General features: G+C 41.9%; 6 protein-coding genes across 7 annotated transcripts; 1 reads left to right on the top strand and 5 right to left on the bottom strand.

The window, feature by feature from the left end:
* Positions 1–391: 391 nt before the first annotated feature.
* On the top strand, positions 392–8,174 carry tmem147 (transmembrane protein 147). Of its 2 annotated transcripts, none has more exons than XM_008117284.3 (8): positions 392–542; positions 2,380–2,540; positions 2,945–3,014; positions 3,404–3,469; positions 4,840–4,976; positions 6,173–6,257; positions 7,108–7,229; positions 7,870–8,174. In XM_008117284.3, the coding sequence occupies exons 2-8, from the start codon at positions 2,464–2,466 to the stop codon at positions 7,988–7,990; spliced, it is 678 nt and encodes a 225-aa protein (XP_008115491.1). In that variant the 5' UTR covers positions 392–542; positions 2,380–2,463; the 3' UTR covers positions 7,991–8,174. The 2 variants fall into 2 exon arrangements, with proteins under 2 accessions (XP_008115491.1, XP_003225116.1); XM_003225068.4 differs by having other exon boundaries at positions 492–586.
* A 1,458-nt stretch (positions 8,175–9,632) lies between these two features.
* Positions 9,633–38,644, bottom strand: atp4a (ATPase H+/K+ transporting subunit alpha). Its single transcript, XM_008117285.3, has 23 exons — positions 37,331–38,644; positions 34,523–34,654; positions 33,658–33,717; positions 32,784–32,987; positions 31,279–31,392; positions 30,527–30,661; positions 27,883–28,000; positions 25,734–26,002; positions 25,380–25,578; positions 24,030–24,139; positions 23,470–23,604; positions 23,076–23,268; positions 20,529–20,704; positions 20,144–20,280; positions 18,893–19,043; positions 16,910–17,078; positions 15,449–15,603; positions 13,569–13,692; positions 12,929–13,074; positions 12,636–12,769; positions 11,941–12,042; positions 10,533–10,624; positions 9,633–10,094 (listed from the first exon to the last, which is right to left on the bottom strand). Exons 1-23 carry the CDS (start codon positions 37,340–37,342, stop codon positions 10,066–10,068), a joined length of 3,096 nt encoding a protein of 1,031 aa, XP_008115492.2. The 5' UTR covers positions 37,343–38,644; the 3' UTR covers positions 9,633–10,065.
* Positions 38,645–43,756: 5,112 nt separating this feature from the next.
* On the bottom strand, positions 43,757–47,216 carry LOC103279932 (transmembrane protein 91). Its single transcript, XM_008117286.3, has 2 exons — positions 46,269–47,216; positions 43,757–44,391 (listed from the first exon to the last, which is right to left on the bottom strand). Exons 1-2 carry the CDS (start codon positions 46,620–46,622, stop codon positions 44,194–44,196), a joined length of 552 nt encoding a protein of 183 aa, XP_008115493.1. The 5' UTR covers positions 46,623–47,216; the 3' UTR covers positions 43,757–44,193.
* Positions 47,217–49,581: 2,365 nt separating this feature from the next.
* On the bottom strand, positions 49,582–57,098 carry LOC103279933 (synapse differentiation-inducing gene protein 1-like). Its single transcript, XM_008117287.3, has 2 exons — positions 55,802–57,098; positions 49,582–51,946 (listed from the first exon to the last, which is right to left on the bottom strand). Exons 1-2 carry the CDS (start codon positions 56,141–56,143, stop codon positions 51,812–51,814), a joined length of 477 nt encoding a protein of 158 aa, XP_008115494.2. The 5' UTR covers positions 56,144–57,098; the 3' UTR covers positions 49,582–51,811.
* Positions 57,099–58,048: 950 nt separating this feature from the next.
* On the bottom strand, positions 58,049–66,163 carry LOC134293777 (proline rich transmembrane protein 1B-like). The gene is made up of 3 exons (XM_062962408.1): positions 66,029–66,163; positions 62,718–63,277; positions 58,049–58,244 (listed from the first exon to the last, which is right to left on the bottom strand). Exons 2-3 carry the CDS (start codon positions 63,006–63,008, stop codon positions 58,080–58,082), a joined length of 456 nt encoding a protein of 151 aa, XP_062818478.1. The 5' UTR covers positions 63,009–63,277; positions 66,029–66,163; the 3' UTR covers positions 58,049–58,079.
* Positions 66,164–82,011: 15,848 nt separating this feature from the next.
* Positions 82,012–87,288, bottom strand: LOC103279934 (synapse differentiation-inducing gene protein 1-like). Its single transcript, XM_016996092.2, has 2 exons — positions 86,366–87,288; positions 82,012–82,537 (listed from the first exon to the last, which is right to left on the bottom strand). Exons 1-2 carry the CDS (start codon positions 86,684–86,686, stop codon positions 82,361–82,363), a joined length of 498 nt encoding a protein of 165 aa, XP_016851581.1. The 5' UTR covers positions 86,687–87,288; the 3' UTR covers positions 82,012–82,360.
* Between the last annotated feature and the right edge of the window lie 13,853 nt (positions 87,289–101,141).

The following is a 101,141-nucleotide window of genomic DNA, read 5'->3' as shown; positions in this document are numbered from 1 at the left end:
CAATCTCTGAGGATGCCTGCCATAGATGTGGGCGAAACGTCAGGAGAGAATACTTCTGGAACATGGCCATACAGCCCGGAAAACACACAACAACCCCACTTGCTTAGTTTCCAACAGGTCTCACAACCTCTGAGGATGCCTGCCACAGATGTGGACGAAACGTCAGGAGGGAATGCTTCTGGAACATGGCCATACACGGAAAACTCTCAGCAACTCAATGGTTCCAGCCATGAAAGCCTTCAACAACACGTTCTTCATGACACTTCCCAGTTCTCTCCCTCTCTCCTCCCTTTTACTATGACGAATGGCACCAAAGCTTGACGTTCTTTCAATGAATGCCTACGGCTCCCGTCGTGCGAGAGGCCTTTCGCCGCGAAGCACTGTGGGGATTGTATTCCTCGGCTCTCCCGCCCTCGAGGGGAATGGAGGGAGAGCCTCCAAGGAAAGAACTACATGTCCCGTGATCCAAAAAGGACGCCGAGGCCAAGGCTGTGTCCCTGTGCGCATGCGTAGAAGGAGCAGGAAAAGGAGTCGTGTGTCCAGTGAGTACCAGGGAGAAATGCCGGAGAAGCCAAAGGCCTCTGGGGTGAGGGAAGGAGGAGCAGGAGAATAATATCGTTGAGTTTGGAAGGAGTAGTGTCAAAAGAAAGGCGCTTGGGAGGAGGCTGGGTTCTAGTATCATGGTTGTTATTTGGTCAGAGAGAGGGAGGGAGAGAAAGAGATACACACACACAAACATATTTGGAGGCCCACAGCTTGGGAATCACTGGGATCCACTGCTATATATATATGTATGTGTATGTGTTATAATATATATATATATATATATATATATTGGCCGAACTGGTTGAGACTGCTGGGAGTTGAAGTGCACAAACTTGAAGGCCCACAGTTTGGGAATATATATATTCTGTATGGCTGTAAGGCTGTGCCCAGCCACACGTTGCTGTGGCGAAGTATGGTGGTATGGGAAATAAAGTATTGAGGAATTGGTGATAGTTAAGGTAAACGGTAAAGGTTTTCCCCTGGCATTAAGTCCATTATAAATGGGTTATATAGCTGTATGGAAGGGCCTTGAGTCTACACTGCCATATAATCCAGTGCAAATTAGATAATCTGTGGAAGAGGCCTAAGTGAGGCCTAACTCAGCCTGTCCCTTGGGCTGAGTGGGTTGCTAGGACACCAAGTGGGCAGAGATTAGTCCTCTAACTGGCAGCAATTGGATAAAACAATTATTCCTTTCCCTCTAATTAGGACTTTACTTTTCTTTTCTTTTTGTTGTATCAACCTAGAGGCATGGATGATGGGTTGTGTTGTCAGATTTCGAGGTTGGGGGGCCTGTAGTTTTGTTGTTTTGTTGGTTGCCGTGATGCCATCACTCATTTATATATATAGATAGGTAAAGGTAAAGGTTTTCCCCTGACGTTAAGTCCAGTCATGTCTGACTCTGGGGGTTGGTGCTCATCTCCATTTCTAAGCCGAAGAGCTGGCGTTGTCCGTAGACACCTCCAAGGTCATGTGGCCGGCATGACTGCATGGAGCGGCGTTACCTTCCCGCCAAAGTGGTACCTATCGATCTACTCACATTTGCATGTTTTCAAACTGCTAGGTTGGCAGAAGCTGGAGCTAACAGCGGCTGCTCATGCTGCTCCTGGGGTTTGAACCTGGGACCTTTCAGTCTGTAAGTTCAGCAGCTCAGTGCTTTAACACACTTCGCCATCGGGGATCCATATATATATATATATAATTAAATTATAATTTAATTATATATATATTATATATAATATACCCCGGTGGAGTAGTGGGTTAAAGCCTTGTGACTTGAAGGTTGGGCTGCTGATCTGCAAGCTGCCAGGTTTGAATCCCACCCGGGGAGAGCGCGGATGAGCTCCCTCTATCAGCTCCAGCCCCATGTGGGGACATGAGAGAAGCCTCCCACAAGGATGGTAAAAACATCCAGGCGTCCCCTGGGCAACGTTCTTGCAGATAGCCAATTCTCTCACTCCAGAAGCGACTTGCAGTTTTTCAAGTCGCTCCTGACATGAAAAATAATAATTATTATAATTATATATAGTGGATCCCAAGCTGTGGGACTTCAGGTTTGTGCACTTCAACCCCCAGCATCCTCAACCACTTTGGCCAAAGGTTAGTGAATTCTGGGAGTTGGAGTCTAAAATACCTGAACAACCAGGGTTTGGGAATCACTGATAAAAGAGTGCTATAGCTGTACAACAGGCATGGGCAAACTTTGGCCCTCCAGGTGTTTTGGACTTCAACTCCCACCATTCCTAACAGCCTCAGGCCCCTTCCTTTCCCCCTTCAATCAGGTTGACTTGGTATATTTTTGTTTTACTGTCTTCTGGTCTTACTTTTCCTCAGAAACATCCTGACTTTGCAAGAAGGCAGCATCTGTTACCATCCCTCTTAGTGTCTTGAGCTTCAATTCATCAGGCTGGCACCACGATGACCCTCTTCCACTTTGGGAATTGTTTTGCCCTGGCATATTTCCCGTATTTCATCACCTACAAATGCAGCGGCCTGTGAGTTTTCTTCTGGTGTTGTGAAAGAAAGATGTTGCAACTGATATAGTCTTGACTTGCTTGTGGGTTTCATCAGAGATGTTTTGTGGCCTGAGCTGAGGAACAACATGATGTTCCTACTGGTGATAGTGTCACTGTCAGCAAATAGCAAAATGCAAGAAAAGTGAGAATAGGAATGTAGATAAAGCTAAGATAGGCAACCCATGTTACTTCAAATGATGTTGGGTGAACATATCTGTCATCCTAGACCTGTGGTTATGCTGGCTGTGACTGATGGGGGTTGGAGTCCAACAAATTCTAGACACAGAGATTCCTGACCTCTGAACAAAGGGAAGTTGTGTATATTACTTTATAAGAGTATAGCTTCTTTGACATATACATCTTTGTGTTTTCATCTCTTTCAGATCAGAGTATAATGCTTTCTGGAGATGTGTACAAGCCGGAGCCACTTATTTATTTGTCCAGCTTTGTAAGGTATTGGCTACTTTTCTGTCTTTAGAACATTGGCAGGACTGAATTAGCGCATGAAAATTGGGATGTCAGCAGTGTGAGAGCCATTGGGAATAACTTTGCTAGCAAATTCTGTCTTAAGCATCCTTTCCCTGGTGAATATTTTGTTAAAATGAAGAAAATGTAATTATATCTCAATTAACAAAGAATCAATTTCTCTACTTGCCTGGATTGAGTTCCTGATCATCTGCATAATGTTCAAATACAAGACTCTTTACCCCTCAAATTCCAGAAGCTAGATATATAAACTTAGCTAGTCCAGAGCACTTTGTGCACAATGTTGCCTATGTGATAAGTTACTTCTTTTAAGGCAGCATTGTAATTGCCTTTCTTTATTGCTTTGTCTTTTACAGATGCTGTTTTTAGCAACCTTCTTTCCAACCTGGGAGGGTGGTGCGGGTGCCTACGACTTCGTTGGGGTAAGTTCAGCTCTGCTGATATTTCAGTTGCCTGCAAAAGTAGCCGTCATTTGTTTGAACCTTCTGCATGAACAAGGGTCTCCTCTGCTAAAGAGTGTTGGTGCCTCACCAAATTAACAAATTCGGGGTTTCCATAGAATTGAGCCATGGCAGTTAAAGAGGTGACAGACTGCATTAATTTTACAGTATAGATGTCCCCCTTGATTGATTCTATCCATCCGGAATGTGGCTTTCCCTATTGCCTTTGCTTCCCTATTTAAATAAAGCAAACAAGGATACTCCTTTTCAGATTAAACAGCCTAGCTGGATAGCACTATGATTTCATAATTGCTCCATTTGCTTTACCAACTCAAGAGTTGAACCTTGGAGAGAAAGGTGGTTTTGAAAGTGGAAATGTATCCCTTGGACCACCCACAGACTAGATATTATCCTACATTCTTGATGATCATGTACTAGTCCAAATAAGTAATACTGATATTTTGCTAGAGCTACTATACTGGCATCTATCAGTACTCTTGCTTGTAGCTTCTACACTTATAGATGGAGCCCCCGATGGCGTAGTGACTTGAAGGTTGGGTTGCTGACCTGAAAGCTGCCATGTTCAAATCCCACCCGGGGAGAGTGCGGATGAGCTCCCTCTATCAGCTCCAGCTACATGCGAGACATGAGAGAAGCCTCCCACAAGGATGGTAAAAACATCAAAACATCCGGGCGTCCCCTGGGCAACGTCCTTGCAGACGGCCAATTCTCTCACTCTAGAAGCGACTCAAGTTGCTCCTGACACGGAAAAAAAGTATAGAAGATATGCATTGATGTTGGCATACTAGGGGATGTAATTTCTCTTGAAGCTGTTAAAAACTAAAGTGAGAATCATGCATACTTTAATATTTCTGATTTCTATGTACACGTGTGAAAACTGGACAGTGAAGAAAGCTGCAAAGAAGAAAATCAACTAATATGTAATGTGGGGTGGTACAATTTTTAATGGATAGCAACAAGCTAAATAAGTGGATTTGAGAATAGATCAAGCGTGAACTCTCACTAGAAATGATCAAAGTGAAAGTTATATCTTGAGAGGCTACAACTCATTGGAAAATACAGTAATACATAGTAAAGCAGAAGGCAGTAGGGAAAGAGAAAGGACTTCATTGCACATGGATTGATTCAGTGAAGGAATCCATGGCCCAGAGTTTGGAAGACCTGAACTGTTATACTAAGCAGGATCCTTTGGAGGGTTCTCACTAACATCTGACTTGGCAGCAAATAATAATAACAACAAGATTTGTGGATGGTGTTTCTGGTGGCATTAGAGAATGGCAAATAAAGGAAAGTTTGTGAGCTGTTGCCCTGACCTTTTTGTTTTGTGCCAGGAATTCATGAAGGCCACTGTGGATTTGGCTGATCTTGTGGGGTTGCATCTGGTGATGTCCCGGAATGCAGGCAAAGGGGAGTACAAGATCATGGTGGCGGCCATGGGGTGGGCCACAGCAGAGCTCATTATGTCCCGGTGAGTTGGCAGAAATGATGGGCATTTTCAGGTAGTGGCACCTGATAATGGGGTGCAGATGGAACTAATACTTATTCATCTACATTAAGATCCTCTTATCCAGTGGTTCTCAATCTGAAGGTTGCCAGATATTTTGACTGGATGGCCATCTGTTGTGGGAGCTTTGATTCTATGTTCTTGCATGACAAGGAGCTGGATTGGATTGCCCTTGTGGTGTCTTCCAACTTTATGATTCAATAATTGTATGATGGAATTATTTATTTATTTACAATATTTATATTCTGCCCTTCTCACCCCAAAGGGGACTCAGGGTGGATCACAATGTACACATACAAGGCAAACATTCAATGCCATATGAAAATAGAGACATAGAGGCAATTTAACCTTCTCCAGCTTCCTGAGGGTATGCTTGATTCCAGCCACAGGGGGAGCAGCTGCTTCATCATCCACTGTGACGCTGACTTCCTCATTCCAAACATTGCTGGACGATTTTTATGGTGTCGCAAATTAGTTAAATTAGCCTCCCCACATAGTGGTACCTAAATTTCCTACTTGATAGATGCAACTATCTTTCGGGTTGCTTAGGTCAACAATGAGCAGGGCTATTTTTAAAAAAATTTAATGGTCGGGTGCTCACTCCGCCACGGGCTGGCCTCAAACTCATGACCTCTTGGTCATAGTGATTTATTGCAGCTGGCTACTAATCAGCCTGTGCCACAGCCTGGCCTTGTGTCAGTCTTGTGTTAGAAGACCAAGGTCTTCCCAGAATGTCCCACACATTTTGGCTTGTAGTCATTTACTGATGAGGGAAAGGTAACTGCACATCATCAGGGACACCTCATGATATTGCGACTTCACAAGCTGTACCTTGTGAGATGGCTAAAATGTCTGTTTTTATTGTTGCTTTTATTGTTGTTTTTATTGTTTTTATTGTTATTTTAAAGCTAAGTGTATTGTTTTAATCTATTTCTGTAAACCGCTCCGAGCCAAACTGGGAGTAGCAGTATACAAGTTTAATAAATAAATAAATAAAAATAAATAAAATAAAGTGAGCCCTTGTGATAAGTGGTGTGATTTTCTTTTTAAATTAGGGAAGATGTTTATCTGTAGTATACTGATTGGGAAGGGAGTCCTTGGATGCTTTTGGGTATGAAAAGGCAGGAATGTCTTCCTGATAGCCTTCATGTCTCTGCCAGATGTATCCCACTGTGGGTAGGAGCTCGTGGCATTGAATTTGACTGGAAATATATTCAGATGAGCATCGACTCCAATATCAGTCTGGTAAGTGCCAATTCTTATTGTTTCCTGTGAGCTCCTCTAAAGTATGATCATAGCTGATGGGGAGAAAACAAATGAAGGTTTGAGTTTTATTTCTTTTGGGTCTCTTTCGTTTCACCCACCTCCCATCCCTCATACACTCAGGCAGTGTAAGGAGTAATGGAGTCAAGATACTATCTGTGTCACTGTCTTCTGGCTGTTTCCTGGTTAAAAAATTGTGGATTAGTGTATTCAATCAGCATAACTTCTGCTGAAAAGGAATTATAATGTGTTATGTCTTCACTTTCTTTTGTACTGAGATATAATTAATTAATTAGCCAGGCAATCTTTAATTCAGATTCCTTAAATTAATAGTGAATGGTTAAACTTCACTAGTTTATTTCACTATATATTTTTTAAAAGTGGCTTTTAGATTCTACATCTGGGAGAGTTTTGTGAAAACATGGAATTGTAATCCTATATACTAAGAATGATTTAATTTCTGCAGCATAGTTCCTGGTGGAGCCAAAACAGCATACATGAGGGAAGGAGGAATAAGTGGGAAAGTGGGCTTTTATAGGGAGAAAAATCTCCAGAAAGACCACTAAAGGTTAACTACAGTTATTTGCGACAGAATGATGGCTGATAGTAGATGGGGAGGAAAACCAGAGAAGGTGGCCAGTGAATTGGAGTTGGTTGAGTGTTTATAACATTGAACAGGAATGCTCAATTTTACGTTATTTTGTTAAGGGGGTCTCTTGTGACTTGAACTCACTAGAATTGCTGCAAAAGAAACCATACAGATCATTCATTTCTGTTTATTCAGAACTTTCCGTTCCGCCTTCATTTCTTCCTGCTACTTGTCTGCCTCCAGGTCCACTATATCGCCATGGCTGCCTTGGTGTGGATGTTTACACGCTACGATTTGCCCAAACACTACCGACTACCTCTCACCTTCCTCTTGGGAATCAGTGTCTACAAGGCTTTCTTCATGGAGTAAGTGACTGGGAGTGCACAAGGAGATGGGGTGGGGACAGTTGTAGCTTTTGTTGTAGCATTGCCCACTTAAAATATGGAAAACGAGTGGATTAGTTAGACAAGTATTGCGGTTTTCATGGTGTATTAGGGGTAACTTTGAGGTTTCGTTAGAGATGAGAAGAGGAAAAATCCCACTCAGAACCACAGTTCTCAGGCTCCAATAAATTTGTTGCTGTGCAAGATATTATTTGACTTTTTAAGCTTTTGCTTAGGAATGACCATGTGTTTGGCATGTCTAGAATGCTGTCAGATGTTTTGGGATGTTGAGGTTGGAAAGTTGGGATTGGAATTGGGTAAGATTTGGATGGCTGGAATCCAAATTGGGGCACTCCACATTGCAATATCTGTGTGTGAAGTAGCCTAGGTTCAGATATCCCATTAAAGCAGGAGGGAGAGCCATTGGCACTTCAGATGCTTCGAATGACAACTCCATCATTCCTCACCATTTGCTAGGCTGGCTTTGATTTTTGGGAGATCTGGATTGAAAATGTAGCTGACTCATATTGAAGACCTTGGATAGCCTTTCTGATTTGATACAAACTTTTGCCATTTTTTCCTTCTCCCCTTATCAACATCTCCTTTTCTCTTTTCTTTACAGATCTTTTGTCCACGTCTTTCTCCTGGGCAGTTGGACAGCCCTCTTAGTTAAAGCTGTGATCACCGGCCTCCTTTCCCTGAGCTCCCTGACTCTCTTTATCACCCTGGTGCACAGTAACTGAGGGTTGATCTTTCCTCTTTCCATCTCTTTCCATGAGCTCTGTGTCCTGGGGCTGCACAACCAACTCCTGGTTGCCAAGAGAACGCAGTTTCATCTTTCCTGCTGAGAGATCAATTCCAATGGGGCTTTTAGTCTCAAGCAACAAGAATAATAATAATGACAATAAAAATAGTGTTTGTTTTTTATGGTTTGCAGATGTAATGTTAGTTTGGCTGCTGTCTTAACATGCCCATTGCACTTCCCTGGGCAGGATTGGTTGGGGTGAGTGTTGTCCTTTCAAGAGAAAATCATGTTGGTTCACTTTGTGGGGCCAAATCTCTGCAAATCAGACTTTCTCCTAGGGATCATGAAAAATTAAGGCTTCAGTTACCAGTCAGCCCTAGTCCACAAAGTGACAGAAACAAGAATGTGAATTGTTTGCTCCCAAGTCATGCCCAGTTTTTAAACTGAAAGCTGAAAGAGCAAGTAGAGAGATTTCAATAAGTATTGTTGTCATGGCAGGGATGAGGGCGTAGGCTTCTGATGGAAGAGGTGGATTCAAACTACAGGAAAGGAGATTCTACCTGAATATTAGGAAGAACTTCCTAACTGTGAGAGCTGTTCAGCAGTGGAACTCTCTGCCCCGGAGTGTGGTGGAGGCTCCTTCTTTAGAAGCTATTAAGCAGAGGCTGGGTGGCCATCTGTCGGGCATGCTATGAATGCAATTTTCTTGCTTCTTGGCAGGGAGTTGGACTGGATGGCCCATGAGGTCTCTTCCAATTCTATGATTGCGGAAGATTTAAAGTAATAAGTGGATTTCTTGGAATTTCCCCCCTAGAGAGTTGGTTTTAAAATGTATGTGATAATAGTAACATGTAAAAATTAGCCTTCTATTTAATTAGCAACTGTTTTCTATAGCTGATCAGTAATTTTATTGCAAGTGACCAGAGTCATCCTCCAACTGGAGGAAAGGTTATATCACAGCTAGCATGAAATCCATTTGGAATGAAAAGAGGGATGAAGTAATCTATCTTTTTCCAGCAGTCTCTGTGGTTTTTTTTAGTAGCCTTTTTCTTAGCAGGGCATTTTTTCAGGCTAATGACTTATCAGGCTGATTTTCAAGGTCCCTTTAGCCTTACTTATAACCTGGTTCACCAGGTAGTATAATGCTTATCGCCAAGTTTAGTGTGAAAAGACGGTCCTTGTAGTTCTGTATGCTGCTGCATGCTTTCCCACTATAGATTTAGTGGGAAAGTATGTTTGCTACTGCTACATGAATAGAACAATAGATTTTGCTAGGCCATTAAAACTTCTATATCCAATATAACCTAGAGACAGAAGGGAAAAAGCTTGGCTTCTTGCCTATTTACCGTGCATCAAGCCTGTTTCACAACTCCAGATGGGTAAAAGGGTAAAAGTAAGTTCAGAAAAATGCTGGTGACTGTTTTTGGATTCATTTTCATTCAGTCAACTTCATGATATCACTGCATCTGTGAATAATCCATGCTTCACAAAGTAAAATAATTGTGACTCAAAGGTGTATATAAACAGAGGCTGGATCGCCATCTTTCAGGAATGCTTTGTGTATTCCTGCATGGATGGCCCTGGTGGTCTTTTCCAACTCTCCAATTCCGTGATAAATAAGGCTAAATAGCAAACATTTGTTTCATCAATTTTTATTTTTAATTCAGCTCTTCCTAGGGAGGGATGCAGTTACATAAGGCTCTTGTTCACTCTCCCATCCATTTGGCTGAATTTTTAAATCTTTGAAATGTTTTGAGTTAACTAACTTGATAATTAATATTTATTTTTATAAGACATAAACATTCTCATAATGCAGAATTCTGTGATCAGTACCAACTTGGCTGCCATATCAGCAGGCACAGAACCCTGTTCATTTTCCCTCCTCCTTTGCACACTAAAATATCAAAACAGGGTTTTTTTGGTGATAAATCTATCTGAAAAAGGTGAGAGATGAAGCAAGCTGGACACAGTTGAAAGTCAATGATAGAACCATATCCTTGATTCCTTCTTGTTTCTTGCCTCTTGCCCTGGGGAAATGTTGACACCAGGAAGAAATGCATTGTCCATAACATTTTAGTAGTAGAGTTCTTTGTCCCACCAACCTGGAAGAAGACAGAATGAATGGGGTGAATTCAGAGCCATGGAAAGTGGCAAAGAACTGTTTTGTAAATGGGCCCCTGCCACCTTTAACATCTATCCAGTGTCATAGAAAAGACGTACATTTTTACATTAGCCTGGCAGTTTGAATCTGAGAAAAGACAATATAATAATAATAATAATAATAATAATAATAATAATAATAATAATAATAATAATAATAATAATAATAAAAATAACAGTGTCACTACTGTTGAGAAGCAAGTTTCCCTCCCTTACAGCTTGGCCAATGGGCAGGGATAAGAGATGGACTCCAACAACATTTAGGGAACCTGGCTGGATACCACTGCTGTACTGGTGGACTTAAGTAGCAGCTGTTAATCTACATGGGGAGACTAATCCATTGTTGATTCTTCCTCCTCCCATTTCCACCAATAACTTACTTCCAGGATGTCTTCGGACTCCCAGTTTTCTAATTTCATCATAGACAAAGATGAGAATGCCAAAGGGCATTGGGACTAGCCACCACTGGAATCTAGAAAGGTCCAGAAGAAAATAAACTTCATATACGTTGCTATAAAAATCTGGGTGAGTTCAGTTGTGACTGCTTTGTGTTAAAATGGAAAATGTCTGAGTAAGTAACCTGAACCAGCCTTTCATCTTAAATTGTGGTCTAGGATGCTTGAGATGGGCAGTCCAATGCTTTCTTCAAGGGCAGTGGTTCTCAACCTGTGGGTCCCCAGATGTTTTGGCCTTCAACTTCCAGAAATCCTAACAGCTGGTAAATTGACTGGGATTTCTGGTAGTTGTAGGCCAAAAAACCTGGTGACCCACAGGATGCGAACCACTGGTCTAGTCTTTATATCACCAGGCTGTTATGATTGCTTTCCATGGTGCTGAATGAGTCTCTGGCTTGGAGTGACTTAGGACTATCAGACAAGTTGCTGGATTGCACCTTTCATGAAAAGTAGCATACGGTAACAGGGATGATGGGAGTTACAGTCCAACAGCACCTAGAAGGCTACATACTGTGCATATTTGTATGACCTAAGATACAGAATAAGGAAGCTGTACTGGATGGGGTACTAGATAAAAGTATGGGCAGTATATAGCCCTTTAGACATTGTTGATACTGGATGGGACCATAGCACAATCACTATACATAGTAATTACATAGCAAAAGTAAAAATGTTAAGAATATATAGGAATAATTTTATAAACGTGTAATGTCTCACAAAGTGTATGAGACAATATCCCTGTCTCAATAAGTTTGGAATATAAGATTTCACAGGGGATGACAACAGAAGAGGAGATGGGAAATGGAAATCTGGTGAGATGAGGAATTTTCTGTGTTTAAGTTGCAAACACTTTGCCTGCATTATAGTATGAAAACTAAGGGGTTTTCTGAAAGATTTGGTATAAGATGTGCTAAAGGTAATGATGGAAGAAGACAAGACAGTGTCAGATCCATTTAAGGGAGATTTTTTTTTTTACAACTGAGGACAGCAAGGTTGGGGAGATGAAGGTCAAGGACAGAGATATGGCAGCAGAAAGATAAGTAGTGAAACAAGGGTAGAGGAGGATGAGGGCCAGTGATATGTGGTAGTTAGAACATTTGACTAGGATGCAGAACATCCAAATCCAAATCCTGACTAAGATCTGAAACTAATTCAACAAACTTGGGCCACTGACGTTTTCTCAGACTGACCTATAGAGAAGCAATGTAAGAGGAAGTAATTGGATATTTCTGATGAACGAGCCGTAGTCGTTTCTGTGGAGTGTCTTAGATTAATGATTTGGAGGTACCACTTTTTTTTTTCCAGTGCAATCTCAATGAAATTCAGTTCTTACCGTATGGGCATAAAGTTGAAGATATTGGGCATACCGGGACAGTAACAGAGGAAGCAGCCCAGGCAAATTTGGAACACAATAGCAATTACCAGGATTTTGTTTCTGAAAAAAAAGGAAAAGAATGGAATTCATGACTGAAAAAAAAACATGGTTTGCTGTGGGTTTCCATATGATAGGTAGCTCAATTGGACCATTAAAAAGGGAGTAAAGTACTTAATTTTCTCTCTCTGCAAAACGACCCTTGACTTATCCATAAATATCAAAATCCATAATTTTGGTCCCCAAAACTCCATTGACTTACACATGTGGTCTAATTCTATACAAATACAACTGAACTCACTTGATCTTAACCCTGAGAAGACTTGGAGAATTGCATTATCAAGGCTATTAACAGCATAATCTTACACATGTCTTCTCAGTGGGATTTATAGAGACATAGAATTACATTAATCTTTCATTTTTTCCTCTTATCTTAGGTCTTTATTAAGATTTCCAATACTTAAGTCTAAATGAGATTATGTTATGGAAGAGTTTAAGGAAGTTATTTTATGAGCTAAAAGTCCCAGAGTCCTATAGTCAGCATGTCAGGTGTGCTGGAAACGGAAAAAAGTCAATTTTATAAATTTGTAAAATTTGGATAATCAGGCATTTGGAGCAAGTAGGATTTGACAGAGGTTTTTGGTGCTCCCACGTACCGGAAGAATCCTTGCTGGAAGACAGAAAGACGTCGTGTTTTACGGATGAGGACATCAGCAATCTGGCACATCTCAATACTAATGAAGAAGACGGTGTAGCACGTATACTCCTGGTACAAGCGCTGCCCAAATGTCTACAAGGGGGAAGAACAGCCAATGCATTCAGTGATCCTTTTTCGGTTTCTCTACTTCTCCCCTAAGAACCATATCTAAGGAGAGCACTGCTTTTTGGAGTGGAGAAATGATATCTCCTGTTTCCATGTCTGGAAGTCAGAAGTGGCCTCTCTACTCACCCACTGTTGCCCATAGCTATCTTCGACATCTTGGAGATGGTCATTCTCCCAGTCGGCGCGAAGGCCCACACACTTCAGTGGGTACCATCCCTCTTGGGCCATGGCTGTAAAGTAGTCGGTGAACCCTGCAAAGGACTGGATGGCTCCTGGTTGGTGGTGAAACATAGGTGGGTTTAGATCAAGGTTTAGCCAATCCCAAATGAAGTGGGGTTTTTAGAGCTATGCTTCACATATTCAAAATGTGGCATGTTGCAGCATTTCAGGCATTTTATTATGCTGCTCATTCCGTTGAAAGGAACCCAAGCCTTCTCCCTAAAAACCTTACCCTAATGCTTTTGAGGAATGAGAGATGATGGAAGAGAAATAAGCATTTAAAGGATAGACAATGTGTGGTTCCAGAGATAGTTATACTGTGACTTCTATAACATCACACCAATGGTGTGTACTAATGTGAAAGGATGGGTGTTACAGTCCAACCAAATCTTTAAGGCTGCTGGTTCTCAAAAACCACCATTATTTTTTTGATGCAAAGGAAAAACCAAACAATTGCCTTTTACAGCATTAGGAGCAAATCCCAGCAAATGTATCCTCCCTCTCTTTTAAGTACCAGCTTCCATCTCCAGCTCTTAATTATACACACCAATCTGGAAGTAGGAATAGACAGCCAAGGCTTCATTGACAAGGCGGTCCCGTCGCGGGTTGCGTGGCTTCAGGTGCATTATGTCACTCTCTGCTTTCTCATAGGCCAAAGACACAGAGGGGAACTGAGGAATGAAACAGGAGTGGAGAAGTCAGAAACAATGCAGCGGTCTCTGCAGAACCTTGCTATGTATAGCCCTGGTTTCAGTTCCCATAGGGTTCCATCTGTGATTCTATTCGTCACTCATGTTTACAATGGTATGAGATATTGCACTTTAACATTGTTCCTTAGCCTTCGGCCCAGCGGTTACTGAGATTGTCCCTTGTCCCCTGTTCTGATTGTCTTTATAGACCTCAGGAATCCCCATCCAGAGTCTATACTTTTATCCTCTGCATGTCCAAATATTATTATTATTATTATTTTATTTTATTTTATTTTATTTTATTATGACACAGCAAACAAGATAGATATGCTGGATTTCATATCACAAAATCACATGTCGAACACTTCCCAAGTGTCTAGGACTGTGTGATGTATTTTCGGATGATGCGCGCAGATCCCAGCAGGGTGGCCTTTATTATTATTATTATTATTATTATTATTATTATTATTATTATATTATTATTATTATTATTATTATTACTACCTTGTTTTAACTGACTGTTTTTATGTATTTATTATGTTTTAATTTTTTTCTGGTTGTGTTTTAATCTTTTGTCTGGGCTAGTCCTCATGTGAGCCACACCGAGTCCCTTCGGGGAGATGGAGGCGGCATAAAAAAATAAAGTTGTAATAATAATAATAATAATAATAATAATAATAATAATAATAATAATAACTCAGCCGCTATCAGGATCTCAAGACTGAACTTCAAAGACTCTGGCAGAAACCAGTGCAGGTGGTCCCGGTAGTGATCGGCACATTGGGTGCCGTGCCAAAAGATCTCAGCCGGCATTTGGAAACAATAGACATTGACAAAATCACGATCTGCCAACTGCAAAAGGCCACCCTACTGGGATCTGCACGCATCATCCGAAAATACATCACACAGTCCTAGACACTTGGGAAGTGTTTGACTTGTGATTTTGTGATATGAAATCCAGCATGTCTATCTTGTTTGCTGTGTCATAATAATAATAATAATAATAATAATAATAATAATAATAATAATAATAATAATAATAATAATAATTGCAAACTGTAAATGGTCCCAAAACCTTTGGATAGAAATTCCATAGATTAATCCACAATCAGGGGTGAGACCATTAAAGAAACCAATCAACATTTCGTGTGATTCATTGCTACCTTAATGAACATCCCTAGTCAATTCACAGTTGCTACATGGTATGTAACGGGAGACGAATGCTTTTGTGTATGGGCTGGTATGTGTGAATTTATGTGGGGAAATGTAAGTGTTGGTTTTTTGTAAGTGTTGGTTTATGTTAATTGATATTGTTATTAATGTTGATGTAATTTACTTGTGTTTTTGTGTTTTATGGCACTATTATGTGCTCTCTGTAAGCCATCCCTCCACCCCAAATGCCATTCCTTTAGCTTCAAGGGTAGGGAAGCAGCAGCAGAAATAACTTTCCCTACTACCACTTATTTTTCCTTCTCTGTCCCATCTTTGGGTTTTAAGCCTGAGGGCATGGAACTGCCATAGTAACAATTTTTGAGCTACTCTGGGAGCCTATGTGGCTTCAAAGCATGGCGTAAATACTTTGAATAAACAGTAAACACACTTGAAGTGATCCAAGCGAAAGAGGAATGCTCTGAAACATTCAGTTTAAAAACAATATTTGGGTTCAACTGAGAGGATCAGAAGACCTATTCCCCTTTCTGCCTCCTTCGAGGTTCTGAGCTTTGAAAGTTTCACTCACAATGTCTGTGCAGAGTTCAATAAAAAGGATGGTGATGCAACCAAGAGGAAGGGGGACACTGACAGTGATGTAGATCAGGTATGGTGTCAGTTCTGGGATGTTCTTGGTCAAGGTGTAGGCAATGGATTTCTTGAGATTGTCAAATATGAGACGTCCTGAGAAGAAAGAAAGAAATTGAGAGAAAAATCAGAACATGTCAACTTATTGAGATAAACCATGATAATAGAATAATAGACAAACACAATGCTTTGCTTGTGTTTTGTATCAGTGGCAGATTCTTCACAACATTAATAGCTGTTATTTATTATGCAGCAAGAATTCATTTATTGGGTTGCTGTGAGTTTTCTGGACTGTATGGCTTTGCTCCAGAAACATTCTCTCCTGACGTTTCACCCACATCTATGGCAGGCATTCTCGGAGATTTGTGAGGTCTGTTGAAAAATAGGCAAGTGGGGTTTATATATCTGTGGAATGTCCAGGTTGGGAGAAAGAACTCTTCTCTGTTGGAGGCCAGTGTGAATGTTGCAATTGGCCAGCTTGATTAGCATAGAATGGCCTTCAGCTTCAAAGCCTGGCTGCATCCTGGCTGCTTCATTTATTGATCTGCCCTAGTTCATTAACATCTCACAGCATCAACCAATGGCTCAGGCACCAGTGGAGATCTCAATGACACTTACAGTGAGTCTCACTTATCCAACACTCGCTTATCCAACGTTCTGGATTATCCAACACATTTTTGTAGTCAATACATCATGATATTTTGGTGCTAAACTCGTAAATACAGTAATTACTACATAGCATTACTGCGTATTGAACTACTTTTTCAATCAAATTTGTTGTATAACATGATGTTTTGGTGCTTAATTTGTAAAATCATACCCCAATTTGATGTTTAATAGGCTTTTCCTTAATCCGTCCTTATTATCCAACATATTCACTTATCCAACATTCTGCCGGCCCGTTTATGTTGGATAAGTGAGACTCTACTGTACTTGAATGCAAGAGCAATTTCCACTGTCATGTTGTATGTCATAATTACATGACTATCAGTGTGCTTTTTGTGTTTTTTAAATTAGCATTTTATCTAGATGATTTATTTTGCAATTGTTTTGTCTAGTTCTGTTATTCCTCCTTTCTGTGTATATGTATAGTACACATATATAAGATGGTGTACTTCTGACAGGACCTATTGTTTTTGCTTGTACTATCGTAAAGTATTCTTGATGACGGCACTATATCAATCAATCAATTGATCAATTGATGATGATAAACATAATCATCTTGCTGCCTCATTTAAACTCTACTGTCAGAACTTCATATGCCTTTTTCCCACTCATTTCTTCAACTGCAACATCAGTTTTCAAGATTGCCCTTTTTCATTTATGCATTTTGTGTCCACCAGTACACACAAAACACTTCCCATTGCTTCCCCCCTTATATTACAGCTTCCTAAGAACAGACCCTGCTCAACGCCAGTGACGATAGAGGCAAAATTGTCATCCAGCAAGATCATGTCAGCTGCGTTCTTGGCTGCGTCAGAGCCAGCAATGCCCATGGCCACACCGATATCAGCTTTCTTCAATGCTGGGGAATCATTGACCCCATCTCCTGTTACAGCCACAATTGCACCCTGCAAAGAAGAAGTAGAATGTTTTGGATATGCAAAGTGAAATGTAAACAAAAATACAGGCATGGTCAATAACAGCTCCCTCCAGAATCCTTTACTGAGCATACATGAATTGATAAGCCTGCTTCATCCAACTCCTCCCAGTACGTTAATTTCCCTTCCCGGCACAGATCTTGAAATCTGGCCACAAAATGAAAATCAGAAGAAAGGTGGAGGCTGATAAAGAAAAACAAATATCCCTGGGGGCATTTTAGAGGAGACTTTCAAGTGTCTCTAGATCAGGGGTCCCCAAACTAAGGCCCGGGGGCCGGATGCGGCCCATCGAAGCCATTTATCCGGCCCCCATAGCACAAGGGCAGAAGGGGGTTGGGCTAAATGACCCAAGGGGTCTCTTCTTCTCTTACAACCATTATTATTATTATTATTATTATTATTATTATTATTATTATTATTATTATTATTATTAAGGGTGTGTGGCCATCTGTCAGGGATGCTTTGCTTGTGCTTTTGGTGCACAAAGGCAGAAGGGGATTGGACTAAATGGCCCAAGGGTTCTCTTCCAACCCTCTTTATTATTATTATTATTATTATTATTATTATTATTAGTAGTAGTAGTAGTAGTAGTAGTATTAGTATTATTATTAACATTGAGGCTGGGTGGCCATCTGTCAGGGGTGCTTTGCTTGTGTTTTCGGTGCACAAAGGCAGAAGGGGATTGGACTCAATGGCCCAAAGTGTCTCTTCCAACCCTCTTTTTTATTGTTGTTGTTGTTGTTGTTGTTGTTATTATTATTACTATTATTACTATAGTCCAGTCCTCCAATAGTCAGAAGGATTGTGTACTGGCCCCCTGTTTAAAAGGTTTGGGGACCCCTGCTCTAGATGGATCAAAAAGTTTTTGTTACTTATGCAAGACATACTTGAGCTGATTGTTCCATTTTATACATCCATATTGTTACCTTTGGATAAAAACTTTGCTGAAGCTTATTAAACTGCTCTTCTATTTGGTGGTGGGGGAACCATAGAATCATAGAATTGTAGAGTTGGAAGAGACCTCACTGGCCATCCAGTCCAACCCCCTGCCAAGAAGCAGGAAAATCACACTCAAAGCACCCCTGACAGATGGCCATCCAGCCTCTGCTTAAAAGCCTCCAAAGAAGGAGCCTCCACCATACTCTGGGACAGAGAGTTCCACTGCCGAACAGCTCTCCCTTGCCATGTTATTGCTGCTTCTGGTCCAAAAGTTACTGCTAAAGAAGTAATGGCAGAGAACACATCTTTCTTATCTAAGGAATACCTCTATAGGATGCCTCAAGGTTCTTGTCATCCACCAACCCACCCACCCAACCACTGGCATTTTCCTCTGGTGCATCAAGTATTGTAAAGATAAACCTGTGGGCCATGCATTACAGTAGAGTCTCACTTATCCAACATAAACGGGCTGTCAGAAAGTTGGATAAGTGAAAATGTTAGATAATAAGGAGGGATTAAGGAAAAGCCCATTAAACATCAAATTAAGTTACGATTTTACAAATTAAGCACCAAAATATCATGTTTCACAACAGAAAAAGCAGTTCAGTACTTGATAATGTTATGTAATAATTACTGTATTTACGAATTTAGCACCAAAACTTCGCAATGTATTGAAAATCTGACTACAAAAATATTGACTACTAAATGGCAAACTGCGTTGGATAATACAGAAAGTTGGATAAGCGAGACTGTATATTTTTTTTGGAAAAATCAATTGATTAAAAAGTATGATAAAGAAGGAATTAATAAATAAACTACACATGAAGCTCTCTCTCTAAGTTTACCAATTTCTGACAGCTTTCGACAATGATGAGTTTCTGCTGAGGAGAGGTACGAGCAAAGACCATCTCCGGATGCATCTTCAGGATCTCCACCAGTTCCTCGGTCTCCATGTCTTTCAGCTGACCCCCATTGACTACACATGCCCGGGCATCCCTAGATATGGAAACGGAGAAAGTGAGAACCTCAAGCTCATATATTAAATAATAACCTTACTATGACACTCTTACGGATATAGTGCTATCCCTCTTTCCTTTGTGTTGGGAGTCATCCTGGACTACACAAGTCTCATTTATTAGACAGGTAGTGGGTAGATAGACTGAGGGACACCTCTCTATAATCCCATGCATGTCCAAACAGGCTTTGCTGTTTTCTCTCTTCTATCCTGTTACATCCACCCTCTTGCCTTGTTGTTTTAGCAACGTGATCTCTGCAGGAATGAGGTTACATCCTCTACGTAGATTGGAATTTTTATGGCCCTAAAAGAGAAGGCACAGACCATGCGGTCGGTCGTAATTCCTTCTCCATTCTTCCTTCTTTTGTCTTCCTTGCAAGTAGGATGCATTTTGCCCAATGTAGCTATCTAGAAATTTTTGTTATTTTTACCTGCCTTAGAAGCTAGCTTAGACAGCTAGTTAGCTCCAAACCCTTTTCCTATCTACAATGGATTTCTTTTGACCTTAATAAATACCTTTTGAACTTTTAAGATGACTTTGCAATCCTTTGCCATCCTAAAGAAGAAAGGCTTTCCCTAAACTCACCTCACATAAGTTTCTTGCTGTTTGGAAGGCATGCTTCTGCATTCTGCTATATTCTTGGGAATCTACCTCACAAAAAGAGGGTCATTTTGAGCCTAACAGATTGCAGATTCTCAACACTTTGGTTGTACCATATTCCCTGGTAACATATTCAAGGATTATTAACAATCAAGGAAGATAGTTGATAACAGAGAGGTAAAGACATCTTGGATCTTCAAACAACTTGGACTTCAGTTCCTGGAAGTCACAGCCACTGTGGCCAACAGTAAATGATTATGAGGGTAGTCCAAAGCAGCATCATGGTGGACACTGTTTAGTTTCAAGATCAGAAGAGACTTAGTGTCTTTAGAGTATCTACTAGGTCTCCTTGCCAAATACAAACAGTTGGAGAGCATGCCATCCAAGTTTATTTTTAAAAGTCCTGGACCCTAATGATAGCTGTGACATTGTAGTTGGGTACTGTATTAAAACTGGATGACTACATGTTTAGATGCCCACCTCTTGTTGACCTGTTCCACAGGAATACGTAGCCGAGTAGCAATATCTTCAACTGTTTCACTGCCCTCTGAGATGATGCCCACACTGGCAGCAATGGCCTTGGCAGTGATGGGATGGTCTCCTGTCACCATGATGACCTGGGAATGGTAGGATGCAGGAAGAGAGGATAAAGAATGTTTCTTAAAGTTGGGCAAGATGTTACTTTTCGTTATCAATTCATCTTCATATATATAATAAGCCTAACACAAAACATAGTGAAATGAAGCAAGAACAAGTCTTTTATGTCCCAGGTGTTTTCAGGCCTTTAGGGTAGTTTTTCTGAATGAGTTTCCTGTGGAGGGATTGCCCTAGAAATGTAAGTTTCTCAGAATAGACAGCAGCTTACCCGGATCCCTGCGGTGCGGCATTTCATGACGGCATCTGGCACCGTGGCTCTAGGCGGATCGATCATGGAGATGAGGCCTGCAAAGCACAACCCACTGGTGGGGAAGTTCATTTCATCGCAGTCAAAGTTGTAGCCACGAGGGAACTCGTTTTGGGGAAGGTAAATGTGGCAGAATCCTGTGGGCAAGAGAGAACAGGGTGAGACCTACTCCTTTCCTTAAATCCCACCAAGACTCTTCTACTATTATTCAGAGTTACTGCTAGAGTAGACCACTGAGCTTGTGTTTCTTGCTTCCATCTGTAAGTATCCTCTCCCCTCAAGCTCCCTGGATTCAAGGCTATCTTTGTTTAGGGTTGCCAGAACTCAGGATGTGAGTTTTAGGCTCTGCCTCCTGTCTCCAGTTCATAGGCAAATCTCAAACCAAGATAACTACCATGAGAAGTGTTCTTGGACACATGTGTTGTGTATGGTGTTTTTGACCTGAATGATATGCTCTAAGCAACCATGGTGGATGCTTAATGACATGGGGCTGCGCCTTGCAACATCAATCTTGTAAAATCCTGGTGGCCAATTACCTGGTTGCCAGGATCAGTTGTAGTATAGTATGACTTCCATATCCATGAGGAATATGTTCCTGAACTTACCATGAAAAAGGAAACCATGGATAATAGCAAACTGCATTGAAATGAATTACTGCTGGAAGTCACTGTAGAGTCTTGCTAGAGAGGTAACATCTAGCAAAAGCATACCATACCTAAAAGACCTAGAAAGTTTTATTTTGTTAGATGTGTGTAGGTGACACTACAGGTACCAGTCCTGAAGTTATGGGAGTCATACTGTACTAACCATCAGGATAAGAGCAAGGGTACTTGGGGTTGTCTTTTAGAATTTCACTTTATAGTTTGATTTCCATTCAGATTTATCTTCCCTGCTTGTCGTGTCTATTTGATGTATGTTCTATTCTGTAATAGACACTCTTTTCATCAGTTTGACTGTCATCCAGACTGTTGTTCTATATTGGACCTTTTAACACCTCGGATGATTGTTTAATATTTTAATTGTGTCTATTTTAAATCATGACTTGTTAATTTGTTTTTTAAATGTATTCTTTGATGTCTTAACTGTTGTTTTTATGATATTATATGATTGTATTGGGCTTGCCCCCATGTAAGTAAGTAGTAAGTAACTTTATTTTTCTACCCCGCCACCATCTCCCAGCAGGGACTCAGGGCGGCAAAACGGGACACAGGCCCGAAGATACAGAACAAGTAGATAAAGTTAGTTAAACAAGTTAAAACATATTGCAATAAAAACACAGTAAAAACAGCATTTATACAAAACAGTCACTTTAAACAAAACAATACATTAAACCATAAAACTCAGTTAACATATAAATCAGTTAAAAATAAAGTAGGATAAAATGGAGCCGCTCCGAGTCCCCGTTGGGGAGATGGAGGCGGCATACAAAAATAAAATAATAATAATAATAATAATAATAATAATAATAATTATTATTATTATTATTATTTCCTGCAATGCTACTGATGTTAGCCTCCCTCCCAAGAATCATGGGGCATTTGAAAAGTTGGCTCAGTGCTATTCACAAGAGTATTGCTGTTGCCAGATAGGCCCCGAAGGGACTTCAATAAAGGAGGGTGTAATGAAGTATGAATTTTGGTTTACAGATGTTATGTTTAATTGTGTGCTTATGTTTTAAAAGGGTAAGTATTACAGTTATTGCATCTCAGCACTCAGAGGCTGGTTGCCATGGAGAAGTAGGTGGAGCCAACTGCCGTTTAGTTGAAGAAGTGCAGAGTTTAAAAAAGAAGGGCAGTCTGTGCTCTGATGAGGCACAGGGAAGATTGATTCCAGGTTGATGGGATCAAGGAGACTCAGTTGTTCATTTTGAGTTGGTTTTAAATAAGTTTGGTGACTTATTTAATGTAGTCTGTGTCCTGGTAAGGCACAGAGAATCTGTGATAGTATATCACAGGGGTGACTGTGGTTTGAAGTCACTGGATAGTCCAGGTTTCAGACTTTGGGAACCAATCCCAGCTGGACTCACAGAAATCCATTGAAATAACGGTTTAAAGTGGAAGAGGAAGAAGTTTTCACTACTTTAAGTAAAAGAAGTGATACTTTAGAGAGTTGATTCATCTCACTCTAGTATTGTAACTGTTAATAAGAATACCTCTAAGTGAGAAACAACATTGTAACCATCAAGCTTGTGCCTGAATAAACTTGTTAGTGTTCTTCCAACATCTAAGCCTCTGTCGCATATATTCTAAACCAAGCTACGCTACCCTTTAAAGTAAAAGTAAACATCTCCCTGCATCTTTGGTGGTCTGCATCTTTCCAAATTGGTGTTAGTCTTTATAAATTCTTTACAAATTGGTGGCAGTCTTTATAAATTCGTTACAGAGGGCTTCCTGCAAAACTGTACTTTAGCAAGACCTCTTTTAAGTCTTGAACCAGCCCTGCCAGAGCACAGAACTTCCCTTTGTGGAGTCCCCAGTTCACTCTTTGCCGTGGCCCTGCCCCACTTACCAAGCACACGTTCTCCCAGTCCACCAAGGTCCATGTAAGCTGTTTGGAAAGCTTCCTTCCATTGCTCATCGAGGGGCAACTCTTGACCCTTGATCATGATGGTGGAACAGCGTTCTAAAATGCGCTCAGGAGCACCTTTCATCACCAGCAAGTAGCGTTGGTCTCGAGGGTCCTCTAACTCATGGATGGAGAGCTGCAATAAAAGGAGAGCATGGGTGCACATGAGGATTTGTTAGAAAAATAGGTAACTCGTGTTAACGGCCATTTGAGTGATGCAAAACTGAAGCCCGGAAAGGGGATACAATCCCGAACTGGTAGGACTTTACCAACATTTTTTGGTCTCAGTAGTTGATCCAGTTCACGGAACCCAGAGAAGTAAGTGGCAGCTGCTAACCTGGAACTTGTTGGTAGAGTTGAAGGGGATCTCACAGGCTTTTTTGTAGCGCTCCCGGTACTCCATCACATTGCCAAGGGTGATTTCGGAAAATTTCAGGAGGGCGGTCTCAGAGGCATCTCCAATCACGATCCGCTGCAGGTTGGAAAAGGACAACAACATGGACACTGATGACTACTCTTGAAATGCTGACCATTCGCATTTTGCATGAATGGAGTAAACACAGCATGATTTTTAGATTTCTGCCTCCAAGCAGTGCCACAGATATACACCAAACAAAGTACAGCTTTCTGTTCATGAAGGACCTCTAAATATTAAAAAGCACAGCAAAATATATCAATATGATGCCTGTTCTTGGAGGGTGGAGGTAATAATAAAAGACACAATTTAGGTTATCAAGCAGGATGGGTAGTTGAAGTCAAGGTTGTGGGTCTTGGTCTCCCAGACAGATGTTGAGTAGATCCATGTCTAAATAGCTTCAGCCAAAGTATGGAATTGCTAAAGGCATTGTCTGGAGATAGGAAGAACACCCGTATTCACTTGCCTTGGATATTTCTTACCTTTGGAATGGGTACATCATCCTGGCCTGATTTGAAAAAAGCCCGATTACAAAGGCTGACCACTTTGCAGAGAGCTCTCCATGTGTCTGACGACTGGTCAAAACTCTGTCCTGGAAGGAGAGGATTATGGTTTCCAACAAGGTTCTATGAGAGAGCTTAGAATCATACAGCCCTCCAGATCTATTGGACACCAAGTCCTTTTATCCCTGCTGAGTATAGTCAGTGGTGAGGAATGCCAAGAACAGTAGCCCAGCAACATCTAAAGCATCATGTTATTTCTGCCCAAGTTCAGCCCTATAGGTTGTTGTACATCAGTTGTGACCAGTGCTGGGTATTCACAGCGCTTGGAATGCTTGGGTAGCTACTATGAAAACACCACTTCACGGAACTACAGCTCTTTAACCTCTAAAATTAAAAATTCAAAAATCCCCGTAGATGACAATGGGAGGAGGGCTTTCAATACCAAGATGTTCCTCCCAAGTTTTAGTGAAGAGACTGGATAGTGTTGGGGTGGGAGGAGTGTGTGTGTGTGTGAGAGAGAGAGACAGGCAGACAGAGATGAAGATTGAGAAGAAGATTGAACTGGAGATGATGGAGATGGAGACAGAAAGTTGGAGGATGGCAAAAATATGACAAATAAAGAAGTGACTCAAATCCTCACTAGGTCTTGTTCCACCTATGGCCAGCATGTGATTTCTGAGATTATACATTATATATGTTAAAACGCTGAGCTGCTGAACTTGCGGAGCAAAAGGTCCCAGGTTCAAATCCTGGGAGCGGAATGCGCGCCCGGAGTTAGCCTCAGCTCCTGCCAACCTAGCTGTTCGAAAACATGCAAATGTGAGTAGATCAATAGGTACTGCTCTGGCGGGAAGGTAACAGGGCTCCATGCAGTCATGCCGGCCACATGACCTTGGAGGTGTCTACGGACAACGTCGGCTCTTTGGATTAGAAAAGGAGATGAGCACCAACTCCCAGAGTTGGTCATGACTGGACTTAATGTCAGGGAAAAACCTTTACCTTTACCTAAGGCTCTGAATAAATAAAGGTATGTGTGTACACACATTCATGTCAACTGTCAACATATGGCAACCCAATGAATTGCATAGTGTTTTCTTAAGTAAGGAATACTTAGAGGTGGCTTCTCCAGTTATTTTCTCAGCATCCAAGTACTAACCAGAGTTGACCTTATTTAACTTCCAAGATCAGACAGGATCTAGTGCTTTTAGAGTATTCGGGTAAAATAAAAAAGCCACTCCCCCTTTCAAGATAGATTTACGCTGCCTCAACAGCCAACTCTGTCTTGCATCCTTGTGGGATAACTCTCTTTGCTAAATATAGGCTTTATACCTGACTGGTCTTCTGTTGTGTCTGCTGTATGGATCTGGTTGTCGAACCAAAGATGGGAGACTGTCATACGGTTCTGTGTAAGGGTTCCAGTTTTGTCAGAGCAAATGACAGAAGTTGAGCCCAGTGTCTCTACAGCCTCCAGGTTCTTTACCACACAGTTTTTTCTGGCCAGACGCTTGGCTGTGAGGGAAAGACATACCTGCAGAAGGAAAAATGAGAGGGTGGAGAGGGAAGGCACATAACTTGGGATGAAAATATCAGATGGTATATTGACCTGTGGAGCTGTCTTATTAGGTCACTTGTCCATCTAGTACACCTGGAAAGGAACCTAAGTGGATGGAGAGCAATACTTACCGTGACCGTTGCCAGAAGACCCTCAGGGACGTAAGCCACCACAATGGCCATGAAGAACACCATGGCTTTGAGGAAGGGGTAGCCGATCACCATAGCAACAACAAAGAAGGTGGCACCAAAAAAGATGGCCAATCCAGCGATGATATCCACAAAGTGCTCTATCTCGATGGCAATGGGCGTTTTCTCATTCTCCACTCCCGAAGCCAAGCTAGCAATACGTCCAATGATGGTGCGGTCACCAGTGTTGATGATGATGCCGGTAGCTGTGCCTAGGCGTGGAAAAGAGGGCATTGCTCAAAAATAGTAGACATGCAGGATCATTTTGCACATTTTGCTTTGGGGTCCTGATGAAGGTGTATTGGGAAAATATAATACTTGTATTGGAAACTATATACTGAATGTAATCATGTTAGAAATAGAAAAATATGTAATCACCAGCAGATTGTGTGCGTAGCCTTAAAAATACACTCTGCTCAGCAAAATAACTGTCTACCCATAGCAAGACGAAAGTTCACTGAGTGCCAGAGACATATGTTAAGTATCAACAAGAATAGATAAGCTAATGGACAAGAGACAAATTAAGGCTTTTTGGGATGTCAAGATAAGACCTGGTGCCATGAGGGGAGTGCTAATGGGTCTCTGACAGCTAAGATAAGTGGGAACTCCTTAATTAATGAGAACCCCTAAAAGCTGAGATAGGAAATTCCAGAGATAACACCTAATGGAGGGTTAGAGGTCTTGAAAGTAGTCTATATTTTAGGAAAATGCAAAGATAGCTTTTTAGTAAGTGCACAGTAAGACTTCTTTGACACTAATTGGTGATGGATAATACCTATGTGACATAGATAGAGGCAGGCCAAAATAGTATATAAGGATCTGTGTTTCTTTGTAATTTTACCCTTTTTCCTGGAGACAGGGGGGAGGGGGGTCTATATTGCTATATTCTCACTGGCCATTGAGAATAAACGTCATTTTTTCTACAGCCACTGGAACTCCCTTTGTCTCATTTCCTCAAACCTTTCTCTGCCATTTCAGTCCTACATTTTCAAAGCATGGGATGGGTTTCATACACAACATAACCAAGGACAAGTCTACATGGGCAAGACAACTTGGACTCATCTTGAATTTACTGCTGTCTTCACATCATTCAGTGAGTTCTGGTGAGTATTATGGACCTTTTCCTCAGTTTTGACAAAGTTGGAAGACACTCAGGTACATTTGTAAAAGGCAAATCCGAAGAAGAAATAGGTTTGTTGTGCAGTTTGGTCCACAAGGCTGGCAGATCTTCATCTTTGGAACATGAAGAATATTCATTGTGTTGTCGAAGGCTTTCATGGCCGGGATCACAGGGTTGTTGTATGTCTTTCCGGCTGTGTGGCCATGTTCCAGAAGTATTCTCTCCTGACGTTTCGCCCACATCTATGGCAGGCATCCTCAGAGGTTGTGAGGTATGGATATACTAAGTAAGGAAAGGAAATAATATATATCTGTGTAGAGTCCAGGGTGTGGCAAGAGTCCTTTGTCACTGGGAAGCCAGCATTAATGTTTCAGTTAATCACCCTAATTAGCATTGGAAGGGTTTTTGTCTCTTGCCTGGGGGCATCCTTTGTTAGTCATTAGCTGTGCTCTGCCCTCAGAGTGTTGGTTCGCATCCACTGTTTTGATTTTAGAGTTTTTTAATACTGGTAGCCAGATTTTGCTCATTTTCATGGTTTCTTCCTTTCTGTTGAAGTTGTCCACATGCTTGTGGATTTCAATGGCTTCTCTGTGTAGTCTGACATGATAGTTGTTGGAATGGTCCAGCATTTCTGTGTTCTCAAATAATATCCTGTGTCCAGGCTGGTTCATCAAGTGTTCTGCTATGGCTGATTTCTCTGGTTGAATTAGTCTGCAGTGCCTTTCATGTTCTTTGACTCTTGTTTGGGCGCTGCGTTTGGTTGTCCCTATGAATATTCATTATTCTTCATCCCCTCAAAGAAATATTTTCCTGCCAAGGTGACAAATGGCACCCTCCAAATCGTTTGCACTTGAAATCTCCATATTTTTCTCCTGCAAACTTTGTTTGAGGATCCACAGAGACTGGGAGTGATCATGAACCAGCTTTCCATATGAATCCAGTTTTCTCTCTACAGAAATCACTCCTTCTTACCTTCTAAGCACATGGTGGAGAAGAAGGCAATGTTCCTGGTTTCCAAGGGACTCTCGTGGGTGCATTCTGGGGCTCTTGTTTGGGGTTCTGATTCTCCCGTCAAAGAGGAATTATCCACCTAGGGAAAGAAATAACCCAAAGGAGACATACATTAAAGCCAAATGTGTTCAAACAATATACACTACATCGATAGGGAACAACTGAAGTCATTCTACATATAACTAGATCAGGACTCAATCTGATGTATACTGTGTATTGTGAATCGTGAATCTAAAGCCCTCTAGATGTTGTTGGAATACAGTTTTCATCATCCTCACCACTAGCTATGCTGGATGATAGTTCAACAATACCCAGAGAATTACTTGTTGCCCCTCACTGTTGAATATTATACAACATTATGATAATATGATGATTACAGAATTATCTATATATATAAAAGGGTAATGAAATTTCTGCCTAGGACAAAACAACAAAACTACACATCCCAGAAACACTAAACTCGGCAGCACAACCCCTCATCCATGCCTCTACGTTCATACTACAAAAAGAAAAGAAAAATAAAGTCCTAATTAGAGAGAGAGGAATAATTGTTTTTATCCAATTGCTGCCAGTTAGAAGGCTAAGCTCCACCCACATGGTCTCCTAGCAACCCACTCAGCCCAGGGGACAGGCACAGTTAGGCCTCACTTAGGTCTCTTCCACAGATTATCTAATTTGCACTGGATTATATGGCAGTGTAGACTCAAGGCCCTTCCACACAGCTATATAACCCATTTATAATGGACTTAATGTCAGGGGAAAACCTTTACCCTTTACCTTAACTACCACCAATTCCTCAATACTTTATTTCTCATACCACCAGACTTTGCCACAGCAACGCATGGCCGGGCACAGCTAGTATGATATACATAGACAGAGAGCTTGCTATCCAGTTGTATATCACATACCGTATATACTCGAGTATAAGCTGACCCGAATATAAGCCGAGGCACCCAATTTTACCACAAGAAAACTGGGAAAAACATTGACTCCAGTATAAGCCAAGGGTGGTAAATTTCAGAAATAAAAATAGATACCAATAAAATTACATTAATCGAGGCATCAGTAGGTTAAATGTTTTTGAATATTTACATAAAGCTCAAATTTAAGATGAGACTGTCCAACTCTGATCAAATCATTATTCTCATCTTCTTCAATGTAAATGCCCTTATGCATCCTTTTAATAATAATAGAGTAAAATAATACGTGTAATAATAATAATAAAAATAGTAATAATAAAATACCAGAAAATAATACAAGTATTAATAAGATCAGAGTGAAATAATACATGTATTATTAATAATAAAACTAGAGTAAAATAAATGTTGTAGTAGCAACAATGATAGAGAAAAATAATAAATGTAATGATACCAATAATGATAGAGAAAAATAATAAATATACCATATATTCTTGAGTATAAGCTGACCCAAATATAAGCCAACCAGGACCCTCACCCGAGTATAAGCCGAGGGGGGCTTTTTCAGTCTTAAAAAGAGGGCTTATACTCGAGTACAGTAGAATCTCACTTATCCAACATTCGCTTATCCAACGTTCTGGATTATCCAATGGATTTTTGTAGTCAATGTTTTCAATACATCGTGATATTTTGGTGCTAAATTCATAAATACAGTAATTACTACATAGCATTGCTGTGTATTGAACTACTTTTTCTGTCAAATTTGTTGTATAACATGATGTTTTGGTGCTTAATTTGTAAAATCATAACCTAATTTGATGTTTAATAGGCTTTTCCTTAAGCTCTCCTTATTATCCAACATATTTGCTTATCCAACGTTCTGCCGGCCCGTTTACGTTGGATAAGCGAGACTCTACTGTATATACAGTAGTTTTATATTCATTATATGAATATAGTGTGTGTACAGGGAGCTAGCAATGTATATGTGATTTTTTTATTGTGTCAGAAGTGACTTGAGAACATACTGCAAGTTGCTTCTGGTGTGAGAGAATTGGCTGTCTACAGAGATGTTGTCCAGGGGATACCCAGATGTGTTACCATCTGCTGGGAGGCTTCTCTCATGTCCCCGCAAGCTACAGCTGACAGACGGAAGCTCACCCCATCTCACAGATCTGAATTTGCAACCTTCAGGTCAGCAACCCAACCTTCGGGTCAGCAGTCCAGCTGGCACAAGGGTTTAACCCATTGCACTACCACGGCTCATGTATATGTGATGTAAATGTAAATATTGATCGTATGTGGATAGCTTTTTTGTACACCGAGTAACTAAATGACATATAAAGAATCTCTTCTCTGGGTTGTTGTATGTCTTTCGGGCTGTGTGGCCATGTTCCAGAAGTATTCTCTCCTGACGTTTCGCCCACATCTATGGCAGGCATCCACATCTATGGATGCCTGCCATAGATGTTGGTGAAACGTCAGGAGAGAATACTTCTGGAACATGGCCACACAGCCTGAAAGACATACAACAACCCTGTGATCCCGACCATGAAAGCCTTCGACAACAGATCTCTTCTCTCCTTTCACAAGATGTTCTTCCAGCAGAGGGCAATGGCAGCACATTTTTCTCACACGATGATGCAATAACTCTCATGAACATCAGTTGTCCCCATACAGGACTTGGGTACCTTGCACCCTTGGGCAGTGATGATCCGGATGTCTGCTGGCACCCGGTCTCCCCCTTTGATCTCCACCAGGTCACCTACGACTAGCTGGTTGGCATTGATCTGGAACTTGTCCCCATCTCGAATCACCGTGGCTTGCTGTGGTTGGGAGAAAGAAGAAAAATATTGGGAATCAGACTATCATCTGGGTTCTAGTATTAAAAAAAATATTCAAATTTAACATTATGTTCAGACTGCACCACTTTACAACTCTTCCTGTCCCCACCCACCCATTCCTTAACACTACCCTTCTCATTCATTTGCCACTGTGCTACCCTCTTTCCCCTAAAATAAGACATCCCCAGAAAATAAGACCTAGTAGAGGTTTTGCTGAATTGCTAAATATAAGGCCTCCCCTGAAAGTAAGACCTAGTAAAGTTTTGGTTTGGAAGCATGTCCGCCAAACAGAACACCAGAGAATTCAGGATCAGTAAATGTACGAACCATAGATTGTTGTACATGGAAATATTGGTAGTAACAAGAAATTCTTGATAGGATTCACAGTTTGTCTGGTTATGCTGATTTGTGATGACAGCTACTTACAGTATATAATAAATGTTCATTTTTTTGTTCAACAATAAATGTGAATTCTTCTTCATGGAAAAATAATACATCCCTTGAAAGTAAGACCTAGAGCATCTTTGGGAGCAAAAGTTAATATAAGACACTGTCTTATTTTTGGGGAAACACGGTAGTACTCAGGGTTTTTTCTTTACCTGTGGCACTAGATTCTTAAAGCTTGCAATGATGTTGGTGCTTTTGAATTCTTGGTAGTACCCAAAGCAGCCGGTCACAACCACCACAGCAATGAGGGCAATAGCCAGGTAGAGCTACATAAATTGGCAAAGATGGACAAAGAAGCAAAAAGGTTACTGTTGGTCTCCAGTTTTTCCATACTGTCCCATTTACGTCCTTTCATTGCCTATTTGCAAATATCATTTTTGGAGTATGCAAATCATTTTGTGCTCTTGGGAAAACCCAAACTGGCTTTCATGCCAGATTGGTTTAGCACCAGACATATGCCTTGGTAAAGGGAGGGGAAGGCAGTTGTGGTAGAGGCCAGTTTAGGCTTCTGAGCCTTCTGGCAGACTACACATCATATTTTTACGACTTCTAGCCATGGATAGTAGTCAATTACTGTTTTGATTCTGGCCAATTACTACCCCCCACCCCAGTTTGGACCTTTTTTTATTGTTATCAGTAAATAATAATAATAATAATCATCATCATCATCATCATCCCAGTGGTAATTTGGGTGCCATGCCAAAATATCTTAGCTGGCATTTGGAAACAATAGACATTGACAAAATCACGATCTGCCAACTGTAATAGGCCACCCTACTGGGATCTGCATGCATCATCCGAAAATACATCACACAATTCTAAATGCTTGGGAAGTGTTCGACTTGTGATTTTGTGATACGAAATCCAGCATATCTATCTTGTTTGCTGTGTCATACAATGTCGTTGTGTCAATAATAATAATAATAATAATATTTATTTATATACCGCTCTATCTCCTCGAGAGGACTTGTCAAAAGCAAACCATACAACAAAGTTACACATAATAAACATAGTAAATATAATAAAATAATGCTACTAAAACAATCACAAAAATTAAAATCCAGTTCAATATGCTCCATCAACGGGTTCAAAGTGCCAATAACCAGAACTTTAGAATGGACATGGTCAATTATAAGGGATAGGCAAAGTTGGAGCAAAGTAGGATCCCCCTTGTGCGCAATGGATTAAACCCTTGTGCCGGCGGAACTGCTGACCTGAAGGTTGGGTTGCTGACCTGAAGGTTGCCGGTTCAAATTTGGGGAGAGCGTGGATGAGCTCCCTCTGTGAGCTCCAACTCCCCATGAAGGGCATGAGAGAAGCCTCCCACAAGGATGGTAAAATATCAACATATCCGGGCATCCCCTGGGCAACGTCCTTGCAGACGGCCAATTCTCTCACACCAGAAGCTACTTGCAGTTTCTCAAATTGCTCCTGTATTGTCTCCCAGATCTAGAGATCTGCCATGAGTAAAACTCGGCAACCTTGGACCTGTCACGTCCCTCCATGCCTGATTATCTTCATGGAGGTGCTGTTATGTAAAAGTGGTGAAGGAGCTCCATTGTCATCAGCTGACAGATTGGACATAAATGCCACTAATTGTAAGGTTGATCCCTTGCCACTGTTTTTTCTTCTTTCACAGTCCTCTTCTGGTACTTACGTTGTCTGCACTCGTAAGATCCCCTTGCCCACACTGAATGCCAAAGGCAATGAGGCAGATGGCAGCTGCCACCCACATGAGGCATTGCAGCCCTCCGGCCAGCTGACGGGCAAACTTCACATACTCGGGAGTGCCCTTGGGGGGCTTCAGCTCATTGGGACCATCGCGAAGAAAGATCTCCCCTGCTACTGTGCTGCTCAAGCCCTGGAAGCAAAGAAATGTGCAGAGAGGACTATCAGAAAATCATCTTCTAAAATGCTCATCTTTGGGCCCTTCCAGACAGGCCCTATATCTCAGGATCAGATCCCAGGTTTTCAGCATTGAGCTGGATTATATGAGTCCCCATTGCCAGATAATCAGGGGTAAACAGAAAAGCTGGGAACAGCTCCTGGGATATAGGGTTTGTCTTGAGAGGCCCTTTGTGAGTGAAATATGAACGCAAAACATGGACCACAGGTTGCATGTGAATCCCCCTTTGTTTTGATGCCTGCCATATCTCATCAAATTTCTTTTTAATAGTCAGAATAAGCAGGAAATTATAGTGCTTACTTTTTCTCTCTATAGCAAAGCCCATGTTATTGGTTCATCAAAAGGATGAAGTTATTTTTTAAAAAAAATTGAAAGTGAGGGCTTGGTTATTTCCAGGTTCGGACATCTCTCAAACAGATATTGGTAGCATGGATGCAGTCCACCACGAGCCCTGGAGATATGTATATACATGGATCTGGGGCCAAACTAGCATATTATTAAGCTGTGTTGGCCCATAAAATAAAATGCAGTTTTTAAAATGCCCCCTCCCTAATAATAAATGTGGACAACCCTATCACTCCCTGGTTGTTGTTGTTGTTGTTGTTGTTTTAAATGAGGGCATTACCTTCGTGACACTGGTTCGATACTTCAGCTCCAAGTCCTCCACAGACAATTCATGATCATCCTAAAAAAGCAGAATAGGCACAAGATGAAGAGATCGACCTTCTTTTAATGGTAGTGTATTATCACATGTTTCTGTAAAATCAATGAACAGGTATAGGAGCATAGGGTGCAACTACACTGCAGAATTAATGCAGTTCGACACCACTTTAACTGCCATGGTTCAATACTATGGAATCCTGTAGTTTGATCGAAGAGAAGACTAAAGACATTGTAAAACTACAACTTCCATGATTCTACAAGCATGGCAGTTAAGAGTGGTGTTGAACTTTTTGTGTGTGTCAGGAGCAACTTGAGAAACTGCAAGTTGCTTCTGGTGTGGGAGAATTGACTGTCTGCAAGGATATTGCCCAGGGAACGCCCAGATGTCCTCGTGGAAAGCTTATCTCATGTCCCCACATGGAGCTGGAGCTGATAGAGGGATCTCATCCACGCTCTCGCTGGGTTGGATTCAAACAGGCAACCTTCAGGTCAGCAACCCAACCTTCAAGTCACTGAAGGCCACTGTGCCACCGGGGGCTCCTGGTGCTGAGCTGCATTAATTCTACAACGTAGACACACCCATAGTATAAGAGATATTTACCAGTAATCAGATAAAGTATAGGATGCTCAAAAAGATAACTGAATGATTTAGAAAATTCAGACAACCTGCTTGGTGAATGGTGGATTATGGTGGAAGGGATTATGAAGAAGTAAACAAAGATATAAATAAATAAAATATCCTGGAAACGAAAGTGAGAGGATTTCATTTCCTCAATCATGTTACACCTTTGAAAGTATCTCAGCACCATTGACAGCCAGAAACTCACCACCACCATCTCCTTCTTCATATTCTCCAGCTTCTCCTTCTTCTTTGCTCCTTTGGTCTTCTTCTTGATCTTCACATCCATCTCCCCACCGGAGTGCTTCTCCATTTCCACCGAGTACATCTCATACTTGTCCTGAAACAGGAAAATAAACCCTAAGGAAACATTTCTGATATTTTGAATAGACTCATCTGCATGATTATTTGTTTATTTTATAACATTGTTTTCTTTCTCCTCCCTGCCTGCAGCATAGAATAAACATAAACATGATAACTTTTGTTACAGATATTTTGCATAAATATAAAATATTTACAATTTTCAAGAAAGAAGTAAATATGAAGAACCAAAACAATATCTATGCAAAATAATATCCATCTATCAATGGTTGTTTACCAAATCACACAATTACAACTAGATTAGCACCAAATCTGAAGGAGTGATCAGGTATGAAACCTAGACAACAACAACAACAATAACAACAACAACAACATTATTCTTATATCCCATCACCACCTCCCCAAAGGGACTTGGGGCAGCTTACATGGGGACCAAGCCCAGTATAAACAAGGTACAAAGAGACAAAGTGAAAAACATAAACAATAAAATATAGTAAAAACAACAAAAACCAGTCGAATTAAAACATCATGAAAACATCAACCAAACAACAGACAACCAGTCGCTGAAAGTAGTGGACTACATGGTATATACAAAATCCACTTGAGTGGGAATCCTGACTTGGCAAACACCTAGTTTCCTCATAAATACAGTAGAGTCTCACTTATCCAAGCCTCGCTTATCCAAGCTTCTGGATAATCCAAGCCATTTTGTAGTCAATGTTTTCAATATATCGTGATATTTTGGTGCTAAATTCGTAAATACAGTAATTACAACATAACATTCCTGCGTATTGAATTACTTTTTCTGACAAATTTGTTGTATAACATGATGTTTTGGTGCTTAATTTGTAAAATCATAACCTAATTTGATGTTTAATAGGCTTTTCCTTAATCCCTCCTTATTATCCAAGATATTGACTTATCCAAGCTTCTGCTGGCCCATTTAGCTTGGATAAGTGAGACTCTACTGTAACTGGATGGATTTGTATAAAAATTTGAGGTTTTATTTGATACAACACCACTGTCCACATGTTGAGAGCCCACATTCTCAGAAACTGACGACAAAGACCCTAAGCCAGATACAGTCTAAAGAGAGCGAATAGGGAATCATGCTTGTTCCATGAAGAGGAACATCTGCTGAAGGTCACTCTACCTTCCAAGGCAGAAAGGGCACTTGGAACTGTAGAAAACAAAGGCCAAGACTTTTTGGTGAATTGCAATACTGGAAGCTCTTTCCTCAGGCTCATATAATCGTAGTGAGGAACAGTAGGCAACATCTGCTAGCTTGAAGCAATGATTTCTATGGCACCTTGTTTCTTTCATGATCGTTCCCTTTGTGCTTCTACCACCTATACAAGCATACCATATATACTTGAGTATAAATTTAAAAAATGACCTCAAAACTTAAGCTGACTTATACACAGGTCAATGCAATGCCTGCCATCTGAACTTGTACGTATAATGCTCACTGGAAAAAAAATGCCGATGTTGGTAGTGGCTTTTTTTGGTGCTTTCCTGAAATTAGCAAAAGGGATCAGCTGCCAACCTAGCAGTTAAAAACATGCAAATGTGAGTAAATCAATAGGTACCGCTCTGGTGGGAAGGTAACGAGACTCCATGCAGTCATGCCGGCCACATGACCTTGGAGGTGTCTATGGACAACACCGGCTCTTTGGCTTATTAATGGAGATGAGCACCAACCTTCAGAGTCGGACACGACTAGACTTAATGTCAGGGGAAAACCTTTACCTTTACCTTTATTAAACATGGGTAGAATCTGAATATCTATTCCAGATCTCTTTGATGGTTTTCTCACATCAGACCCAACCCGTCACAAACTGTTCAATATCTTTTGCCTGGAGTTGTGTGTTTTTCTCTCTCCCCAAAACCACATTGATGCTATAGCCTTACCAGACAAGGCTATGGAATCAATATATTTTTTGGCAACCAAACAGAACAACAGTAATATCCCAGGGCTCCGGCTAGCCTCTTGTCTTAAAAATAAATAGGAATGTAGAAGTAAAGCAATCAATATACAGTAGAGTCTCACTTATCCAACGTTCTGGATTATCCAACGCATCTTTGTAGTCAATGTTTTCAATGCATTGTGATATTTTGGTGCTAAATTCATAAATATAGTAATTACTACATAGCATTAATGTGTAATGAACTACTTTTTCTGTCAAATTTGTTGTATAACATGATGTTTTGGTGCTTAATTTGTAAAATCATAACCTATTTTGTTGTTTAATAGGCTTTTTCTTAATCTCTCCTTATTAGCCAACATATTCGCTTATCCAATGTTCTGCCGGCCCGTTTATGTTAGATAAGTGAGATTCTACTGTATTCATAACTAGAGCAGAAGAGACAAAGTTGAAGAAGCCAATGTAGGATAGTGGATCAGCACTGGGAAAACATTATTCAGTTCCCTGCTCAGTCTCAAAAACCCACTGGGTGAATCTGACTTTTAGATGAAGGCAATGGGGAAACAGTTCAAAATAAATCTGCAGAAACTATCCTATGATACATTCACCTTAGGGTCTCCACAAATCAGAAATGATTTGAAGGCACATGATAACAGATACTACCTTACAGATCAAATTACTTTGTTAAGACTGTGTCTGGACAGTGCTGGAAAAAGCCTAAGCCTCTCCTTTCCCTGGAATATATATAGATGCAAAAAAGAGATCCTTACCGCCTTCCCCATCTTGCTTTCTTGGTCTTGATCCTTTTTGAGGCCAAGAAGAGAGACCCAAATGGGTCTTGTGTATTTGAGGTTGCTGTAAATGCTACTCAATACAGCAGAGTAAAAGGTGACCCTTCCTCGATTTCCTCCTTTTATAAATTCCCAGAGTTGCCACTTTCCCCCAGGAATGAGGGGTGGTTCCAAGTGCCACCGAGCTGGGTCCTCTTACGTGCTTTTTGTAGTTGGATACCAGGAGGTGACAGGCCTGCAAAGAAGAAAACAAACAGCCAGGGAAAAAAACACCTCACCTTGAAATGCCCCTTCGCTGTTATCTCACCGTGGAGCAAACTCACCCAGATACTCAAGCTAAAGACCTTGAGGAACCCTTAGTATAAAAGGATACAGAGCATGCCATTCACAGAAAGTAGTATGCACAATTATTAAATATGTAAGGAGGAAGAAATTGAAAAGACAACTATATTTAAGGATGCTTGCTCATGTTGCTGTGGAGCACATGGAGACTGTCAAGAGTCAGACACCAATTTGAGAGCAAAACAGAGTTTATTCAAGAGATAGCCCAAAAAATAGACACAAACACAAAAGATGGCTTTAAACACTTAACTTTCAGTGTTTTAAAGCAGTCCAAACAAAAATATATCAAAAAGTATGCTTTAGCAACCAAACCGGATTATCCAAGCAAATAATCCAGATAAAACAAAAGGTGCTTCAATTCAGCTCTAAACAAACTAAGTTGGCTTGGAAAAGCAGCCAAAACAAAACAAAGACTTGGAAACTCCCCAAAAAACTCCCAAGAGTCACAAGCTAGCAGTTTTAACACAAAGCTCTAAACAGAAACAAAAACCGGGCAAAAGAGCTTGCAAACAAACTTGGAGCCGGTGCAAAAGGGAAAGAATGGTTCCAAACCCTTACTGTTGCAAGCAACAGGCTTTGGGGATTTAAAGGGACAGTGCAAGAAGATGTCGTCAAACCGGTCCGGAGTCGAAATAGCAGGAACAGCAGCAAACTGCTTCAGGAGTGCAGGTAATGCCAGAAGCTCAAGGGACAAGGCGAAGAGACGTCATCAGATTGATCCAGGGTCAGGACAGGAGACAGCAGCAGGGTCAGGAGGCAAGCCAGAAGTCAAGAGCCGTGGGTAGACTAATCAGAGAGCGAAGGCAGAAACAGGGTTGAATTCCAGTCCAGGGTCCAGAGGTTGTAGTCATCAATTCTAGGTCCACGAAATGGCACAAAGAGCCAAGGCAACGGAGGCAACAGCAGCTAAAAATAGTAATAACAGTGCAGTCCAGGAAAACCCACACAGTTCCAGCCCTCCGTTGCAGAGCAACCCAGGTAAACTTACATCTGAAGCAAAGACCCAGTCCAGTCTTCTTAAACACGTACAGGAATCCCAATGGCGCCCAGCAACACCTTGCCACACGCAAAGTGAAGTGACCAAACCCTCCCAATTTATCCCAATTCTCCCTGGGTGTCCAAACACCAACACCCAAAGAGCAGGTGTCCCAAATCCTTAATCAGAGTCAGACCTCCACACAGCTAAAGCTCGTGGATCGGGCGTGCCTAATTCATCAGAATTCCAATCATCCTGCCCACACCCAACACCATGCACACCTGAGGATCCATCCTCCCTCCTCCAAGCAGACCAAGTGGGATCTGCTTCTGAAGATACCCAAGGTTCAGAAGTATTCATGGGCCCCAATTCCCCAGGCATCTCTGGTGCCCGTGCCCAGTCAGTGCCCACTTCCTCAGCCACCACCTGTTCACCAGCATCCATTTCTTCCACAAACTCCCCATCTGAATCTTCCTCAGAAGACTCCCCATTGAGGTCCCTAATTCTCTTTCTGTACAAATCCTCCAACGAGCCCTCCTCGCGAGGGTTTTTCCTTCCTCTTCTGATCCCACCACCATCATCCACAGTCCCCGAAGGCGCAGTCACAACAGAGACACTGCCATGCTTGCAGGGTGAGAAGAAGAGGCATGCGCAGGTTCGGTTGTAGAGCATTGTATTGTAAAAGTGTCACTCAGAATCAGGATGATAGCTGCCAGCTTCTGTTAATGCACTACTTCTGATGCATGGATATATGGAAGGGCTTGAAGAGCCTAAATGGCAACCGAGAAGAAGCAAGGTTGAGGAAAGTTTGTTGCATAGCATTAAAACCACACTGAGCAGAAGAAGCCTATGGTTGAATCTGATTACCATATATGCTCAAGTATAAGCTGACCCCAGTGGCACAGTGTGTTAAAGCGCTGAGCTGCTGAACTTGCAGACTGAAAGGTCTCAGGTTCGAATCCAGGGAGCAGAGTGAGTGCCTGCTGTTAGCTCCAGCTTCTGCCAACTTAGCAGTTCGAAGACATGCAAATGTGAGTAGATCAATAGGTACTGCTCTGGTGAGATGGTAACAGTGCTCCATGCAGTCATGTCGGCCACATGTCCTTGGAGGTGTCTACGGACAACGCCGGCTCTTCGATTTAGAAAGGAGATGAGCACCAACCCCCAGAGTCGGTCACAACTGGACTTAAGGGTTGTTGTATGTCTTTCAGGCTGTGTGGCCATGCTCCAGAAGTATTCTCTCCTGACGTTTCGCCCACATCTATGGCAGGCATCCTCAGAAGTTGCCTGCCATAGATGTGGGCGAAACGTCAGGAGAGAATACTTTTGGAACATGGCCACACAGCCTGAAAGACATACAACAACCCTGTGATCCCGGCCATGAAAGCCTTCGACAACAAACTGGACTTAACATCAGGGGATATCTTTACCTTTACCTAAGCTGATCCGAATATAAGCCGGGGCACATAATTTTACCACAAAAAACTGGTAAAACTGATTGACTCAAGTATAAGACAAGGGTGGAAAAATAAAAATAGATTCCAATAAAATAAAATAAAATAAAATAAAAATAGATTCCAATAAAATATATTAATTGAAGCATCAGTAGGTTAATGAGTAGTAACATAAAATTGTAATTTAAGACTGTCCAACTCCAATTACCTGTATATTTGAGTATAAGCCAATCTAAATATAAGCCAGCCAGAACCCTTACTCAAGTATAAGCTGAGGGGGGTTTTTCAGCCCTAAAATGGGCTGAAAAACTCGGCTTATACTCAAGTATATACGGTATATGTTCACTTTTCCATAGATTTGCAGAGAGTACAGCTTTCCAGTGTGTGTTTATGGTGAATGAATAATGCTTTAATGGAATATCACTGCGGGCTTGTCTACACCCAGATGCAAAAACCAAAGTGGCCCAGAAGTTGCTCCTGGTTGTCTTCATTTTGTCCATGGAACTTTTTTTTAAATTTTCAATGGGCACAAACTCTCTTTTTATATTCATCCCATTTATTCCATAATGTTTTTTGTCATAAACATACATGTGCCTCACAAAAATCGAGCAAGGGAGGTCAGACTGAAAAAGAGTGCATGGGCTAAGGCTTCTCCTGGCCCTCTTAGTCTCAGTTCTGTACTCTAATCACCAAGCAGCACTGGTTCACCATTATTTCCCTTTCCTTATTAGGACCTTGAGGGAACCTTGAACTAAAATGGTCCAGCATGGCGTTTGTAGCTACTTCTAGCATTGCCCTATGGTCCTGGAACCAAGAATTCCTTGCAAATGTATACCTTTCTCCAGGCTTATCAACTGTTGACCTTATACAAAGGTAGGAGAGATAGGGAGGCAGAAGGAGCAATACTTTCTGGGACCATTTACATACAGCAAAAAAGATACACATGCTGCTAATTTGCCTTCTCGGATGTCAGTCAGAATGTTTCTCCCGCCCAGTAGAATTCTATCTCAGTTTCACGTTGCATGTTTGGAGCAATGCCAGGGAGCTGAAAACCACCTTGGAGATAGGAACATTTCACCATAATTTTCAGAAAAGCAAAATGCCGCATTAACTGACGCACATGAGGCCATTGTATACACATGTAAAGAGAGATGGACACATGGGTATACAGGGACATTTGTCTAGCCCAACGTATTCTAACATAACAAAGGAAATTTATGACGTTAAATGTGCAATCAATGGCTTGGATAAAGCCATCCAACCTCCCTGCCCTTCACACTTGAGAAACACAATTGCTTTAAAATGCCGAATATACAGTAGAGTCTCACTTATCCAAGCCTCACTTATCCAAGTTTCTGGATTACACAAGCCATTTTTGTAGTCAATGTTTTCAATATATCAATATATTTTGGTGCTAAATTTGTAAATACAGTAATTACAACATAACATTACTGTGCATTCAACTGCTTTTTCTGTCAAATTTGTTGTAAAACATGATGTTTTGGTGCTTAATTTGTAAAATCATAACCTATTGTGATGTTTAATAGGCTTTTCCTTAATCCCTCCTTATTATCCAAGGTATTCGTTTATCCAAGCTTCTGCTGGCCCATTTAGCTTGGATAAGTGAGACTCTACTGTATTTGTATTTTATGTTTTTAAAAAAATACTTATTTATTTACTATATTTTTACCCCACCCTTCTCACCTCGGAATGGACTCAGGGTGGCTTACAACATGGCAATTATTCAATGCTGTTTAAAATAATTACAAGGAATTACAGAAAAGTCATTTAAATACACATTAATTTAAAATAAAACACAATTAAAATGATCAGCATCACGCAATCCAAGAGCAAGGTCTGGGCCGTTCCATTGGTCAAATTCTGAGTCTTTCATGTCTATTGCTGCACCAGGTTTTCAAAAGCTTGGTCGAAGAGCCATGTCTTGACTTTCTTGTGGAAGATAAAGAGGGAGGGGGCTGATCTGATCTCTCTGGGGAGGGAGTTCCATAGCCACCACCGAGACGGGGCCACCACCTAGAAAGCCCTGAATAGCCTTGCAGCCTCAAAACCTGGCCGTTTTCTTCTTATGGGAATTCTTGTTTGGTGAGTTAGAATGCAACGGAATAGGCTTGCTGCTTGGAAGTCTGGGTACTTGCATTCTAGGGGAATATTTCTTTGGGCTGCTAGATTGCAATGAATAGCCTTGCTGCTTCAAAGCCTGGCTGCTTGCTACCTAGGGGAATCTTTAGTTGGCCAGCTTCAATAGTACAGAGTAGTACAGAGTAGGGGCCAGGCTGTGGCGCAGGCTGTTGAGCAGCTGCAATAAATCACTCTGACCATGAGGTCATGAGTTCGAGGCCAGTCCATGGCGGGGTGAGCACCTGTCAATTAAAAATAAAAAATCGCCCCTGCTCGTTGCTGACCTAGCAACCCGAAAGATAGTTGCATCTATCAAGTAGGAAATAAGGTACCACATATAAAAAGTGGGGAGGCAAGTTTAACTAATTTACGACCTGGAATGAGGAAGTGCCGTCAGAGTGGATGATGAAGCAGCTCCTCCCTGTGGCCAGAATCGAACATCCTCTCAGGAGAAGGTTAAATTGCCTCGGCGTCTGTCTGTCTCGGTCTCTGTTTGATGCGTTTATGGACATTGAATGTTTGCCCTATGTGTGTATAATGTGATCCGCTCTGAGTCCCCTTCGGGGTGAGAAGGGCGGAATATAAATACTGTAAATAAATAAATAAAATAGTATCACTGCTTCAAAGCCTGGCCACCTTCTACCAAGGTTAATCCTTTACTGGTCTGGTTAAATTGCACTGAATAGCCTTGCAGCTTCAATGCCTGTCTGTGTTATACCTAGGCCAATACTTTTTTTTTGGGTGGGGGAGGGGGGTTGAGTGAAGGACATACCTTGAATGTGTTGGTGTATTGTGGCCAAATTTGGTGTGATTTGGTTCAGTAGTTTTGTTGTTTATTCAGTCCTACAAACATACATTACATTTTTATATATATGGAATAAAGATTCAAATAGACATACATTTCTAAGTGTTTGTTGCATACAGTGCAATATTTTCCAGCGATTAGTATTCCATAATCATTTCTCAGATAATATATTTTCTTTAATGGGTCACAGTCTTCTATTTTATGTTGTAACGCGGCATTGAATTATTGCCAATTTGGAAGCCGTTCTGAGCCCCCTTTAAGGTTGAGATAGAGCAGGGTAAAAATACAGCACAGGAAATGTTCTTGTATCATAATATCTGGTGCTGGGACTGCTAAGTGCAAATAGATCACTATTTGTATGCCTTCAAGTTGTTTCCAACCTATGGTGACCCTATGACTGTTTTGGGGGCAAGATTTGTTCAAAAGATTTGACATTGTGTTTCTCTGAGGCTGAGAGTGTATGACTTGACCAAGGTTACTCAGTCTCTTGCTAGGTCCAATTGGAGCTGTAGCACAAAACAACTGGCAGGTCCAAGCCCCTGACATTTTAAAAATGTTTAATCGACTGGCTAAACTGATTATTTGATTAGTTGCTGGCACTTTAGTTCAGATCTGCACAGTTAGAAAGCTAACTTGGTATTGCTTGCAAGAGGAAATATGTGTGCACACAGCAAACATATGCAAACCAGTTACAAAAGGACAAGAGTTTAATCAAAGTGAAGTAAAATAATACTAAGGGTTTGGTTTACATGACACACCATGCAAAGTATACATGACCTTGACATATGGGACCATGAATCTACTCTGGGCTTTAACTTGAACTTAAAGGAGTTACGTAGTGTGTTGAATTTATTTTCGGAATAGAATCAATAGTTATTTCAAAGCTTCAATGAAAGCCTAAAGTATAATATAATCATATAATGAACATGGAAACCACCAGCTATCGGAAACATCAAACCTATATACACAGAAACCAAGTGATGTGCATTTTAAACTGTGCCAGTCAAATAATATGTGCCTTCAAGGACTCACTCAAATAATATGGCATCAAAACTGTCATTCTGTCATTTGAGAATCACAAGACAGGGAAGGGTCTTCAACATTGTGAGCATCACGCGGTGCATCTTCAGGGATTATTTGTTGATAGATTGGCCAGACCTTGGTCTGTTGTCTCATCGTGTTTCCTAGAATGGATTGTCAGTTTGGTGATATACAAAGTCCAGATCAGAATCCCGAACCCAAATGCTATATGGGCCATCATGCGTGACAGTCTAGAATATTTCTGAGCAACTGTGGCATTTCCACTGTGGTTGGCTTCTTGTGTCTAAAGAGAAAAAAAAAGAGAAAGTTTTGAAAAATTGCAATTATTGTTTACTGCAAGAATTCTCCCATCCCTGTACTTTTGACATCTGTTGGAGACAGAGTAATTGACCCTGGCTTTTTCCATTCAATATCTAATTAAGTTGTTACCAGCCTTATCATATAATTTGTTATTTTTTGTATGTTACAGGGTTTTATTGTCCATCATTTTTGTAAATAACTTTGGAATTTTCTTTGAATGGGAAGTGGTATATAAATATTTTAAATAAAAAAAGGACAAGCATAGGACTTATCCACCTACTGTCTGATCTCAAGACTATATGTTTTTGGGGATCTGGGACAACCCAAGACATTTTGCTGCTGACAACCCAAACGATTACCCCTCAGATCAAAGTACATACTGCCTTGTAACAGAAAATCCAAGGACCTCTAGTAAAGAGTAAAATACAATAGAGTCTCACTTATCCAAGCCTCGCTTATCCAAGCTTCTGGATTGTCCAAGGCATTTTTGTAGTCTATGTTTTTAATATATCGTGATATTTTGGTGCTAAATTCGTAAATACAGTAATTACAACATAACATTACTGCGTACTGAACTACTTTTTCTGTCAAATTTGTTGTATAACATGATGTTTTGGTGCTTAATTTGTAAAATCATAACCTAATTTGATGTTTAATAGGCTTTTCCTTAATCCCTCCTTATCGTCCAAGATATTCGCTTATCCAAGCTTCTGCTGGCCCGTTTATGTTGGATAAGTGAGACTCTACTGTATATATATTAATAACATAAATATATAGAACATAAAAAGTAAACTTTTATTTTGCTTTTCTATATATGGGACACCATTTTGTTATGGCATCATAAGTTATGGGATTTCAGCATTTATGTATTTTGGTATCCACAGAGGATCTTGGGACCAAACCTTGAAGGATATCAAAGTATTATACTGGCTGTCTGCGTGTATTCTACAGCAGTGGTTCTCAACCTTCCTAACACCTTAATATAGTTTCTTATGTTGTGGTGACCCCCAATCATAAAATTATTTTTGTTGCTACTTCAGAACTGCAATTTTGCTACTGTTATGAATCGTAATGTAAATATCCGATATGCAGGATGTATTTTCATTCACTGGACCAAATTTGGCACAAATAACCGATATGTCCAAATTTGAATAATGGTGGGGTTGGAAGGGGATTGATGTTGTCATTTGGTAGTTGTAGTTGCTGGGATTTATAGTTAACCTACAATCAAAGAGCATTCTGAACTCCACCAATGATGGGATTGAACCAAACCTGGCACACAGAACTCCCATGACCAACAGAAAATACTGGAAGGGTTTGGTGGGCATTGACCTTGAGTCTGGGAGTTGTAGTTCACCTACATCTGGAGAACACTGTGAACCCAAACAATAATGGATCTGGACCAAACTTGGCACGAATACTCAATCTGCCCAAATTTGAACACTGATGGCGTTTGGGGAAAATAGACCTTGACATTTGGGAGTTGTAGTTGCTGGGATTTATAGTTCACCTACAATCAAATAGCCCCTTGAACCCCACCAACAATAGAATTGGGCCAAACTTCCCACACAGAACCCCCATGACTAACTGAAAATACTGGAAATACTTTTCATTGGGTCTCCTTCACAGTACAGGGACCTGTGTTTCAGCTGGGAAGTGTTTGACCTGTGAAGGGGATGCTGTCTTAATCACATCATAAAATTCTGTCTGTTTCCACCCACCAGGCTTAGTCTTTACTGTCATGTTAAATAAACAAAAGTTGCTAAGAGGAACAATGAAAAAGTTAAGATGCACAACTCATCGTTATCACTTCTGCTAGAATATCAACACATTATTTCTTCTATAAATATATCAGCTTACCTTTATTGAGTAAACTAAGGCAACAATACCAAGCGGAAGGAAGCAGCACATCAGGGTAAAGATGGAGTAGATCGTATTATCTGGCTCTTTAGTCGGCTGGACAGGTGTGATGAAGATGGTCTGCTGAGACTGGAACTCTGGTCCTTGGCTGAATTGAGGATCCGGTGGCTCAGAAGAAGATTGGTATGATGGAGGTGTAAGGGGTGGAGGTGCCCCATAGCTCATGGGTGATGGTGGTCGAAGAGGAAGCTTTAGCGAGTCAGACTCTTGGTGGAAATGTTTTTCTGAGTGAGAGCTTGGATCGCTTGTAACAGAAGCATTGCCTTTCATCTCCTCATAGTTATGGTTGCTCATTCTGAAGGTCTGTTCTTCTCTCCCTCTTTCTAGTTCTTTAAGGGTGATCTTTCCTAGCTTTCCACGATAGATACTGAGATACTAAGTGTTCTTCTCCCTCTTCGTTTCCTACCTTTCACGTTCCGCTTTTTGCTTACTTAGCCGACCACTCTGAGCCTTCTTTTTACTTGAGTTGCTTGCCTGACAAATTGGCTAACTCTTGCCACACTGCTGATGTGATTAAGGGATTCTCATAGATTGTTCTGGCTCTTGGATGGAAAATGTCATCCAGCCCAGAATAAAGAATTAGTGGAACGAGGAATTGGCCAAATTTTGGATGAAGCCAAAGGGATATAGATTGGCATTGGGTGTGGGTACTGCAGCAAGAAGACAGCCATTTTCATTTAACAAAGTGCTTGACATTGGCAAAGATCTTTTTCTTGAGTGATTTCAGCTACCGCAACACTGTGGGTTCAGAAGCCCGGCATGCTTAGCCAATTCAGAAGGCCAACATCCTATAGTATTCTGGAATGTGTAGCTTTGCAATACACAAAACCTAGCATTTCAAATACTACATTGTAAACTGCAAATCCCAGAATTCCATAAGGTGTTGCCTTGATGGTTTAAGTGGGATCATAGTACCATTATTATGAAAAGACGTGTGAGGACATATTTCTCAGTAAATTGAGGCTTTGTTTTGCTTATTCTGTATTTTTTCAAAAGGTATCACCTTTTTGGGCATCTCTCAAAAATACATTTATATTAGTTTCTGAATGCTACACCAACACTTATGTAAATTCCATTTAGTAGGTCTCATTGGGACTAGCAATTAGGGGTGCATCTAAATATAGTTTGACATCACTTTTACTGCCATGGTCAATGGAATCATGGGGGTTGTAGATTTGCACCCTGACAAAGGGTGCTTGGGCCTCACCAAACTGTAAATCCCATGATTCCATAGCACTGAGCCACAACAGTTAAAGTGATGTCAAACAGCATTAATTCTACAGTGTAGATCCACCTTATAATAATGTTTCTAGAGGAAGAAGAATAAAAACGTGTCAGTATAAAAAACACTCTACACCACTCATCAGACAAAGAAGTGATTCAGAAGAGAAAGACTTATCCATGTTGAGAGCTGTAGAAATAAATGAATAGAAGCTTTACCACAGTTGTTGAAATAAGATAAACCCTGCAGTATAATAAAGTGTCGCCTAGGCTTGTGTAACAAGTAACAGTATCTTTTCTTCAGTTCAAAATTTCAAACAGGGCAAATATATATATTATTCTTTCTGAATTCACACAGAGAATACAGGGACTAAACAGTCCCTTTGAATATGCCTCATTTGCCTTATAAATAACCAGGCTTTGGAGAATATGGCAGCCATTTCCTTCCTGACCAAGTCAAGCTGCTTTCCTCCCTCTCCGAGATGGAAGTGGCAGTTAAAACCATTTACCTCAGCAACAAGCTAGAGAGAGCAGCCAATCAGAATTCTGGCTCCTGACTGGCTCAGCCAATCAGCTGTCACCACATGCCATTTCCAGTCAACTCACCATATCATGGTATCTCTTTTACAATTCCTCACAATCCATTATCCATCTCAGACAGAAATTTGATGTGGTATACAATGAGTTCAGTGGAATGAATGAAAATGACTCCTAAAATTTTAGTTCAGCCTAAAACAACTTACACAGCAGTGGAAATGTTGATGCAACTAAATAATGTCCCCAAGTGGCCCCCCCCAACCCGTCACCATAGTGCAAAAGCTCAGAATGGCACATTTCAGTGTTGAAAAACATGTTTTCTCTGTACTTTCATAAATCATGGTTAGAAGAAGAAGAACATTATGTTGCCCTTGGGCTATGTTTTGACTCCGGCGACCAGCTTCTGAAATTGGATGGCAATGACTTCATCGGGGCATTAGAGTTGATCCGACAAGGCAAGCTCCTCAGACAGAAGTGTGAGGTGGCGCAGAATCTGAAATGGATTGAATTACAATGACTTCCATCAAAATAAACATTAGTCTAATTGATGGGCTTGGAGTCATGTCTGGCTTTTTAAAAATACCAGGTCACAGTTTTGGGCTGGATGACGCAAAGTTTGGAAGGAAGCTTTATGCTTATGAAAATTCTGCTTCCTCTCATGCTGAAATCTTCCATTGAATGCCAACCTTTCCCCACTAGTGTTAATTGTGTTTAGGGAGGGGAAAGATATTTTTCATTGGGAAGACGACAGGGACAGGAAGGGTTGAATGCTCTACACTGCGTCTCCAGTGGCAATTGCTCCATTATATTTGTTATTGAGACAAAAATTAAGTGGACAAGTGCTAGCCAAGCTATTAAAATAATGGATATTTGGCTTTCCCTTGAGGTTCATTAATATTCTCCTGCTCCACTCCTTTTGAACAAATACTCTCATTGCATGTAAAAGATCTTGCCATTTCCCCCAGTCTTTCAGTCAACATCTTATCTTCTAGCAATTTTCCCAAATTTTAAATAGTTAATAGATCAAGTAAGTGACCCTTATTTCATCCAATCTTATGTGTCTTGTCCAATTATTTCAGGATTGGTCACCAAACATCCCACAGTTTATCCAGCAAGCATTGACTTAAACTGCCTGAATGATCCTGGGAACTTCAGTCCAAAATAGTAATCTTCCTGAGCTTGAAATATTCTTGGAGATGTGCACATGTAATTGTATTTTTAAAAGAATAGTGTTACGTTCATTGTGGCTTTTTTCATAACCAGTAACAAGTCCAATGTATTGAAGCTTATGGTTTCATGCATAATTGTTGTGTTGCCTGGCCACAGTAGGAAATCCAGAGGAGAGTGACCAAAATGATAACATTTCTACAAATTAGGACCTACGTGGAATGGTTTAGGGAGTTGGTCATGTTTAGCTTGGAGAAGAAAAGACTAAGAAGTGATATGATAATATATTCAAATATGAACATTATTGCCCATAAACCATACATTAACATGCCGTAGCCATGTAATTTTTATTTGCTTCACATAACAAAGCAACTGCGGTCACATTCAAGGAAAAGATGAGGAGCAAAAGGCACAGGTGTCAATTTGAAGAAACCCTGTCCTGTAGCAGGCAGCCTGCCATTGCACATGCATTTTGAACAGCTGAACATAGGTTGGAGAACAGTGATGTTTTGTTTCCCTCACAGATCTTTCTATTAAAAGGGAAATCACCATCTCAAGATTGAAAACAATCCCTGTCAGGATAAGTGATCCCAAGAAAAGTTGAGCAAAGTCTTGTTGGTTAATGTTGGACAAAACTTGGTTAGCAATTTGTGTTTTGATGATAAGAACATTATATAGAACTGGCTGAGTTCTTATAATTGGCTAAGGAGCACCCAGGGGTGCAGCGGGTTAAACTGGTGAGCTGCTGAATTTGCTGACCGAAAGGTTGGCGGGTCCAATCTGGGGAGTGGGGTGAGCTCCTGCTGTTAGCCCCAGCTTCTGCCAACCTAGCAGTTTGAAAACATGCAAATGTGAGTAGATCAATAGGTACTGTTCCATCAGAAAGGTAATGGCACTCCATGCAGTCATGCTGGCCACATGACTTAAGTGGTGTCTACAGACAATGCCAGCTCTTCAGCTTAGAAATGGAAATGGAGAAACCCCCAGAGTCGGACCTGACTAGACTTAATGTGAAGGGAAAACTTTTACCTTTACTAGAGTTCTTATAATGGGATATTTCAATGTATATTTCCATAGTTATATGTTGATTGTGTTACCCAATCTTTGTGTCCAGTGACAACTGATCCAAGCCACCAAATTGCAACCAAATGCACAATCAAACATTCATGTGGATTCATGTGTAATGCACAATGTACCTATATGCATAATGGGCATTGGTGTGTGTAATGAAGTATGAATTTTTGGTTTACAGATGTTATGTTTAATTGTGTGTTTGTGTTTTAAAAGGGTAAGTATTACAGTTATTGCATCTCAGCACTCAGAGGCTGGTTGCCATGGAGAAGTAGGCGGAGCCATCTGCAATTTTGTTGAAGAAGTGCAGAGTTTAAAAAAGGGATTCAATCTGTGCTCTGATGAGGCACAGGGAAGATTGATCCTAGGTTGAGGGGATCAGGGAGACTCAATTGTTCATTTTGAGTCGGTTTAAAATAAGTTTGGTGACTTATTTAATGTAGTCTGTATCCTGGTAAGGAACAGAGAATCTGTGATCGTATATCACAGGGGCAACTATGGTTTAAAAGTAGCAGAGGAAGAAGTTCTAACTACTTTAAGTAAAAGAAGTGACATTTTAGGGAGTTTGACTCACCTCATTCTAGTATTGTAACTGTTAATAAAAGTGCCTCTAAGTGAGAACAACATTGTAACCACTAAGCTCTGTACCTGAATAAACCTGTTATTGTTCCTCCAACATCTAAGCCTCTGTCGCATATATTATAAATCAAGTTGTGTTACCATCTAAAGTGAATAAGAAGAAGAAAGAAAGAAAAAAGTAAAAGATCTCCTCTCGGAGTCTTTGGTGGTTGCATCTTCGCAGTGTGCAGTGACACTACAGCTACAACTCTACTTGAACTGAAGACTGTCATTCTGCCTTCGCCAATCACTTTAATAGAGGAAATGATGCAGACTTAAAACATGATGCAGACTCTGACCTATGTTACCATCTGTGATACATTGCAAATATGAGGCAATTAAAAGGCAGGGTGCAAAGGCAGGTGGATCAAAAGAGAGGACAGAAGAGCACAAGGCTGGAGGAAGGGTTCAACAACAGAAAGAATAACTGGGTAGAGAAAGAGATTGCAGAGCTACCCCTGGAAAGAATTCATCCCAATCTCTTGATGGAATTTTATTATTGACAACATTAAAATAGCGAGGTTAATCATGTTAAACATATGGACATTTTCTAGTCATCACAGTGGTCTGTTTTTCATATATGGTCCTTGGGATTTTGTTGACCTGGTAGGCAATATTTTTGTAGCACAGCGCTAGATCTCATCTAATATTCTTCATATGATAGAGATGGGCCACTACTAAGCAGAGTTTTTAGACAGCTTGCAAATACAATGCTGTGTGTATTTCATGGTCAAGTGCGAAAAAGGAAAATATCATAGGGGTGATCTGCACCATCTCTTTATGGAATGATCTAAAGAGGATGACAGCAAAGCATGTTTCTCTGACTGGCTCATTGGGGAGGGGATAACTTTAGGATTAAGGGTGTTGCATCATACAGTCAAAATGATGATATACAAAATCCAGAACACGATTCCAAATCCAAGGGCTGCACGGGCCATGATGACCGAAAGCCTGGAATTCTTCTGAGCAGATAGTACATTTCCATTATTATTGGCTACCTGGGTCTGCAGAGAAAAGAAAAAAGAAGTGATGGATAACTGCAAAAAAATTGGAAGTAGAGTCCCCTGAAAAGATCATCTCTGTGATTCACCAGTCTAGCCCTGACAATCATGCAATTTACTAACTTTGACATTTACTAGCCATTAACTGTTTGAGTAATTCTCTGCTGTCTTGTTTTTTTGTCTTTTGTGACAATGCGATTTGTAATAACGACCTCTTATATTCTTCACTGTCTATGTAGGATCAGATGGGATGAATTTAGCTCCAAGCTGTCTAATGGACAGAGTCTAATGCTGGACACTTTCCCCCCAATACAGTGTTGTGTTTTTTTGTTATTATCATTTTTATTAAAGTATTAACAATAGAATACAGTGAAAGTGTGGGAACAATGTCGTGATAGAAAAGATGGGTGAAATAGAGAAAGAAGGATTTAGAAGAGCAAGATAATAAAAAGAGAAAAAATGTATGTATATATATGTATATAGTGTGTATATATATATATATATATATATATATATATATATATATATATATATGAAAAAAATAAAAAAATAAAAAAATTAAAATATGGTGACTTCCTTTAATCCTTAGTGGTTAGAGTCCACTTGTTTCTTTCCTCTAAAATTACTTATTGTCCTTCTGACCCTAGTGTTTCTCCCATTATTAATAATCAATTATTTCTTCATTCTTCTGAAATAATTTTCTACTAATTCCCAGTCCGTTTGTTTTATGGGGTTTCCCGAGTTCTTTTTAAGAAAAAAAGTTAATTGGTCCATATCTTTAACCTCTCTCACTTTAATTCTCCACGAGTCCAGGTCTGGTGTTTCTTGTGATGTAGTGCCATTTTAATGGCTGCATAGAGTTAAGGAATATGGACCAGTTATGGACCCGCAAACTCCAGATTATAAGTCTGTAACCACAATACAGGAAGATACCAACAATGTGTTTGTATAATTTTCTTCAATTGAATTACCTATGAAGTGCTTTGAAGTTCCTAAGACTGGGATGCAAGATATAAATCCAAGTGGATAATCCCGTATCCAAAAGGGATGAGATCAAAAGTGTTTGGGATTTCCATTCCCCTCCATACTTTTTTTAATATATTTTTATTGTTTTACCTTATAAGATAGAGTAAATTAACATTGAAAGAGTGAGAACATTTGATTGTATAGAAAGTAGGAAAACTGAGATTTAAAAAGGATCAAAAAGGGAGAGAGAGAGAAAAAAACCCAAAAACCGAAAACAAAGCTAAAATGTCCATATTTATATAAAAAAAGAAAAAAAATCTGAACAAATGGCGATATAAAAATGCAAAAGTACTTGGCAAAGAAACACACCAAAAAGCAAAAGCAAAAAGCATTAGCACAATGTGTTTGTATAATTTTCTTCAATTGAATTACCTATGAAGTGCTTTGAAGTTCCTAAGACTGGGATGCAAGATATAAATACAAGTGGAGAATCCCTTATCCAAAAGGGATGAGATCAAAAGTGTTTGGGATTTCCATCCCACTCCATATGTTAGAGTATCTGTATTTATATATATGGACATAAGGAGATATCCTGGAGATAGGAAAAAAGTCCACACATGAAATGCATTTATATTTCATTTCCACTTTATACACAAAGTCTGAAGGTAATTTTAACATATTTTAATTAAAGACCACTATCTTTGCTACAAGTTTGTTTCTGATGAAGAGGGAAAATGCTAGAACCAGTCTGTTGAAATCTTTCGGATGTATTTTTGGAGACATGGTAAATGCCTACACTGTAACATTTCCAATGATTCGGCTCTGTAGGTCCCAAACCCTCCTTACATAAATGAGAATGTGTACCTCAATGCATTGAATATGTCTATAAAGATTTGCACATTAAGTAATCTGTGGCTAGTGATTCTCTGTAACATTGTCTCAAGTGGAAAACCATCGAAAAAATGCAAAGGAAAGGATACTTCTCTTACTGTTTGACAAGAGGATACAGTGTTCCCTCACTTATTGCGGGGGTTAGGTTCCAGGACCACCTGCAATAAGTGAAAATCCACGAAGTAGGGACACTATATTTATTTTAATATTTATACACTATTTTAGTAGTTATACACTATTTTAAGTCTTTATTGACCAATCATGTGTTGATAAATCACCTCCTTCTCCTCCTGTTGCTGCTTGGGCTCCTTTTCTCTTCCCTTGGCTTCTACTTCCTCTCTTCCTTAGGCTGGAAATTTTAATTTTTTATGATTTATAATAGTCTTTTAGAGTTCATTGAAAAACGGCAAAACAGTGAATCCGTGAAAAGTGAACCACGAAGTAGTGAGGGAACACTGTACATACTGTCATCTTGCCAAGAAGTAAGACAGATAATTCTTTTGACATTTTACTCCTTTGTAACATGTTGTTTGATGCACCCTCCCTCCTGTTTGCAATAATGTTCTGGTAATTCATGTGCATCATACTACTGTTAATGTGACCATTAAAGTGCCATTAAAATACTCTAATAAAATTTTGAAGTGCCATGTTTCTGTAAGCCTTAGATCAGGGGTCCCCAAACTAAGGCCCGGGGGCTGGATGGGGTCCTCCAAGGTCATTTACCTGGCCCGTCCTAAACTTTAGACTTAGGGTTGACCTAAGTCTGCCTGGTCTTTGGAGGTCATTTTGCTTACCTATGGTCTTATGAGATCGTCTAGATGGTCTTTGAAGGACTCTTTGCTTAGCTACGGCCTTAGGAGACCATCTAGATGGCTTTTGGAGATCACTTACCTATGGTCCTATGAAACCATCTAGATGGCCTTTGAGGGTCCCTTTCCTTACCTATGATTTTATGAGATTGTCTAGATGGCCTTTGGGGGGCCCTTTCCTTCTCTATGGTCTTATGAAACCATCTAGATGGCCTTTGGGGGGCCCTTTCCTTAGCTATGGTCTTCTGATGGCCTTATGAGATCATGTACATGGCCTTTGAGGGTCCTTTCCCTTACCTATGGTTTTATGAGACCATCTAGATGGTCTTTGGAGGTCTCTTTGCTTACCTATGGTATTATGAGATCGTCTAGATCAGGGGTCCCCAAACTAAGGCCCTCCAAGGTCATTTACCTGACCTCTGTCCTAAACTTTAGACTTAGGGTTGACCTAAGTCTGAAATGACTTGAAGGCACACAACAACAACAATCCTAATTTTGGACTATTTCATCATAGTCCGCCCCCCGCAACAGTCTGAGGGACTGTGAATCGGTCCTCCACTTAAAAAGTTTGAGGACCCCTGCCTTAGATCTTCACGTTATCTATAACATGCCTCATCTTGATAAGAGGGCATTAGAAGCTCTGTTGTTATAACATTGTCAGTTGCAGTAGAGTCTCACTTATCCAACGTTCTGGATTATCCAACGCATTTTTGTAGTCAATGTTTTCAATACATCGCTAAATTGGTGCTAAATTCATAAATACAGTAATCACTACATAACATTAATGTGTAATGAACTACTTTTTCTGTCAAATTTGTTGTATAACATGATGTTTTGGTGCTCAATTTGTAAAATCATAACCTAATTTGATGTTTAATAGACTTTTTCTTAATCCCTCCTTATTATCCAACATATTCACTTATCCAACGTTCTGCCAGCCCGTTTATGTTGGCTAAGCAAGATTCTACTGTAACATTAATGTGTAATGAACTACTTTTTCTGTCAAATTTGTTGTATAACATGATGTTTTGGTGCTCAATTTGTAAAATCATAACCTAATTTAATGTTTAATAGGCTTTTTCTTAATCTCTCCTTATTATCCAACATATTCGCTTATCCAACTTTCTGCCAGCTCGTTTATGTTTATGTGAGACTCTACTGTACTTCCATTTCCAGACATATATAGGCTTACCTTTATAGAAAAAACTAAGGCAGCGATACCCAAGGGGAAGAAACAGCAAAGCATAGTAAAGATGGAGAAGATCAAGTTATCTGGTTCCTTGGTAGGCTGCTCAGGTATGATGAAGATGGTCTGCTGGGGCTGGAAGTCGGGTCCTTGGCTGAACTGGGCATCAGGTGGCCCATAAGAAGATTGGTATGATGGGGGTGGTGCCCCATAGCCACTGGGTGATGGTGGTCTAGCAGGAAGCTTCAGTGGTTCAGACTCTTGGTAGGGCTGTGTTTCTGAGAAAGGAACTGGATCATCTGTCACAGGAGAATTGGCTTTCATCTCCCCATAATTCAGGTTGCTCATTATGCCGGTGTGTTGTCCTCCTCCTCTCTCTCAATCTGCAGGTCTTCTACCTTTTCCCACTTTATTGACCACAGTTAATTCCGGAGCATTTTGCTCCCTCTCTGTTTCACTGTTGCCTTCTTCCTTCAATTGTCTTCAGTCAATCACTTTGAATCTTCTGTTGGTAGGAGAGACTCGTCTTGCAATGCAGCTGCTCTCTTTCTCAGCTTATTTGATTAAGGGACTGTCATCGGTTGTTTTGGAACTTGGACAGAGTGGCCTCATAATGTCTTACAATGCAGAAGAAGAAGTGGGTGGAAAGAGACCTATGGAGAGTCTAGACATGTATACACTAGACTGGTACTGACGTTGGGAACTCTAATGAGAGTGCAGAATAAATTTAGAAGCATCACTTGGAGTGTTTTGGAATTCTGTTGTGAGAGCCAATAATCACATTACTCGTATTATTATTTTTTGCAGTATCCTGCTGACTCACGGGCACTTAATTATTACGTTTGTCCCTCATAAAGGACTTCACATTTGTCTGTTGAATTGCGTATGGTAATTTTCCACCCAGCTTTCTCTTTTCCCGCCCATGTTTTTAAAAATATTTTATTAGGTTGTATAAAAGGATAATATTTATTTATTTATTTATTTACAGTATTTATATTCCGCCCTTCTCACCCCAAAGGGGACTCAGGGCTGATCACATCTATATATATAAAAGAGTGATGGCATCAGGGCAGCGGACAAAACAACAAAACTACAGGCCCCCCAACCTCGAAATTTGACAAAACAACCCATCATTCACGGCTCTAGGTTGATACAACAAAAAGAAAAGAAAAATGAAGTCCTAATTACAGGGAGAGGAATAATAGTTTTTATCCAATTGCTGCCAGTTTGAAGGCTAAGCTCCGCCCACTTGGTCTCCTAGCAACCTACTCAGTCCAGGGGACAGGCACAGTTAGGCCTCACTTAGGCCTCTTCCACAGATTATCAGATTTTAACTAGATTATATGGCAGTGTAGACTCAAGGCCCTTCCACACAGCTATATAACCCATTTAGAATCTTATATTATCTGCATTGAACTGGATTATCTTGACTCCACACTGCCATATAATCCACTTCAGTGTGCATACTAAACATAAAGACAACCATTCAACAGACATTAAATACCACCACTAACTCAACAATTTCTCACCAACACCACCAGACAACACCACAGCAACGCGTGGCCAGGCACAGCTAGTTACACATACAAGGCAAACATTTAATGCCTTAACATAGAACAAAGACAAAGACAAACACGGGGCTCTGAGCTGGCCTCGAACTCATGACCTCTTGGTCAGAGTGATTTATTGCAGCTGGCTGCAGCTGGTTGCTCAACAGCCTGCGCCACAGCCTGGGCCCGGTAATATCATTTCACACTCATTTTACAAAAATAATGAGACAAAAAGAATTTTCCCATTATTTTCTTATCCATTCTAATTCTTATCCTTTCTAATTCTGTACTTATCTTCTACTTAGAATAATAGAATCATAGTGTTGGAAGAGACCTCGTGGGTCATCCAGTCCAACCCCCTGCCAAAAAGCAGGAAAACCACATTCAAAGCACCCCCGACAGATGGCCATCCAGCCTCTGCTTAAAAGCCTCCAAAGAAAGAGCTTCCACCACACTCCAGGGCAGAGAGTTCCACTGCTGAACAGCTCTCACAGGTAGGAAGTTCTCAAACTCTTGTCTCTAGAATCATAGTTGTGGGATTCTTGGACTATGTTTCCAAGCCCTCCATAAATTCTAGACAGAACTTTCATATTGCAATAATGTCACGTATATCATCCGTAGGCTAATTGTCAAAATCGCATACCCTCTGACCCAGCCCACCGGATTTCCCTTTTTGTACAGACCATAAAAGAATAAAGTCAGATCATGATCTCTTCAATTTTACTGCATTCTTATTAGGGATTGTACTGAGGGGTTTTCTTTGCAAGTATTAGTCTCAAGATAATCCCAAATATCATGATCAAGATGCCCACTCCAAGCGCTGTGTGGGCACAGGCAAGTGCTACCGTGGAGTATTGCCGAGCACTTCTGACATCTCCAGCATTATTGGCACTTCGAGTCTGGAAATAAAAGAAAGATAAAAGATGGATTATTTTACAAAAAGGCACTCAGAGAATACCTCCTATATATACAAGTGATTGGTCCTAAGCACTGTTACATGTTGACAAGGAAAGACATTTTCCATTTGTATATGTTTAGAAGACTGGTGCAAATCTGACCACTGACATATTTCAATATGCATACTACACTTGATCTTAGCCAACATATTTCAATATATAAGCAGATCAATTGTTGCTTATTGTGTGCTGCACCATGTTAACTCGAGTCTAATGTGTAGCTTTTTTGGCTAAATTACAGGTTTTTAATGTTATTGTATGAATTTTAATTTGTTAATATTTTAAACTTACTGTATATACTTGAGTATAAACCTAGTTTTTCAGCCCTTTTTTAGGACTGAAAAAAAACCCTCCTTGGCTTATACTCGGGTGAGGGTTCTGGTGGGCTTATATTCAGGTCGGCTTATACTCAAGTACAGGGGTCCCCAAACTTTTTAAACAGGGGGCCAGTTCACGGTCCCTCAGACTATTGGAGGGCCGGACTATAGTTTTTTTTTTTTTTTTTTTAAACTGTGAACAAATTCTTATGCACACTGCACATACCTTATTTTGAAGTAAAAAAAACAAAATGGGAACAAATACAGCCTCAATGTTAATAATAATTATCATCATCATCATCATCATGAAAATAATAAAGAGGGTTGGAAAAGACCCCTTGGGCCATGTAGTCCAACCCCCTTCTGCATTTGTCCCCTAAAAGCACAAGCAAAGCACCCCTGGCAGATGGCCACCCAGCCTCAATGTTAGGAATAATAACAATAAAAATAATATCAAGGGTTGGAAGAGACCTCTTGGGCCATTTTGTCCAGCCCTCTTCTGCCTTTGAGCACCACAAGCAAAGCACCCCTGGCAGATGGCCACCCAGCCTCAATGTTAGGAATAATAATAAAAATAATATCAAGGATTGGAAGAGACCTCTTGGGCCATTTTGTCCAGCCCTCTTCTGCCTTTGAGCATCACAAGCAAAGCACCCCTGGCAGATGGCCACCCAGCCTCAATGTTAGGAATAATAACAATAAAAATAATATCAAGGGTTGGAAGAGACCTCTTGGGCCATTTTGTCCAGCCCTCTTCTGCCTTTGAGCACCACAAGCAAAGCACCCCTGGCAGATGGCCACCCAGCCTCAATGTTAGGAATAATAACAATAAAAATAATATCAAGGATTGGAAGAGACCTCTTGGGCCATTTTGTCCAGCCCTCTTCTGCCTTTGAGCACCACAAGCAAAGCACCCCTGGCAGATGGCCACCCAGCCTCAATGTTAGGAATAATAACAATAAAAATAATATCAAGGATTGGAAGAGACCTCTTGGGCCATTTTGTCCAGCCCTCTTCTGCCTTTGAGCACCACAAGCAAAGCACCCCTGGCAGATGGCCACCCAGCCTCAATGTTAGGAATAATAACAATAAAAATAATATCAAGGATTGGAAGAGACCTCTTGGGCCATTTAATCCAGCCCTCTTCTGCCTTTGAGCATCACAAGCAAAGCATCCCTGGCAGACGGAACGGTGGTATGCACCTTTCTCGGGGGGGGGGGGGGGCACTGCCGTGGGGGCCAGATAGATGCCTTCAAGGGGCCGCATGTTGCCCGCGGGCTGTAGTTTGGAGACACCTGCTCAAGTATATATAGTATATTTATTATTTTTCTCTATTATTATTGGTATTGTTACATTTATTATTTTACTCTATTAATTATTATTATTACATTTATTATTTTGCTCTATTATTGTTGTTACTTTTACATTTATTTTATTCTATTTTTATTATTATTAATACATTTATTATTTTACTCTATTTATGATTACATTTATTATTTTACTGCATTTATTATTATTATTACATGTATTATTTCACTCTATTATTAGTAAAAGGATGCATTAGCACATTTACATTGAAGAAGATGAAAATAATGATTTAATCAGAGTTGAACAGTCATATCTTAAATTACAGTTTGATGTAAAGATTCAAAAACATTTAAACTACTGATGCCTCAATTACTGTACAGTAGTCTCGCTTATCCAAGCCTCTGGATAATCCAAGCCATTTTTATAGTCAATGTTTTCAATGTATTGTGATATTTTGGTGCTAAATTCGTAAATACAGTAATTACTACATAGCATTACTGCGTATTGAACTACTTTTTCTGTCAAATTTGTTGTAAAACATGATGTTTTGGTGCGTAATTTGTAAAATCATAACCTAATTTGATGTTTAATAGGCTTTTTCTTAATCCCTCCTTATTATCAAAGATATTCGCTTATCCAAGCTTCTGTCGGCCCGTTTAGCTTGGATAAGAGAGACTCTACTGTAATTTTATTGGTATCTCGGCTTATACTGGAGTCAATGTTTTCCCAGTTTTTTTGGTAAAATTAAGTGCCTCAGCTTATATTCGGGTCGGCTTATACTCGAGTATATACAGTATGTCTGATATGTGTTCTGAAGGCATCAAACAAGTGCCTGTGTAAGCTGCCTTGAGTCCCCTCTGGGGTGTGGAAAGGTGGGGGTACATTGGGGTAAATAAATAATAAATAAATAATAATAGCCATTGATTTGTGCATTGATTTGATAGACTCCGATCTGGGACCACGAGATGCAGAGCCAATCTTAGGGAATGGGGCTACAAAGTGGAGTCCACAACATGTGAGTGTGGAGAAGAGCAAACCATAGACCATTTACTACAATGCAGCCTGAGCCCTGCCACATGCACAATGCAGGACCTTCTCACAGAGACACTCCAAGTGGCCAGCTTCTGGTCAAAGGAAATCTAGTATCATGCCAAGTTTTTAACTTCGTGTTTTCAAATACATTATAACTGTATCCTCAATGTGCTTCTGACATGATAAATAGGCCAAAGCCATATCCCTCCATTAGGCCAAGGTTGACAAACTTACCAGTCTTGGGAGGTTCCCAACTGGTGTCATTCATGAAGTCTTCAAAACCAGGTGGGGAGGGGTTGAAGAGAGAGACTGAAGGGATTGGAGAAATATCTGGCTACCTTCCATCAAGATCCACTGGCGACCTCTAGAGGTCTCATGGCAGCGAATGGCTCTGAACAAAGGATGCCCCCAGGCAAGAAAGGCCAGGAGATGAAGCTATTCAATGCTAATTTAGGTGATTAACTGGCCTCCAACTGACAAAGAGTTCTTCTCTCACCCTGGACTTTCCACAGATATATACCATATATACTCAAGTATAAGCCGGCCGGGCTGTGGCGCAGGCTGGTTAGCAGCCTGCTGCAATAAATCACTCTGACCATGAGGTCATGAGTTCAAGGCTGTGGCGGGGTGAGCACCCGTCAATTAAAAAATAAAAAAAATAGCCCCTGCTCGTTGCTGACCTAGCAACCCGAAAGATAGTTGCATCTATCAAGTAGGAAATAAGGTACCACTTATAAAAAGTGGGGAGGCAAGTTTAACTCATTTATGACTTGGAATGAGGAAGTGCCGTCAGAGTGGATGATGAAGCAGCTGCTCCCCCCTGTGGCCAGAATTGAACATCCCTCAGGAGAAGGTTAAGTTGCCTCTGCATCTGTTTGTCTCTGTTTGATGTGTTTATGGGCATTGAATGTTTGCCCTATGTGTGTATAATGTGATCTGCCCTGAGTCCTCTTCGGGGTGAGAAGGGCGGAATATAAATACTGTAAATAAATAAAATAAATAAATACTCACATTTGCATGTTTTCGAACTTCTAAGTTAGCAGAAGCTGGGGCTAATAGTGGGAGCTCACCCAGCTCCCTGGATTCAAACCTACTACTAAAACTACTACTAAAACTATTGATGGTTGTTAGATGTTTGCTTTATACTGTATATTATATGTGGCTGTTTTAATACTGCTGAAAATTGTTTATATGAATTTTGTTGGGTTATATTTTAATTATGTTGAACTCGGACTTGTCCCCATGTAAGCCACCCCAAGTCCCTTCGGGGAGATGGAGGCGGGGTACAAAAAAAAGTTGTTATTTTATTGTATGACACAGCAAACAAGATAGACATTCTGGATTTCGTATCACAAAACCACAAGTCGAACACTTCCCAACACTTGGCAGATCGTGATTTTGTCAATGTCTATTGTTTCCAAATGCCGGTTGAGATCTTTTGGCACGGCACCCAGTGTGCCCATCACCACCGGGACCACCTGCACTTTTGCCAACTGCAAAAGGCCACCCTACTGGGATCTGCACACATCATCCAAAAATATATCACACAGTCCTAGACACTTGGGAAGTGTTCGACTTGTGGTTTTGTGATACGAAATCCAGCATATCTATCTTGTTTGCTGTGTCATAATAAAATAATAATAATAATAATAATAATAATAATAATAATAATAATAATAATAATTATTATTATTATTATTACTGTGCATGCACCAATGGAATTTGCTCTCCTCCTTCTCTCTCTTCTACACACACTCACCTTGCAGGAGAAAATCATGGCAACAATGCCAATAGGTAGGCAACAGCAAAGCATAGTAAAGAGGGAGTACATCATGTAATCAGGTTCATCTACACGATGGATTGCGGCAATAAAGATGGGCTGTGGTTGATGAAGGATTGGTCCTTGGTTGTATACTACGCCATGTGGGCCATAATAAGGTGGGTACGGTGGTGGAGCAGGGCCAGGTCTGACAGGGCCCATGGGAGGTGCTGACGGAGGAGGAGGGGTCCATGCTTTAGGCTTTTCAGAATACGGGGGAGGACTCGCCATGGTGGGATCCTTGACTTCAAGTTGGATTCATACCCAGGCCCACTTCTCTTCTTGTTTCCTTCTTCACTCTCGAATCTCTGTAGGTTTCTTTCCTGTGCTCGCTCAGATTATTAGCTCTGTATTTTGAAGGTTTTCTCTCTCCCAAACGACTCCTTTTCACCTTCAGTCTTTTCTTTACCTTTTATCTTTGCCCTCCTTTGCACAAAACCGTGGTTTTGAGGACTGGAATCTTCTTGTAGGGAGAGGGGACTCTGTTCTACCTTCCTTGTCTTCTTAAGGGCATTTGAACAGAAAAAAGTTCACAGAGAGTAGAGGAAACGAGAGAGAAGAAGTGGAAATGAGGTAAGGTACAACTCAATGCACAAATGTGAGGCATGAGACAAATCATTTCCTAGCAGTAAAGGTAAAGGTTTCCCCTGACGTTAAGTCCAGTCATGTCTAACTCTGGGGGTTGGTACTCATATCCATTTCTAAGCCGAAGAGCCGGCCTTGTCCATAGACACCTCCAAGGTCATGTGGCCGGCATGACTGCATGGAGCGCCGTTACCTTCCCGCCGGAGCGGTACCTATTGATCTACTCACATTGGCATGTTTTCAAACTGCTAGGTTGGCAGGAGCTGGGGCTAACAGCAGGTGCTCATTCCGCTCCCGGGATTTGAACCTGGGACCTCTTGGTCCGCAAGCTCAGCAGCTCAGCGCTTTAACACACTTCACCACCAGAGGTCCCAGTAGCAGTAGTAAAGTAAAGGTTTCCCCTGACGTTAAGTCCAGTCATGTCTGACTTTGGGGGTTGGTGCTCATCTCCATTTCTAAGCCGAAGAGCCAGCGTTGTCCGTAGACACCTCCAAAGTCATGTGGCCGGCATGACTGCATGGAGCACCGTTACCTTCCCGCCGGAGCAGTACCTATTGATCTACTGACATTGGTATGTTTTCAAACTGCTTGGTTGGCAGGAGCTGGGGCTAACAGCGGGTGCTCATTCCGCTCCCAGAATTTGAACCTGGGACCTTTTGGTCCGCAAGCTCAGCAGCTCAGTGCTTTAACACACTTCGCCACTGGAGGCTCCAGTAGCAGTAGAATGCTGCAATTTCACTTTCTCCGCTTTGGTTGTGGTTTTGTGCAACATTTGCACAAAACGCAATCCCATACTTTCTACACTTTCTGCAACTTCAGAAACAAACGGCCAGTCCCTGCATTGCCCACTGTTTAAAATGTTTCATTGCTATGGTCACTAATTCAAGGGTTCCTTTCACACTACCCAGTTTTTTTCGTGACAGGAGCGACTTGAGAAAAGGCAAGTCGCTTCTGGTGTGAGAGAATTGGCAGTCTGCAAGGATGTTGCCCAGGGGATGCCTGGATGTTTTTATCATCCTTGTGGGAGGCTTGTCTCATGTCCCCGCATGGAGCTGGAGCTGATAGAGGGAGCTCATCCATGCTCTCCCCGGGTGGGATTCGAACCTGGCAGCTTGCAGATCAGCAACCCAACCTTCAAGTCTACACTACCCAGTAAGAGCACTATAATTCCCCTTGAAACGCAATGGAAACATCCAATAGAATAGTGGAATCTTCTGCTCAAAGAGAGGCATTTAGAATCTGGAGTCAGTGAATTCACTTTTACCTAAGGCATCATTTGGACACGTCAGGTAAAAATGCGGGATCTCATGCATTTTGCAAGCTATCTGGATGCACCCTTAGATCCTGGATCCTTCTCCATACAACTGCTCTGCAGAGAAAGTCAGAGGGTAGCAATTTGTCACCTCCAACTTGCTACCATCACCTCATTTTGCTCTAGACCAGGGGTCCCCAAACTAAGGCCTGTGGGCCGGATGCGGCCCTCCAAGGTCATTGACCTGGCCCCTGTCCTAAACATTAGACTTAGGGTTGATGTAAGTCTACCTGGTCTTTGGAGGTCTCTTTGCTTACCTATGATCTTATGAGATCATCTAGATGGTCTTTGAAGGTATCTTTGCTTAGCTACGGCCTTATGAGACCATCTAGATGGCTTTTGGAGGTCACTTTCCATACCTATGGTCCTATGAGACTGTCTAGATGGTCTTTGAGGGTCCCTTTCCTTATATATGGTCTTCTGATGGCCTGATGAGGTCATCTAGATGGTCTTTGAGGTCCCTTTTCTTATCTATGGTCTTCTGATGGCCTGATGAGATCATCTAGATGGCCTTTGAGGGTCCCTTTCCTTACCTATGGTCTTATGAGACCATCTAGATGGTCTTTGGAGATCTCTTTGCTTACCTATGGTCTTATGAGATTGTCTAGATTAGGCGTCACCAAACTAAGGCCCATGGGTCATTGACCTGGCCTCTGTCCTATACTTTAGACGTAGGGTTAACCTAAGTCTGAAATGACGTGAAGGCAAACATCAACAACAATCCTAATTTTGGACTATTTCATCACAATCCGGCCCCCCAACAGTCTGAGGGACTGTGAACTGGCCCTCCACTTAAAAAATTTGAGGACCCCTGCTCTAGACTTTGAGACAGGACAACTCTACTGTCAACATATGCACCTTCTACACAGCTGTATAAAATCCAGATTATCTGCTTTGAACTGGATTATATGACAGTGTGGGAGGCCCCTGTGGCGCAGCAAGTTAAACCGCTGAGCTGTTGAACTTACTGACTGAAAGATTGGCAGTTTGAATCTGAGGAGTAGGGTGAGTGCCCGCTGTTAGTCCCAGCTTCTGCCAATCTAGCAGTTTGAAAACATGCAAATGTGAGTAGATCAATAGGTATCGCTCCGGCGGGAAGGTAATGACACTCCATGCAGTCATGCCAGCCACATGACCTAGGAGGTGACTACGGACAACGCCAGCTCTTCAGCTTAGAAATGGAGATGAGCACCAACCCCCAAAGTCAGACATGACTAGACTTAACATCAGGAGAAACCTTTACCTTTTTAATATGGCAATGTAGACTAAAGGCCCTTTCACACAGCCATATAACCCAGAATATCAAGGCAGATAACCTACAATATCTGCTTTGACAGAGTATTCCAAATCATACCTCCTCTTCACATGCTCTTCAGTTACTCCTCATCCACATACAAATGCAAAGGCTCTTTCAGTCATTTCAGATACAGCTCTGTGCCTGTTTTGCCATATACTGTAAATCTACTTTGCAGTGACACAGACCCATGTAGAGTTACATCACATCGTATGTTACATCACAAAAAGCACAGTTGTCTGCGGTGATATCACGTGAAGTGTGTATGCATTTGAGCTAAGTCAGAAGAGGGAGTTGAGAAAAAGGGGGAGATAATGCTTGAGAGCATGGACTGGAAAGAGGGAAGGACAGAAAGTTGGAACAGAAGTTAATGTTTTCTTTTGTAACTGGGGTTCCTCTATGGACACACTTGCAAACGAAGCCAATGTTTGAATAACCAACTGCATAACAAAGTTCTTAAAATAAAAGACACAGTGGAAGACAAACATGCGATGAAATGGAGACGCCCTTCACCATAATAGGGAACACCTTTCCCAAACATATTGTCACGCCCAAGGCTACGGAGCACCAAGAAGCAAACACGGATGCCAATAACTATCTAATATCTTTATTAAGGAAATATATAAGAATAATAAAAACAGGTAGAAAATGTAGTCCAGAAGCAGACCTATCAAATGAGGTAAAATATAGTCCAGAAATGTTTTGTCCAATAAATGATATTAGAGTTCAAAGTTAAATCCCAATCCGAAACACACACTATTGCCAAGCAATAGTGTGGGGAAACGTCCAGAGTCTTTCAGGGTCCAAGGTAAAAAACCACAACAAAGTACGAGGCAAAACTTGATTCTTGGAACAAGGTCCGTGGCTGGAGCAAAGCGAGGCAATTCTTGAATACTTGGAAAGGCAAGGCAGTTCTTAAATACTTGAATTGGCAAGGCAAGGAAGCTGGGGTTGCGGACTTGCGAAGTCCACACGAGGCTAGGACACCAAATCACTCCTGAAGCTGGTCTGTTGACTCCGCACGGGACCAACCGTGCCAGGCACCTATATCTCGGTCTCGTCTTCCCGCCAAACAGGTGTCCAGCCTTCTCTTTCCCTAGAGAACGAAAAACGAAACCCAGTTTTCTCCAGATGTGAGACTCCCTAGATTTTCCCAAGGGAAGCATGGCTAATCAGTGTCTTGTTTAGCTGCGATTCTCAGACTCCTGCGAATCTACTCCCTTTCTCTCCTTTCCGCAGTATAGGACTGTCTCCTGGCAAAAGGAGGCGAGGATTGCTCAAGGTCTTTTTTAATTGCTTCTTGGGCAAAAACATCAACATCAGGCATCTGAAAGGATTCCGGCTGTTGTTGATCCGGAGAAAACCCCATGTTTTCATCCTCATCTGCCACAGGGACACTAGGAGCGGGACTACAAGGCCCATGAGTCATCACACATATGCTAAGCATGTCAATTTACAGACTAGGACCATTTTTGAGGTTATTAATTGTGTTCGTTATTTTTTTTTGGAAATACTTAGTCCAAACATTTTCTGAATTGCATATAATAATATATGCTCCGTCTTCAACCATAGAATGGTGAAGGCAGAGTTTATTATTGTGTACATAATAAGGGCCGGGCTGTGGCGCAGCTGGCTAGTAACCAGCTGCTATAAATCACTACTGACCGAGAGGTCATGAGTTCGAAGCCCGGGTCGGGTTAAGCCCCCGACCATTAAATAGCCCGGCTTGCTGTTGACCTATGCAGCCCCGAAATACAGTTGCATCTGTCAATTAGGGAAATTTAGGTACTCTTTATGTGGGAGCTAATTTAACTAATTTACAACATCGTAAAACTGCCAGCAAAACACGAGGAAAGGAATGAGGAAGTACAGCCACTAGTGGACAGTGAAGCAACAGCTCCCCCTGTGGTCGGAATCATGAAGCTGGAAAAAAATGTTAAATGCTTCTGTGTCTGTCTATATATGTTGTTTGTCTGTTGGCATTGAATGTTTGCCATATATGTGTTCATTGTAATCCGCCCTGAGTCCCCCTCGGGGTGAGAAGGGCGGAATATAAATACTGTAAATAAATAAATATATATCAGTATCCATTGTGTTTCGTATTATGGTGAGAATGGGAGCAAAGAAAGATGTAAAGCAGTGATTCCCAAAGTGGGTGCTACCGCCCCCTGGTGGGCGCTGCTGCAATGTGGGCGCTGCTGATGTCCTGATAGCACCTATCAGGACATAGGGGCGGAGCTAGAGGAGTGGGCGTGGCTTCTTCCCAAGAGCCCGAGACAGGGCTGAGAATCTATACCTCTCCTTATGCGCTTGTTGGGACACAGAGGGCAGAGCTAGGGAAGGGGGCGGGGCCTCCTTCCAGGAGCCCGAGACAGGGTTGAGCCTCTATACCTCTCCTGAGAGGCCTTTTAGGACTAAAGGGCGGGGCTAGGGGCAGGGGCGGGGCCTCTTCCCAAGAGCGTGAGACAGGGCTGAGCCTCTATACCTCTCCTGAAAGGCCTTTTAGGACTAAAGGGCGGGGCTAGGGGCAGGTGCGGGTTCTCTTCCCAAGTGCATGAGACAGGGCTGAGCCTCTATACCTCTCCTGAAAGGCCTTTTAGGACTAAAGGGCGGGGCTAGGGGCAGGTGCGGGGTCTCTTCCCAAGAGCATGAGACAGGGCTGAGCCTCTGTATACCTCCCCTGAGGCGCTTGTTAGAACACGGGGGCGGGGTATAGAGGTTCAGCCCCACCAGGCACTTGGGAAGAGGCCCCACCCCTTCCTGTAGACCCACCCCCTGTGTCCTGGCAGGCATCGCAGGACAGGGATAGAAGCTCAGCCCTGCCTCAGAGCTCGTAATTCCACCCATCCCAGTTCTGGCTGCCCATTTGTGGCCCTGCCGACCTCCCCCTCCCAGCCTGCATCTTGGACTTGGGGAGAGGCTCAGCCCCGCCCTCTTGAGCAGGAGCCACACCCACCCCTCTAAGCCACACCCCCTTTCTGGGGGGCGCTGAGTCATATTTTTTCTGGAAAGGGGGTGGTAGGCCAAATAAGTTTGGGAACCAGTGATGTAAAGGAAGGGAGGAAGGAAAGAAGCAAGGGAGGGAGTGGGGCTGGTGAAAATTTGATTAGGGGCCACAATTGGCCTGCAGGTTGCACTTTTGTCACGACCCAGGCTGCAGAGCACCAATAACCATACACAGAGGCCAGAATCTAACTAATATCTTTATTGAAGGAATATATAAAGTTAATAAAAGCAAGTGTATGAAATAGTCCAGAAATAGACCTTTCAGGAAAGGTCAAAATTAGTCCAAAGAAACAATGTCCAATATGAAATATTAAGGTCCAAAGTTGTAATCCAATAACCGAAACACTCACTTTGCCAGGCAAAGTGAGGGGAGATGACAAGGTCTTTTAGTCCGTGAAACTTGAGCGAGGCTAGGAAGTAACTTGATTCTTGGGAAAACGAGGCTTGATTCAAGGCAACAAGGAAACAAGGAACAAGAACAAGATCCGTGGTAATTTCTTGGCAAAATCCGGGAAACAAGACGAGGCTGAGTCTTAGAAAGCAAGGTAGGATTCGTGGAGTAAACAAAGCTGGGAACGAAGGCTTGGCGACAGGAACGGAGGCTTGGAAGCGGAGTAGCTGTCCACACACGCTACTCCGGTTGCTGACGAATTGACTCCGCAAGATCCCTTTGTGGGTAAAACACCTAAATAGGGTCCCGTTTTCCCGCCCAAGAGCAGTTCTCTGGAGAACCAGAAACGAAAGCTATTTTCTGAGTCCAGATGCATGACTCCCTAAAGTTTCCCATGGGAAGCAGGCTTAATCAGCTGAATGCTTAGCAGCTATCCTAGCACTCCTGCGAGACGCCTGATCGACTCCTCTCTGTTGTTTACAAAAATCATGGCGAGAAAACGTAGGAGATTTAGGCTCAGGGCTTGTTTGACAGACTTCTGGAAGACAAATCTCTTGCAGGTGCAAGGTTTCCAAATCTGGCTGGGAAAGTTCCAATTCTGACTGAAACGGCGAAAACCCAAGTTCTCCTCCTCATCTGGCACAACAGTGCCAGAAACGGGACTACATGGCCCATGACTCATCACACTATCCCCCTCCTCAAGCCCCCTCTCAAACTGGGGCTCTCTCTCCGAGGCGCGAGGCCGCGGCTTGGCGGGATAGGTCTGATGGAAGCGGCAGGTTAAATCGGGGGCATGGACTGTGGAAGCGTCTTCCCAAGAGCGTTCCTCGGGGCCAAAACCCACCCAGTCAATGAGATATTGTAGGCGGCGGCGGTGAAAGCGAGAATCCAAAATGTCCTGAACCTCGAACTCCTCCTCCCCATCCACCAAAACAGGAGGGGGGGCCGGCCGGTCTGTATCAGGGCGCACACCATCCGCCGGAAGGAGCAGGGAGCGATGGAACACTGGATGAATGCGCATAGAGCGTGGAAGTTGGAGTTTGAAAGTCACAGGGTTAAGTTGCGCCACCACTGGATAGGGACCAATGAAACGGGCATCTAACTTCCGGCAAGGGCGATGGGAGGGCAAAAAGCGAGTGGACAGAAGAACCCGGTCTCCTACCTTGATTTCGGGGCCCGGCTGGCGATGTTTGTCCGCGTGGCGTTTATAGTCCTCCTTGGCTTGGTCTAGTTGCTGGAGCAAGAGTTGTTGCACCGCTGTGAGTTCCTGCAGCCAGTCCTCTTGTGATGACCCATGGGCCTTGTAGTCCTGCTCAGGACATTGTAATTCCTGATGAAGATGAAAACTTGGGTTTTTTGCCTTCCCAGTCTGAACTGGATTCCTCTCAGCCAGATCTTTCCCAGGCAGATCTGGGAACCTTGCACCTGCAAGAAAGTTGTCTCCCAGAAGTATGTCAAACAAGCCCAGAACCTACTTCTCCCGTGTTCTTGCGCCGGGAGTTTTGTAAACAACAGAGAAGTTTGGAATCAGCTTCGCGCAGGAGTGCAAGAATTGCAGCTAAGAATGTAGCCAATTAAGACTGCTTCTCGTGAGAATCTTTAAGGAGTTTAACATCTGGTCTCAGAGTTTAGCTTTCGTTTCTGATTCCCAGAGTACTGCTTCGGTGGGAAAGTTAGACTCTATATAGGTGTTTTGCCCGCGTAGTAACTTCGCGGAGTCAATTCGTCAGCCTACGGAGCGAGTTGTGTCTGGACAGCGCGCTCCGATTCAAGCCTCGCTCCTGCTCAAGCCTTGCCTTGCTATCCAGCCTTCGCCTTGCTTCCCAGCCTTTGTTTATCTACGGACTTTGCCTTGTTTCCCAGGACCAATCCTTGCCTTGTTCCACGGATTTTACCAAGTTATTCCACGGACCTTGTTCTTGTTCCTAGTTACCTTGTTCCACGTTTTAAGCCTTGTTTCAAGTATCAAGTTATTTCCTAGCCTTGCTCAAGTTTATGGACTAAAGGACCTTGTCATCTCCCCTCACTTTGCCTGGCAAAGTGAGTGTTTCGGTTATTGGATTACAACTTTGGACCATAATATTACTTATTGGACATTGCTTTTTTGGACTAATTTTGACCTTTCCTGAAAGGTCCGCTTCTGAACTAACTTTTACATTTGTTTTTATTAACCTTATATATTTCCTTAATAAAGATATTAGTTAGAATCTGGCCTCTGCGTATGGTTATTGGTGCTCTGTAGCCTGGGTCGTGACAGTTTGACTCCGCCACCCTAAGCACCAATTAACCTCGGCCAGAATGTCTACCGGAACCGTGCCCGGTGGGCAGCCACTGAGCTACACCATCAGCAAGGACGAAGTGGATCGCATCCGCGACAGACTCAACGCCCAGGATGGAGAAATAAAGGGCTTGCGGGAGCGCGGAATCCGCCTCCCGGCCATGGCGTTGCCTACCAAGTTTACTGGAGAAGCTTCTAAGGTTCATGTTTTCCGTCGCCAATGTCAAGCTTATCTAGAGGCCCGTGATGCCGAGTTTCCCCAAGAAGACATCAAAGTGGCGTGGGTTTACAGTCTTCTAGACGGGCCAGCGGCCAATTGGGCGACGGCACTGTTCGACCAAGCCTCTCCACACCTAAGATCAGCGCAACACTTCTTGGACCACCTCAAGGAGACTTGGGGAATCGAGGACAATTTGGAGGCAGCCGGTCACAAACTCCGTCGCCTTTTCCAAGGAGACAGACCTATGTCTCAGTATATAGCCGAGTTCCGAGTGCTGGCCCACAACACCGGCTGGAACGATGTAGCCCTCAGAGGACAATTCCGGGAGGGTCTCAACATTGAAATGCTGGAAGAAATCTCCAAGGTGGATCCTCCCCAGACCCTCGAGGCACTCATTGATCAATGTTTACGGGCTGAAGTCATGATTGCCAACAGGAAACAGTGGGTTCGAGGCCAGGGCAGTAGAGCCGGGGCAAAACCCCCCGCTCCCGCCAGCGTTCAGCCACGTCCAGTGTGGAGACCCCCACCGCCAACCCCATACCCCAGAGGAGGCGAGGAGGTGCCGATGCAGCTGGGCAATGTGCGTCCCAGACTAGATGCCGCCGAGAAGGCCCGTCGTCAACGCTTAAACCTCTGCTGGTATTGCGGGAACGGGGGCCACTTCGCCAGAGAGTGCCCAGCCAAAGGGAAGCCTGCCGCCCGTCTTGCGGCGGCGTCCTCCACGGAGACGAAGGCGTCTGAGCCGACTGGCACACAACCGGCGGGGGAAGCCAACGACCGGGTGTAGAGAGGCTCGCCAACCCGGTCAAAAAATCCATTCAAGAGCCGCCAACCGGGGTCCTGTTCCTTCTCGTGGTCACATTATGGTCAGCAAAAAGGGGACCCGTCATGATCCACGCCATGATAGACTCTGGAGCTACCAACAATTTCATTGATAGAGAGTATGCCGACTCTCTGGGATTACAATATCATGATTTCAAGAATGCCCGTGTGGTGCAAGCCATAGACGGCCGCCCCCTCAAGACGGGCCCCGTAAGTCAGTGGTCGGAACCCACCAGGATGTGGATAAGGGAACATATGGAAGAGATTTCCTTCTTTGTTACCGAGGTTCCCCATTTCCCTGTGATTTTGGGAATTCCATGGCTGACTCTCCACGACCCTAACATCTCCTGGTCCAACAGAGAACTGCAGTTTGCTTCACAGTACTGCCAAAACCATTGCCTCGTAGCCAAGGTCTGCCATGCCACAGACACCGAGCCCATTATCACCTTGCCAAAGAAGTACTCCGAGTATTGGGATGTATTCAATGAGAAAGAAGCCGAAAAATTACCCCCACATAGACCTTATGACTGTGCCATTGACTTGGTGGAGGGGGCCCCGATCCCGCGAGGGCATCTCTACTCCCTGACTGAACCAGAGCAAGAAGCTCTCAGGGAATTCATAGAGACAAACCTTCGCAAGGGATTCATCAGACCCTCTCAATCCCCAGCCGCCTCCCCAGTGATGTTTGTGAAGAAGAAGTCAGGGGAACTACGCTTGGTGGTGGACTACAGAGCATTGAATAATATCACCAAGCGGAACAGCTATCCCCTGCCCTTAATCTCGGATCTACTGGATCGGCTTCGAGGAGCCAAGGTTTACACCAAGCTGGATCTTCGGGGGGCTTACAACTTAGTTCGCATCAGGGAAGGGGACGAGTGGAAGACCGCCTTCCAGACCAAATTCGGATTATTCGAGTCCCGAGTTATGAATTTCGGTTTATGCGGAGCTCCCGCAACGTTCCAGCATTTTGTCAATGACATTTTTCAGGACTATCTAGACAGGTTCTTGATAATCTACCTGGACGATTTTTTGGTGTTTTCTAGATCACAATCAGAACATGAGAACCACGTCAAAATGGTGCTACAACGATTGCGGGATCATGGACTTTATGCCAAGCTGGAAAAATGCGCCTTTGATCTACAAGAGGTAGATTTCCTTGGTTACCGCATCTCGCCTCTAGGGCTTTCCATGGATCCAGCCAAGGTTTCAGCAGTATTGGAATGGCGGGCGCCAACTAACAAGAAAGAGGTGCAGCGTTTCTTGGGGTTCGCGAACTATTACCGCAAGTTCATTCCAGATTTTGCCCGCTGGTCCGACCCCATCACTAGCTGCATCCGTGGAAAGCAGCCTTTCCGCTGGACTGATCAAGCAGAGAAAGGGTTCCAGCAACTAAAGAAACTATTCACCTCCCAGCCAATTCTACAGCACCCAAATCCTGGAACCCCTTTTGTTGTGCAAGCGGACGCCTCTGATGTGGCAATTGGGGCTGTACTCTTACAACCGGTGGGAGATCACCTCCATCCCTGTGCCTTTTACTCTCGTCAACTAACCACACCAGAGAGGAATTACACCATTTGGGAAAAAGAACTACTGGCCATAAAGGCAGCCTTTGAAACTTGGAGACATTGGCTAGAAGGGGCCAAATTTCCCATTGAAGTCCACACTGATCATCGTAATCTAGAACATCTAAGAACTGCCCGCAAACTAAATCAGAGGCAGCAACGTTGGGCTTTATTCTTCGAACGTTTCGACTTCCAGATTCACTATGTGACCCCAGCCCAGACCAAGCAAGCAGACGCCCTGTCACGTAAACCGGAATACGCTGCAGGACGCAAGGAGACCTTTGAATCCCAACTATTACAACCCGGGAACTTTGCCACGCTCACAGTGGGGAACACCAAATCCATTCCCATTGGTTCAGCTTCCTCTACTCCAGGACCCCTCTGTGCTCAAGAAATCAGGGCTAGTCAGCAAGCAGATGCCTGGGCGCAGGACCAACTTCGCCAAGGTTTGCATTTTCCCTTTTCGCTTAAGGATGGGCTGCTTTGCTATAGAAATCATGTTTATATCCCACCCGGACCGGGCAGGGAAAAAGCGCTTCGTCTGTGTCATGACTGCAAACCAGCAGGACACTTCGGACTATTTAAAACCATGCATCTGATCCTAAGGGATTTTTGGTGGCCCAAGATCCGCAAGGATGTGGAAAAATATGTCAACACCTGCCCAGTATGCCAGCGCTCCAAGATAAGAAGGGAGAAGCCCCCAGGGCTTCTACACCCCCTTCCTACCCCATCTCGCCCATGGGAAATAATTTCTGCGGATTTCATCACTGACCTACCACCTTCCTGTGGATTCACCACGATCTTAGTGGTGGTGGACCTTTTCACCAAGTTAGCCCATTTCATTCCCTGCGAAGGCCTCCCCACGGCCAAAGAGACTGCGGATCTATTCCTTCAACATGTTTTCAGACTACATGGATTGCCCAAGAGTTTAGTCACAGACCGTGGATCTCAATTCACCTCTCGTTTTTGGAAGGCACTACAAAAACTATTGGGCATAGACTCTCGCTTATCTTCAGCTCATCATCCCCAAACAGATGGGCAAACGGAGCGCACCAATGCCACTTTGGAGCAGTATCTTCGCTGTTATGTAAACTACCAACAGGACAATTGGGCTTCTCTGTTACCACTGTCTGAGTTTGCCTACAACAATGGAGTTCAAGCTTCTACAAAAGAAACGCCGTTCTTTGCAAACTACGGCTTCCATCCACGTTTCTTCCCCCCTGTCATTGAAACTTCAGAAGTTCCCGCAGCAGAGGATTGGCTGCAGGAACTCACAGCGGTGCAACAACTTTTGCTCCAGCAACTGGACCAAGCCAAGGAGGACTATAAACGCCACGCTGACAAACACCGCCAGCCGGGCCCCGAAATCAAGGTAGGAGATCGGGTTTTTCTGTCCACTCGCTTTCTGCCCTCCCATCGCCCTTGCCGGAAGTTAGATGCCCGTTTCATTGGCCCCTATCCAGTGGTGGTGCAATTAAACCCCGTGACTTTCAAACTCCAACTTCCGCGTTCAATGCGCATTCACCCAGTGTTTCACCGTTCCCTGCTCCTTCCGGCGGATGGTGTGCGTCCTGATACAGACCAACCGGCCCCCCCTCCTGTTTTGATGAATGGGGAGGAGGAGTTCGAGGTTGAGGACATTTTGGATTCTCGTTTTCACCGCCGCCGCCTACAATATCTCATTGACTGGGTGGGTTTTGGCCCTGAGGAACGCTCTTGGGAAGACGCCTCCACAGTCCATGCTCCTGAGTTAACCCGTCGCTTTCATCAGACCTATCCCGCCAAGCCGCGACCTCGCGCCTCGGGGAGAGGGCCCCAGTTTGGGAGGGGCCTTGAGGAGGGGGATAGTGTGATGACCCATGGGCCTTGTAGTCCTGCTCAGGACATTGTAATTCCTGATGAAGATGAAAACTTGGGTTTTTTGCCTTCCCAGTCTGAACTGGATTCCTCTCAGCCAGATCTTTCCCAGGCAGATCTGGGAACCTTGCACCTGCAAGAAAGTTGTCTCCCAGAAGTATGTCAAACAAGCCCAGAACCTACTTCTCCCGTGTTCTTGCGCCGGGAGTTTTGTAAACAACAGAGAAGTTTGGAATCAGCTTCGCGCAGGAGTGCAAGAATTGCAGCTAAGAATGTAGCCAATTAAGACTGCTTCTCGTGAGAATCTTTAAGGAGTTTAACATCTGGTCTCAGAGTTTAGCTTTCGTTTCTGATTCCCAGAGTACTGCTTCGGTGGGAAAGTTAGACTCTATATAGGTGTTTTGCCCGCGTAGTAACTTCGCGGAGTCAATTCGTCAGCCTACGGAGCGAGTTGTGTCTGGACAGCGCGCTCCGATTCAAGCCTCGCTCCTGCTCAAGCCTTGCCTTGCTATCCAGCCTTCGCCTTGCTTCCCAGCCTTTGTTTATCTACGGACTTTGCCTTGTTTCCCAGGACCAATCCTTGCCTTGTTCCACGGATTTTACCAAGTTATTCCACGGACCTTGTTCTTGTTCCTAGTTACCTTGTTCCACGTTTTAAGCCTTGTTTCAAGTATCAAGTTATTTCCTAGCCTTGCTCAAGTTTATGGACTAAAGGACCTTGTCATCTCCCCTCACTTTGCCTGGCAAAGTGAGTGTTTCGGTTATTGGATTACAACTTTGGACCATAATATTACTTATTGGACATTGCTTTTTTGGACTAATTTTGACCTTTCCTGAAAGGTCCGCTTCTGAACTAACTTTTACATTTGTTTTTATTAACCTTATATATTTCCTTAATAAAGATATTAGTTAGAATCTGGCCTCTGCGTATGGTTATTGGTGCTCTGTAGCCTGGGTCGTGACACCTCTGCTGCGGGAACTTCTGAGGTTTCAATGACAGGGGGAAAGAAACGTGGATGGAAGCCGTAGTTTGCAAAGAACGGGGTTTCTTTAGTAGAAGCCTGGACCCCATTGTTGTAGGCAAACTCTGACAGCGATAACAGGGAAGCCCAATTGTCCTGCTGGTAGTTCACATAACAGCGAAGGTATTGTTCCAAAGTGGCATTGGTGCGCTCAGTTTGCCCATCTGTTTGGGGATGATGAGCCGAAGATAAACGAGAGTCTATGCCCAATAGTTTTTGTAGTGCTTTCCAGAAACGAGAGGTGAATTGGGACCCACGGTCTGTGACCAAACTCTTGGGCAATCCATGCAATCTGAAAACATGTTGGAGGAATAGATCTGCAGTCTCTTTGGCCGTGGGAAGGCCATCACAGGGAATGAAATGGGCTAACTTGGTGAAAAGGTCCACCACCACTAGGATCGTGGTGAATCCACAGGAAGGTGGTAGATCAGTGATAAAATCCGCAGAGATTATTTCCCATGGGTGGGATGGGGTAGGGAGGGGATGCAGAAGCCCTGAGGGCTTTTCCCTTCTTGTCTTGGAGCGCTGGCATACTGGGCAGGTGTTGACATATTTTTCCACATCCTTGCGGATCTTGGGCCACCAGAAATCTCTTAGGATCAAATGCATGGTTTTAAATAGTCCGAAATGCCCTGCTGGCTTGCAGTCATGACACAGACGAAGTGCTTTTTCCCTGCCCGGTCCTGGGGGGATGTAAACATGATTTCTATAGCAAAGTAGCCCATCCTTAAGCGAAAAGGGAAAATGTAGTCCTTGGCGAAGTTGGTCCTGTGCCCAGGCATCTGCTTGCTGACTAGCCCTGATTTCCTGAGCACAAAGGGGCCCTGGAGTAGAGGGAGTTGATTCAATGGGAGTGGATTTGGTGTTTCCCACTGTGAGCGTGGCAAAGTTCTCGGGTTGTAGCAGCTGGGACTCCAAGGTCTCCTTGCGCCCTGCAGCGTATTCCGGTTTTCGTGACAGAGCATCTGCTTGCTTGGTCTGGGCTGGGGTTACATAATGAATTTGGAAGTTAAAACGTTCAAAGAATAAAGCCCAGCGTTGTTGCCTCTGATTTAGCTTGCGGGCAGTTCTTAGATGCTCTAGATTCCGATGATCAGTATGGACTTCAATGGGAAATTTGGCCCCTTCTAACCAATGTCTCCAAGTTTCAAAGGCTGCCTTTATGGCCAATAGTTCCTTTTCCCAAATGGTGTAATTTCTCTCTGGTGCGGTCAATTGACGGGAATAAAAGGCACAAGGATGAAGATGATCTCCCACTGGTTGTAGGAGTACAGCCCCGATTGCCACATTGGAGGCGTCCGCCTGCACAACAAAAGGGGTTTCAGGATCTGGATGCTGAAGGATTGGCTGGGACGTGAATAATTTCTTTAGTTGCTGGAACCCTTTCTCTGCTTGATCTGTCCAGCGGAAAGGCTGTTTCCCACGGATGCAGCTGGTGATTGGGTCAGACCAGCGAGCAAAGTCTGGAATGAACTTGCGGTAGTAGTTCGCGAACCCCAAGAATCGTTGCACCTCTTTCTTGTTGGTTGGCGCCCGCCATTCCAATACTGCTGAAACCTTTGCCGGGTCCATGGAGAGCCCTAGTGGCGAGACGCGGTACCCCAGGAAATCTACCTCTTGTAGATCAAAAGCGCATTTTTCCAGCTTGGCATAAAGTCCATGATCCCGCAATCGTTGTAACACCATTCTGACGTGGTTCTCATGTTCTGATTGTGATCTAGGTAGATGATCCAGGTAGATGATCAAGAACCGATCTAGATAATCCTGAAAGATGTCATTGACAAAATGCTGGAACGTTGCGGGAGCTCCACATAAACCATAATTCATAACTCGGGACTCGAATAATCCGAATTTAGTCTGGAAGGCGGTCTTCCACTCGTCCCCTTCTCTGATGCGAACTAGATTATAAGCCCCCCGAAGATCCAGCTTGGTGTAGACCTTGGCTCCTCGAAGTCGGTCTAGTAGGTCCGAGATCAAGGGCAGGGGATAGCTGTTCCGCTTAGTGATATTGTTCAATGCTCTACAGTCCACCACCAAGCGTAAGTCCCCTGACTTCTTTTTCACAAACATCACTGGGGAAGCGGCTGGGGATTGAGAGGGTCTGATGAATCCCTTGCGAAGGTTTGACTCTATGAACTCCCTGAGAGCTTCTTGCTCCGGTTCAGTCAGGGAGTAGAGATGTCCTCGCGGGATCGGGGCCCCCTCCACCAAGTCAATGGCACAGTCATAAGGTCTATGTGGGGGTAATCTCTCGGCTTCTTTTTCATTGAATACATCCCAATATTCTGAGTACTTCTTGGGCAAGGTGATAATGGGTTCAGTGTCTGTGGCATGGCAGACCTTGGCTACAAGGCAATGGTTTTGGCAATATTTTGAAGCAAACTGCAGTTCTCTGTTGGACCAGGAGATGCTTGGGTCGTGAAGTGTCAGCCATGGAATTCCCAAAATCACAGGGAAATGGGGAACCTCGGTAACAAAAAAGGAAATCTCTTCCATATGTTCCCTTATCCACATTCTGGTGGGTTCCGACCACTGGCTTACGGGACCCGTCTTGAGGGGGCGGCCATCGATGGCTTGCACCACACGGGCGTTCTTGAAGTCATGATATTGTAATCCCAGAGAGTCGGCATACTCTCTATCAATGAAATTGTTTGTGGCTCCTGAGTCTATCATGGCATGGACCATGACGGGCCCTTTTTTTGCTGACCACAAGGTGACCACTAGAAGAAATAGGACCCCGGTTGGCGGCTCTTGAGTGGGTTTTTTGACCGGGTTGGCGAGCCTCTCTACGCCCGGTCGCTGGCTTCCCCCGCCGGCTGTGCGCCAGCCGCCTCAGACGTCTTCGTCTCCGTGGAGGACGCCGCCGCCAGATGGGCGGCGGGCTTCCCTTTGGCTGGGCACTCTCTGGCGAAGTGGCCCCCGTTTCCGCAGTACCAACAGAGATTTAGGCGTTGGCGGCGGGCCTTCTCGGTGGCATCTAATCTGGGACGCACATTGCCCAACTGCATCGGCACCTCCTCGCTCCCTCTGGGGTATGGGGCTGGTGGCGGGGGTCTCCATACTGGACGCGGCTGGACGCCGGTGGGAGCGGGAGGTTTCACCCCAGCTCTACCGCTCTGGCCTCGGACCCATTGTTTTCTGTTGGCAAGCATGACTTCAGCTCGTAAACATTGATCAATGAGTGCTTCAAGAGAGTGGGGAGGATCCACCTTGGAGATTTCTTCCAGCATCTTAATGTTGAGACCCTCCCGAAATTGTCCTCTGAGGGCTACATCGTTCCAGCCGGTGTTGTGGGCCAGCACTCGGAACTCGGCTATGTACTGGGACAAGGGTCTGTCCCCTTGGGAGAGGCGCCGGAGTTTGTGGCCGGCTGCCTCCAAATTGTCCTCGATTCCCCAGGTCGCCTTAAGGTGGTCCAAGAAATGTTGCGCTGACCTTAGATGTGGGGAGACTTGGTCGAACAGTGCCGTCGCCCAGTTGGCCGCTGGCCCGTCCAAGAGACTGTAAATCCACGCCACCTTGATGTCTTCTTGGGGAAACTCGGCAGCACGGGCCTCTAGATAAGCCTGGCATTGGCGACGGAAAACATGAACCTTAGAAGCTTCTCCAGAAAACTTGGTTGGCAACGCCATGGCCGGGAGACGGATTCCGCGCTCCTTCAAACCCCTTATTTCCCCATCCTGCGCATTGAGCTTGTCACGGATGCGGTCCACTTCGTCCTTGTCGATGGTGTAGCTGAGTGGCTGGCCACCCAGCACGGTTCCGGTAGACATACTGGCCTAGGTTAATTGGTGCTTAGGGTGGCGGAGTCAAACTGTCACGACCCAGGCTGCAGAGCACCAATAACCATACACAGAGGCCAGAATCTAACTAATATCTTTATTGAAGGAATATATAAAGTTAATAAAAGCAAGTGTATGAAATAGTCCAGAAATAGACCTTTCAGGAAAGGTCAAAATTAGTCCAAAGAAACAATGTCCAATATGAAATATTAAGGTCCAAAGTTGTAATCCAATAACCGAAACACTCACTTTGCCAGGCAAAGTGAGGGGAGATGACAAGGTCTTTTAGTCCGTGAAACTTGAGCGAGGCTAGGAAGTAACTTGATTCTTGGGAAAACGAGGCTTGATTCAAGGCAACAAGGAAACAAGGAACAAGAACAAGATCCGTGGTAATTTCTTGGCAAAATCCGGGAAACAAGACGAGGCTGAGTCTTAGAAAGCAAGGTAGGATTCGTGGAGTAAACAAAGCTGGGAACGAAGGCTTGGCGACAGGAACGGAGGCTTGGAAGCGGAGTAGCTGTCCACACACGCTACTCCGGTTGCTGACGAATTGACTCCGCAAGATCCCTTTGTGGGTAAAACACCTAAATAGGGTCCCGTTTTCCCGCCCAAGAGCAGTTCTCTGGAGAACCAGAAACGAAAGCTATTTTCTGAGTCCAGATGCATGACTCCCTAAAGTTTCCCATGGGAAGCAGGCTTAATCAGCTGAATGCTTAGCAGCTATCCTAGCACTCCTGCGAGATGCCTGATCGACTCCTCTCTGTTGTTTACAAAAATCATGGCGAGAAAACGTAGGAGATTTAGGCTCAGGGCTTGTTTGACAGACTTCTGGAAGACAAATCTCTTGCAGGTGCAAGGTTTCCAAATCTGGCTGGGAAAGTTCCAATTCTGACTGAAACGGCGAAAAACCCAAGTTCTCCTCCTCATCTGGCACAACAGTGCCAGAAACGGGACTACATGGCCCATGACTCATCACAACTTTGGACATTCCTGCTCTAAACCATCTCATCATTATGAGTTGTGAAATCTTAACTTTTGATCACAGTCAGTATTAAAACAATTAACATTGACCTTGCTCAGTGAACACATAGACCAGTGCTTCCTTTAGGACCTTTAGTACTACTCCTTTTGGTAATTTTTATTGAGTTTAATTTGGGATCATTCTGTATTGTACAGCTGGATTGCATAGGACACTTTCTGACATGGATGAGCCATTGCCTATATTTTTCTTTCTAAGTAGAGCATTCAGATCAAGAGATATTGCCACAAAAGCCTACTCTTTGTAGATCACAACTCCCCTTGCTAATCGTTTTGTAAAATATTCACACACGCATCAATCTAGTCCTGTAGCACATCACATTATGACATGATTCAAAAAGTAGGAAAGTCTCTGCAGGTCGAAGGACTACAAGAGCTGGACATGCTTCAGGTTTTGGTCATGCAGTGCAACTTTCATTGGCCTGGAGGTGGTTGGTAATTATGCATCTTATTAGACATGATCACTACTAAAACAATGTAAACAATTATAAATACAAGCCCCACGCCAAGCGCTGTGTTGGCCAAGATGAGTGCAAGCCTGCTGTTTCGTCGAGCAGCTGCAATGTCTCCACGTTGGTAGGCCTCTCGGGTCTAAAGAGAAAGAGATTAGGTGATGGATTAGTATGTGTAGATATTAGGGTTGTCCAAAAAATCGTTTTGAGTCTTAATTCGGATTTGAATCGGATTGTTCTCGCTTTTTGAAGCGCGTTCCGAGACATTGTCCCTGGGCACAACGGGCAATGTAATTTGAACCATCGTTGGCCCGTTCTTTCATTGTGTCTTAATGTTTCGTTAAATTCCCCACCCCCAATTTTTTAATATATTAAAATATATATTTTTTACATTTTTTTTGTTTCTGCAACCTACCTTGAATGGGAGCCTAGCACAGCCTAAAATGGCTGCCGCTCCCGGGCCAATCAGGCGCTTCCACGATGGATGCATAGGTGGGGCTAGGGTCCTCTGCGTCCATGTGGAAGATCACCATAAAAGCCCCCTGCATTTACAGTATTACAGTACAACTTTCCCAATTCCAATTTGTACATCACGTAAGGTTGAGCATAGTCCATCCTGTAGGCTACATGCTATCACTAAACTTTACTTTTAAGTCCACTGAAACCCATCTGTCAATCTCTAGGAGTCACTGAAACATTTATTTTTTGCTTTTCTTTTTCTTTTTTGCTGCACATTTTGAGGGCTTTACACAGTTTTGCGGTGAAAAGAACAAGCAAATTGCATCAGTTTTCAGACCTTCAAGTGTCAACCCGGAGCCCTGCATGGAGCCAAGCAAACATGCAAAACAGTCTACAGAAAAAGTCCCCCAAATATATTTCATTGTCCTTCACAAAATGGCAACAAGAAATGGCAACAAGATTGTTTCTGGTTGCCATTCTGGGAAGATTTTGATCACGATGTTAGGTTTGGGTGGTGTTGTAAAAATCAGGGTGCCATTCCATGGTGTTAGTTACATGTTGGTTGTACTACTTCATCTTTGTAGAGGATTGCAACTGTGTAGTTTATCATCTTTCTAAGGTTATGCTGAAGCACATTCCTATTGTACAAGGGCAAATAAGTATGGTGACAAAACTGCTTGCAGACAAAATTAATTTTAAAAAAAACTTTGAAAAAAAACATAGCAAGTTGGAGGTTTAATAGAGCAATAGGTAACTATGGAAATTTAGCTCAGTCATATATTTATTTATTTATTTTTCAAACTTATATGCCGCCACTCCCCTAGGGCTCGGAGCAGCTTACAAGAACCGACTAAAATCAACAATTTAAAAAACATTTTAAAAACATCTTTAAAAAAAATCTTAAAAACATCCTAAAAGCACCTTTTAAAATATCAGCAACAGAAATCAAAAGCCTGCCGAAACAGGTGTGTCTTACATGCCCAATAATTTACCTTGTCCGTAAGAAAGTGGGACGTCATCTTTTATAAAAATATATAGTGTACGTGTTAGTTTAATGTTAAATGTATATTAGAGTGTATTTTGTGAATGATTTATGTATACGGTTAAGTGTGTGTCTGTGGGATGCCTTTGTTTTGTATTCAAAGTAAAAAATAATCATTAAAATTGCAAAATCTGGACACTATAAATATTACAGATACATGTGTAAAGACTACTGTTGAAAATTAAGGAAGTGCCAGAGCAGAATTATAGTTGAAGATTAAGATGATTGATATAACTTTACATAGCTTTAAAGTGGTTAATGGGGACATTCTTTGGATGGATTATACCATTCGAGATGGAACCAGCCACAATGTTTACACCACTATCTCGCATTCTTTGTGTTTGGGCAGCCCAGGGACAGAGGATGTCACTCACTGTCAGCCTCCCATTTCTGTGGTCTATTTGGTGCTTCCCTTGGGAATGAAATTAGCAAGGAATTACTGTATATACTTGAGTATAAGCCTAGTTTTTCAGCCCTTTTTTTTTAAGACTGAAAAAGCCCCCCTCGGTTTATACTCGGGTGAGGGTCCTGGTTGGCTTATATTTGGGTCAGCTTATACTCGAGAATATATGGTACATTTATTATTTTTCTCTATTATTATTGGTATTATTACATGCATTATTTTTCTCTATTATTGTTGCTACTATTACATTTATTTTACTCTATTTTTATTATTATTATTAATACATTTATTATTTCACTCTGATCTTATTATTATTATTATTGCATTTATTATTTTACTCTATTTATTATTACTTGTATTATTTTCCTGTATTTATTATTATTATTATTACATGTATTATTTTACTCTATTATTATTAAAAGGATACATAAGCACATTTACACTGAAGAAGATGAGAATAATGATTTAATCAGAGTTGGACAGTCTTATCTTAAATTTGAGCTTTATGTAAATATTCAAAAACATTTAACCTAGTACTGATGCCTCAATTAATGTAATTTTATTGGTATCTATTTTTTTTTCTGAAATTTACCACCCTTGGCTTATACTGGAGTCAATGTTTTCCCAGGGTTTTGTGGTAAAATTAGGTGCTTCGGCTTATATTCGGGTCGGCTTATACTCGAGTATATACGGTATATACCTACTCCAGACCCTCATTCTCTCTGAAACATTGGGCTTCCTAGGTATCCACTAGTCAAAACCTCTGGTGACATTATCTGGGACTACTAGATCTATGGACCAGTCTTTATGACCACGTACGTTGAGCTAAAGTGATTTTCCATAAGCAGGGATTTGTGGAATTCTGTTTATTAATTTAAATAAATATATCTTACCTTCTATTCAAAGTTCTCATTGTTTCTTGTCGGGAAACAATGAAAATGAGCAAAATCTGGCTACCAGTATGAAAAAAACTCTAAAATTAGGACTTTAAATGTTGTTTTTGGGCTAGTCCCTGTGTAAGTCACCCTGAATCCCTTCGGGGAGATGGAGGCGGGATACAAGAATAAAGTTATTATTATTATTTTATTATTATTATTAAATAAAGAACAACACTCAAAAACAGGAGAGTTCCAGGCAAGAAACAATCAGGGCCAGCGAATCACCTCCCAACAAAGGATTCCCTGAGGCAGTAAGCAGCCAGACCTTGAAGCTGAAAGGCTATTCAGTGCTAATATTGGATAGAATAGGCACTAATCATCCCATATTGTCTTTGAATGTTTCTGAAAGTAAAATTCAAACACCGCCAGTGCTAAGGGTAAAGGTTTTCCCCTGACATTACATCTAGTTGTGTCCGACTCTGAAGGTTGGTGCTAAGCCGAAGAGCCGGTGTTGTCCGTTGATGCCTCCAAGGTCATGTGGCCGGCATGACTGCATGGAGCACTGTTACCTTCCTGCCAGAGCGGTACCTATTAATCTACTCACATTTGAATGTTTTCGAACTGCTAGGTTGGCAGAGGCTGGGGCTAACAGCGGGAGCTCACCCCACTCCCCAGATTCAAACCATTGATGTTTCAGTCAGTAGTTTAAGGGGGCTCCATTAGCCAGGTGGCACAGTGTGTTAAAGCGCTGAGCTGCTGAACTTGCGGACCAAAAGGTCCCAGGTTCAAATCCCAGGAGCGGAATGAGCGCCCGCTGTTAGCTCCAGCTTCTGCCAACCTAGCAGTTCGAAAACATGCAAATGTGAGTAGATCAATAGGTACCGCTCCAGCGGGAAGGTAACGGCGCTCCATGCAGTCATGCCGGCCACATGACTTGGAGATGTCTATATACAATGCCGGCTCTTCGGCTTAGAAATGGAGATGAGCACAAATCCCCAGAGTCGGATACAACTGGACTTAATGTCAGGGGAAACCTTTACCTTTATCTTTATTATTAGCACCTCCAGTGCTGTAGTGTGCTAAAAGCAGTTACTTTAAGCTGTCCTTCAGAAAAGGAAATGGAATAGTGTTCCTCTGTGTTGCATGATCCCACCCTCTTTCCCTCGGCTTCATAGAAATGCTCACCTGTATGGAGAAAACCAAGGCCGCAATTCCCAGCGGGAGGCAACAGCAAAGCAAGGTGAAAAGAGAGTAACACAGGTGATCAGGTTCTTCGACAGGAAGATGAAAGTTTGGATTTTGGGTGGTTCCTTCCCCCAAATTGGCATAATTACGCTGGTTTCTGGATGGTGTTTGAGGAATTGTCCCATAGCCTTTAGGGAGCTGTGGCCCAGCATGATCATCCAGTGTTTCAGTCTCTTTGGGGGGTTCTATTTCTGAGGATGTGAGCAGATTCTGAGTGGCAGGCTCCTCGTCCTCAAGTTTCTGATATTTAGGGCTGCTCATGATGCTGGTCTGCTCTCTTTTCCTGCTTTCCTCTTCTCTATTCTCCTCTTAGCTATAACTCCTGTTTTCCTCTCTGCCTTTACTTTACTCTTCCCGTGGCTTCTTAGTTTTGTCTCCGATCCCTCGAGCTGTTGAAGACAGCCACAAGGTCCCTCTGGCTCTCGGTGCTAGAGAAGGAAGCACTAGGCAATGAATAACCCAGGCTGGTCCTGTTGATTCTGGTGAAGCGCCAATGTGTTTAAATTTTATTTCCCTCACTCTTATCCTGGGATGGAGAGAAAGGCACGCACAGTCGCACACATGTACATCATAATCGCCTTCTCCCTACTGATAACAGGAACAAACTTCTGAGAGCCATTTTGTCGTACCCAGAGCCGACCCTAGGTAATTTTCAAGTGTAGGCAAACAGAATTTTGGCGCCTGCCCCCCCAAACCAATCACTGAAAAATAAAAGTGTTGGATAAACGAAAATGTTGGCTAATAAGGAGGGATTAAGGAAAAGCCTATTAAACATCAAATTACATTAAGATTTTACAAATTAAGCACCAAAACATCATGTTTTACAAGAAATCAACAGAAAAAGCAGTCTCGACTACGCCCCTGTATGTTTTGCGCCCGAAGCGACCGCTTAATTCACCTCATTGTTGGACCGGCTCTGGTCGTACCATTCTGTTATAGTTTTAATTTAATTTATTTATTTAATACATTTATATCCTGCCCTTCTCACCCTGAAGGGGACTCAGAGCGGCTTACAAATTAAATTTATATACAATATTATATTATTAGCATAGCACAATACTGGAAATAAGTTACTATATTGTAATACACTTATCCAACATAAACGGGCTGGCAGAACGTTGGATAAGCAAATATGTTGGATAATGAGAAGAGATTAAGAAAAAGCCTATTAAACATCAAAATAGGTTATGATTTTACAAATTAAGCACCAAAACATCATGTTATACAACAAATTTGACAGAAAAAGTAGTTCAATACGCAGTAATGTTATGTTGTAATTACTGTATTTACAAAAGTAGCACCAAAATATCACGTTATATTGAAAACATTGACTACAAAAATGCATTGGATAATCCAGAACGTTGGATAAGTGAGACTCTACTGTATATCAATATATTGTAATATTATTAGTAATGTAAAAGGTAAAGGTTTCCCCTGACGTTAAGTCCAGTCATGTCTGACTCTGGGGGTTGGTGCTCATCTCCATTTCTAAGCCGAAGAGCCGGCATTGTCCATAGACATCTCCAAGGTCATATGGCCGGCATGACTGCATGGAGCGCCGTTACCTTCCCGCCGGAGCGGTACCTATTGATCTACTCACATTTGCATGTTTTCGAACTGCTAGGTTTGCAGGAGCTGGGGCTAACCGCTGGCGCTCATTCCTTTCGGTCTGCAAGTTCAGCATCTCAGCGCTTTAACACACTGCACCACCACCAGGGGCCCATTATTAGTGATATTACATGTAATAATAATAATAATAATAATAATAATAATAATAATAATAATGTAATTTATATATTACATGTAATATTATTAGTAATATTACATGTAATATATAAATTACATTATTAGTAAATTAATATTGTATTATTAGTATTATACTGTATTACAAAATAATATTAATATTATATGTATATGCAATATATTATAATATTATATATTATTGTAAATTGTATATATGTATATAATGCCCTCCAAGCTTGTAATTGATGGAATCTTGTCATCATAGTGATTAAGAAAATCCAACAAATGCTCCGTTCAGCAAAGGACAAGAGGGATCCTCTCTCCTCTGTAGGAGTCTATTGTATACCATGCAACTATGGACAAGTCTACATAGGGATTACCAAATGCAGCATTGTCCAAACACAAATCAAGGAACATGAAAGGCACTGCAGATTAATTCAACCAGAGAAGTCAGCCATAGCAGAGCACTTGATGGACCAACCTGGACACAGCATATGATTTGAGAAGACAGAAATGCTGGACCACTCCAACAACTATCATGTAAGACTACACAGAGAAGCCATCGAAATCCACAAGCATGTGGACAAGTTCAACGGAAAGGAGGAAACCACGAAAATGAACAAAATCTGGTTACCAATATTTAAAAAGTTCTGAAATCAGGACAGTAAATAAAGAACAAAACTTAGAAAACATAGGAATTCCAGATATGAATCAATCAGGGTCAGCTAACACCTCCCAACAAAGGATTTTATCTATCCTTGCCCACCTGTATTGGAATACCTGGCTCAATTAGTACTTTATAGTTGGCCATTCCAATGTTAAATCTTGGCCACTGTATTCGGACTCATTGATGGAGTTCTGTTATTAGGTTTTAAATGGTGGACTATGTGTTTTCCTGATTATTTGTTATGCACAACTGTCATTGTGTCTAATGTTTTAAATTGCTGTATTTTAACTGACTGTATGTTTTTAATGTTGGAAACCGGTCTGAGTCCCTTGAGGAGATAGGGTGGTATATAAACGATTATTATTATTATTATTACTATTATTATTATTATTATTTTATTATTATGACACAGCAAACAAGATAGATATGCTGGATTTTGTATCACAAAATCACAAGTCGAACACTTCCCAAGTGCCTAGGACTGTGTGATGTATTTTCGGATGATGCGTGCAGATCCCAGTAGGGTGGCCTTTTGCAGTTGGCAGATCGTAATTTTGTCAATGCCTATTGTTTCCAAATGCTGGCTGAGATCTTTTGGCACGGCACCCAGTGTGCCGATCACCACCGGGACCACCTGCACTGGTTTCTGCCAGAATCTTTGAAATTCAATCTTGAGGTCCATTTATTTCCTTTTATTTATTTATTTTCTATTATTATTATTATTATTATTATTATTATTATTATTATTATTATTATTATTATTTCCCCAGGCAGTAAGCAGCCAGACCTTGAAGCTGAAAAGCTATTCAATGCTAATCAAGGTGGCCAAATGAAACATTCAGACGAGAGTCTTTTCTCCCACCCTGATCATTCCACAGATATATAAACCCAACTTGACTAGTTTCCAATATACTCACAACCTCTGAAGATGCCTGCCATAGATGTGGGTGAAATGTCAGGAGAGAATGCTTCTGGAATATGGTCATAGAGTCCAGAAAACTCACAGCAACCCAGTTATGACGTTGATTTAGGATTTCAAGCCAAATCCCCCATTGCTTCAAAATATTAAAAATTTATATTTTTAGAAGAAGCTAACCCCTCTTGTCTTACTCTAAAAGATTCTAAGAGTAGGATAATGGATGGTGGATGAGTTTTTTAAAAAATGGAACTCACTAACACTGGCCCAAGAGCAACCAAACATGATAGTTTAGATACTCTTGGAAGCTGCCTGTGTGGTTTTATATACGACCAGTTTGCTAACCGAACGGCATGGGAAGCTAGTGTATCAAAATGATTTGGAGAGGAAATCTACAAAAGACAAGAACACTGATCGTAAACATACAGTAATTTACTGGAATCATAAAATGAAAGCTGTTCCATGTCTCTTCCTCCTTCTCACGCACAGGGACTCCTTCCTTGCTCTGGTGTGAGTCACATTTTTTAAACAAATGTAACTCATAAACTTGGAAAGAGCAAACATCTTCCCAGAACACAGGCAAAGCTCCTCTAGTTAAAAGGAGGCACTATTTTTGCATTTTCTCCAACTTTCCCTTCTCTAAATCCCATAGTGCTGAGAGCAGAGCCTCAGCATGGAGAAAGGCAAGGAAAGCTTTATTGAGTCCTGAAGATCCGGGCAGGTTTCGCTAGGCTACAACCACCACCACCACCACCACCACCACCACCACCACCACCACCTTCTTCTTCTTCTTCTTCTTCTTCTTCTTCTTCTTCTTCTTCTTCTTCTTCTTCTTCTTCTTCTTCTTCTTCTTCTTCTTCTTCTTCTTCTTCTTCTTCTTCTTCTTCTTCTTGGTGTTGTTGTTTATTTTCAAGTTATTTCTGTGGCCCTGTTACAGAGTTTTCTTGCAATATTTATTCAGAAAGGTTTGATATGGTTTTCCTCTGTTGCCAAGAGCATGGGACTTGCCCAAAGCTACACAACAGGTTTACTAGCTTAGTAAGGATTTAAAGCCTGATCTCCTGATGTACTACTCTAATAGTCAATACACCTCATCACATTGAGAGGGGAAAGCACGGGTGACTATCCCTTTAAGAATAGAGCATTGCCCTCCTTATATTGTTTGTGTTCTGCCTCCCCATCACACTCACACACACAAATGGAAACTTAAGAGCTGGCAATACATTAATCTTTTACATTCATCACAAGGTCAGTATTACTTTTTTTTAAATCAGGAGAAACAACAATATCCGAAAACCAAGAGATTCAATGGATTTTGATGTATTGTCCATTATTTTATTTTGTGTATCGTTGAAATGTTTTAGGTTTTGTCAAATGCTGTGTCGTTGTTTCGGGCTTGGCCCTGTTGTGAGCTGCCCCAAGTCCCTTCGGGGAGATGGAGCGGGATATAAAAATAAAGTTTATTTATTCTTATTATTATTAGATTCCTTGCCCTATCGAAAGCCCCTGACATTAAAGGAGACTGAAACCAGTTTAAAACCTCTTCTTTCCATGGGATCCTATTGTTCTGCACCAAACCCTATAGGATACAATATACAGTGATCCAGGTACACTCTGAATAAATTTTAAACCTTTTCTGAACTAGAGTTAGCTTGTGTCATTAGAGAGGCATTACTGGAGGAATTTCAAAATTGCAAAACAACTTAGATCATATTCAGTTTCCTAACTGTGGTGCAGGCTGTTGAGCAGCTGCAATAAATCACTCTGACCATGAGGTCATGAGTCCCCACTCCCGATATCCCAGACCCGCCTTGTGGGAACAAGGGAGAGGGCCTTTTCTGCTGTGGCCCCCCGATTGTGGAATTCTCTGCCCGCGGAGATTAGGCAAGCCCCCACACTAGCAGCCTTCAACAAAGACTTGAAAAAATGGCTCTTTCGCTGTGCTTTTGGAGAGTAACCATTTTATATTTCTTTTCCGTTGCTCCCCCTAATATCTATCCTCCAGAATACCCCACTCCCTTATGACCCTGTTCGCTGTGGTTTTTATTTTTATGTCTTTCTCACCCTGAGTTTTAACTTAATGTTCATGTGGTCTGCCCTTGTTTTTATTGTCTCCTTGTTTTATTTTGTAATGGATATTATTTACTGTATTGCTTATTGTATTGTGTTGTGCTGTTCTTTTATATGCTGGTTACATTGTATTGTTTTGGGCATGGCCCCATGTAAGCCGCCCCGAGTCCCCGTTGGGGAGATGGTGGCGGGGTATAAATAAAGTTTTATTATTATTATTATTATTATTATTATTCGAGGCCAGCCCGTGGCAGGGTGAGCACCCGTCAATTAAAAATAAAAAATAGCCCCTGCTCGTTGCTGACCTAGCAACCCGAAAGATAGTTGCATCTATCAAGTAGGAAATAAGGTACCACTTATAAAGTGGGGAGGCAAGTTTAACTAATTTACGACCTGGAATGAGGAAGTGCCGTCAGAGTGGATGATGAAGCAGCTGCTCCCCCCTGTGGACAGAATCGAACATCCCTTCAGGAGAAGGTTAAATTGCCTCTGTGTCTGTCTCTGTCTCAGTCTCTGTTTGATGTGTTTATGGGCATTGAATGTTTGTCCTATGTGTGTATAATGTGATCCGCCCTGAGTCCCCTTCGGGGTGAGAAGGGCAGAATGTAAATACTGTAAATAAATAAATAAATAATGCCAACTACCTAAATATTCCTATGATGCTTATAATATTAGATGGATGTTTATGGGTCTTCAATGTTCAAGTAAATATTGATCAGTAAATAGGAGTCTAGTGTCTAGATCCATGGAAGTAATGCTATGCCTCTATTCCGCCTTGGTCAGACCACATCTGGAATACTGTGTCCAATTCTGGGCACCACAATTGACGGGAGATATCAAAAAGCTGGAAGGTTTCCAGAGGAGGGCGGCTAAAATGATTAAGAGTCTAGGAAACAAGCCCTATGAGGAGTGGCTTAAAGAGTTGATCATGTTTAGCTTGCAGAAGACAAGATGGAGAGGAGACATGATGAGGGTCATGTATCAAGATGTGGGGAGAAGTCTTGGGGAGGAGGGAGAAGGCTTGTTTTCTGTTGCCTTGAAGACTAGGATGCGGAACAATGGCTTCAAACTACAGGAAAGGAGATTCCACCTGAACATTAGGAAGAACTTCCTAACTGTGTGAGAGAGCTGTTCAGTAGTGGAACTCTCTGCCCCAGAGTGTAGGGAGGCTTTTAAGCAGAGGCTGGATGGCCATCTGCTGGGAGTGCTCTGAATGCAATTTTCCTGCCTCTTGGCAGGAGGTTGGACTGGATGGCCCATGAGTTCTTTTCCAACACTATGATTCTATGATTCTAGGGGCTTATCCCATACTTTGGAATTGAGGTCTCCCCCTCAACCATAGATCACCAATAGGAGTCAAATGTCCTTCTCTGGGCATATACCTGCAATCCTTGTTTTACTCTCCTGCTTTTAATATTTTATGCTATATGTTGATTACTATGATGGTTTTATTGATATTGATGTTTTACTGTTGGAATAATTGTTTTATCATTTTATTGTTGTATGTTTTCGGGCTTGGTCCCTATGTAAGCCGCTCCGAGTCCCCATTGGGGAGATGGGGCAGGGTATAAAAATAAAATTATTATTATTATTATTATTATTATTATTATTATTATTATTATTATTATTATTATTATTATGCAACCCCACCACAACTCCCTAGACCCCGTGCACTACATAAGCATACAATACAAGTAAGCATTTTCCAGCTCAAACATAAAAATATTTTGCAAAATGTATTACTGCAAAGATTTTTTTTAATGAAACTCAGTTTCTTTTGGCTAAAAAAAAAAAAACCCCTTTTCCATGTTGATTCCTGGTATCAAATAATATATACATTATTCACTAAATTCACAGCATTTGGCTAACAGTCCGAAAATGTTCTTCTGTGATGGTTCTTCTTGGATAATTCTGTTATTCATTTGAAGGGACAAAACCTTGCCTTTCCTGAACGAATTTCTGCAGTCTCTCCTGGCTTTCGTGTTCTTCCTCATCAATAACTTTCCTTGCAATTTGAATATCTGAATCATCAGAAAAAAACTGCTTTGCTTTGGCTTCAACAAGCTTGATGTATTCATGTCCTTTGAGTTCCCTTCATGATTTTATGTGCTAGACCTTGAGCTTGTAGTAGCAACAAAATCGACCTTGTGAAATCTTCCTATTCCTAATATACAACAGTATACCGAACGTGTATGCAAAACAGTTCCAATAAAAATCCAAAGTAAACACTGATTATATATTATGAAGAAAGCTGATAGTGTTTCCATGATAACATCAAGTTTCAGAAACAAGACCATATTGTGACAGCTTTTAAAATGGAAATTCAATAAAGCCGAGAAAGCAGGTGTCAGGACAGGTGGATGGGCTTGAGGATGGAAACAACAGGTGCTTGAGAAAGGGCACAGGCACCCCAGTGTCCCTGTTCACTAGGCACGGGACAAATTTCTGAGTCCATGGCAAACAAATGCTTCTGGCTTTCTTTTCTTTATAAATACTTGACAATAAAAAACATAAATGCTTACTGTAGTATCTTGAACTCTAGCTGGATAAGAAAAAAATATTTTTGGACACACACAGCTGCTCACTGGTTTTTATGTCATTTGACTTGCTAATCACTTAGAGGTTGTAGTCCAAACAATAAAGCAGGGAAATAGAACTATTGGAAAGAGGGGGGGGGGCTAAGGTGCCCTTTGGAGGGTTGTAACTCCAGGGAATCTTCTGTAAAACAAAAGAGGGTTTTTTTTATTTTTATATCACATTTGGATCCCTCCAGTTCATTTTAGATCCAGAAGAGAACTTTTTACAGAGCAGGAAGTGATTTGACATTATTTTCTGGTCACCTTCAGTTTTACAAATAGGAGTGCATTTTAGGAAATTTAATTTTTGACCTCGGGAAAGATTTTGGGAACCCCAACAGAAGGCATTGGGGCTTCATACAGCACACAGGCTGTACTTTACCCATCTATATATATAAAAGGGTAATGAAATTTCGGCCTAGGACAAAACAACAAAACTACACATCCCAGAAACACTAAACTTGGCAGCACAACCCCTCATCCATGCCTCTACCTTCATACAACAAAAAGAAAAGAAAAATAAAGTCCTAATTAGAGGGAGAGGAATAATTGTTTTTATCCAATTGCTGCAAGTTAGAAGGTTAAGCTCCGCCCACTTGGTCTCCTAGCAACCCACTCAGCCCAGGGGACAGGCAGAGTTGGGCCTCACTTAGACCTCTTCCACACTGCCTATAAAATACAGATTATCTGATTTGAATTGGATTATATGGCAGTGTAGACTCAAGGCCCTTCCACACAGCTATATAATCCATTTATAATCTTATATTATCTGCTTTGAACTGGATTATCTTGACTCCACACTGTCATATAATCCACTTCAGTGTGCAGTCAGACACAACTGGACTCAATGTTAGGAGAAAACCTTTACCCTTTACCTTAACTACCACCAATTCCTCAATACTTTATTTCCCATACCACCAGACTTCGCCACAGCAACGCGTGGCCGGGCACAGCTAGTCTTCTGATACAAAGTAGTTATCCAAGGTAATGAATTTATTATGTGGCTTAGATTCGGCACATTAGATATTGCCTTTAAACTCTGGAGGAAAACTAGAGGAGTGTCCCCACCCTAATGACATGAAGGCTATAAAATAATGGTGGTGAATGATGGGAGCACCTGCATAACAACACATATATCTTCTGTGCAATAGAACAGGGTTTTTTTTCCAGTCGCTTCTGGAGTGAATAGAACAGGTAGTCTAGGGAATTGCAGAACTTGGTATTAATTTGTGATATGCTAATATATAGTTTTCTTCTGCCAAAAGAGATCAGGCAATCCCCTACATTATCCAATTTCCATAAGGAACTGAAGACCTGGTGGTGTCGGCAGGTTTTTGAGTAATTACATTGGACTACCGCCGATTTCTGGGCCTGAATATATTGCACAAGATTTCCCTAGCCTAAAATGATACATTTTAATATATTGGTTTTATGGTTCCTGTCCCCTTGATCTGGTCATGTAAGTGTGATTTATTGTTATAATTGTATTGTTTTATTTTGTTTAATAATGTGTATTATGTTGTTATGTAATGTTTGTGTTTGCTTTTATGACTGTAAACCGCCCTGAGTCCCATCCGGGAGATAGGGCGGTATATAAATAACGTTTTATTTATATTATTATTATTCTGTGGATTATTGAAAAGCATAAGCAGCAATTTCACTTGGGGAGGGTTTGGATGTATGCCCGGGCTGTGGCACAGGCTGGAGAGCAAGCCAGCTGCAACCAGCTGCAATGAATCAGTCTGACCAGGAAGTCATGAGTTCGAGGCCCGCTCGGAGCCTATGTTTGTCTTGTCTTTGTTCTATGTTAAAAGGCATTGAATGTTTGCCTATATGTGTAATGTGAGCCGCCCTGAGTCCCCTTCGGGGTGAGAAGGGCGGAATATAAATGCTGTAAAAATAAATAAAAATAAAATATGCTAGAACATCAAGAGAAGAAGTCCAGAGGAGGCCAAAGAAGAGAAGAAATCCAGAGTAAGGAATCAGATCAGGAAAGGCAGTTGGGCAGGAGAAGAGGAAGTAGAAAGAGTTGCAATCAGGAGAAGATGATCTAACCCTAGTACAGTTTGGTCAGTCCAACCGATCATATGAGCAATGTCCAATCATCACATGCCAATCCATTTCTATCTTTCTGGATGTTTTGATTTTAGAGATTTGTGCTTTCTATGTTGTTTCCCATAGATTTATGTATTACTGAGCCATCATAAAGACAAGCATATAATGCGCTCTTGGGGAATCTTTGGTGCCAAAAGGCTAGTACACAGATGCTCTCACAAACCAGATGAGGATGCAATAGATAATTGTAATGCAAATCCCCACCCCCAGTGCTGTATGGGCTAAAATGCGGGTCATCCTGGAGTTTTTCTGTGCAGCCGGTAGGTTTCCCATATGGTTGGCGTCTCGGGTCTGGAGATGAAGAAAGAGAAATAATGTGTTAGTGAAAAGTCCAAACAGAAAGGGACGTTCTGAGTCAGCACAGAGCAAAGTGTGAAACATGGCCCCCAAAAGCACCTTTTGCAGTCCTAGACTCTTCTAGTCAGTTGTCTTTTTCCTAAAAGTATCTGGAAGAAGCAATTCAATTTTTAAATAAATTTCACACACCTCTCCAGCACTGTTTAAAGGAATTATAATACAGTAGAGTCTCACTTATCCAACACTCGCTTATCCAACGTTCTGGATTATCCAACACATTTTTGTAGTCAATGTGTTCAATATATCGTGAGATTTTGGTGCTAAATTCATAAATACAGTAATTACTACATAGCATTACTGCATATTGAACTACTTTTTCTGCCAAATTTGTTGTCTAACATGATGTTTTGGTGCTTCATTTGTAAAATCATAACTTAATTTGATGTTTAATAGGCTTTTCCTTAATGCCTCCTTATTATCCAACATATTCGCTTATCCAACATTCTACCAGCCCGTTTATGTTGGATAAGTGAGACTCGACTGTAATATTTTTTTTTCCTTTCCACTTCATTTTATCCATTGCAGTGGGATGCAAAAATATATTAAACACCCAACACCGGTTAAAAGCACATATATCGTAAAACTGTATATAAAAACAATTAATACATTATTCAAAATTCATAATTTAATAGGGTTTCTGTATAAGGTTTCTGGAGAAGATGGCCATTTTAAAATCAGGCAGTGCATCCAGTTGAAAGGCTCTTTGGACAGGTCATTCCACAATCTGGAGCTGGTTGAAAAAAGTGTCTTCTGTGAAAGAATTGTCAACCAAATTTTGGCTGACTGAAGTCAATGTGTAGAGGACAAAGAAAATCCCACTGGTCGCCTGGAATTAAACCATCTAGGGCAGGGGTTCCATGGGCTACCAGTGGTCCCCAAGAACTAAAATATGGTCTGCAGCCTCACCATCACTATACCGTTGCAATGACTGGTCTCACAAAACCCTCTTATAGTACAGAAGCGATGGGGATGACAGAAGGGGAGAGGCTGACTACTGATGAAAGAGGGGACAACAAGCCTCCTGACTGCTGCTTCTCCTCCTCCCTCCCGCTGAGAGCAGCCATTCCATGTGGCACCTGGAAGCAGGGGTGCCTTGGTGTCTTTGTTTTTAGGCCTGTTCCTGGGGTCATTTGCTGTGCGAATTCAGAAAATTGCATAGGATAGACCACATCAACTCTAGATTATTAAATATGGTTTTCTGTGAGCAAGTAGATGGCGACAACTGGATGGCATATATTCTGTATCAGAAACTAGAGCTGATGTAGTCTATCCAATGCAATTTTCTGAATCAGCACAACAAATAACCAAACTGAATATAAAATTGACTAAAAACTGATTTGTAACCCTTTTGGTCCTAATATTGGAGAGTGGTCCCTGGTCAAAAACGGTTGGGAACCACTGATCTAGGGTTTGAAAGTCAACAACAGGCACTTTGTAATTTTCCCAGAAACCATTTGATAGCAGGAACACCTTTTATGAATACCCTTTTAGAAATACTAAATATTCATTTCTGGCCACAGTTGGTTTAAGTTCCTGTTTCGTTTTGTTTTTTATAGTACATGTGATTTCCAGAAGGTGTCAGAAGCAGACAATTTCAGGATTGTTTTAAAGATCATTGTAACTGTGTGTATGTGTGTTTAAATTTGATTTCTGTGTTTTTATCATTTTTCCTCCATCAGTTCAAGAGCCAGGTATGCAGGAAGGTGATACTAAAACACTACAAAACAAATAAAAAGGCAGACCTCTGTACAGTAGCCCATCTCTGTCCTACATGGTTGAGAAAGAGTCTGTTGGCTAACCCAGGACTTAGCTATATTGCCAATTCTTTTTTTGTTTCACATCACATTCTCCTGCTCTGTAGCAACCACACTCATAACACTCACAACATGGTGAAATCGCCATAATTGACCACACATTTCCTACTGGCAAACTCATCTCGTTGTAAAGAAGTGATCAGCAATCTCCAATTCTTCACTTAATTTTTGGCTACATAGCTATGGACACTCTGCACCCCACCTCTGAAAATCATGCAAATATATATATTTTCTGTTAAGTGCGTATGCATTAATAGTGATGTATTAGTATGTTAGTATATGTATACATGCACCTTCTTAACCCATTCCCCAATATGAAAATTAACACTAGGAAACAATCACTTTCTCCTGAGAATGATCATGTTACCGCCTTTCCCAAGTTGCTTCCCAACCAACCTGAACCACTTGTTCCTAATTCTCCCCTTCATAGGGATGCAATGCCATACACAAATCAATCATTTTAGCTTTTTTGGAAAACTGCAGAGCAAAAAGCAAAGTGATTTGAATGGGACTGAAGTCCAAAGAACTGCATCGCAAGTGAGTTGTCAAGAACGTTGTGTTTCGATCACAACAACTACAAGGTGGATACGATTGTTTTAGTGTCTGTAGATAAACCCAGTCTTCGGCCTCGTGCTTTTCAAACTTACTGACTCTACCATGTGTTTGGAGAGTGACTTAGGCAACACTTTTCTCCTGCATGCAGAGGATATTTGCCAGAGGAGCTGGGAGGCTTTAAGACTTACTCTTCTCTCACCTTAAAGTCAGGCAGCTATAAATCTCAGAGTGCCAGAAGGTATTTTTGTTGGAGATGATTGGCTAACAACCTGGTGAACGAACACTTCTATGTCTGGATTTTCTGAATTCTTGAACTGGTTAGAAGGCATGCCTTGCCTTTCTTCTTCCTTAACTTTGTCCCTTGTGACTTCTTTAAGCCATTTTAGAATGTCTGAGTCCTTGCCGCTAAGTTCTCCCTCATTCTCGGATAACCACTTGGTTGGCTCATATATGGCTTGGATTGCTCTCAAGCTGCTGTGATTCCTTAGCCCTATCAATGCCCGACTTTCCCCAAGACTTGCAGCTTCTAAGAATTGAATAGAGCTGGAGTATCAATGTTTTGAACATGTATGAAGCAGTCAGTCCTTCAAATCCATGAGTTTGGCATTCACAGATTTAAGACAACCTGTTTGTGTGGCTTCAGGAGGCAGAGCAGCATTGATCTGAGGCCCCTTCTACACTGCCATATAATCCAGATTATCAAAGCAAATAATCCACAGGATCTGCTTTGAACTGGTTTATATGAGTCTTCAATGCCATATAATTCAGTTCAAAGCAGATAATCTGGATTTTATATGACAGTGTAAAAGGGGTTTGAGCAGGGGTTCCCAAACTTTTGAAGCAGAGGGCCGGTCCACAATCCTTCAGACTGTTGAGGGGCCAAATTATCATTTGAAAAAAAAATACAAACAAATTCCTATGCACACTGCACATGTCTTATTTGTAGTGCAACAACAACAACAACGAAAAATACAATATTTAAAAATGAAAACAATTTTAACCAACATAAACCTATTAGGATTTCAATGGAAAGTGTGGGCCTGCTACTGGCCAATGAGATAGTCAAGTTAATTAGGATTGTTGTTGTTGTTGTGTTCCTTCAAGTCATGTCAGACTTTGGCCGAGCCTAAGTCTAAAATTAATTATTTATTTACTGCGTTTATTTACTACATTTATATCCCACCCTTCTCACCCCGAAGGGGACTCAGAGCAGCTGTATGTAATAATAATAATAATAATAATAATAATAATAATAATAATAATAATAATAATACTTTATTTATACCCCGCCACCATCTCCCCAACGGGGACTCGGGGCGGCTTACATGGGGCCATGCCCAGGACAATACAATATAACAAAATATAAAAAACAACATATCATAATACAATTAAACAATACAATAGATAAAAATGTGCAGTACAACACAAAGTCAAGAAAGCAATATAACAAGGGCGGGCCACATGAACACTAAGTTAAAACACTAAGTTATGTACATACAATATATTATATTATTAGCATAACACAATATTAGCCTTATATATTACTATATTGAACTATACCACTATACTATTATATAATATGTAATATATAATTAATATTATTATATGGTATTACTATTAGAATTATATTGTATAACATAAGATTATTATCAATATTACATGTATATACAATATATTATATTATTAAAACTGATATAAAAATATTATATTATAAAACTGAGGGCGGGGGCCAGGTAAATGACCTTGGAGGGCCGCATCTGGCCCCCGGGCCTTAGTTTGGGGACCCCTGGGTTTAAGTTATCAGCTACTCTCTCCCTCAAGTCTACTGGTTTGGAGACATTCACAGTTTCTAACAATATTCTGGGAACAAGATCGACATGCCCTTGTAGCTCAGATAAAACTG

The sequence above is a fragment of the Anolis carolinensis genome, unplaced genomic scaffold (assembly GCF_035594765.1).
Source record: "Anolis carolinensis isolate JA03-04 unplaced genomic scaffold, rAnoCar3.1.pri scaffold_10, whole genome shotgun sequence".
NCBI lineage: Eukaryota > Metazoa > Chordata > Lepidosauria > Squamata > Dactyloidae > Anolis > Anolis carolinensis.
Note: the sequence above shows the minus strand (reverse complement) of the source record. Positions and strands in the feature narration are given on the sequence as shown.

Coding starts and splice junctions, on each gene's coding strand:
- tmem147 (XM_008117284.3), top strand. CDS start 2,464: ATGACCCTCTTCCACTTTGGGAATTGTTTTGCCCTGGCATATTTCCCG. Junction 6,258..7,107: donor TCGACTCCAATATCAGTCTG/GTAAGTGCCAAT, acceptor GTCTGCCTCCAG/GTCCACTATATCGCCATGGC. Junction 7,230..7,869: donor TACAAGGCTTTCTTCATGGA/GTAAGTGACTGG, acceptor TTTTCTTTACAG/ATCTTTTGTCCACGTCTTTC.
- atp4a (XM_008117285.3), bottom strand. Junction 31,393..32,783: donor ATCTTACGAGTGCAGACAAC/GTAAGTACCAGA, acceptor CAATTTATGTAG/CTCTACCTGGCTATTGCCCT. Junction 13,075..13,568: donor CTATTCCTACTTCCAGATTG/GTGTGTATAATT, acceptor ACCACCAACCAG/GAGCCATCCAGTCCTTTGCA.
- LOC103279932 (XM_008117286.3), bottom strand. CDS start 46,622: ATGAGCAACCATAACTATGAGGAGATGAAAGGCAATGCTTCTGTTACA. Junction 44,392..46,268: donor CCTTAGTTTACTCAATAAAG/GTAAGCTGATAT, acceptor TTTTCTCTTTAG/ACACAAGAAGCCAACCACAG.
- LOC103279933 (XM_008117287.3), bottom strand. CDS start 56,143: ATGAGCAACCTGAATTATGGGGAGATGAAAGCCAATTCTCCTGTGACA. Junction 51,947..55,801: donor CCTTAGTTTTTTCTATAAAG/GTAAGCCTATAT, acceptor TTTTCTCTGCAG/ACCCAGGTAGCCAATAATAA.
- LOC134293777 (XM_062962408.1), bottom strand. CDS start 63,008: ATGGCGAGTCCTCCCCCGTATTCTGAAAAGCCTAAAGCATGGACCCCT. Junction 58,245..62,717: donor CCATGATTTTCTCCTGCAAG/GTGAGTGTGTGT, acceptor TTTTATTTCCAG/ACTCGAAGTGCCAATAATGC.
- LOC103279934 (XM_016996092.2), bottom strand. CDS start 86,686: ATGAGCAGCCCTAAATATCAGAAACTTGAGGACGAGGAGCCTGCCACT. Junction 82,538..86,365: donor CCTTGGTTTTCTCCATACAG/GTGAGCATTTCT, acceptor CTTTCTCTTTAG/ACCCGAGAGGCCTACCAACG.